Raw genomic sequence first — 144,179 nt, forward strand, 5'->3', positions numbered from 1 at the left:
TCGGCGGCGGCAGCGACAGCGGCGGCGGCGGGACGCGCCTGCTCCGTAGCGTCCTTGCTCCTCCGGCCCCGGGGCGGGGCCTCTTCCGGCTCCGCCCCTCACGCCCCGCCCCCGCCCCCGCCCCCACAGCGCGCGCCGCGCCGCCGGTCCAGCCCCAGAGGCCGCGCGGTGCGTCACAGAGGCCGCGGGAAGGTGCGTCTGGGGCCGAAACCGCCCGGCTCAACCGTCCCGGCGCCGGGTAGGTAGAGGGTAGCACGTACCTGGGCGTCCAGGCGCCCCTGACGCGCGTGCCGCCTCCGGTCTCAGTTTCCCGGTCCCTGAGGCTGGGTGGGGCCGGACGGAGGTCGCCGCCCCCTCCGCAGGGAATGGATTGTGGGAGGTGCCGCCCCGCCCACTGTCCCCTCCCCCAGTCTGCAGCGCCGGGACCCCCTGGGCTTCTCCGACCCCTCCCGAGATCTCCGCTCTAAGCACTGTTCCAGAGGGGAAAAAATGCGCCCCCTCGCCACCCGAGCGTGTGTCCCGGACCCTGCCTGGACGCAGGCTGCCGGGCCATCCCACTACTCCCTGCGCCCGCTCTGCCGCGCCCTGGCTGGGGTTGGGAGCCGCAGGCCTTGGCGGAGGGTCCCCCCACACGACCCCGAGACTGGAGAAACCTGTGCCCACCTACAGGGCTGGACGCGCTTCTTCGTAGAGTGCGTAAGCTATGGGCTCAAAACCACCGTCACACACCCCAAACCGACTTTATGCAGACTTGCACACAGAAACACGCACAGACGCACCGGCAGGGAGACAGACACAAGGTGTTCAGCGTGTGAAGAAACTTCACTTGCCCTAAAGTGCACCAGCAACCATGAAGAACCCTTCTTGGTTCAGAATGAAAGAAAACCCAAAACCTTTTAAGCCTAATTTGAGGACCATATTGTTGGCATCAGCAGAGATTTTCCACAAAGTGGTTATTTGCATATCTTCCCAATTCCTGTGGGGAAAAGACAGGGATTTTAAGTGTTTTAAATCATCAAGAGAAAAACGGAAAATATGTTAGTACGTTTCATGTGTGCCCTCTAAGGTTGGTCCAAAGTCCAGAATGAGCCCCTAACGCCCGATTTTGGCCTATTTTGGGAGCTCAATTTCCTGGAAAGGTTTTTTTGGCAAAGATGAAAAATTAACAAATTACGAAGCACTGCTCTACCTTTTTTCTTGCTCAGAGAATAACATGGGCATAAATATGGAAAACACACCGAAAACCCTAAAGAATTTTGGTTCGTTCTATTTGTTTGTTGTTGCTTTACTATAAATCAGTATTAAAAGTTTTCTCAGAATGAAATTTGCTATGTCCTGAGAATTACATAGCCAGGAAAATGAGTAGTGATATTTTTATGCTATTCACACTGGCAAATTAAAAATAAAGCATTGTATAGAAAAAAGTTTCTTTTCATGACTTCAAATTTGTTTTAAACATTCAAGTAAGAAAAATGCAAAGCCAAAAAAAAGTAAACATTACCAAGATCCCACCATGTAGAAATAACTACCATGAAGACTTTGATAAACACTCTTCGAAAAATCTCTCCATGCATATATATGTTTCAAGACAGTCTTTCTTATTTTTACTTATTTCCTTATTTATTTTAAATCTTATTCAGTCTTTTAAAATAGTTTTTCAGATGTCCAAGAACACATTAAATGATATTTAAACCAAAAAAAAAAAGTATTCAGAATTAGCAATAGTACACGCCAGAAATTAACATTTGTTATTTTTGAATGCTTGTTTCTTCAGGCAAACCTTCAGAACTACTAAAGTATTACCAAAATGATCATATGAGTTAATATACATAAAAGTAATTTGTAAAATGTGGGCTGTAAGGCAAGACATTACTGTTCTTGTTCACCTGCAGGTAACGCTGACTGGTTAGCCGTGTCACATGTCCATGTTTCAAGGCATTCATTCAGTAAATCTTGGTTAAATGTTTAGCATCCTTGCAGAGCTGAGCTAATTGTTTTAGAGAAGATAAACAAGCAACCAGGGCCTTTGGCTGCCTTCCATGAATTTACTGTCTGGTTAGGGAGGCAAAAAAAGGTAAATATTTAAAGTCAAATTAAAATTCATTCAGTTAATTCAACAAACATGTCTTGAGCAATTATTATGTGCCAAAGTCTGGGGATATAGCAATGAACAATACTGATGATGTCCCTGCCAAGCATATAAGGTCAGACAGTGGCTAAGTGCTGTGAAGAGAAAGAAAGCAAGCTAAAAGGATAGTGACAGTGTGCTATTTTTAGATGGGCTAATCAGGGAAGGCTGCTCTGAGGAAGTGATATTTGAGCAGGGACTTAAGTGAGGGAGTGGACCATGACCATCTAGGGAATGACACATCAGACAGAGGGAATAGCAAGTGCAAATTAGCAAGTGCAAAGGCCCTGAGGCAGGAATTTACTTTGTGTGCAGGATGATAAGGCAATGTAAATGAGTGTTGAATGTGTATAGAATCATAAAGTATCTCTTCTGGAAGTTTCCTCAAAAACCATCCAGTCTAAAACAATAGGGAATTTTAAATACACAAAAATATATTCACTTTCCACAACAAATCTCAATGTTTTGTCTCAAAGTAATCTACTACTGCGACCAAAGAGAAAGACTACATTAATTTCAATAATAAATTTTGATTACTCAACCTTTTCATTTTGCTATTTAGAACATTACATTCTTTAAAACCACCTTCATTAAACTGATGAGCCAGAAAACACAGCTATCAAAAACCCAGACATTGGGGACTTCCCCAGTGGTGCAGTGGTTGGGACTCCACGCTCCAGACATTGGGGACTTCCCCAGTGGTGCAGTGGTTGGGACTCCACGCTCCCAATGCAGGGTCCCCGGGTTTGATCCCCAGCCAGGGAACTAGATCCCACATGCATGCCACAACTAAGAGTTCACATGCCACAACTAAGGAGCCCGTGTGCAACTAAGGAGCAGGCGAGCCACAACTAAGGAGCCCACCTGCTGCAACTAAGACCCTGTGCAACCAAATAAATAAATTACTTAAAAAAAAAAAACCACCAGACATTATCCTGCATGATATAACGTCCTATTCATTCTCAGCATTCTTGTTCTTAGGGGGGAAAATATTGAGTTGATGGTCTCAACTTGCAAGATTTACAGAAACACCAAGATTCTGCGGAGTAAAAATTGAGTAGATAAATGAGAAGCAAGTTGCCCAAGAATCAGGCAAATTTAAGTACAATTTTGTTGATTTATTAACTTGAATAAAACAGAAGGGGAATTGCACATACATACTACTACATGGTGTTATTAATAATTGTCATTATAATTAAATCTTAGACAGTGTGTGATTATATTACTCCACTCCAGAGTTCACAAAACCATGAATAATAGTCACATAGTTATAGTTATTAGTATCTTCTGTGTTTAGCAAATGAAGTATTTGCCCAGGTATTATTAATAATCTTGGGCTTAGGTACCATTTACAACTTTCCCTTTTTTGCACAGAATATACACCATTGTACCATGTTCGTTTCCTCCTTTGTGAGTACAAAGAGGATTCCAAGTAGGGAATTACATTTCAATGAGACTTCAAAATAACATGCAATGTAGAAGCCTGTATCTTGTTCTGTACAATGGAAATTTCTCCCATTCCTAACTTTTACAAAAAATATTGCTCAAATTGTGTGCATTCTGGGATCTTTGGAGTGAGAGTATCTGTGTGTGTATGCATGTGTGTGTGTGTCTACACACGTGTGTGTTTAAAGTATACTATAATTTCTATACCATAAAATTCACTCATTTTAAGTGTACAATTTAATAACTTTTACTAAATTTACAGAGTTGTGCAGCCATCACCACAATCCAGTTTTGGAGTCCTATGGGTTCAGGGCCTGAATAGGACAAAAGGCAGAGGAAGTAGGAATTCACCCCGTTTTTCACGCCTTGCTGATTCAGCTGAGACATCTCATCTCATCTCATCTTTTCCAGCCTGGACTGGGATTTATATCATGAGTGTCCCTGGTTCTCAGGCATTCAGACTTGGACTGAATTACACCACTGGTTTTCCTGGGTCTCCAGCTTGCAGACAGGAGATCGTGAGACTTCTCAGCCTTCACAACTGCATAAGCCAATTCCTCATAATAAATCTCCATATAAATCTCTATATATGGATATATATTACATATATAACAAATCCAAATAATAGATAATATATATATCCTCCCGGTTGTTTCCCTGGAGAACCCTGACTAATATAGGTCATTGGTGCTAGGAAGTGGAGGTGCTGCTCTAACAAATACCTAAAAATGTGGAAGCAGCTTTGGATCTGGGAAATGCATAGAGACTGGGGAAGTTTGGAGGCGCATGGTAGAAAAGCTTATACTGCCATGAACGGCCCTTTAAAGGTAATTTTTTTTTTTTTTTTGGCCGCATGACTTGCAGGATCTTAGTTCCCTGACCAGGGATTGAACCCAGGCCCTTGGCAATGAGAGCGCAGTGTCCTAACCACTGGACTTCCAGGGAATTCCCCCTTTAAAGGTCATTCTGATGAGAGGTCAAAGAAAAGAGATCTGTAGAGAAAGTCTCAGTTTTCTTTTGGGATACCTAAGTAGTCATGAACAGTATGTTGGTAGAAATATGAATGGTAAAGGCCATTCTGGTGAGGTCTCAGATGGAAATGAGGAACATGTTGGAAACTGGTGGGAAGGCAATCCTTGTTATAAAGTGGTAAAGAACTTGGCTGAATTGTGTTTGTGTTCCAGTGTTTTGTGGAAGGTAGAACTTGCAAGCAATGAAACTGGGTATTTAACTGAAGCGATTGCTAAAAAAAAGTGTCGAAGGTGTGGCTTGGCTCTTCCTGGCTGCTTATAGTAAAATTCAAGAAGAGAGAAATGACTTAAAGACAGACTGTTAAGCAAAAAGGAAGTAGAACTTAATGATTTGGAAAATTCTCAGCCTATCCATATTGCAGAAAATGAGAACACTAAGGATATGGCCAAGTGACCATTTGGGGCATCAAGAAATGAGTAAGGATATGGCTGACACCCCAGGAGGAAAACTGCCAATTTGAACTGAAGGAGAAGGAAATAGGAAGGAATGAAGGAAGGCTGTCAAACTTTGTGGATTTTACAGGATGAGACCGTAGAGCTATTTGGTGAGATCATGTGCTATTCTTCAAGACGAGAGAAGAGTGACCCCAAAGGCGATTCAGAGATCATCAGGGCTGCCTCCTTGGTTTCAGAAAAGAAAACCATTGCCTTGCTTCTACCAGGCCAGACAGCCTCTGCCCAGAGCCGGAGGGGCAGGGCTGCCCAGAGCTGTGGGGATGAGGCTTCCTGGCAGAGTCCTGGGGGCCGACTCTTGCCTAGTAGGGCTCTGGAGGCAGCACCTCCACCCCAGTGGAGGTGGGACCACTGCCCCAGTGGGTCAGAAAGGTGGGATTTCTGCCCCAGTGGGCCTGGAGGGGAGAGCATGGAACCAAAGAGGGTTATTCTGGAGCTTTAAGATCTCATGGAGTTTGGCTTGCTGGGTTCTGGACTTGCTTGGAACCCATCACCCTTGCCTTCTTCCCTGTTTCTCCCTTTTAGAATGGGAATGTCTGTCCTATGCTTGTCCCATCATTGTATTTTAGAAACACATAATTGGTTTGGTTTCACAAGTTCACAGCTAGAAAGGAATCAACCTCTGGATGAATCATACCTCAAGTCCCATCCATACCTGATTTGGATAATATTTAGATGAGACTTTGGACTTTAGACTTTAGAGTTGATGCTGGAATGAGTTTAAGAGTTTTGAGCAAATGTATTTTATGTGTGAGAAGGACATGAATGTGGGGGATCCAGGGGCAGAATATTATGGATTGAATGTTTATGTTCTCCCAAACCCTACTCCCTGATGTGATGGTATAGGAGTCTTGGGTTGGGGGGTGGGGGGGAGCTGGGTATAGGATTAGGAATAGATGAGGTCATGAGGGTGGAACCCTCACGAATGGGATTGGTGCCCTTAAAGAGTCATGAGAGAACTAGCTTCCTCTCTCTGTTCTCCACCATATGAAGATACATCGAGAAATTGGCAGTCTGCAACCTGGAAGAGGGTCCTCACCAGAACCTGACCATGCTGGAACCCAGCCTTAGGCTTTCAGTCTCCAGAACTGCAGGAAATAAATTTCTGTTGCTTATAAGCCACCTTGTGGTTTTCTGTGGCATTCTGTTATAGCAGCCTGGACTAAGACACTTGTTCATGAAAGAAGTTTCCAAAGCCCCTGTGGAGAATCCAGTTTTACTATTGCTCTTGTTCTACTTTGATAGTCACCTTCTGCTTTATGCCCATCAGACAAGTGTGGTCTTCCCTGCAACAAAACCATTCCTACAAACTTCAGACAACCTCCAGACCTGCCCTATTTTACCTCCAGGACACATTGAAAGCCCATTCACTTCCGTCTCCTCCCACCGTATTCTGCTGAGCCCGGGCCACCAACACTCCATGCCTGGGCTGCCACAATACCATTCCAATTGTTGTCTCAGAGCATCCACACTTTAACTTCTCAATCCAACATGTCACAGCAACCAGAGTGAACTTTTAAAAATATGAAGTTGACTATATCCTTCGCCTTCAAGTGTATAATAAAATCAAACTCTAGATTTTTTCTGCCCAAACCCATTCCTCCCACTGTCTTCTGCATCTCAGTAAATGGTGACACCATTCTTCAAGTAGCTCAGGCCCAAATCCTTGCCATCACCCTTAACCTTTCTCTTTCCTTCCCACCGCCCATCAATTCCACCCTCAGTGCTGTAGGCTCCACCTCAGACTAGATCCGCCTACTTTCCAGGAAACACACCAGTGCCACTTCAATCCAAACCATCGTTGTTTCCTGCCGAGATGATTAAAACAGCTTACAAACTGGTCTCCCTGCTTCCACCGATGCCTCCCTTCAGTCTGTTCTCACCCCAGGAACCATGTGATCTTTTGCAAAGGTAAGCCAAACAACGTTTCTCCTCTGCCCCCAATTTTCCAATAGCTCTGCATCTTGCTCAGAGATCCTTACACCCACAAGGTCCTATCCCATCTGACCCCATCTCCTCTCTGACCTTGTGTCCTATCACCTGAGCGATGGCTTGCAGCAACACCAGTCTGCCGACTGTTACAGAACTCTCCAGCAAGCCCACAAGGTAGGGCCTGTGCACTTGCTGTCTTAGGCTGGAGCCCACTTCTCTTAGCTCTCTGTGCAGCTTCCTCACTTCCTTCAGGTCTCTGCTCCCATGTTGCTGCCCCTGAGTGGCCTGCCCTGACTGCACCCTTCACTTCTGTTCCATTTAGCCAGATTTATTGTTTTGCTTTAGCATTTATTTGCAACCTGTATCTGTCTATTCCTTTGTTGTCTGTCTTTCCCCACTATAATGTAAGCTCCATGACCGCAGGGGCTTGGTTTGTGAGGTGACGGACTCTAAGACGCATGCCCCCACCCACGATCCCCACTTACTGGTGTTTAATTCCTTCCTCTTCCATGCGGGTGGGACCTGTGACTTGTTTCTTTTATATATATATGTGTATATATTTATTTATTTATTTATTTATTTATTTATTTATTTATTTATTTATTTATTTAGGCTGCGCCGGGTCTTAGTTGCAACATGCAGAATCTTTGTTGTGGCATGTTTTTTAGTTGAGGCATGTGGGATCTTTAGTTGCGGCATGCTGACTCTTAGTTGCGGTATGCAGGCTTCTTAGTTGCGGCACGCGGAGTGTTAGTTGCAGCATGCGAACTCGTAGTTGCAGCATGCGTGTGGGATCTAGTTCCCCAACCAGGGCTCGAACCCGGGCCCCCTGCATTGGGAGCACAGCTTCTTACCCACTGGACAACCAGGGAAGTCCCATGTGACTTATTTCTAACCAACAGAATGTGAAAAAGTGATGGGCTGTCATTCCCATGATTATGTTACATAATATAAGACTTTGTCTAGCTAGTGGATCCACTCTCACTCTCCTGCTGGCCTTGAAGAAGCAAGCTGCCATTTGTGAACTGTTTGAGGGTGGCAACTGGGAACTTAGCACCTCTGACCAATAGCCAGTTGAAAACCTGAAGCTCTCAGTCCAGGCACCACAAGGAAATGATTCTACCAACAACTGGAGCGAGCTTGGAAGCAGATGAAGAATCCAACTGAGCCTTCAGATGAGAACACAGCCCTGCAGACATGTTGATTGCAGCCTGGCCAGAGCCTGAAGCAGAAAACTAAGTAGTGCCCAGACTCTTGACACACTGAAACTGAGAGGTAATAAATGTCTGTTGTTCTTAGCTACTAAATTTGTGGTAATTTGTTATTCAGCAATAGAAAACCAAAATAGTTTTTTTTCTTCATTGTTCTATCCTGAGTACTTAGAACAGGATCCAGCATATATTAGGTGCCCAATAAATGTCTGTTGAATTACTATATTATTATGAAAAAGCAAAACAGAGGAAACAAAGTGGACAATAGTGTTATAATATGCTACCCCTTTGTGTGTATGTGTGTACCTGCATAAATGTAGAATTTCTCTAGAGGGGTCTACAAGAAACTGACAAAAGTCTGGGGAGGAAAACAAAAGTATTAGAAATCCATGAAGGAGGGAGACTTTCATTTCATTTTATACCCTTTTGAACTGTTTGAAAAATAGTTTTATGCTATAAATGTATTCCTTAAACACATACACAACAGAGCAAAATAGCCCCCGTGACTTCAGATTTGAATGTTTTCTAAAGTAAAATCACTTCTTCAGCACTTACTCCTTTAGGCAGTGCTCTGCCTGCCCCATCCAAGCAACACCCTAGTCTATTATTCTTCCACCCAATCCCCCTCCAGGATGTTTCGTGGCAAGCATCTTCAACAAAAGAATTGCTATGGGGACTTCCCTGGTGGTCCAGTGGCTAAGACTCCATGCTCCCAATGCAGGGGGCCGGGGTTCGATCCCTGGTCAGGGAACTAAGATCCCACATGCCACAACTAAGAGATCGCATGCTGCAATTAAAGATCCCGCATGCTGCAATCAAAGATCCCACATGCCGCAACCAAAGATCCTGCATGCTGCAATGAAGATCCCGCACGTGACAATATGCCGCAACTAAGACCCGTCGCAGCCAAATAAATAAATAAATATTTTTAAAAAAGAATTGCTACAGACAGAACTAAATATATTTTGGACTTGCACATCATGCTTTGACTGCCTCACAAAGAAGCAGAAAGGGAAATTTTGTTTCCAGACGTGTGTAAGCCAAGCCACCAGGGCCTTTTCTACAGTAAAATGTGAGACAAAATGTGCCAAGTTTTTCCCTTATTGTTATCATGTATCCAGTCTAAAAGGCATCTCATTCAAGAAAATTTTGAATAATTTAAGTTATAGAGTTACGCTGGAGTTTGGGGCTGGTCTGATAAGCTTTGAAAAATGTGGCCAAAATAATAGGAGGGGGGCAATTTCCATATTGGTTTGGCAGAAGGGAAAAAAAGCCAACTGAAATTTGCAGGCTGAGGACAAATGGACTCATTGCATAGCAAGGAAAACTGAGTCAGAGAGTATAGCATAGAGCTCTGAGGCCACACACCATGTGCCACAAATAGAAATTGCCAAGGTTACCACTTAACAAAACAAACAAACAAACAAAAAACAAACACACACACCACACACACACACACACACCCCCCGTAGACATCATGCCAGTGGAATAGTTTCAAATTTGTAGCCCCGATCTGTTTTGAAACTAGCCTATATAACAAATTTAAGATATACTGAAAGCCATTTCTTAGTGCTCTAGAAAATATTTGACATAATTATTCACTCTCAGTAATTAGCAAGGTACTATGACCACAGCAACACAAGGTTACTGACCTTGTTCAAAGTTCTAAAACTGAATCTGAAAACACACAATCATGAGTGGTCAATGATTAATCAACATCTGTGAATTAACGGCTAAAAAACAGTGAGTAATAAGATATCATCGCTATCCAGCTTCTCAAATCGTAATTCATTTCGTGTGAGGGTATATATGTGTAAAATATTTCAGTTTTTCATAGGTTGGCTTGATTGTTCCATCTGTTCAAGCCACAAAATTTGCCAATGTGGCTACAAGGTCATGACTTTGAATGCTATGAAGATCAAAAGCTGTGCTCAGCCTCTTGGCCAAAATAACATCCTTCCCAAGAAACATTTGGATACTTAAATAATTGGTATTTTTGCCATTCATTCATACATACATACATTTACTCATTCCACCAACATTTAACACTGGGGTACAAAGAGGCGTAAGTCAGGGGCATCATTCATAATCCAGTGGTCCATGGGTGTGTGGGTGTGTTTTCTAATCAATATATGTCATTGTAGCCCAACCTTTTTCATTTGGCTGGAATGCAAGCACCTGGAGGACAGGCATAGGGGATGTATAATTCAAATGGGGCACCGGGGAGCCCCTGGAGCAGACTGTCCTGGTGACACATCCTTGTACTCCCAAGAAGAAAGAAGAATGATCAGGAAGAAGCTAGCTCAACATATCTCAAAGAACAAAAATTGCACATCTCCCTCGTTCCTACTTCTATCAGTCTGTGGACACATGTAATAACAACTTCTGTTCTAAAACTGTTCAAATACATTTCACATGGCAATCAGGCAGTTGAGAAAATTTGACTCTAGTGGAAACTTATGTTCATCTATAATATTATATGACCTATAGCTCATTTTTCCAAATCACAGTGAATTAAATATCTTACTACCAAATATGAGAGACCCTCCCAATAATGTTCTCTTACCTTTATTTCTTTTATAGCCATTTCAACTCATGAATTATTAAAGAAGCAAGAGGAAATGGAAAGTGAATAAGAAAATTACTTGAAACGTCCCTGTGGAGTTTGACGAGCTTTCACGTAATACCACATAATGGGCTTCCAGGGATGGAGAGGGAGGATAAAGGATTCACTCTAAAAGTCACACACTCATTTGGAAAAAAATCTCAATTTCAAGCATACATTAAGTTACATACATACATTTTTTGTGTCTCTCCGATTGACAAAGATTAAATAGTGTGATTATACCCAGTGCCGGTGAGGATACAGGAGAAACAAGCCTTGTTTACTGTGTGTGGAAGGGTAAAGGGGAGCAAAACTTCAGAGGATTATTTTGGTCCATCTATCAAATTAAAAATATGTATGTCCTTTGTCCCAGTGTTTTAGTCTACTCGGGCTGCCATAACAGAATATCACAGACTGGGTGGCTGGCTGAAACAACAGAAATTTATTTTCTCTCAGTTCTGGAGGCTGGAAGTCCAAGATCAAGGTGCTGATGGGGTTGGATTCTGGTGAGAACTGTCTTTTTAGCTCGTAGGTGACATTTTTTCCCTGTGTCTAAATGTGCACACAGAGGAAGAGAGCGATCTCTGGACTCTCTTCCTCTCCTTAAAAGAACAGAAGTTCTGTTGGATCAGGGCCCCACACTGATGACTTCATTTAACCTTAATTACCTCCCTAAAGACCCTCTCTCCAAATACACATTGAGGGTTAGGATTTCAAGATGTGAATTTGGCAGGGGGCAGGAGTTAGGGGCACAGTATAGTCCATAACACCCAGCAAATCCAGTTTTGGAGATTTATCCTACATATGTGTTTGCATTGTGCACAAAGATCTTTAAATAACAACATTTAAAACTGTATTGTTGGGCTTCCCTGGTGGCGCGGTGGTTAAGAATCCGCCTGCCATTGCAGGGGACATGGGTTCGAGCCCTGGTCTGGGAAGATCCCACATGCCATGGAGCAACTAAGCCCATGCGCCACAACTACTGAGCCCGCATGCCGCAACTACTGAAGCCCGCACGCCTAGAGCCCGTGATCTGCAACACGAGAAGCCACCGCAATCAGAAGCCCACGCACCGCGACGAAGAGTAGCCCCCGCTTGCCGAAAGTAGAGAAAGCCCAAGCACAGCAACGAAGACCCAATGCAGCCAAAAATAAATAAATTAAATAAATTTTTTTTAAAAACTGTACTGTCTGCTGTAGCCAAAAACTGTAAATAACCTAAGCATCCATCAGGAGAGGGCTAGTCAAACGAATTAAGGTACATTCAGTCAATAAAATACTGCTATGCAACTGTTAAAATGAGTGAGCCAGCACTAAACACGGTGACACGGAAAACTCACTAAGCTATATCATTAAGTGGAAAAGGCACGGTGCAGAGCAGTGTATAGAATATGATCCAATTTCTGTAAAAAGAAAAAAAAATTAAGCACCAATATTTTCTGGAAGGATTTACAAGAAACTATTGGCAGTCATTACCACTAAAGAGTGGACTTGGCGCATGAGGAGGAAGAATTTGTTCCTTATGCCCTTCCATACTGTTTGTGCTTTGCCCACCCTCACTGCTAGGTGAAGGCATGTTACTTTTTTTTTAAGGTAAAAAATTCACGTAGAAAAACATTCACCATTTTAACCATCTAAAAGCGTACAATTCAAGGGCACTTAGTGCATTCACAATGTTATGCAACCATGACTTCTCTCTGGTTCCAAACATTTTCATCTCCCCAAATGAGCAATCACTCTCCCTTCTCCACCCAGCCCCTAGCAAACACTAATCTGCTTTGCATCTCTATGGATTTACCTTCTTTGTATATTTCTTATAAACAGAATCATAATAGTGTGGCCTTTCTGCCTGGCTTCTTTCACTTAGGATAGTGTTTTCAAGGTGCATCCATACCGTAGCATGTATCATTCCTTTTTATGGCTGAACAATATTTCATTGTATGAATATCCTACAGGTAGTTTTTCTGTTCATTCGCAGTGGGCATTTGTATTGTTTCCAACTTTTAGCTATTGTGAACAGTGCTGCTATGAACATTTGTTTACATGTTTTTATTTGAATACCTCTTTTCAGTTCTTTTGGGTACATACCTGGGAGTGGAATTGCTGGGTCATATGGTAATTCTATGTTTTAACTTTCTGAGGATGAATATTACTTTTCATTGTATTTAAATATTTAGTTACATGCCATAAATGAGAATGTATATGACAGGATCTTGAAAGATCTTTTAGTCTGGTCTCTCTTTGACAACAGATATTATTTATCGTAGTTATAGCAGTAATTTGGGTTTAGCATTATATTTTGTCTTAGGGTCTATTAGATATCCTGTATAAAATGGAAAGTCTAATGCTCTTGCTGTTGAATTGAACTGAAACAGTGCATCTCAAAAGGATACAAGTATTCTTTTGTAATATTAATATCCTTAGACAAGATGCCATGCAATAAACAGTCATTATTCTAATTTTAGAAATATTTTTTGTTCATTTGTTTATTCAAAAAAATAACTATTGCCTACTTCACTCACATTAGGAGGGCTATTATCAAAACATAAAGTGTTGTCAAAGATGTGGATAAATTGCAACCTCACGCTATTGGGGGGGATGTAAAATGGTGCAGCTGCTGGGGAAAACATCATGGTGGTTCCTCAAAAAATTAAAAACAGAACTACCACACCACACAGCAATTCCACTTCTGGGTATATACCCAAAAGAGCCTGCATGTAGTAACCAAAAGAGCCCGCACGCAGCAACGAAGATTCTGTGTGCTGCAACTAAGACCCGGCGCAGCTGAATAAATAAATAAATATTTTTAAAAAAAAGAAAAAAGAATTGAAATCAGAGACTTGAGCAGATATACATACACTCATGTTTATAGTAGCATTATTCACAATAGCCAAGAGGTGGAAGCAACCCAAGTGTCCATCAACAGATAAATGGATTTAAAAAAATGTGATGCGTGCTCAGACATGGATGATCCTTCAATACATAATGTTAAGTGAAATAAGTCAGTCACAAAACAACAAATATCATATGGTTCCACTTATATGGAGGTACCTAGAGCAGTCAAAGTCATAGAGACAGAAAGTAGAATGATGGTTGTCAGGGGCTGTGGGGTGAGGGGAGTTAATGTTTAATGGTACAGAGTTTTGGTTGAGGAAAATGAAAAACTTCTGGAGATGGATGGTCGTGATGGTTGCACAACAGTGTGAGTGTCCTTAATGCCACTGAACTGTACACTTAACAAGGGTGAAAATGGTAAATTTACATCATATTTATTTAAAAAATATATTTATGTATATTTTGCCACAAAAAAAGAAGAGGAACATACACACACATATACACATAAATAAAAATAACTACTGAGCTCCTGCTAAGGACACTGAAGGTACATATAGCAGTGAACATAATGTATAAAACATAGCCCTTGATTTGATAGAACGTACTGTCTAGTAGGGGAGACAAACAATAAAAAATTTAAAAATTCAATACACACACACTCATACTCTTAGACACATACATATGTATCTTTATAAAAACATATAATTTGTCTTAAAAATATAGATGTGCATTTTGTAATGTAACTTTCTTTTCACTCAGCAATCTTAGAGATCTCTCGGTGTTAATACATGTAGATCTACTTTCCTCCTTTTTTAACTTTATACGGAATTTAGCCCACCTCTACAGATGGGCATTAGGTGGTTTGCAATCTTTTGCTATCATAAACACTGCTGTAAGGAAGATCTTCATAGGAGTCTACGCAGTTCTACATCTTAAAATGCATGTCTTTTAATAATGACTTTATTTTTATTTTTCTAAATTAATCCCCAGACCTATCCAAGTAATCATCAAGGTGATCCCCCTTCACAGATGCAGAAATGAGGTACAGTTTAGATAAGCAAGTTCTTATATTTTTTATACCTGTCATCTCTCCTGGATTAAAACATTGTTTTTCGAACTAGGTGTATTGCTCTGATTTTCCAGTATCTCATTTCATCTCATTCCTGTTAGACAAGAACTTATCAACTGGCTTTTCAAGTGCAATTTCATGTGTAGTTCAGCAAGTATTTCCATCCACACACTCATAGGTTAGATCTCAAAAATCAGCTTTGAAGTTAGTTGTTTGGACCTCAGAATCCACCAGCAATTTTGAGTTTTAGGATGAAAGATTTCCCTCTTGAAATTGTTTCCCATGTAATTGGCAATGACGTGACAAATATGGGGAGTGCCATCATATTTTCCCACTAGTATTTTTTAACACACTTTTTTCAAATAGCTATATTATTCTGATCCCCAGTAGATCGAAATATAATTTAATCGATCATCAAATCCATTTCTGTTAAATAGAGATGTGGGCTGGCGTAAGCAATTTTTGATATCTGCAGAAGGAAATTAGTTTGATAAATGGAAATGAGAATTATCTTCTATCCTAAGGCAGGAAATCTAAGATAATCACGCTGCACATTGACTAGAACCACTCCATGGGTGTGGCTAACGCACAAAACTCTTGCACACCCAGAATGTAAATTTATGAACTTACGAATTTTACACACACATAGTTTTTCCCCCTAAAACACAACTTAAGTACATCTTGTGTTGCTTTGGGTTCTCCGAGAAGCAGGCACTGAGCCATGGTTTCAAGTGCAAACAGTTTATGTGGGAGGTGATCCCAGAAGACCCCAGTGGGAAGAAGGAAAGTCAGATGGGGAAGGGACGCAGCAATGAAGGGTTTCTTTTCAGTCTTAGTTACCAGTGTGAGTAACTCAGACTTAATCCTGCTGGAGCATGTGGGCACCTCAGAGCCACCCCATCCAGGGGACAAGTGTGCTGGGTAGTTATTACACCTCCTCCTGCCAGTCCTTGATGGAAGGAATGGGAAGGGAGAAGTTTCATCCATTCCTTGTTATGCTGGGGCAAAGAAAGACCTGGGGGCCAAAGAAAGTCCTCAGACAAGGAAACGTAGGGGCTGGCAGCAGGAAATTAGGCAGGTGTGCGCCAAGGGGGCAAGGATGAGGGCAGATCTGTAGGATAGCATCTGACACATCTGTCTTCCTAAAACTTCTAAGCAGGATTAGTTGCCTCTTTTCCCCTGTTTCTTCCAGAATTTATTCGGCTGCCCATGTCATCACAAATCGCAGAGATTCACAGGCCTCTCATTCTCTGCAGGGACACTGCAAGCCCCAGGAAGGCAGGTACAGTGACTTCCTCGCCTTCCAGCACTAGCAGGAAAGGGCAAGGTGAGCGCTCGGTAACACGCGGCTTCCAGATCCCCGTTCTTTCTAAAGCCCTCTTTAAAGCAATGCAAAAACCTAGAACACAGGCGGTTTCTCCAGTTTCTGGTTGCTATTCTTTCCAAATGTAAAGAGAAGAAATCTGGGCCGATTTATGGAATTAAAAATATAATGTTCTAAATAAAAGTATATATCAAATGGTGATAAGTACTAAAGAAGAAATATACAGCAGAGTAAGGGCGTATAGTGTGCATAGGGTGTGCTATTTTATTTATTTATTTATTTAATAAATTTATTTATTTATTTATTTTTGGCTGTGTTGGGTTTTCGTTTCTGTGCGTGGGCTTTCTCTGGTTGCGGCGAGCGGGGGCTACTCTTCATCGCGGTGCGCGGGCTTCTCATTGTCGTGGCTTCTCTTGTTGTGGAACACAGGCTCCAGACGCGCAGGCTCAGTAGTTGTGCCTCACGGGCTTAGTTGCTCCGCGGCATGTGGGATCTTCCCAGACCAGGGCTCGAACCCGTGTGCCCTGCATTGGCAGGCAGATTCTTAACCACTGCGCCACCAGGGAAGCCCCTATTTTATTTTATTTATTTTTTTGGCTGTGCTGTGTGGCTTGCAGGATCTTAGTTCCCCAATAGGGGTTGAACCAGGGCCCCAGCAGTGAAAGCACCGAGTCCTAACCACTGGATCGCCAGGGAATTCCCAAGGGTGTGTTATTTTAGATGAGGGGTGTGGGAAGGGACATCATAATATATGTTATATATAATATATATAATACATTATATACACATATAAGTGTGTGTGTGTATATATATATATACACTTCTTTTCCTTTAGTAATTCAAGTCCTAGGATCTTGTGCATAGATATTCACATAAGTACTAGAATATTCACTTCAGCATCGTCTGTAGCAGCAAAAGACTGGAAACAGTCTAGGTATCTATCTAGGTAAGAAACATTTGTATAGCTTTTAATACGTGTTAGGGACTGTTCTGTGTTTTACAAATATTAACTCACTTAACCCTCAACAACAAACCTATTAAGGGTCTAATGTCATTATTCCCTTTTTCAGATGAGAAAACTGAGGCATGCAAATTAAGTCATTTGTCCAACTTAACACAATGAGGAAGTGGTAGAATCAGGATTCAAACCCAGGCTATCTGGCTCCGGAGTCTAATCTCTTGACCTGGATGCAATGCTGCCTCCCTCTCTAAGGTGAGATTAATTAAATCATGCTTCCAGCCCTTTAATGGAATTCTATGGAGCTGCTAAAAAAAGGGGGGGGGGCAGTTCTATAAAAGTTGATATGGAAATATCTTGAAGATATTAACTAACAACATGAAGATACTGAATAGTATGAAGAGTATACTAAGATTTTTATACAAAACAGGGGCAGAACACATGTATGAGCTTTATCATACAAAGAGCATTTCTAGAAGGATGCATGTAAAACCGGAAGGGGTATGTTTTTTGGGGAGAGGAACTGGGAAATAGAAAAACTTTTCAAGGACTTTTCTGGCATTGTTTAATTGCTTATCATACACATGTAATACCTCTTGAATATAATTTTTAAAAATTGAGGAAATTCCCTGGCGGTCTAGTGGTTAGGACTCGGCGCCCTCACTGCTGTGGCCCAGGTTCAATCCCTGGTCAGAGAACTAAGATCCTGCAAGCCGTGCGGCATGGCCAAAAAATAAAAATAAAAAAAATTTTTTAATTAAAATAAATAAATAATTGAAAAGAAATGTAACTTCTTTCAATAGAGCAATGGGAAATGTCATCTTCTGAATTTTTCAGAACTTATTTTACTTTATACTTTAAGGTCAAAGTGAAAGACCAAAGGTGAAAACTTCCTTATCTTTCACATGGCTTAAAAAATTTTTGGTAGCTTATCAGTTTTACTTTTATCAAATTGTGAAACACATTAAATTCATGTGTAAATTTTAATAAAAATAATTGCACGATACAGAGTTATTTCCTTTGAGTGTGTAATGTTTTAAAAATGGCCATGGGACTTCCCTTGTGGTGCAGTGGTTAAGAATCCACCTGCCAATGCAGGGGACACGGGTTCGAGCCCTGGTCCGGGAGAATCCCACATGTCGCGGAGCAACTAAGCCCGTGCGCCACAACTACTGAGCCTGCGCTCTAGAGCCCGTGCTCTGCAACAAAAAGAAGCCACCGCAATGAGAAGCCCGCGCACTGCAATGAAGAGTAGCCTGTGCCCACCACAACTAGAGAAAGCCCGCACGCAGCAACGAAGACCCAGCACAGCCAAAAATTTAAAAAAAAAAAAATGGCCATGATTTTAAACTTCTTTTCTGACTCTGTACACTAATCTTTGAAATAAAAAAGGAAAAGGAGGCGACTATTTCTAACACCGTTGTGAAATCATTTCAGCTCCATGTTCTGTACCTATTCCACTATCTGTAATTTACAATCTCATGGCCCTAAAAACAAATCCATTATTCCTTTAATTCAATAGCATTCAGTCTAAAAAAAAACTTCATTTCTTCCTATTTTACTTGAATAACTTTAATTATCTTTATGTTAAATAAACTCAGGAAATTGGTTCCTACAAATGAGAGTAGGAAAGTATTTTTCCTGGTTTCATTCATACTAAATGGAAGTAACTGAAGACTATAACTTCTTTATTCAAAAAGAATTTTTTCTTTTCATGGACAGGCATACATTGCTGAAAATGTTAAAAGTTTAGGGTAACTGTGTTCTCATAATTAGGATTCCTATATGAGATTAGGGAGGATAAAAATATATTTAAGCAAAACTGGAAATCACTTGCTTGTAATTTCTCACTCTGCCTAGAAAAAAATGACTCAAGTTAATTCTGTTCATTAAAATAAGGGGACCAAAATAGTTTCAATTAAAGATATAAATTTCTCTAATAAGGCAAAGTTTGAGAATCTTCTACTATATGAAGAAATAACATTTTTTTGGTTAGACAGTAAGACTAAGGTGAACTTTTAACTCAAAGACAGGATAAGATGAAAAGAGTGTGCACTAAGACTTTGAAACTCTCAATGTTTGTTACCAACAGAAGCAGTAAACAGGTTTTGAGGTTTGGGGAGGAAAAAAACAACTTCTTTAAAAGGTAAATTAAGATTTCCTAGGTAGGGACTTCCCTGGTGGCGCAGTGGTTAAGAATCCGCCTGCCAATGCAGGGGACACGGGTTCGAGCCCTGGTCCAGGAAGATCCCACATGCCGTGGAGCAACTAAGCCCGTGTGCCACAACTACTGAGCCTGCGTTCCGGAGCCCGCAAGCCACAACTGCTGAGCCCTCATGCCACAACTACTGAATCCCATGTGCCTAGAGCCCGTGCTCTGCAACGAGAAGCCACCACAATGAGAAGCACATGCGCCGCAACGAAGAGTAGCCCCCGCTTGCCGCAACTAGAGAAAGCTCGCGCACAGCAACGAAGACCCAACACAGCCAAAAATAAATAAATTAAAAAAAAAATTTCCTAGGTAAATGCTTCCTCAACTCAAACTACAGTTACGTTCCTCCTAACTTGGGTCTCGCTTCCCATCTCAAATAGACAAATAGAACACTATTCAATTAGTTCCATAAGCTGGAAGCCAGGATCATCCTGGGATTTTCTTTTGCTCTATCGTCCATATCCAATACATCACCAATTCATTCATTTATAGTAAATGAACACATGTGACTCCTTTCTTCAGCTACTGCCTTATCTCCTTTTTCCCTTCACAAACCTCTCTGAAGACTGGTCTCCGCACCAGCTTCATTTCCTCCCCTCTCACATTCCCCCAACTCCCTCCAGGCTGACGTCTGACCTGATCACTCCATGGAAAGAGCCCTTGCTACTGACACTGGTGACATCCGAGTCACTAAACTGGTGGCCGTTTTTCAGCTCTCCTCTTCCTGGACCTGAATCACATTCCACGATCTTGGCCCCTTCCTCCTGAAAGCATTCCCTAGTGCCCCTGTCTTTGCACTCTTCTGGTTTTTCTCCTACCTCTCGGGTTGCTCCTGTGTATCCAGGTAAGCCTCCACTGACCTCGCTGACTAGAGCAAGTCTCTCTTATGGCCTCATAACAGCCTGTACTCTCTGTTTGTAGCACTTTTCATGTTTGTAATTTTACGTTGACTATGTCTGTCTCCTGTGAGTCCATAAGCTCTATAAAGACATTTTCCTTACCTTGGTGTCTTCAGAAGCTGCGTGCTTGGCACACAGGCAAGTGCTAACATTCTGATGAAGAATGAAGTGCCACAAAGGAAGGGTATACAGTACAAGATGCTATGAGTGGCTAGAACACTAACTCCTGACCTTGTCTGGAGGATTAGAGAAAGTTTCCCTGCGAAATTGCTATTTGAGCTGAGTTTTGAGGGATGAATAGGAGTTCACTAAATTAACAGGGAAAAGAAGCCAGATGGTGGGTTTGCATACACATGTGACATGGAGGAGCATGGTGCATTCAAACAACTGAATAAAGGACAGAATGGCTGAAAATTAGCGAGGCAGATAGCAGAGCAGGAGGAACCAGGGGTCAAGCAGGGGGTTATGGTTAGGATGACCATTTAATTTAATGTCTAAACTGGAGAACTTTTTTTCCCCTAATTTAAAAACATTATTTTCCTAAGTTTTAATTTTGATATAATTTCAAACTTAATGAAAAGTACAAGAATAGTTCAGAGAAGTCCTGTGTACCCTTTACCCAATTCCCTAGTTCTTTACATTTTGCCCCATTTGCTTTATTTCTTTCTACATTTATATATAGATGAATTTTTTTTCTGAATCATTTGAGAGTAAGTCAGAGACATCCTGCTCCTTTACTCCTAAATGTGTCAATGTGTATTTCCTAAGAACGAGGACATTCCCTTTCATAAACACAGTAATCAAATCAGGACATTTAACAGTGATAAAATACTACTATCTAGTCCACATTACAAATTCAACTTGGTCAGTTGTCTCAGTTATGTCCATTAGAGCTGCTTCTCTCCTGGTCCCCGATCCAATCCTGGATCTTACACTGTCTCATTAGTTTCCTTTAATCCTAATCCAGAGCACTTCTGATAGTCAAATAGAGTGGTGTTAATAATTATGCTGGACTCTCAGGCAAACCTGGACATGTAATCATGCTACTTGCAGGGGATGGCAAGGATTTTAAACTTTATCTTATGGGTGATGGGAAACATTGAAGTATTAGAGCAAAAAGCAAGGAAGCAACATAAGTTATTTCATGTTTCAAAAGACTACTCTCACTCTAATGTGGAGAAAAGATAACAATGGGGGCAGTATTTGTTTAATAAAACACTACATGTTGAATGAATAAAGAAATCTGTTAATAGACAATTACATCTAGCTCATCATTAGAGAAATGCAAATCACAATAAGGTACCACCTCACACTAGTCAGAATGGCCATCATTAAAAAGTCTACATGGGGGACCTTCCTGGTGGTCCAGTGGTTAAGAATTCGCCTTCCAATGCAGTGGACACGGGTTCGATCCCTGGTCGGGGAACTAAGATCCCACATGTCGCAAGGCACAGCCAAAAAAATAAAATAAAATAAAAATTTTAAAAATGTCTACAAATAACAAATGCTGGAGAGGACGTGGAGAAAAGGGAACCCTCCTATGCTGTTGGTGGGAATGTAAACTGGTGTAGCCACTACGGAAAACAGTATGAAGGTTCCTTAAAAAACTAAAAATAGAGTTACCATATGATTCAGCAATCCCACTCCTGGGCATATACCCTGAGAAAACTATAATTCAAAAAGATGCATGCACCCCTATGTTCACAACAGCACTATTTACAACAGTCAAGACATGGAAACAACCTAAATGTCCATCGACAGATGAATGGATAAAGAAGATGTGGTATACATATACAACAGAATACTACTCAGCATAAAAAAGAATGTAATAATGCTATTTGCAGCAACATGGATGGACCTAGAGATTATCATACTAAGTGAAGTAAGTCAGAAAGAGAAAGACAAATACCATATGATAGCACTTATATGTGGAATCTAAAATATGACACAAATGAACTTATCTATGAAACAGAAATAGACGCACAGACATAGAGAACAGACTTATGGTTGTGGGGTGGAGGGGGGAGGGGGGAGGGGGGAGGGGGGAGCGGGGAGGGGGGAAGGAAGGATTGGGAGTTTGGGATTAGCAGATGCAAACTATTATGTATAAGATGGATAAACAACAAGGTCCTATTGTATAGCACAGGGAACTATATTCAATATCCTGTGATAAACCATAATGGAAAAGAATATGAAAAAGAATGTGTGTATATGTATAACTGAATCACTTTGCTGTACAGTGGAAATGAACACAACATTGTAAATCAACTATACTTCAATAAAATTTTTAAAAATTAATTCAATAGACAATTGCATCTAGAAGTGCACAGAATACTTTTTGACTTAAAGTTAGAAGAGTAACCAACTCAGTATAAAATCTCAACCTGATGTCCCTGTGTGAACTGAAAAATCCATAAACAATCTGAACTCTGATGCAGAATAAAGGTATGTATGTTTAAAAATATGTCCACCAATTCTTTGCTATTCCTTTCTTCAAGATGTGGAACTTAATTCTCCTATTCCTGAGCGTGGGTTGGACTTATTGGCTCACTTACAACAAATAGAACATGGCTGGAGTGATGGTGTGTTACTTCTGAAAATAGGTTATATTTATTTAATTTTTAAAATGTACTGAAGTATAGTTGATTGACAATGTGTTAATTTCTGCTGTACAGCAAAGCAATTCAGTTATACATATCCATATTCTTTTTCATATTCTTGAAAATAGGTTATAATCAGCTCGGTGCTTTGTGACCACCTAGAGGGGTGGGATAGGGAGGGTGGGAGGGAGGGAGATGCAAGAGGGAAGAGATATGGGGATATATGTATATGTATAGCTGATTCACTTTGTTATAAAGCAGAAACTAACACACCATTGTAAAGCAATTATACTCCAATAAAGATGTTTAAAAAAAAAAAAAGAAAAGAAAATAGGTTATAAAAGGCATCTCAGCTTTCTCCTCTCTCTCTTGGAATATTGACTCTGGGGAAAGCCAGTTGCTGAGTCATGAGGACTGAGGCTTCCTGCCAATAGCCAAATGAATGGGCCACCTTGGAAGAAACCTTCCAGCCCAGTCAAGCCTTCAGCTGACTGCAGCCCTGGACAACATCGTTACTGCAACCTTGTGAGACCCTGAGGCAGAACCACCCAGCTAAGCTGCTCCTGAATTCCTGATCCACAGAAATTGTGAGATAATAAAGTTTGTTATTTTAAGCTATTAAATTTGTGGTAATTTGTTACACAGGAGATAACTAATGCAGTGCATTTATTTGAAGGGTCTATGATTTTCATTAGATTCTCACCATAATTAATGACCCAGAAAAGGTTAGGGATTACTACTGTAAAATACGTACTAGATTTCTAAAAATCTTTGGTCCCCATCTTATAGTTTCTATGGGTTTATTTATTTATTTTTTTAATTAATTAATTAATTTATTTTTGGCTGTGTTGGGTCTTCGTTTCTGTGCGAGGGCTTTCTCTAGTTGCGGCAAGCGGGGGTCACTCTTCATCGCGGTGCGCGGGCCTCTCACTATCGCGGCCTCTCTTGTCGCGGAGCACAGGCTCCAGACGCGCAGGCTCAGTAGTTGTGGCTCACGGGCCTAGTTGCTCCGCAGCATGTGGGATCTTCCCAGACCAGGGCTCGAACCCGTGTCCCCTGCATTGGCAGGCAGATTCTCAACCACTGCGCCACCAGGGAAGCCCTATGGGTTTATTTTTAATAAAAGTTTGGGATTAGGTCCAACAAATGAGGAGATTCAATTTTCCAAACCACTGGAAGATTCAAAAGAATGTGCTGTCTCAAGAACAGGCCTAGAGATGCAAACCATTATATATTGAATGGATAAACAACAAGGTCCTACTGTATAGCATAGGGAACTATATTCAGTATCCTGTGATAAACCATAATGAAAAAGAATATGAAAAAGAATGTATATACATGTATAACTGAATCACTTTGCTGTACAGCAGCAATTAACACAACATTGTAAATCAACTATACTTCAATTAAAAAAAAAAAGAACAGGCCTAGAAAAGCAAATTCACCCCAACCTATCAAGCTAAGATCTAACAGACTCTCCAGTGGAAATGAAGTGATTTTTCACATTCAAGAAGAAAGGTTTACCCTAAGACCTAATCACAATTCTGACATGACAATACGTCCCTGAATTACTGGTAAAGAAAAAAGCCAAGCTGCAGAACATTATGTGCCTATTGTAGAAAAAATATATTCATGTATGTCTAGATGGATGTGCCCAGAAAGTTCTAGAAGGATACCTATCAACCAGGGTTTTTAGGTTGCAAGCAGCAGAAACTGAGCATGGCTATCAAAAAATAAAGTTTATTATAAAGTTCTAGGGTAGCTCACAAAACTGATGAGAGGGAGGGAGAATCAGTTTCTGTAAATGGGCAGGAAATGCAGACACAGGGCACGAGGGACCTGGTGCAGCCATAGGAACGGCCTAGTAAGAAACTGCTGCTCAAAAGAGGACACCATTGTGACCACAGGCCTCTTGCTCCTGCCACAAATATCTCACAAACACTTGACTTGGTTTTGGCTCCATAGCAGTCCAAGTCCTGGGGCAGAATCATCCAAAGGACCAAGAATTACTTTGGCAGCAGACAATCTATCAGTTTCACAGTCCACTTATAATAGAAATAAATACTTAGAAATAAATCTAAGCATACAATGAGGTACCACCTCACACTGGTCAGAATGGCCATCGTTAAAAAATCTACAAATAACAAATGCTGGCGAGGGTGTGGAGAAAAGGGAACCCTCCTTTTCTCACTGTTGATGGGAATGTAAATTGGTGCAGCCACCATGGAAAACAGTATGGAGTTTCCTCCAAAAACTAAAAATAGAGTTGCCGTACGATCCAGCAATCCCACTCCTGGGTATATATCCAGACAAAACTAGAATTCAAAAACTATAATTCAAAAAGATACATACACCCCTATGTTCATAGCAGCACAATAGCCAAGACATGAAACAACCTAAGTGCCCATCGAAAGATGAATGGATAAAGAAAATGTGGTACATATATACAATGGAATATTACTCAGCCATAAAAAGGACTGAAATAATGCCATTTGTAGCAACATGGATGGACCTAGAGATTATCATACTAAGTGAGGTATGTCAGAAAGAGAAAGACAAATACCATATGATATCACTTTTATGTGGAATCTAAAATATGACACAAATGGACTTATCTATGAAACAGAAACAGACTCACAGACATAGAGAACAGATTTGTGGTTGCCAAGGGGGAGGAGTGGTAGGGGAGGGAAGGACTGGGAGTTTGGGATTAGCAGATGCAAACTATTATATATAGAATGAGTAAACAACAAGGTTCTACTGTACAGCACAGGGAACTGTATTCAATATCCTGTGATAAACCCTAATGGAAAAGAATATGAAAAAGAATGTATCTATGTATAACCGAATTACTTGGTTGTATAGCAGAAATTTACACAACATTGTAAATCAACTACACGTCAATAAAATAAAGTTTTAAAAAAGAAATAAATCTAAGCAGTAACAAGACAGAGACGATGACAGATTTTATTTTGAAGGGGACAGAATATATGGACTAACCATATACTATAAATCCATATTTTATAAAAATAAAATGGCAAGGAAAGGAAGGAAGTGTTCTGCTCCTAAAAGCGGATGTTTTAAACTAGTATAATACAAGTTTACCGTTGCTGAAAACAAAGTGTTTTTGGATATGGAGAAGAGAGTGTTAAAATTGCTCATGTCCTATATATCAGTTAAATTAGGCATACCTTACAATTCACAGATAACGGCGTTTTTTACAAATTTGCTTGCTCTGTGTTTGTGTCACATTTTGGTAATTCTCACAATATTTCAAAATTTTCATTATTGTTATTGTTATATTTGTTACAGTGATATGTGATCAAAGATCTTTGATGTTTACTATTGTAATTGTTTTTGGGGCACCACAAACTGCACCTAGATAAGGTGATGAACTTAATAAATTGTGTGTGTGTTCTGACTGCTCTACCAACGGGCTGTTCCGTTACTCTCCCTTTACTGGGCCTCCCTATTCCCTGAGACAAAAAGATATTGAAATTAGGCCAATTAATAGCCCTAACTGGTCTGTAAGTGTTCAAGCGAAAGGAAGAGTCGCATGTCTCTCACTTTAAAGCAAAAGCTAGAAACGATTAAGCTCAGTGAGGAAGGCATGTGAAAGCCTAGATCAGCCAAAAGCTCGGCCTCTTGCACCAAATGGTTAGCCAAGTTGTGAATGCAAAGGAAAAGTGCTTGAAGGAAATTAAAAGTTCTACTCCAGTGAACAAAGGAATGATAAGAAAGTGAAACAGCCTTATAGCTGAAATGGTTTTAGTGGTCTGGATAGAAGATCAAACCACCCACAACATTTCCTTAAACCGAAACCTAATCCAGAGCAAGGCCCTGACTCTCTTTAATTCTATGAAGGCTGAGAGAGGTGAGAAGCTGCAGAAGAAAGTCTGAAGGTAGCATAGGTTGGTTCATGAGGTTTAAGGAAAGAAACCATCTCCATAACATAAAAGTGCAAGGTGAAGCAGCATGTGCTGACGTAGAATCTGCAGCAAGTTATCCAGAAGATCTACCTAAGATAGTTAATGAGGCGGCTACACTAAACAGCAGATTTTCATTGTAGATGAAACAGCCTTATACTGCAAGAAGATGCCGTCTAGGACTTATAGCTAGAGAGGTTATGTCAATGCCTGGCTTCAAAGCTTCAAAGGACAGGCTGACTCTCTTGTCAGGGGCTAATGCAGCTGGTGACTTTTTAAGTGGAACCCAATACTCCTTTACCGTTCCAAAAATCCTAGGACCCTTAAGAATTATGCTAAATATACTCTACCTGTGCTCTATAAATGAAACAGTAAAGTCTGGATGACAGCACATCTGTTTACAACGTGGTTTACTGAATAGCTTAAACTCACCGTTGAGACCTACTGCTCAGAAAAAAAAGATGCCTTTCAAAATATTAATGCTCATTGACAATGTACCTGGTCACCCAAGAGCTCTGATGGAGATGTACAATGAGATTAATGTTGTTTTCATGCCTGCTAACTCAGCATCCATTCTGCAGCCCATGGATAAAGGAGTGATTTCCACTTTCAAGTCTTATTTAAGAAATACATTTTGTAAGGCTATAGCTGCCATAGTCAGCAATTCCTCTGATGGACCTGGGCAAAATAAACTGAAAACCTTGTGGAAAGGACTCACCATTCTAGATGCCATTAAAAATATTCATGATTCATGGGAAGAGGTAAAAATATCAATATTAACAGGAGTTTGGAAGAAGTTGACCCCAACTCTAATGGATGACTTTGAGGAGTTCAGGATTTCAGTGAACGAAGTTACCGCCAATGTGGTGGAAACAGCATGAGAACTAGAATCAGAAGTGGAGTCCGAAGATGTGACTGAATTGCTGCAATCTCATTATAAAACTTTAATGGATGAGGAGTTACTTCTTATGGATGAGCAAAAACTTAGTTGATAAGGAAGCAGTAGGGTTTGAGAGGATTGACTCTAATTTTGAAAGAAGTGGATAAGATGCTATCAAAAGCTTTGCATGCTACAAAGAACTTGTTTGCGAAAGGAGGCGTCAAGAGATGCTTCATTGGTGACTTAAAAAATTGCCACAGCGCCCCCAGCCTTCAGCAACCACCACCCGGGTCAGTCAGCAGCATCAACATCCAGGCAACAGCCTCCACCAGCAGGCTCACTGAAGGCTCAGATGATGGGTAGCATTTTTTAACAATAAAGTATTTTAAAATTAAGGTATGTAGGACTTCCCTGGTGGCGCAGTGGCTAAGAATCCGCCTGCCAATGCAGGGGACATGGGTTCAATCTCTGGTCCAGGAAGATCCCACATGCCGAGGAGCAACTAAGCCCATGAGCCACAACTACTGAGCCTGCGCTCTAGAGCCTGCGAGCCACAACTACTGAGCCCACGTGCCATAACTACTGAAGCCCGCGTGCTCTAGGGCCCGCGTGCCGCACCAACTGAGCCCGCGTGCTGCAACTACTGAAGCCCGTGCGCCTAGAGCCTGTGCTCCGCAACAAGAGAAGCCACCGCAGTGAGAAGCCCACGCACCCCAACGGAGAGTAGCTCCCGCTCGCCACAACTAGAGAAAGCCCGCGCGCAGTAACGAAGACCCAACGCAGACAAAAAGGAAAAAAAAAAAGTATGTACATTATTATTTTTATTTTTTATTTTTTTAAAAAGTTTTAAATTATTTATTTATTTTTTGCTGCGTTGGGTCTTCGCTTCTGTGCGTGGGCTTTCTCTAGCTGCGGCAAGCGGGGGCCACTCTTCATCGCAGTGCGCGGGCCTCTCACTATCGTGGCCTCTCTTGTTGCGGAGCACAGGCTCCAGACGCGCAGGCTCAGTAGTTGTGGCCCACGGGCCTAGTTGCTCCGCGGCATGTGGGATCTTCCCAGACCAGGGCTCGAACCCGTGTCCCCTGCTTTGGCAGGCAGATTCTCAACCACTGCGCCACCAAGGAAGCCTCCCATTATTTTTTAAACATAATGCTATTGCACACTTATGCACTGGGAAATCAAAAAATTGGTGACTCACTTTATTACAATATTTGCTTTGACACGGTTGTCTGGACCCATATCGGCAATATCTCCGAGGTCTGCCTGTACAATCAAGTATTGGTCCATGCAATTTCAAAAAGGCAGGAAGCAAGCCTACAACAGAACTGGCTGAACAGGACCGCTGAAGAGATAAGAACTTTCCCTATCTTGATTACTCAAAGGTATTTCTTTGAAAGACTAGATAGATAAAGGCAAAAGATAAAACTACAGATAAAGAAATGTAATTAAATGACTAATATTTCAAAATCAATTCTATTTTAAAATGAGTTTCCATCTTAAAGGCAAAAAGAAAAAGAGAGAAGTAAAGCAGTGATTTTTATTTCCTTGGATAAACATGCCATGGCTGGTTGGACACTTAAAAATATTTTCTAGAACAAAGGCTCTCACATGAGCTTATACTTCAACTCTTAAAACAGTGTATATTCTTAATGGACTATTCTGGATAATTTGCAAATAACTATTTTAAAGCAGACTTTTTTTTCCTACATAAAAAACTAGTTTCTATTTTACTGTGCCATGAATAATATTCATATGCTTGCTGAGCTATTAGGTAAACAGCCGTAGAGTATATTTAATCTTTTCCTAACTTTATTGTTGTTCTGAGTAGCAAAATTAAATGGTAGCAGTGCAGACTCTTAATGCCTCAGAGCCTAAAAAATTGGGGGGATGGCACATTTCCAATGTAATAACTCACGTTCTACTGTTCCATAGGGTGACTCTGCATTCAACAACTGCAACAAGCTTGCTTAATAAGACAGAAAATCACTAACATTTATTTGTTCGACAAATATTTATCGAGAGTCTACTATGTACTAGGCCCTGTGCTAGATATTTTGCATAATGTTTATAGGTTGGAAAGTGTGGGAAAGATGACAAAATTGGAAATTTTATCCTCCTTGAAAATGAATATATGCTATAAACATTTGAAGCAGGGAGAACTCTGAAACTTTTCTTCATTGGAAGAATTTGTCTCTCAAAACCACAATGAGCTATCACTTCACACCTGCTACGATGGCTACTTTCAAAAAGACAAGAGATATGCGTTGGTGAGGATGTGGAGAAAAGGGAACCCTTGTGCAATATTGGTGGGAAAGTAAATTGGTGTAGCCACTATGAACACAGTAAGGAGATTCCTCAGAAAATTCAAAACAGAACCACCATATGATACAGCAATTCCACCTCTGGGTATAGATCTGAAGGAAATGAAATCACTGTCTCAGAAAGATATCTGCAGGACTTCCCTGGTGGCGCAGTGGTTAAGAATCCGCCTGCCGATGCAGGGGACACAGGTTCAAGCCCTGGTCGGGGAAGATCCCACATGCCGCGGAGCAACTAAGCCCGTGCGCCACAACTACTGAGCCTGCGATCTAGAGCCCCCATGCCACAACTACTGAAGCCCGTGCACCTACAGCCCGTGCTCCGCAACAAGAGAAGCCACCACAATGAGAAGCCTGCGCACCGCAACTAAGAGTAGCCCCCGCTCGCCGCAACTGGAGAAAGCCCCCAGGCATCAACGAAGACCCAACGCAGCCAAAAATAAATAAATAAATAAATAAATTTATTAAAAAAAAAAAGATATCTGCACCATTTGTTCATTGCAGCATCATTCACAGTAGCCAAGACATGGAAACAACCTAAACGCCCATCAGTGGATGTATGGATAAAGAAAATGTAGTGTATATACACAATGGGATAGTTAGTATTCAGCCATAAAAAAGAAGGAAATCCTGCCATTTGTGACAACGTGGGTAGACCTTGAGGACATTATGCTAAGTGAAATATATCAGAGAAAAACAAATACTGTATGATCTCACTTATATGTGGAATCTAAAAAAAAAAAAAAAAAAACACACACCCCAAAACCAAACAACTGAACTCATAGAGAGAATAGATTGTTAGTTGCCCAAAGTGGGTGGTGGGGGGCAAGCAAAATGGGTGAAGGTGGTCAAAAGGTACAGACTTCCAATTATAAGTGACTGGGCATGTCATGTACAGCACGGGGACTACAGTTAACAATACCGTATTGCACATTTGAAAGTTGCTGAGAGAGTCGATGCGAAAGGTTCTTATCACAAGGAAGGAAAATGTAACTATGTGAGGTGATGAACGTTAACTAAAGTTAAGTCCTATGCTGGGTATTGGGACTTTTAACAGGTCAACTGAGATCTACAGTGGGTAAATTTTCAAATCTCCAACAACTCCTCTGATCAGGCAAATGGACAGACAACAGACCTGGTCCAGGGGCCCCACTCCGACAATGATGTGCACTGAAACTCCCTCCCTTTGCTCCACCTGCCACCGTACTACTTCAAGGACATTGATAGTAATACTGGAGATTCTTGCTATAAAGTCTTGTTTTTAATAGCACACATATATTCAAAGCAAGATCCATTAGCAAGCAAACACGCAGTAATAGGATTATCTGATATTTTAAAAAAGATTTTCCAAGACACAAAGCTTTCAATTAAAAAGTTATTTATTAAAAAACATATTCTTCCAATCCTGATTCCACATCAAATTAAATAAGGAGTGATGTTCCAAAGCAGTATCCGATCAGATCCTTTTGTACAGAGGACGACGATGACCTCATGAGCTCATTAGCTAGTAGTATAGTCTGCTCAATAGTGGTATATGACTCCAACTCACTCTCCTCTTCACAAAAGGTAAGCATAATTGATATACTTCATACTAAAAAAAATTTATAAAGCTTGTCTTCATATTTCAGTTAAAGATTCAGCTAATATAAAACGATAATGGCTTAAAAGAGCATCCAAGCAATGCTTTGGATTTTCCTTTTTTGCAAAATTCAAGGAAAACATGATTGTTTGGAAGTGTCTTCACTGCTCATGAAGAAGCACCTGAGATTTCCTTGTGTTTCCACTCTTCGTGTTTCCAGTGATTAAAACATGCTGGAAACATTTCTGAGAGCACTAGAAATGCCACACAGATCCCAGAGCTTTAAAGAGGTTCTGGAGTTTTTATGAACTTCAATTTAGTGTACACGCATTAAAAAATGACTTTCAGGAACACACACACTGAAAGGAAACCCTCTAGTATTCTTCAGCTTTGAACGCTTTGAGGCGAGGACTGGTCTCTTTCAAGTAGTCAGTCTTTTCTCAACAGTTTCTTGATAAGCGACAAACCTTCTCAAGTTCATCTTCACGTTGTCGAGAACACACAGCTGATCTGGACTGTATTTAGCTCTCCCTTCTTTCCGTATCTGCCAAAAAAATATCATATGTGATTTGGTATATATCACTAATTCCTTTAAATAAGAAAGCATTTAATTTGCGGTGTATTTATTTTTAGAACAAACAGCAGTCAGATTTTGGTGAAACATTTTCACTTCCAAGGCGATGGAACACAGTACATTAGCCATAATAAACATAAATTAAGATTGTGCACCTTTTAAATGATAGTTACAAGAACAACTGAATTGCAGACTTTATAAGAATGAGTTGTATGGTATGTGAACTATACCTCACCTCTAATCCAGAGCCATGGTTCTCAAATTTTAGCATCTGGAAGGCTTGTTAAAAACAGACTCGTGGGCCTATCCACACGGTTTCTGATTTTCAGTAGGTCTGGAGCTGGGCCTGAGAATTTGCATTTGTAACAAGTTACCAGGTGATGCTGGCGCTGCGGATACAGGGTACTTTTGAGGATAGCTGCTCTAAAGAAGTTTTTTTGGTAAAATGCATTGTATTGTGTTTAGATGCAATTTAGGGCTAAATATATACCAAACAGCCTTTAATGCAACTGTGGCTTCATTCACAAAGGAGCTTCATATAAAAAACTACATGCTGCCATTCTGGCTAAAAGAGAAATTTCATCAGGGCTTTATAGCTTTGAGAAAAGAAAAAAAAATAAATATCACCATCACTGCAATGCATATTAAGTAGGAAAATCAATCAGAACAATGGACATTCCAGAGGTTAGGGGTTACTTTCCTAGTTCACAGTTTACATCACTGCTCTCTAAGCATTTGCTTCTACAGAGTTTGATGACTCAACTGCATCTGCTTTCCTTGCAGCTGCAGGGAAACGGGATACTTTCTCCTTACCATGCAGACTGCTTTTTCAGAAGTTTAAAGGGCCTGTGATCTTTAAGAACAATGTGGACACCCTCCATGTACTGGTATGGAAATGTCTCTAGGAGACAGTGTTAAGTAAAAGCACATAAAGTGCAGGAATGTGAATATATTATACTACCTTTTGGATAATAAAGGAGGAAAATACTAAGGTGCATTTGTCTTTGCTTAGAGAAACACCATTCAATTTGGTTACTCATGAGACGGGGAACAGGTGGGACTAAAACTTCTCACTGCTTAAAAAATAAACACTAGGGGCTTCCCTGGTGGTGCAGTGGTTAAGAATCCACCTGCCAATGCAGGGGACACGGGTTCGAGCCCTGGTCTGGGAAGATCCCACATACCGCGGAGCAACTAAGCCCGTGCGCCACAACTACTGAGCCTGCACTCTAGAGTCCGTGAGCCACAACTACTGAGCCCATGTGCCACAACTACTGGAGCCCGCACGCCTAGAGCCCGTGCTCCGCAACAAGAGAAGCCACCTCAATGAGAAGCCTGCGCACTGCAACGAAGAGTAGCCCCTGCTCGCCGCAACTAGAGAAAGCCCGCGCACAGCAACGAAGACCCAATACAGCCAAAAATAAATAAATTTTAAAAATAAATAAATAAATAAACACTAGGCCGTGGGGATCGGGGTGGGTAAAATGGGTGAAAGTGGTCAAAAGGTACACACTTCAGTTCCAGCTGACCCCTGAACAATGCAGTGGTTAGGGCGTCAACTCCCCACCCCTCAGTCAAAAACCTGGGTATAAGTTTACTGTTGGCCACGGATTCAACCAACTGCGGATCATGTAGTACTGCAGTATTTACCACTGAAGAAAATCTGTGTATTTAAGTGGATCTGCCCCGTGTTATTCAAGGATCAACTGTATAAGAGAAATAAGTCCTGGGGATGTAATGTATAGCAAGGTGATGACAGTTAACAACACTGTACTATATATCTGAAAGTTACTAAGAAAGTAGGTCTTAGAAGTTTTCATTACAAGAAAAAAAATTTGTAACTATGTGTGGTGATGAATGTTAACTAAACTTATTGTGGTAATCATTTTGCAATATACACACATATCAAATCATTATGTTGTATACCTAAAACTAACACTATATGTCAATTATATCTCAAAACAAAACAAAACCAAACCCAGACAGACAAACAAACAAAACTACAGGCTTAAACAAAGCATAATTAAGAGTAAACTGATCAACTTTTCCCCCTCAAGACTAAAGTCACCTACTGGTGAAGTTTAACTCAGTAAGTGTCAGCCACTATCACTATGTTTTTAAATGTGGGATGCCAAAACATGAACATGTTAAAAACAAACCAATTATTAATGTTCCTAAATACTGATGTAACTATGACACAGAATGTGCATGGCATGTGCTGCTATTTTTTTCTTCTGCAAAAGAAAGCTATTTTTTATGCCTTAAAAAAATTCAAAAAGTTTAAATTTCTAAACATACAATCACATTCACCTAAAAACTTATCACAGAGTTCTGGCCACAGGAACTGAATCTGCCTTAGAAGCTTGTTAGAGAAAAGAAACACATATTGGAAAGCAACAAAAGTAAGCTACTTTTCCATTAAAGCCTCTATTCTCTTGACAAAGCTTTAAAAGCAAAAGTTTAATTTAAAATGTAAAAGCAGAAAATACAAATATTTTTATTTCTCAAAATGAAATAGAGATTTAGATAAGAGGAGAATTGATAAACTTAAATTTGTGGACATGGGATCAAACGCTGTTTTTAAAATTTCTGGTTGCCTTCCCCCAACCACTAAAACAGTTTTTGAACATTATTTTTTTGACTCAAAGTTAGCATTGATGCTTCTGATGAATCAATCAATCAATCAATCGACCAATAAAAGGGCAAATGAAGGTAGCTACGTTCTCCATTACAGGCCAGCTTGGAGTTTGTTTGCCTTTTTTTCAGAGCACCAAAGGGAAATATTCGTAACAATGAAATCAGCCTATAATGCATTACATGATATAAAATAAATTTAACATGTCTATGAAAGTGCTTTGCAGGCCAGACTGTAGTGCTTACACATAAGCATTGTTAACATTTCTAAACCGCTGCAGAAAGAGGAACGTGTCGACACCATTTTGTCTCACGTCACAGTGATTCAACAGAAAGGGAGACTGAGCCCTGACTCAGCCAACAAGCGTTTACACAGAACTGGGGATGAAGTGCTATCTGAATCACTGAGATTGCACGGAGGGAACCACACACACCCTCCTCCCATAGAATGCTGAGACTTCAGCATTTCTGAATAAAATGCTACATACCTTCATTTTGAAGACTGGCTGGAATTCTTTCAGAGCAGATAACAATTTAATTTGAACTGAGGCCCTTTCAGCTTCTTTACCATCTGCAAAAACATCAAAGAGGGCATCCAAAGCCTCTCCTGCTACTACAAGGGAGGGATCTTTGGTGGCAACCTCAAGCAGAAAGCACCCGATGGTCTGGAGACAACAAAACACAGTTATCCAATACCCTAAGTCAGCTTTCGAAATAAGTACTAACTCTAAATATGACAACAATTCACGCATAAAATTTTACATAAAAATGCTAGGGAGGGACTTTCCTGGCGGTCCAGTGGTTAAGACTCTGTACTTCCACTGCAGGGGGCGTGGGTTCGATCCCTGGTTGAGGAACTAAGATCCCACAAGCCATGAGGTGTGGCCAAAAAATAAATAAATAAATGCTAGGGAAAAATTAAAACTTTAAAAAGATCAAAGGCAACATATATTTATAAAAATACCAAGTATAACATAAGCAAGATAAATTTAAAATCTTAGAGTTTATATTCCTAAATAAAATGAATTAAGATCCATAAATGATATATGAAAGACAGATATTGGAAGTTATTAAAATTTCCCTTCTATCACCATCAAAAAGGCTTTTCCCATGGTGTCAAAATGCATATAAATATTATCTGTAACAAAAACCCCGCTTTTTAAATTACATGAAAAACACTCTAAGACAATTAAAAAATAAAGAGCACATAATCTCATTTTGCTTCACTGTGATGATTTTTAACATCTATCCATTTTTTTCACGATTAGCTAGCTAATGAACAGACCATTCCCAACCTGCAAAGAATTGTTTAAGAGTAAAGTTATTTTATTTTGGCTGTTCTGCTTCACACTTTATGTCTTAAGGGCGATGTGCACATCTGGTATTACGGGTGGGAGAGTGGAAATGCTGAGTCCAGGGCTTCCCTGGTGGCACAGTGGTTAAGAATCTGCCTGCCAATGCAGAGGACACGGGTTCGAGCCCTGGTCCGGGAAGATCCCACATGCCGCAGAGCAACTAAGCCCGTGCGCCACAGCTACTGAGCTACTGAGCCTGCGCTCTAGAGCCCACAAGCCACAACTACTGAAGCCCGCGCGCCTAGAGCCTGTGCTCCGCAACGAGAAGCCACCACAATGAGAAGCCTCTGCACTGCAACAAAGAGTAGTCCCCGCTCACCGCAACCAGAGAAAAGCCCGCGCACAGCAACGAAGACCCAACGCAGCCAAAAATAAAATAAATAAAATAAAACAAAATAAATTTAAGAAATGCTGAGTCCAAACTCCAGCTCTACCATAAATAACGGGGTGACTCTGGGACAGTCCATTACCCACTCTGGGCCTCAATTTTCTCACCTGAATATAAGTGGTCTAGATAACCTCTAGGATAGTATTTAAATTTAATATCTTATCATATAACATGAAATATACAGCATCACCTATGAAGTAGTTTTACTGAAAAGATTACTCTGAATCTAACCCAGCTTTTAGATCTAACTTCCATCTTGCAGGAGATTCAGAGGACAAAGGAACAAACTTAACACCACAAGGAAGCAATCAGACAAATCCAGAAGGCTGAACATTATGAGCCAACCAACCCAGGAGCTGAGGGAAAAACAGGTGTTGGGACATGGTGCTAGAAGGCGCACAGCTCTAGATGAAGAGAGGCTTAGAAGACCCCAAAACAAGCACAACATGTAGACTTTACCTTAGATCCTGGTTTAAACAAACCATCCACAAATAGATATTTTTGGAACAACTGGAAAGTTCTGAATATGGACCAGGTATTAGACATATTAAGAAATAACTGCTAATTGTGTACAGCATAATGGTGGTTATATAAGAGAGTGCCCCTCTTTTTAAGACATGCGTACTGAACCCACAGGGGCAAAATACCAGGATGTCTTTACTTTAACACACTCAGCAGAGGAACTACTTGAAGTATATATGATAGAAAACTAGTAATTCTTAAATACGCTTGATGGCGATACAAAAATTTACTGTACTTTCTACTTTTCTTCATGCTTGAAAATGTGACTAAATAAAAATATTTTAGAAATCTTATGTTATGCCTGAGAAAAACTCGCTGTTCCCCTAAAGTGGACCTTGGACCTTACAGTCTGAAGGGGTGGGAAGTGACTATACCTACACATGCTCATTGGTATATGTGTACACGTACAGAGCCACACAGCCATGCTCTCTCACTCGGTGTCTATATATCAAAATCCCTGGAATGACACAGAAGAGATGGGTTACAGTGGCTGCCTCTCTACAGTGGAACTGGGGAACCGGGTGTTTAGGAGTGGAGATGTGTCTTTGCACTATAGATTCTTTTCTACTTTCCTAAATGTTTTGCTATGTGCATGTATCACCTTTTCAAAATAAGCTTCTAAAAAAAAACCAGTCACATTGTTAAGCTCTTAGCAAGAAATACTTTATAATAATCAGTTTATAATCCATTATCAGCAATCTACACTTCAGCAATTATGATTAGCACAACAAAGGATAATTTTACTATTACTGTTCTTTTAGTTACTAGGCTGTATCTCTGGCAGTGCAGTTCCTAAGCAACTTGTTGAGATAAAGTGCTGGAAGCAAACATGCTGAGTGAGTTCCTAGCGTGCTGGCACTACCAGAGTTGCTGCTTAAAATTTATGAGAGGTCTTAGGACGAACTGGGTGGCTTTGTGCAGAATGCACTACAGCCTGGTGTGCTGAGGAAACTGTCTGGACTGTTCCTTCATCAGTAGGAGAATACAACATGTACACATTTAATGCAACAGCAAAGGCAGAGGCATCTTTAACAACTTTGAACCTTGGCCTTCCACTGAAGACAAATTTATTTTTGATAAAGCATCTCCGGAGTAAAGTTAAATGGCAAAATGTGACAACTCTTCAAGTACCTATCTGATTCACGGAGTTAGATTAAGCCAAAGGATATATTTTAATAATATACCTTAGTAAGCAACTTTTCTTTTTCTTGCAATTTTTTTTTTTTTTTTTTTAGTTTTATTTTTTGGCTGTGCTGCACGGTAGGCGGGATTTTAGTTCCCTGACCAGGGAGCAAACCCATACCCTCTGCACTGGAAGCTTGAAGTCTTAACCACTGGACCGCCAGAGAAGTCCCCAGTAAGCAACTTCTTGATATGATTTCCTCTCATGAAGTCCGTAGAAGTTTTTAAAATACCACACCAATAGTCACTCTTCTCCCATTTCTAATGATTTAATGATTTAGGTTGGAAGCATATTGTTTTTACCTTAAGAGTGTCAAGTGTGCCATCTTCTTTGGCTAGGACGCTGCCAGTGATTCCTAAAATACTAACCACATTTACCCTCACCCCAACATTACTACTATGGATGCCTGCTCTGCATAGTGTCATCAGCTGGTCGGGAGTCATGCACTGTTGAAAGAGAAGGAGAGAGTATTTAGCATGTTAAACTCAGCCAATTCCAACAGCATGTGCAACGGGATTGGCAGGAGTCTCTTCTACAAGAGGCACGATGCTACAAGTGACACAAACTCTCGGTGGAGAAGTTATTACATATTCTAATCACTCATTAATAACGTTGGTGACTCTGAACTAGGACGAGGCCTGCTCATGTCACTGTCACCACTTACTCTATCACACGGCTGTAAGCCTGTAAAAGAACCTTCAGTTCCTATTTGTCTCATTTGAAGACTTTCATTCAGAGGTACACAGACCAAAGAGATTCTAATTTCTTTTCAATGTTGATCATAAAAAATGTTTTAAAAATGTAAATAGGATCATGCAGCTTTAATAAAAATGGGCTGAAATCTATACAAGGTAAGAACTGACTCTGAGATTTGTGTGTTATGATAAATTATTAAAGATTGTAAAACCCATTAAATTATATAGTGCTTCCACCAAGTAGTGATAATTTTCACTTTTAGCTGATTTGAACACATACGTGGACACAGGTATCACAAGAGAGTGCGAATGTCACTTTCCCTTTCACAGAAACTGAGGGTCAGAACTTATGTTCTTTTTTTTTTTTTAGAAGTTATGTTCTTGAAAAAAATTCTCAAATATACAAAGAGAAAAAATTTAAAGAGTATATATTAGAGGCCAACATCATGTACTATATTTAACAGTAAAACACCAGAGACTTCCCATTAAACTCTGGAACAGGGCCAAGTCTGGGTTAGCACTGCTCTAGAGGTGTGGCCATGCAATGACTAAGGACGGAAGGAAGACAGGTCACCAGAGGAAAGGAGGCCCAAGAACTGCGAAGCCAGGTTCCTGGGAAGAGCATCCATGTGGATTCTGAAATCACCTAGAATCATGACGGGACCAGTGAAAAGTAACAGAGCCCAACAGCAGGGATCTTCAAGGAACGAGGGGCGCCCTTGGGGATGGTGGGTGACTGTAACCAAGAGAGGTGGGTGGTGTGGTCTAGTGACATGGTACTCTAAACTGGAGGATTTTAGAAAGGAAGGAGTGAGGACGGTTTAGAACCGTGGTTCTCAAACTTCAGAGTGCATGACAATCACCTAGAGAACTTGTTAAAACACAGACAACTCTGGGCCCCTGCCCAGTTTCTGCTTCAGTAGACTGGGGGCAAAGCCCTAGGATTTGCCTTTATATACGAAGAGGAAAAAGACCACGGACCCGATAGCAAAACTGGCAAAAGATGCGAAAAGTTACAGAAAAAGAAATGCAAAGGCCCTTAAAACACATGAAAAGATGTCCAACTTCCTCACAGTAAGAGAAATGCAAATTAAAATTGAGATATAATTTCTCACCCATCAGACCACTTAAAATCCAACATTTTGACAACATATTCTTCTGGTGAGGCTCTGGCAAAACAGGCACTCTCAAATGCTGCTGGTGGAGATTGGAAACGACTCAGACTCTAAGGAGGGGACTACAGCAATACCTAGAGCAAAGCTACCAATCCATCTGTTCTCTGAGCCGGCAAGCCCAATTCTAGGAATCGATCCCAAAGACACAATGGCAAAAACACAACAGAACTTCTGTAAAAAGGCTATTCATTGCAGTTCTATTTGTAATAGCAAAAGATTGGAAACAACTAAAATATCCATCGATGCAGACGTGTTGAATATGGAATATGTACACAATGGAGTGATATGAAGCTGTAAAAAACAAATGAGAAACATGTCTATGATGATTAGTAAGGGAGAAGAGCAAACTACAGAAGCGCTACTTTTAAGAAAAGGAGTGAAATACAAATACATACGTATTTTGCTTATGTTTTCCAAAAAAGAACAATAGAATGATAAATTAAAAAATCAAAAAGGATGATTACCAATGGCACAAAGGAAAGAACAGGGGCAAAGGGATAGATGCTAGACCTCTCTAAATATATACATATATATATTCTTTTTGGGGATAAAATATACATAAAACTTACCATTTCAACCATTTTTAAAAGTACAGTTCAGTGGCAGTAAGTACAGTACATTCACACTGTTGTGCAACCAACCAGCACCACCATCCATCCCCAGAACTTCGTCATCATTCTATACTGCAACCCTGTACCCATTAAACAATGTCTCCCCACACACCTCACCCTTACCTCAACCCCTGGTAACCACTGTTCTACTTTCTGTCCCACAAATGTAACTACTCTAGGTCCCTCGTAAGAGGATTCATACAATACTTGTCCTTTTGTGTCTTTCATTTAGCATAATGTCTTCAAGGTTCATCCATGCAGTAGCATGTATCAGAATTTCATTCTTCTTTAAAGCTGAATACTATTCCATAGTATGTATATACCATCTTTTTCTCTGAATATATCTTGTTTCAGTTTTAACTCTGAAACTGTGTAAATATTTTATATAATTAAAAAATAAAAATTAAAGCAAACAAAAAATGCTTTAAAAAAAGCTGAAACAACTGAAGCTAACTTCATAACAAGCCACAAAGAGAACTTTTCAAGCAACTTTAAAACACAGTAATTTGTATAGTCCTAGAGGGATTTTTTTTCCCTAAGGACATGAAGAATCACAAAGAAATCTTAAACTGCATTCAGTAATGTTATTGTTAGTAATAATACCATTATTTTGAAATTATTAACTATATTCTGTAGGGCAAAGTAAATAATAATGAGTTTTTAATGATGGTTTAAAAAACTGGTCATTTTTAGAGACTGCTAGGACACCAACTCATTATTCTAGAAAAAAGGGTGGGGTGGGGGGAGGGAGAATCACACCCTATCTTTTCTGGTATGAAATTTATTTCAAAGTTACCAACTAATTGATGAAATAGGAAGTTTTTATTTATAGAAGAATCACAGTTAATAAATGCTTTAAAAGGAATGACAAAATTAGGATATCTCCATTTTGCAAACCCTAATGGAATAGTGGATCTATACAACAAAAATCACTGGTTGCTACAAGTGAATCCATTGATTAATCTTAACATCACTATTTTACAACAATATGTGATTTGTGATATAAAAGTAGAATATACATACAGCACTATGAATTATTTTTGCCTAAAAAATCGGATCCTGAATCTAATTAAGGGTCTAGACCTAGCTCCCAATTTATAGGAAATATGGGAGACAGAGGGACCTGTTAAACAATAACATTGTTTAAGCAGCCAAATCTGAGAATGGGGAAAATTCTTTAGGACAGATGACAGCATCTTCTTCTTCTTCTTTTTTTTAATATTATGGCGTTTTCAGTGTTTTCTGTTTTTTTTTTAAATTTATTTACTTTATTTATTTTTTATTTTTGGCTGCATTGGGTCTTTATTTTTGGCTGTGCGCGGGCTTTTCTCTGGTTGCGGCGAGCAGGGGCTACTCTTCGTTGCCGTGCGCGGGTTTCTCATTGCGGTGGCTTCTCTTGTTGCAGAGCACAGGCTCTGGGCATGCGGGCTCAATAGTTGTGGCTCATGAGCTCAGCAGTTGTGGTGCGCGGGCTTAGTTGCTCCGCAGCATGTGGGATCTTCCTGGACCAGGGCTCGAACCCGTGTCCCCTGCATTGGCAGGCGGATTCTCAACCACTGCGCCACCAGGGAAGCCCGATAGCTTCTTCAATGAATAAATAGTATGGGGAAAGGGGGGCAGGCAGGGGAAATGTTATAAATTCAGAGATTTAAGAATCTGTCAGTATACTAAAAACTACTGAATTGTATACTTTAAATGGGTGAACTGTATGGTATGTGAATTAAATCTCACTAAACCCGTTAAAATATATATTTAAGAGACCAAAATATCAACTAAGAACAATACATGGATCCTACTTAGATGCTGATTTGAACAAACCAATTGAAAAAAAAGAGAGACATTTTAAAAGCAATCAGGGAAAACTGAACTCAGACTGCATATCAAATGATAATTTTAAAACATCTGTTGATTTGGGGGTTTGGGATAATGGTATTGCGGTTAAGTTTTTTAAAAGTTCATTTTCTGTCACAGACACATAATGAAGCACACAATAAAACATTCATGGGTGAAATAATATGATTTGCTTTAACTATTACAAGAAGCTAAAACAAAAATGTAGGGAAAGTGAAAGAAACAAGAATGACAAGATGTTGGCAACTTGTTGACACTTGGTGATAATGCTTTCAGGTAACAATACTATTATCTCTGCTTTTAGAAATGTTTGAAAATTTCCTTCATGAAAAGTAAAAAAATAAAAGTGATAAAGGCACCTATCACAGAGGTGCAGATAGATCACTGTGGAGGATCTGGAGTACATGCTTGAAAATTTCTGTAATAAAATGTTTAAAAAAAGACAAATGGTTTCCAGAGAAAATACTTACAACACAAATGCCAAACACATTATATCAACTAAAAAACTATGTATGTTTTGATGGGGGTGGTGGGGAGAAGGAAAATATTTTACTTTTATACTTTCAGTACTTTTGTTTTCACTTTACAAGGATCATGCATTACTCTTTCAATAGAAATAAACACTTAAAAATAGTTAAGCAATAAATTTTGCCTCCGTAATATAGAATCTTTGCTAGTTTCACATAAAAATTTTAAAACCTTACCTGAGGAATGTTCTTGGAGGCCATTGTTTGCAAAAGGGCCCTCAAGGCACTACTTATGGCCTCTAAAAAGTCAACATGCTTAGCAAAATCTAAAACACAAAAGTGAAATATAAATTTGTTTTTGTCTTTCTCTAAGAAGAGTTATTTTATAGAAAAAGAGTCAAAACAAAGCATGTTAAATGTTAATATATGCTACAATAATAAAAACATTTGATATTGAAGCCCAAACTTCCAGTTCACAGCTCCCTGTGAACTGTATATTTGAGTTTGAAAGATGACCACAACTGAAATAATCAGGACAGTCCTGACAGTCCTTGACTTGTAGATGCTGGATTTCCATTTAACTCACACTTTAGCACATGATAAGCCTGAGCTAACCTTTGTAGACTGAACTCAGCTTTTCATAGATTGCTATCACGGTGCTGGGCAGACATAGGGTAGAGTCATCTCCCAAGTCAGAGTGCCTCCTCACCAACCCAAGCCCACTGCCCAGCCAAGAAGTGTTGCTTGTGCAGGGCCAGGCCACTATGCCTCTGGTTTTCAGTGGCTCCTATGGTTTTTACTGACCCAACTTCCCCTTCCCACTCTTGCTCATTTTTACTCTTTTCTTATTGTCCCTTCTTCCCACAAAGGATAAACAGAACAACAGCAATAAACAATTATGCTAACACAGCCATATAGAAGGGTGAGGACCGCCTAGGTGAGCTGGCTCCCTAACCCCTTTGGTGGGAAGGGAAAGCGATTGATGTGGTGTGATAGGTTATATTTTCCAAAAATAGCCACAACAGGGCTTCCTTGGTGGCGCAGTAGTTAAGAATCCGCCTGCCAATGCAGGGGACACGGGTTCGAGCCCTGGTCCAGGAAGATCCCACATGCCGTGGAGCAACTACGCTCATGCGCCACAACTACTGAGCCTGCACTCTAGAGCCTGAGAGCCACAACTGCTGAAGCCCGCGTGCCCTGAGCCCATGCTCCGCAACAAGAGAAGCCACCGCAATGAGAAGCCTGCGCACCGCAACGAAGAGTAGCCCCCACTCGCCGCAACTACAGAAAGCCCGCGTGCGGCAGCGAAGACCCAACACAGCCAAAGATAAAAAAACAAATAAATAAATAAATTTATATTTTTTTAAAAACCCAATAAATTGATTTAAAATTAAAAAAAATAGCCACAACAGTATTTCCAGTTCTGCATGATCTTGCAGAACCTTGCCACTTCCCATAAAGACTGTGGAGTCTACTTCCCCTCCCCTTGAACCTGGGTGGGACTCTGTGGCTTCTTCAACCAGGACAACATGTGAAAGTGACAGGCTAAGTGGTAAAAGGCATGACTTCCGCCTGACTCACATGCCTTTGCTCTCTCCTCTCTCTCAACTCTCGCCCTTGGAACCCAGCCACCATATTATGGAAGCCCAGGTCACACGAAGAGGTCAGAGGTGGGTGTTCTGGCTGACAGCCCCAAACCAACTACCAGACATGTGAGTGAATAGGCCTCAGATGATTCTGGCTCCCAGTCTTCCAGCAGAGGCCCTAGGCTAGGGTTTCTCAACTTCAGCACTATGGACATTTTGGACCAGATAATTCTTTGTGGTGCATGTGGAGTCCCCCGTGCACTAGGATATTTAACAACATCTCTGGCCTCTACCCTCTAGATAACAGCAGCAACCCCCAAATGATAACAACAAAAAATGTCTCCAGACATTGACAAAAGTCCTCGGGGGCAAAAACTGCTGCCAGTTGAGAAACACTGGCCTGGACATCATGGGGTAGAGAAAACCATCTCCACTGGACCTTTTCTAAATCCCTGACCCATAGAAACCATGAGAAATAGCACATGATTACTGCTGTTTTAAGCCACCAAGTTTGGGGGTGATTTGTTATATAGCAGTAGACACTTTGTCTTTCTCCTCTGTGGTGTCCTTGGCCAAATAAAGATTCTGATGCCCCTTTTTGGGCTGCATGAGAGCAAGGCAGCTTCTGCAAAGACTGGAATCAAGGCTTGTTTTATCTTTCAGCTCTCTCATTTTCAGATATATGTTATGCACAGAGGTAGGGAATTCCTGTAAGTATCACAGAACAGATCCTAGGATACTTTAGGATCAGACAGACCAGGGACAGAATCCAGCCTTTGACATTATGTGACCTCTCATTTTGGTCTCAGCCCAAGTGTTAGCTCCTCAAAGGGGCCTTTCCATACTAACTAGTGCGACACCTCATACCATTCTGCTTTTATGTTTTTCCTTCCTAGCCAAAATGACCTTAAACCTTTATTTATATGAAAATGAAAGCTCCATGAGCATGGCGGCCTTGCCTATCTTGTTTATGCCTGTATACCTTGGACCTAGAACAGTGCAAGGCATAAAGTAAGTCAATAAATATATAGTTGTTAAAAGAAGGAACCCCCCTGAAAAAAGTTCCTAAACCTCTAAATCTCAGCGTCCTCATCAGGCAGGTGGAGTAATAAATGCCTAGCTCATAAAACCTAGTACCTAACAGGCCCTCAAAAATTGGTATAAAATTGTTACTATTAAACTTCCAAAAGTCACCATACTGGCTCTGAAAAGTAACTTATATTTGATTAAAGCTGTAAGTGTAGTCCTGGAAATCTGTCAGCTGCACATAAAACTATTAAACCATGTTATGAAGAACTAACTTGATACAAACTAGAACACATCTCAGAACCAATTTTTTTTCTATCCTCTATTCTTAGGAAAATAACAATTACCTTAGATTCAAAATCCTAATCTAAACTACACTACTGTTTTACATTACGTGAAATTCATATTTTCCCTAAATTTGGATGATTTTATTTAATTCACATTTCTGGTCATTTATCCAAATTAGGGAAGGAAGTTCAAACAACTCTGCCTTTCTGAGAAATTCTCAGTAAAAGGTCAAGACATGTGGTATTGTCAAAAGAAATTAAGTAAATGTCAAAAGAAGTTAAACAAAAGAGGTGATTCAAAATGTCTTTTCCCGTAACAACTTTGTACAGTATCTAAGAATTTGTAGCACACCTAAATGTAGGTAAACAGTCAACCCACAAGTAATCAAGCAGCAAATTATATTTAGGTGAATTCTGCAGACTGATTTTCAATGTTCTGGTATGGAATAAAAAACATATCCCAGAATGGGTGCTACTACCATTCTAACTGTAATGAAAAAGAGCTTTCTGCTTCCCAAAATCAAGGGTAGCAGGGAATCCTAAATGATTTTAGAACCCATGTAACGGAACAAATGACAAACTGACCCAATCTGCAAATAATACATTGCTAAAAATTTCTTATGTTTTGAAGATCAATATTTTAAATGAAGGAGACAAAGATGTTGGTGTTTTGAACACAAGGACCAGATTCTACTAAAAACTTGCTCATTTTATCTCTGATGTCAGCCACAAATCTATGTAGGTATGTATCACAAATTTTATAAGTATTCAGAACTGTATTTCAGCATCAAAACTAAAACAAGTTAAATACAATGCAGCTGTACGATCCTCATACATTTAACTTTCAAACATGGTAACACAAAAAAGAGAAATTTAGCCCCATTCTCCCCACCAAATTCTTCAATAACAGTTCACATTATCCATGTAGAGCTCATAGGGTTACACTATTGTATAAATCCCAAATATTTGGAAAGACTATACTAGAATAGTATAAATATAAGCAATTATCCTTTATCAAAAATTTCATTCTGAGAAAAAGGTTATGTCTACAAGAGCTAGGAAATTGGAATTTATTAAAAATCTAAGTGTTTAATTATACTTTCTCACAATTCAGAAACTTTCCATTATTTCTCTAAGGCTCAGCTTGTTATGGTTTTCCTGTGATCTTTCCAGGTAATCAACATGCATGTATGTACCAGTGACCAAGAATAGCCAGCTGAACTAGGAGAAACACACCTAAGTGTTTTCTGCATAGCAGAGGCACAGAATATGTGCACTTATTTCCAGTGAAATAAACTCTTCATGCTGGCAGGGGATGGGGCTTGTGGGACCTTGACTGGACTCTCATTGAGAAATGGCCCAGAGGAAAGAGATGGCAATTGTGAAACTAGGGCAGACAGGGTTCTCTCAGGTTAAGCAGGTCTTGGAAGCACTAAGAGGTCTGGGTAGGTCCTGCTCACCTGGGGGCCTAGCTGTGGACTCCCCTATCTGGCCCTGCCCACTGCAGGGAGCCCATGGGAACGGGTGGATGGGAGTGGCCATGAGCAACAGGAGTCTCCCCCAACCACCCCTCCACAGGACATCCTGCTGGGCTGACGGAAACCACCCCTCTTGCCCCGCATGCCATCCAGATCTCTTTAGGCTTACAAGGCTGGGAGAGAAATATAAAGCTATCGCCATCATTTGGCCAGCTCACAATGACCAGTCACCTCTGTACTCCAGAGCTGGTCCAGTACGGGCTTGGAACGGGAGTGGGGCTGACACTGCTCACATCCAGTTTGACATCCTGTCTTAGGTATGGCTGGGCATGTGGTTTTCACATGATGGCACCAGCTAAAGAATACACAGCCTGAGATCACTTGAAAACTCCGCCTATTAACTGACAAATATTGATAACTATATAATGAGTTTCTAAATATTTAATCTTTAAAAATTAATCTAGAACTTCTAAAACATGCACCATTAAATGCACAGCACCTCTTCATAGAGTGCAAGATAGATGTCTTAAAGAATCAGAGACCGACTCTTGAAGGAGTGCTTATACAGAAACTTGTATTTAGTCAAAAGCGACCATATTTTGATCTTCTAAGAGTTTCAGCTCTTGGACTTAGTACTGTGTCTGAGAAGGGGAAATGTTAAACAGTTCTGCACAGAAATAGAGCAGATTCATATCTCCCATATTAACCCTCACTCCAGACATACATGCCGGATGGAGTAGCGCGAAGAATTTTCCTTTACTATGTAAAATACCTCTATTCCCTTTCTCTGTTTTGTTTGAGCTCCTATAGTTTAATGTGGCGAAGTTAAATGAGATTCTACTACAGTGAACTATGACAATCTGTTAGAAGAGCATGCATTATACACTGTACAGCTAGGTCATTTAAAAAGAACAGTTAACAAATATTCTATGATATTGCTTATATGTGCAATCTAAAAAATGATACAAATGAACTGATTTACAAAACAGAAATAGAGTCACAGATGTAGAAAACAAACTTATGGTTACCAGGGGGAAGGGAGGGGATAAACTGGGAGATTGGGACTGACATATACACACTACTATATATAAAATAGATAACCAATAAGGACCTACTGTATAGCACAGGGAACTCTTCTCAATACTCTGTAATGACCTACATGGGAAAACAATCTAAAAAAGAGTGGATATATGTATAACTGATTCACTTTGCTGTACAGCAGAAACTAACACAACACTGTAAATCAACTATACTCCAGTAAAAATATAAAAAAAAAAAGAAAAAAAGAACACCTAACTAACTAATGTACAGTATCTCTCTAGGTTTCTGCGTACAAATGAAATTAATCCATATCAGATACCTGTAACTTAGAGATTCAGCTTATACCATGCAAAGGTATTTGAAGAAAGATATGTGTTAGAAAAAAAGCAAGGTATAGAATTGTGTGTATGGTAGTCTATCATTTGCCTTAAAATACACATACATACTTTTGTATCGAGACTCTCTCTGGAAGAATACACAAGAAACTGATCACAGTGACCAATTCTGGGAGAGGAACTGCGTAGTGTGAGGAAAAGGAGGGAGGCTTTCCACTTTATGTGCTCTCAAACCTTGTGAATTCTGTCATACACATCTGTAGCACCCAATCGAATGTAAATCAAACGGTTTTATATTTAAGAAGAAAACTAAAGAACAGAGAATTACCCAAATATCTTAATGAACCCTAATATTTATGATATTTGTGATGCAGCCTTAATTGTCCTGACATAACTGGATGCAAGCAATTTTAATGAAAAAGAAAAATATACCCCAGAGGCCTGCTTGCATACTTTGTTTTGACTCTATACCACCGGCAACTATAAATATATGACTGCTAGTGTCTGGGAAAGGTTTCTGCAGGTTGGATGAGAGACAGTGTATAATTACAAACTCCAAGTTCCTGGCCCTTCAAAATTCTGCTCCTTCCCAGTCGTTTTTCACAATAAGGCCTAAATATTTACCTGGCTGAGAAAAAAGCAGTTGCGACAGATGCTGTGCAAGTGTCTGAAGGGCTGCAGGTCCTCCCAGATGGTCCACATCCAGGAGGGAGACAAGGCTCTGGAGACACACGAGGGCTCTGCATTGTACAGTGCTCATTCTGCAAAGGAAGAGAGAGAATGCTGTCTGTTCCTCTCACAGTAACCCAGCAGAATTCAGCATTGACTTTGAAACTAAGTGTCAGATTCTGACAGGGACCATCTGTAAGCAGAAGGAGGTCTAGGGCAGTGAGCAAGGATTCTTAAAGTGAACTGTTAATCCTACCAGATCAAACTGCCTGAGCACTCAAGGCCTCTGAGGCACAGCTCGTTTATGAGTCACATGGAATCTGCTTGAGAAAAATTTCTATGCATGGCAGCATCTTTAAAGTTATTTTTAATTGTGAAATACGACATACATAAAGCGCTCAACGAATATACAGAGTTTAACGGTTTACAAAGCAAACACCCGTGCATCTAGGTAGGAAATAAACAATGCTAGCACTATTTACAGGACATGGAAGCAACCTAAATGTCCAACGACAGATGAATGGATAAAGAAGATGTGGCATATTTATACAATGGACTATTACTCAGACATAAAAAAGAATGAAATAATGCCACTTGCAGTAACATGGATGAACCTAGAGATTATCATACTAAGTGAACTAAGCCAGAAAAAGACAAATATCATATGATATCGCTTATAGGTGGAAACCAAAAAAAAAAAAAGATACAAATGAACTTATTTACAAAACAGAAATAGACCCACAGACATAGAAAACAAACTTATGGTTGCCAAAGGGGAAAGGGGGGGAGGGATAAATCAGGAGTTTGGGATTAACATACACATACTACTATATATAAAATAGATAAGCAACAAGGACCTACTGTATAGCACAGAGAACTATAGGGTGATAACCTATAAGGGAAAAGAATCTGAAAAAGAATACATATGTATCTGAATCACTTTGCTGTACACCTGAAACTAACACAACACTGTAAATCAACTATACTTCAATTAAAAAAAAAAAAAAAAGAAACGCTGCTAGCGCCCTCACGGCCCACCTATCCCTTCCCTATCACGCCCCACCTCCTTGACCCCAAAGGTCACCACTCTTCAGACTTTTATAGCAGACATTTCCTTGCTTTTCTTCACAGGTTTACCACCTATGTATGCATCCCTAAATGAAACAGTTTAGTGTCAGTGTTCTAGTTCAGATTTTTTATTGATGTGTTAATCTAATGTGTTAAGAAGTAGCTCAGGTGTATGTATTCTACTGTATGATTATGTCAGCATTTATTTATCCATTCTGCCACTGATGGACATTGAGGTTGTTCCCAAGTTGGGGCAACTGTGAACCACACTGCTATGTGCACTCTCCTGTCTTAGTGCACATATGCGCACACTTCTCCAGGGAACATACACAGGACACAGGGGGAGAGCTCTTGAGGGGAGAGTTGGCATCTTCCATTTAATGGTCCATCATTTCATATAATAACATAATGACAAATGGTTTAGAAAATAGAAAAGTTCTTACTTTCTAATCAAAGGTTTCCAACTTGGGTTCCTAGAACACACGTCAACTGCAATGCTGTTTGGAAAGGCAGTTTTCTCAAAAATCTAAATTTAAAAAAGAAGTAAGGCAAAGGTTAAAGAGTAGGGTTTTTACACATGATTCCTTTATAAAATCCCAACATATGACTTCTAAGTGAGATGGTCAGGCTTGATAAAGATGTACTCAGGAATTCTGAACAGCCCACCTCCAGTGCTGTTCATTGTTTTGTTTCCCAGATCTTACCAATTACCCACACCTGGCAGCATTAGCGTACTTCTTTTGCACACAGAAGGAACAGCTTTCTTTTTTTATTTTATTTTTTTTTTAATTTATTTATTTAATTTATTTATTATTTTTGGCTGTATTGGGTCTTTTTTTTTTTTAAATAGTACTACTGGAAATGTCTTTTTTTTAAAAAATTAATTAATTATTTATTTATTTATGGCTGTGTTGGGTCTTCGTTTCTGTGCGAGGGCTTTCTCCAGTTGCGGCAAGCGGGGGCCACTCTTCATCACGGTGCGCGGGCCTCTCACTATCGCGGCCTCTCTTGTTGCGGAGCACAGGTTCCAGACGCGCAGGCTCAGTTATTGTGGCTCACGGGCCTAGTTGCTCCGCAGCATGTGGGGTCTTCCCAGACCAGGCCTCGAACCCGTGTCTCCTGCATTGGCAGGCAGATTCTCAATCACTGTGCCACCAGGGAAGCCCCTGCATTGGGTCTTTGTTGCTGTGCGTGGGCTTTCTCTAGTTGCGGCGAGCTGGGGCTACTCTTCGTTGCGGTGTGCGGGCTTCTCACTGCGGTGGCTTCTCTTGTTGTGGAGCATGGGCTCTAGGCGCGTGGGCTTCAGTAGTTGTGGCACGCAGGCTTCAGTAGTTGTGGCTCACGGGCTCTAGAGCGCAGCCTCAGTAGTTGCGGTGCACGGGCTTAGCTGCTCCGCGGCATGTGGGATCTTCCCGGACCAGGGCTAGAACCCGTGTCCCCTGCATTGGCAGGCGGATTCTTAACTGCGGCACCACCAGGCAAGCCCCGGAACAGCTTTCTTAAGCCTTCCCTGTGCTCTAGAATGAGCCTAGACTGAAAACAGATTACCTTCTTTGGGATGAGGTAGTTGGTGAGAGCGGTGTGAACCTCATGGGAGAGGCAGAGGGGAGACAGCAGCTGCCCACCACATTCACTGAGGGAATTCTCCATAAACGTGTCGCTTTCATCACTGCTGGAAAGCTCTTCCCATTCATCGTCGGTGGGATCTGGGAAGAGTGCAGATCACACAGAACTGGACTATTTAAGATAATCCTCATGGAAGCTGCCCTCCCAGTCCAGGGGAGGATATCTAAATGGGAACTGGTCACAAACCTTCACTGCAGCACATGTTGACAATGATTTCCAGAGCAGTCTGCTGAGCTGTCAGCAACGCTATGGTCTCTCTCAGCTCCTTGTCGGTGGGCTTAAAAAAAAAAAAAAAAGCAAACGACCAACTCTCAAATGTGTGGAAAAATATTTTCATGTGACTCTCCTTAGTTAAAGCCTACTAAATGATATTTGCACTTGGAATAGAGGACATGGGTGGGGGTGGGTAAATAGAAGAAAAGTCATAAAGTGCTGGAAGGACAAACAGGCATTATGATTCCTCTTGGCACTGTGCAGCGTGCCACTGTTCACCGGGTTTCCATCTATCTGCACGGTTATTTTCTAAGTGTTGCTTAGTTAGCTGGAGAGAACAGAAAAATATTCAGGAATTCTGAACTAAATTCACCCTGAAACTTAATCTAATGTGTTAAGAAGTAGCTCAGCATACTAAGATTAAAACAAGAGTTCATCTTGGACACCAGGCACTTACACACAACAAAACTGCTTTTAGACGCTTACACATTTTCTTGGAAAAGACTTCATTAACCAGAATTACTAACAGGCCCTTATATGACCAACAGAGCTTGGCTAAGGAGCAGATAGGCTTGCTGCTTTCTGGCTTTCTTTGAAGACTGCAATAAAGCATTTCTTAAAGACTGAAGAAACAGGGGGACTTTTTCTTCTGGAAATAAATAACATGAACCTAACTTATCAATTAACATTCTCAAAATGGGTTGTATAAATTTATATGACCTTAATTCTCAAGTCACCTATGAAAAGTGAAATAGCTTCACTCCAAAACAGTGCATAAGCTAAAAGTAATGTATATTTTGTTGTCTGAATGTTTCCCAGTTTCAAAAGTTTTCTAATTGTCTTTTCAATGGCTGTAAAATATTCCATTAAATGAATGTATTATAATTTATTAAGCATTCCGCTAGCATGGAATATTTCAGATTACTTGGTTATCTTATTTCCTCAGATTTACTGGATCAAAGGTTAAAAACACATCTATAGATCTTGTGACATATTCCTGTTCTCCTTTTCCAGAATGTTGTACTCATTTTTAATCCTCCAGCAACTTCTTGTGCAACGATTTAACTAATTTTGAACCACATTCTTAAAAAAAAAAAGCAGATAGCTAATTTAATAGATGTAGCTTAGGAATCCCTATGTTTATATTCATTTTATTGCTGGCAAGAATGTATCTAGGGACTTCCCTGGTTGTCCAGTGGTTAAGAATCCACCTTCCAATGCAGGGGATGCGGGTTCGATCCCTGGTCAGGGAACTAAGATCCCACATGCCGCGGGGCAACTAAGCCCGTGCGCTGCAACTACTGAGCCCGTGGGCCACAACCACAGAGCTCACGTGCTCTGGAGCCCGTGCGCCGCAATGAAAGATCCCGTGTGCCACAACTAAGACCCAACGCAGCCAAAAGTAAAATTAATTAATTAATTAAAAAGAAAAGAACGTATCTAAAATGTATTCCTACTCACTTCGTGCGTGTACGATATTCAACTAAACATTTCTTGGAGGTGACTCAAAGCTACATAAGACATGCCTCTGCTGGGCTCTCATCCACTTAACACCTACGAAGATCTGGCTTAGAAGAACTCTGAAACTAAGTTCCACTTCTTTACCTGACTTTCCTGCTCAGAACATTACCCTGCTTCTTACTGTTATCAAATTGACATAAAGAACCAATCTAGAGGAAATGTTATGACAGCTGAGATTTGCTTCAAAATATTCAGTAGTTGAGAGGGGAGAGTGGGTAGGGAAATAGATGAAAGAAAACAGATTGTGATTTGACAATTGCTAACTGCGGAAGGTGGGTAGGGAGTGTTCTACTTCTGCATGTTACAGCCACAACTTGGGTCGGTTCTCTCTTTACAGATGTGTGCTTATACCTTCTTAAGTTAAATGACGCAATTAAGGGTTTTGATTCTAAAGGATCCCTGCACAAGCCACTGGGCAGCGTGAAAGACCAGAGCTGCCTGGCTGTAAATTTGTATTCCTGGCACATGGCAGCACGATGCTTAGCACCCTACTGGCACTTAAACACTGGCTGCCTGATCAGCATGTTAATCATCCAGTCTACTCAGCTATGGTGATAGGCTTTAAAAAGCAAGCTTTTGTTAAGAGAAAACACTGCATTTTCTAAGCACCAAAATTCTATTTCTAAGTAATACTTGGGAAAGTGAATCTCTAAATAACAGTTAAATATCGATCCTTTTAAACAGTGGCACTTCATCTTGGTGGCCGTGGATCTCAATCCCCACTCACTCATTCCCTGTAGGGCCCCTGGAAGCAAGGCTGGAGATGGGGAAACCCTGCAGGAGTGCTGTTCTCCCAGCCAGAGATGTCCGATCTTTCAGAGTCCCCTGACAGCCCAACTGGAATTTCCACTTCTGCTCTGATGGGAATTCGGGGTGGGGAAACATAGTATATGTGCATCCGGCAGGATAAAGTGACCTGGTCAGCACAATGCAACACCTGCAGAAGAGCCTCCAAACCCTGACCTGTTGTAGCTGATGTTCCACATGTGGATCCCAGATCTGTAACTCACCTCCATGTGGTACCTGAGGGGATGCTGCTGGGGTTCTAGAAACACCCTTTGGAATGACAAGGCTCATAGCTATGCCTTTGTCTATCTTGCTTTACTGATTTTAAATTCTACCTACTCTGACTCAGATGCACAAGTGAGACAAGGAGTAAATTTGGGGTTCAAATACACGCCTCTTGCACCAAAAGGGGGTGATATGATTTTTAAGCCGCTTTACGATCTGCAAGCAACTCAAGGGCAGGATGGCCTTTTCATTTTCATATTCACCCCAGCACTTAACACAATGCTTTGCACCTAACAGCTATTCATGGGGACTGTGGCACATATATACAATGGAATATTAATCAGCCATAAAAAGAAACGAAATTGAGTTATTTGTAGTGAGAAAGTAGTTCTTAACTACAACATTTGACTGCTTTAAAACACCACCAATTCAGCTTTACAAGACTTCATAGGACGTGGGACAGTGGTATACTGATGAGTTTATGTCCACTAAGAATTCTTTAAAAATAAATCTATCAAAACTCTAAGACATTGACGTCATTAAGATACTTCTCAGTTTCAGTTCATTGTACATGAATCAGGACAGGCCACGAGTGAGATGGTAGAAAGGGTGACAGGACATTACTAGGGTTCTTCCAGTTCAGGCTTCATTGTCTTTCTTCCGAATGACTTCAGCAGCCTCCTGTCTGGTCTTCCTGCCTCCAGTCCCCTCAAACAACACTAACCCGCTTTCACCATGCTGTTTCTTACGCCATCCTTTAAGACAGCACAGGTGTTCTGTCCACAAAACCTTTTCTGAGAGCGTCTTCCTTTCTGCTTCCATCAGGGCTGAGTCAGGTGTGCCTACTCTATAGATATGACTCCCTCAGAAGTCTGTGCACAGGCCTATCACTGTTCTTAGCACAGGCATTATAATAAATTATAATTACATGTCTATCCTCTCAAGATGGAAAAGGTCCCTGAAGACAGGAAATATGCCTTCATCATCTTTCTATCAGCAGCATCTGGCACAGGGCCTGGCACACAGAGTAAGCACAGAAAATGTGCACGTAGATGAATAAAGCCCAACTCACTATCCTCCTTGTCTTCCTGACGACCTGCTTTCCTCCTTGGGAAAAAAATGTTTTCCCAAAGTATGGCTCCATCGCTGCTGACTGGCTCAGTTGAAATGTTCCCTGCACCCAAGACTGCTCCTCCTCACCCCAACATCACGCCCACTAGCACAAATAAGCCACAATCAAAAACTATAAACCAGGGACTTCCCTGGTGGCACAGTGGTTAAGAATCCGCCTGCCAATGCAGGGGACACAGGTTCGAGCCCTGGTCCGGGAAGATCCCACATGCCATGGAGCAACGAAGCCTGTGTGCCACATCTACTGAGCCTGCGCTCTACAGCCCACGAGCCACAACTACTGAGCCCGCGTGCCACAACTACTGAAGCCCGCGTGCCTAGAGCCCGTGCTCCACAAGAGAAGCCACTGCAATGAGAAGCCCGCACACCGCAATGAAGAGTAGCCCCTGCTCGCCGCAACTAGAGAAAGCCTGCGTGCAGTAACGAAGACCCAACACAACCAAAAATAAATAAATAAATAAATTTATAAAAAAACAAAACAAACAAACAAACAAAAACTATAAACCAGTCTGCAAAAACTACAAACCATCATTAATTTTCATAATCACCCAACCTCCTCTGCTCAGCAGTAGGGGGTAAATGAAAGTTTGGCTTGCTACTTTGGTAAGGCTAAACACTAAAATAAAAGAGACAAGAATGCAAGGGACAATTCAAGCAAAGTAAAAATTCCTTTAGTTTGAAGACAGTCTGGGAGAGAATGTGTAACTGAAGTGGGAGATGACCACATGTTTCTGAAGTGCTGCAAAAGTACTGGTCTACCCCATCTTTCAAACCTTCTCTACATAAAAGTTTTGTCTTAGGACATTTTTTTTTCTCCTTTGGGAGATTTCTGAGTTATGAGTTAATGGGAAAACATGACTTTTTTTTTTAACTGAAATTCACTTTATAATTAACTTTGCTGTAACATTTTCCTACAAAGCTTAGGATACCTATTGAAAGAAAATAGCTGTATTAATCCATGTCTGAAAGCATCAATCCGACTTACTGGAAGTAAATCTGAAATGAAAGTTTTCCTTCTGACTTTCCTTCTATGAGGAATTTCTTCCATTTCATCATCCTCAATCAAATCATCACCATTAACATTCTGTAATGTGTCCTCAGTCTCTGCAGCAGTTTTTATCCTTTGAGTTTCGGTCTCCATCATTTGAATAACCGTTTCACCAGCATCCATTTCCAGAACTTCAGATAAGATCTTTAGTATGGCATTTATGATTTCTGCCTGACTCTTGGATGGAATAATGTCCTTTAGATTCCAAATTGTGCCTGTGGAAAAAAAATGAGCATAAGGACAAAGAAATCGACTGTGAAATCTTTTATTAAATACAGTTTCCATGAGAGTGGTTCTTTACGCTCAGGTGTAATTTCAAAAAATCCCGATCCCACTGCCTTTGTTCAGTTTTTATTAAATGTCAAAAAGCTTTGCACAGAGGCAGCTCCCTTTATTACAGCAGTCCTTCACAATCATCTCCTTTCCCTGGCACACAATGCCTTGCTCTGATACACCAGAGAGCAACAGATCAAGAGAACACCGATCGAGTTTCTTTTACCACGACAAACTGAGTTGCCTGGCTTTCTTTCATCTTAACCTGAGCTGCTCTCCTAAGCAGCTTCTTATATTCCAAGAGTGGAATGGAATGCACTAAAATTCCAAGGTCTCACGGACAACCAGAGAGCAGGTTCTTGGTTTTTTTGCTTATGAAACTAGAAGAGCTACCACTAAGTAGTTAGACTAATTAAAAAAAAAAAAAAAAAGTGACAGTTAAAATAAAAATCATTTCTGGGTATATATATTCAAAAAGAATTGAAAGCAAGGACTCAGATGGACATCTGTAGAACCATATTCATAGCAGCATTATTCAATAACAGAAAGGTGGAAGCAAGCCAAGTGTCGATCCACAGATGAATGGATAAACAAAACGTCATATATACATACAGTGGAATATTATTCAGCCTTAAAAAGGAAGGAAATTCTGACACATGCTATAACATGGATGAACCCTGAGGACATTACACTAAGCGAAATAAGCCAGTCACAAAAAGAAAAATACTGTATGATTCCACCTATTTGAGGCACTAGAGTAGTCAAATCCATAGAGACAGAAAGGAGAATAGCAGTTGCTGGGGGCTGAGGGGAGAGGGAAATGGAGTTGTTTAATGTGTACAGAGTTTCCGTTTTGCAAGATGAAAAGTGTTCTGGAGATTGGTTATACAACAATGCGAATGTACACTGCTTAACTGTACACTTAAAAATGGTTAAGATGTTAAATTTTATGTTATGTGTATTTTATCAGTTTAGGGGGAAAAAAACCACCTCTCAAGATAAATTACCCCTGGAAGACCAAAGGGCAAGAGGAAAATATATAATAAGTTACCTACTACTTGGCATGTCATCAGATTATTTCTTCTTTCTGTATTTAGAAATTCTGGGGAGATGCATTGCGGGTGAAGATCTTATAGGAAAGTGAATGGTCATGTCTTAGATGCCTACACTACAGTCAACTTCTGAACTCACTGGTTCATAAATAAGAGGGGGTCCTGACAACAGCATTTCTTTATCAGACAACAGTAGTTTGTTAAACTAAAAACAAATTTAATCTTAGAAGGCTTTGAAACTATGCAGAACCGCTTGAATTAAGGGTCTCCACTAAAATATTAAAATTTTCAGAACAGACTAAGCACAGAAAGCCCTGATGTGGTGAAATGGGGGAATAACTTTGTCCCCCATCTCTGCCTACTACAAGTTACTAAAAAAGCACACTATCACATATGGCTAAACTTTACCTGCCACCAATGTCTTTAATAGAATATATTCCATGGAATTGACAGGAGAAAGCATTGCTGATTCCAGCACATGCAATGCTGGGGCACTGAAAGATTTCAGTAGCTCTGGGTTATCTTCGGTCACCGTCTGCAAACAATATGCTATAAAGACAAACATCAAATATTTAGAAAAAAATGAATTCTGCTAGGATAATTTAAACCAAAATAACTCATCAAAAAACATTTGCATCTTTACAAGTTCTTTGGACAAAGGTAGCTTTTGTAGGAGATATTCGCTTCCCCTCAAACACGGTACATGCAAATGAGGCTTCCCAAACTATCAGAGGTATAAAAGACCTTTTTTCCTTAATTTCTAATCTTTATAAAACTATACTTTTATAAAATATAATTTAAAAGCCTCTTAACCACCGTGACAATGTGGAATTACTATAAACATTTATAAAGGTTTAGCCTCTATTTCTGTACTCATCACAGACCAGTAGCAAACAGCCTGCGGACCAAACACCAGTGCACTAACAACACTCTCAGGGTAGTTCTGTTATCAAAGACAAGCCCTAGGTTTGGGAACATTCTGGCTTCTTTGAAATTCAGCATGACCTTAAAAGTTAGAGTTATTTCTGGTGAAACATATTTAAGGAAAAAAGTATTTTATATAAAAATATGAGCAAATTAAGAGATGGGTAAAGTATCAATAGACATATGATTTATTTAGCACTTAACTGCTCTCTGGCATTAGAACAAGACAATGGATTACAACTTGTAAATTAGAAATAATTAACTGAAAGTATAAAAACAGTTGGGATTGCATGAAAGGTCTGACTGAAGCACAAATGAGGAAGGAAGCACAAATGAGGAAGCAAGCCCAAATTTGTTTTCTTTGAGATACTGTAGACCATACAAATCCATTTCTTTCCAGGTCTAAAACTTCCAAAGCAGATCGTTCCCATCCAAATTAGTAGTCAAAATACATTCTATTGCTGTGCTCTATTTTAGTTTCCAAAATACATTTACATATAAATCCATATATATGCATATATGTACATATACATATATCCCAATGTAGTATTTTTTTCATTAAGAGACTAATTAAATTCACTTTAGCAAAAAAACAAGATAAGTTGTGATTGCTAAGACAACACAAGCTCAAAGAAAGCTATATTAATACATAGTATGGAATCACAGAATTTCACTTTACTATATGTAAGCTGTGCTTGATTTTCAAAACAAAAGTAATTTGACATTTGTTTAAAAAATCACGAACCTAGCTAAGTGCCAAGGAAAACACTGCTATACAATGCAAAATAACTTTATTCTGATCCATTTTTTTAAAGTTCTTTAAAAAAGTTCTTTAGGAAAAAAACTAAATAAATAACCAAATCTACAAAACTTAAGGCCCCAAAACAGAAGTGAAGTTTCTCTTTTAAAAGCTATGAACTTTCCTGAAATTCTCTTATTGTAATAAAGACTGTCCTCTGAGACTAAAAGTCACCTACCAATTTCCTAGTTCGACTGTTTTTAAAATTCTCATTTACTCACAAATCTCCCCTTTGCCAAAGATTCCATTTGAGAAACTGATTTAAAAATTTTTCCCAGTAGTATTTATTCCACTATTATTTTTTCCTTTTCTGTTCTATTTCCACTAGAGCCAAGAGAAACACTGGTAAGGGGAATATACTTCAGTAAGGGGAATAAACTTGTCCTTGCCAGGAGAAATACACGGTTAAATAAAAGGATAGCCAGATGCCTATATTATGATGGGTAGAAAAAAATGCTTTTCACCCATTATTTCTCCACTTGCCCCCAGAGTTCTGCTGAGCCACCCACCCTCTGGTTTCTGTCTCCTCCCCCTGCTGAGTAAGGGCTCCCGGTGGCTCTCTAACCCCATGTACAGAAGGCGAGGGAGCCAAGGCAGCTGAAGCTGCCAAACTTTGCTTTCCCTGTCTGGAAGGCAAGCAGGCCTATGTGAAATTCCAATCACTTATTTTCCTCTCTCAAAAAAAGCACAGGTTATCAAAAGTATTCTTCTGGAAGTATGAGACAGTGGTACAAGCCATTTAAATAAGTCTACATTCCAATTAACTTTGGCTCAAAGGCCTGGTAGTTGTGGGTTACTGTTTCTCAGTAAATGGGAGATGAAAGCTTCAAGAATGAATAAAGCCTTCTAAGAATGGTAGTACACTAGAAACCACATATGCTCACATAATTACTTTCCTCCCTCTCAGAGTCAAGAGCAGGAGAACTACATGAGTAATTAGAGCATTAATCACAGACTTTAAAAGATTCAGAATAGAACTCAGCTAGGCATTTACATACAATGAGAAAAAAAATCACTCCTGTAGAAATAAACATGCTATGTCTGAATAAAAAATTTTGAATAAGGCCACACATAACTTTTTCTTCACTTACCTACTGAAATAGCCAGGTCAACATTGGTGGAAAACCTACTTAAATACTTTAATACAATCTCCAAACACCCTTCTTTGTTGAATATAGATACTGCTCTACTACTGCATTCACTAAATTGAAGGGGGGAAAAAAAAGTTTTACTATTCACATTTTAACATTATCAACCACAGAAATTCATGAAAAAATAATTAGGCTTTGTAAAAGAACCAAAGAGCTGTAGTCAAACACCCACCATTTTTATAGATGAAGAAACCAATGCCCATTCATAGTCACTGTGAACACAACTGGCTATCTGCATTTTTATTTCCATCACAGTAGGATCTTTTAGCCAATCTCTTTACCCGCATGCCAATTTCCTTACAGGAGGTTAAAGATGGAAGAGAGCTTAGAAATCATTTACTTCAATGCCTCATTTTGCGGATAAGGAAACTCAGACCCCAAGAGGTGAAGTGATCTGTCCAAAGATCACACACTTTGTTACTGGTGAGTCTTTGGGTCCAGCTTACTTGTCTTTCCACTATATCACAGTAATGATAAATTAAAGTAAGGATAAAAGGCCTCTATACTTATCACACAAAAAGTACAAATTTAAAAGAAAGTAAAATTAAAATTTTATTCATTCCATCTAGACTGTTATAATTTTAACAGAATTTGCAGTCTGCAACAGAGAAATTGTTATAATAAATATTTTTGGAATTACACTTTTTAATAAAAGAATCAGAATTAATGTTATCAATGTTATTAATTAACATATATGCTAAATATAGGGTAAACAGAGCTAATTATAATAATTTTATCCCTGGTTCCAGAGAAGAATATTCCTCCAGACATACCATATATACACGACAGACTAACAGCTAACAGAGCTGACTAAATGATTAAATTCAATCCTGCTGTCTAAAGATAAACTATTTTCTGTTTGTGTATCCATCTATCCATCCATCCATCCATCCATCTAGTTACTGCAACACTGCTACGAACCTCCCCTCAAGAAGCCCATAGTAAAGTCAGGTATAGTCAGGAAAATAAAGCATAAATGTGTTAAGATAATGGGCACTCAGGAAAGAGAGATCACTGTGGAGACCACTTTTTCAGGCACTTTTCAAAGAAAACTTTTTTTAAATTTCTGAGTTCAACAATTTATATATTAAAGTTATCTGAAAAACAGCACCCACTAGCTTGCTTGAATGCCATTTCCTCAGATCTGATCTCTCCAATTTTCCTGGTGGAACGCATCCACTAGTTTAAAATGAAATCATGGGGGGGACGGATAAATTGGAGGATTGGGACTGACATATACACACTACTATATATAAAATAGATAACTAATAAGGACCTAGTGTAGAGCACAAGGAACTCAACTCAATAACTCTATAATAGCCTATATGGGAAAAGAATCTAAAAAAGAGTGGATATACGTATATGTATAACAGATTCACTTTGCTGTACACCTGAAACTAACACAACATTGTAAATCAACTATACCCCAATAAAAATTAAAAAATAAAAATAAAAACTAAAAAAAAAAAGAAAGAAATCATAGGCAAGTTTGGATTGCTGTGTAGGCAGCTTTCCAGGATCCAACTTAACCTTGTATTCTATGAAGTACCTGTGCTTTAGGTCAGAAATAATCATCGCTGCTGACTGAAAATAAGGAAATGACAGATTCTTGCTAGAATCTGGCTAGAAATGTGAGACAATAAAATGGAGTAGAAAAAAATGCAGGTTGTATTTCCAGCCATCTCCATTCCTAAAAGCAAGTCCACCCACCCCCACCCCTACTCACACCCTCCCCGGCCCCGGGCCACTGTTACAATGATGGAATGGAGCATGGCCTTCTTCCTACTGGGACCAAAGGAGCTCTTCTCAGGCATCTACTTCCCTGTCAAATGGCACCTGCCACGGCAGAGGAGTAAAGCACCCACTGAGGTCTGTGGTCCCTGCCTCATTCCAGATGCCAGGCCAAAGCATCTACTGCACTGGAGCCTGGCTGGCTTTAAGACAACTGCTGCTTAAGGTACACGGGTAGTGGGGGAGGAAGGAGGTGCAGTGGGTACTAATGACCATGATTCCTCTTATTTTTGTCAGCAGCAATGACTGGAGAGAAGAGCTGTAAAGCAAAAAAGGACGTAGTGATGCTATGAGGAAAACGGCTTGGGAAGGACAGTTGATCTTAGGTCACTTGATGAGACCTCCGAGCAAGCACTAACATCACAGATTTACACGCCTACCAAAGAGAACAGAGATTCCTCTGCAGTTTAACAGAGGGAGCAGCAGCCTGAGTAGCACTGAAGCAGGAGGCTGCGTTTGGAAAGCATCTTACCATATATTCCACAGCACGTTTACCACCTCATTGGCTATGTTTTCAATAGAATTTCTGTTCTGATCTTTTGTTTCCTGTGGAGACATCTCATTTGAATCCAGTCCAGTACTACACTGAAACCAAACACCATGATTAGCACCTTTGTTCAAAAGAATAATTAAACAGAAAGACAGTGAAGAATCACAAAAAGTAAACATCAAAAATGATAGTGGTTGCCTATATGGGAAAAGAAGCGAAAGAAAAAAAAAAGAGTGGATATATGTACATGTACAACTGATTCACCTTGCTGTACACCTGAAATTAACACAACATTGTAAATCAACTATACTCCAATAAAAATTAAAAAAAAAAAATGATAGTGGTTAACAAGCCCATCAAATTCTCATAAACACTACAGTTCCTGTAACCCTGCACCCTTCTGGCAAGAAATACAGACAAGAAAGGTTCACAGGTCACTGTACAAACTGGATAAAAAGCATTTCACATTTTAAGTGAAAATGTAAAATCAATACAAAATATTTTATCTAATGTGGTAAAGATAGTATATAAGGCAAAGAAAAGTTAACACATAATAAGAGCTAACATCTATCCCGTACCTTCTATGTGCAAGGCACTATTCTAAGCACTTCATGTCTGTTAAGTCATTTAATCCTCACCACAAACCTATGAAGCAGATGAACTCTTATCCCTAATCTCCTGCTACAAATAGGAAACAGAGGTACAGAGAGCTTGCTGAAGGTGTAGCTTAGTATCTAGTGAAGTGGGATTCAGATCCAGGCATCCTGGCTCCGAAGTGGGTGCTCTGAACCACTCTGCAGTTCTGCCCCTCTCCTACAATCCACGGCACCCTCTAAAGCAGGCTTCTTAATCTCAGCACTATTGACATTTGGATGGGATGATTCTTTGCTGTGGTGCATGTGGCTGTCATGTGCAATGTAGGATGTTCAGCAGCATCCTTGGCCTCTCCCACTAGATGCCAGTAGCAACCCCTACTCCAAAGCCGTGACAATCAAAAATGACTCCAGACATTGCTAAATGTCCCCTGCAGGGCACATCATCCCTAGTAGAATCACTGTTCTAAAGGGAACAAGACTGACACCTCTCATCAAAACTGGATATTCTTTATATGGCCTCAAGTGAAAATTACCCATCAATACAGAATAGTGGACCAGAGGCAGGGCGGAGGAAGAGCTCCTTAATCCCTGAACTACATCATGCAATAAAGGTGGCATGATATTAAATCTGAGAACATAATCTAATCTGCTCAGCAAATTCCTAATATCTGTGCTTCAGCTTCCTCATATGTAAAACAGGAATAACAATACCTGCCAAACAGGACTGCTCCGAGGATTAAGTGAAATAATACACAAGACAGCACCTAGCACATAAATAAGCAACCAATAAATACAAATTATTTTCATCGTATGAAATTTAAAGTCTAAAGGAGTCAGTCTATAGTTTTTGGAAGGTCTTTTCTTTTTTTTTTTTTTAATTTATTTATTTATTTATGGCTGTGTTGGGTCTTTGTTTCTGTGAGAGGGCTTTCTCCAGTTGCGGCGAGCGGGGGCCACTCTTCATCGCGGTGCGCGGGCCTCTCACTATCGCGGCCTCTCTTGTTGCGGAGCACAGGCTCCAGATGCGCAGGCTCAGTAATTGTGGCTCACGGGCCCAGTTGCTCCGCGCCATGTGGGATCTTCCCAGACCAGGGCTCGAACCCGTGTCCCCTGCATTGGCAGGCAGATTCTCAACCACTGCGCCACTAGGGAAGCCCAGGAAGGTCTTTTCTAACAAGCAGATAAATAAAGGTACTGGGGACAAACTAGAGACTAGTATCCATGATGAGATCAGTGTTTCCAGGAAAGAAATACAATTCCTATAGAATGTTTTGAGGGAAGACAAAATAACTAACACCAAAGTACTTAAAAGGCAAAACAAGGACTTCCTTGGTGGCACAGTGGTTAAGAATCCGCTTGCCAATGCAGGGGACACGGGTTCGATCTCTGGTCCGGGAAGATCCCACATGCCGTGGAGCAACTAAGCCCGTGCACCACAACTACTGAGCCTGCACTCTAGAGCCCATGAGCCACAACTACTGAGCCCTCGCACCTAGAGCCCATGCTCCGCAACAAGAGAAGCCACAGGAATGAGAAGCCCAGGCACCGCTACGAAGAGTAGCCCCGGCTCACCACAACTAGAGAAAGCCCGCGTGCAGCAACAAAGACCCAACGCAGCCAAAAATAAATAAATAAACTTATTAAAAAAAAAAAAAAAGGCAAAACAAAACCCCAAACCGTCTGAGTGTGTATACTAACAGCGACCTGGGAAAGCGGCATACCTCTTTCAGCAGTGCGACCAGCGGAGTCATGATATCCTTGGTCACCATGTCATCACAAACTTCGAAACCGCCACAAGCACTGAGATTTCTACACAAGAAGTTTAAAACAGGTTTTACTTTCAGACCACATGTCACAAAACATATTAAGCGCTCAAGTTTATTTCTATTTCTACCCATACTTAAGGTTTCCCGGAAGAAATCGCTTATGATTCCTGTAAGATGCTGCACAGCCAATCCACAGACCTCCACCTATGCTAATCCTTGCTCTACATGAAGTAAACAGATGTCTCTGTCTTGTAACAGCTTAGTTTTCAGGACTGAGACGATACACAGGGAGAGGGAAGACTTCTCCTATTTAATGTGAATCAGTCATGGCCTGATCTTTTTTTTTTTGGCCACACAGCCTGGCTTGTGAGATTTTAGTTCCCCGACCAGGGGTTGAACCCACACCCTCCACAGAGAGAGCACGGAGTCCTAACCACTGGACCGCCAGGGAAGTCGCCTGCCTGATCTTATATGAAGGGAACTTTTCTTGGAGTCAAGACTTCCAGGGTAGGAAGGGTGAGGCTATTGAGAAAGACATTCCCTTGAAGCAATCCTGACTAAATTTAATTTTGATTGGAAAGACACTGTTTGCCCTCTGAGTGCACAGCACTGTGCTAGGCACTCAGGATATGAAGAGAAACCGGAAGCCGCCTCACCATCTTCCAGGAGCTCTCAGTGTGTGTATGCTTCGGGGGAATGGTAGGGCTTTCCACACACTGTTTCCTCCATCAAGTGGTTAATCCCCACTCATCCCCCAGATCTCACCTCAAACATCACGCCCTTAGGGTTTTCTTCCCTGAACCCCCAGGTATACCTTCTCATAGCATCTTCTGTAAATATCATTGGCTGTAATTACACACTTGTGTGATTAGTTTCATAATGCCTGCCTACCTCAATACTGTAAGATCCATTAAGGACAGAAATTATGTGTCTTGTCCATTGCCACATGCCCACGACCTAGCCCACTGCTTGTTGCACAGCAGGCACTCAATATATACTTGCTAAATCAATGAATGAAACAGAATAAATAAAGACAGAGCTATGAAAACTAAGAATATTAACTTCACTCTTGCCCCCCCTACAGTCCATTCTCTGCACAGCTACCAGAGTGGCCTTTTGAAAAGGTAAATTAGACCAGTCACTCCTGCTTAGAATACGTCCTTTAGCTCTACACCACCGGATCCTTACCCATCTCTCCAGCCTCAACTCTTACAATGCCCGCCCTCCACTCTATTCGGCCACATAACCTTCCCATTCTTTAACCATGCCAAGCCCTCTGCTGTTGCTGTTCCCTCTGTCAGGAATGCTCTTTCCCTTGTTTGTCCACGCCTGGCTCTAGCCTCCAGAGCCAGGAGGCTAGAGTTCACAAATGTCATCTAAAGATCACCCAATTTAAAGTAACTTCCCACCCCCAACTCATCATCCTCTTGGTTTCTCCATAGCACCACTTATGATCTAATGTTATGTTTCACCTGTTTACTGGTTTCCTGTCTGTCTCCGCAACAACACGGGTTCTGTGAAGGCAGGGATCTTGGCTGTCTTGCTCAATGTCCTGCCTGCTCAAAATCTACCGCACCTAGAATACCTGGCATATATACTGGAAGAGTTCACTGAACCTCAGGACTCTATGGAGGCTCCCCGGAAAGGGTACAACGTGCGCTAGGCCTTGAAGAGAGGACGTTTGACAGGTGGCTACTGCAGGTGAAGCAGCAATGCGTGTAGTCCGGGGCTCATGGGGTCCTCCGGAGTCTGAAGCCTGAGCTCAAATCCCCCCTCTGCAAATAGGAGAGCCTCTGCGGTTCCTGGCCCTCCCGAGCTGCCGCAGACAAGTGCACTGAGGATGAAACCGATTAGCTACGGTGCGTGGCACACAGGAGGCGCCAGCTGGATGCTGTGGGCCCGGATCCGAGGCACCACCCCGGACCCCATTCCCTGCTCACCTCAGTGCGCCAGCCGCCGTCTCCCTCACCGCCAGGCTGGGGTCGAGCAACAGCGGCCCGAGGCGTCGCACGGCGTCCCGGCGAGCCAGGCCCGGCAGCGCTGGCCGCTGCTGCACCAGCCTGGCCAGCCCCGCGCAGGCGCACTCGCGGACCTCGGCGCTCGGGTGCTGGAGCTGCGGGAAAGAACAAGTGTCAAAGAGAGAGCAGAGCGCACGCGCGGGGGCGCGGCGGCAGGGGCGCGTGGCGTTGCTGGGGGGCTCCGCGCGAGGCCTTCCCCCCGCCCCTCCCCGCGCGGCCCGGCGAGCCCTCGCCTCACTTTTTCTAGCAGCTCCGCCGCTGGCCCGTCGTCCTCCTCTGGCTCAGTCCCGTTCGCCGTCGCCGTCTCGGCCTGACAGTCGCCCGTAGGGGAGAACTGAGGTCGCTTGAAGCGTTTCGTCCGGCTCTTGCCCATGGTGAACTGCGCTGGCGGGGAGACCGAGAGAGGAGGGCAACAGCAAGACGGTGGAGTCTGCTCAGCTGGCAGCAAGGTCTTGCAGTCTAGGGATCTACCCACTACTGTTCAGCTGGGCCTGATGACGGCCCGAGCCCACATGGGGAAGCAATGCGCGTGCGCGTGTCGTGTCGGCGGCTGAGGCGGGTGTTAGCCAGCGCGGGGAGAGCGCAGGCGTAGAGGGGAGGTTGGGCGGGCCCAGACCTTGCGGAGGGGCGTGTCTTATGGGTTTTCTCAGGAAGGGGAAGGCTGGATTTGAAGGTTAGAACCGACTCCGCCTCCCGCCAGCTAGTGACGTTTATCAAGTTACTGAACTTGCCAAACCTTTATTTCCATAATAATCAAATGCGATTAAGGATACCTAACTTGCCAGGTCAGGTTATTGTGAGGCTTAAAAAAATATTATGTAAAGCGCCTAACTCCAAGCCTGATGTATGTAGTAGGTGCTCAAAAAATATTAACCACGATTTTATTTTGTGCCTAGCACAGCTCCTGTCATAGACAAAGTCCCTATTTGATGGACTCCCTAAGAAGTTACTAAACCTTCCTGCCTCAGTTTCCTCATCAGTGAAATGGGGATACCAATAATATATACGTAATGGAGTTGTTATAAGGATAAATGTGTTAATGTGTTTAATATGCTAAGAACAGAGACTGGCACATAATAAGCACCATATAAATGTATGGTTGAAACTTTCATTTAACAAGTAACAAAAGGATTCTTTCACAAATATCTGTTGAGTACCAGGTACAGTGCTGGGCATTGGGATAAAACAATAACCAAGACAGATATGGACCCTGTCATTTGTCTTTGTCCTTATGGAGTTTACAGTTTAGTGAGAGATGTGTCAAATATATAATTATGTGAGTAACTATTTAATAACAGTTGTGGTAAGTACTCAGAAAGAAGGAAAAGTACAGGAGAATCTTATGTAGTCTTTATAATTACATGTATTTATGGAGCACCCAATAGATATATAGCTTTCAGGTCAACAATGTATGGGAGAAAAGTTCCATCCCATGGCAACCCTACCCTCAAAGAGTTGACTGTCTAGTAAAGGAAATGACTAATTACTATAGCATATTTTGGAAAATAATCACAGAGGTGTAGCTGAAGTTGTACAGAAGCTGAGGCCTATCAAAGACCAACTTTAGGTACAAGGAAAACTTGGGAGCCCCCAGATATATGTTGGTGGGTTTTACTTCCTAGATCTCTCTTTTCTGGCTACTGATCTCCTAACCTCCCTAGTCCAAGCTACTGTCTTCTCTTGTCTTGACCACATGGCCTTCTGGTCTCTCTTTTTCCACCCTCATCATCCGTTGAGAAGCTGGAGTGATTTTTTTCAGAATGAATATCCCTCCAACTTTCTCATATGCACTCCTTTGCTTGAACCCTTTCAATGGCTTCCATTTCTCTTAGGATGGGGATCAAAATCTTAGCCGGCTGCAGTGTCTCATCCCGGCCTGCAGCTTCATCTCACGTCACCTCCTGCATTCTGCCCTTAAGCCGCCCTCCAAAGGGCCTCTTCTGCCTTAGGACTTTGGACAAGCCCCAGACCCCACCCCTCTCACGGCGAATGCAAGAGTCACTTCTTTATAGGTGCCTCCTCTGATTTTGAAGTCTGAGATGGGTCTCCCTTGAGATGGCACATATCCTGTTCCTTTGCTTCAAAGCACAGTTCAAAATTACAGTTATAACTTAAATTTGTGTATAGTTCTACACAATTCTTATACCCATACTCTGCCCAACTGCACACTAAACCTTGTGAGGATAAGACTGCCTGTTTTCACACATCACTGTCTTCCCAACACTGGCCAAGACCTGGCACAAAATAAGCATGCCATTTCTTAAATGAATAGAGACCACATAATCAAGAAAGAGTAGGGCATGCAATCTAGACAGAAAAGGGGGAGACAAAACAGATTCTTGCTATTTCTCTCACTGTGGGGATGAGCAAGAAAAAATAGTTCAAAACCTTAGTCGGGGGAGAACTATGGGATCTATTTCATTACTATTTCCTGTGAGAAATTACATTTCTGCTAAAAATGAATGATAAACTATTTAATGAGCTTAAGAGCCCTTCCAGGACCCACCTAAGATCATCAGTCTTAGGGGAAGCCCAATGACCTTTAACCAGCCTAATAATCCAAGTTAACCAGGCATTTTAAAAAATCCAGCCGGGCTTCCCTGGTGGCGCAGTGGTTGAGAATCTGCCTGCCAATGCAGGGGACACGGGTTCGAGCCCTGGTCTGGGAGGATCCGACATGCTGCGGAGCAACTAGGCCCGCAAACCACAACTACTGAGCCTGCGCATCTGGAGCCTGTGCTCCGCAACAAGAGAGGCCGCGATAGTGAGAGGCCCGCGCACCGCGATGAAGAGTGGCCCCCGCTCGCCGCAACTAGAGAAAGCCCTCGCACAGAAACGAAGACCCAACACAGCCAAAAATAAATAAATTAAAAAAAAAAAAAATCCAGCCAAGCAATGATTGACATGATCAACGTCAATGATCCACCCAACCATCCCCTTTTCCTACAAATTATCATTGTCAAGAGGGAATTTTTGAATTAGACTGCTTAGAAGCCTCTTTCCTTTTGAGACAATAAAAATGTTTGTAATCAATTATTTGCAGATAAATTTTGTTTTAAATAGGAACTAGCTGTTCTCTCAGACTCCTGTTTCTCCCCCTTCACACGTCTGTTGGGTAATCTTCCTAAAAACACACTCCGATCAATATTCGTTGAAAACCTTTGACAGTCCCATGTAGGTGCATAACTGAACCAGGCAGAATCAGGCTCAGACTTTTACATGACATACCTGTGCGGCCACAGCACCCTGCCACATGCTTCCAACACCTCAGCTCTTGCCTGGGAGCCTCCTCAGTCACCCCAGAAACTCCCTCGGACTTTCCTTTACCCAGGCCTGGGGGCTGTATAGCTCAGCAAGCTTCCCCAGTACGCCCTGGTGTTAATCATTTCCATTTTCCTGATACACAGTCTCAGATCTACTTCCAGTTCCTCTGAGTGTTACAGACTCATTGTGGGATAGGAGATGTAAACCAAAAAGATGGCTGTCCTGTGGGGCCTGGCCTGTTGTCCTTCTGTCCCAGCAGATACTCTATCCTCAGCCCTCCTTGTACCGTTTTGTACAGTGCAAATCTACACCAGGGGTTCTAAACAGGGCGATGACTTTGCCCCTCAGAGGACAAATGTCTCCTGGGCAGCAATATTGCCCTAGGTTGAGAATCAGAGAAATGTACTTTTGTTGAGTGACTATTTGCTTATTGGCCTAGACTCTATGAAGTTAGATATAATTTATAGATTGATAAATTGCAAATGATTTCTGTCTAGTAGAAAATATAACCTCAAAGAATACAATTTCATTGCCTTGTAGGACATGAACCAATTTCATACCTAACCTAGTAATCTTTTTTTTTAATTGAGGTATCGTTGATGTACATTATGTAAGTTTCAGGTGTACAACATAGTGATACACAATTTTTAAAGGTTATATTCCATTAGTTATAAAATATTACAATTTATATAAAATATATTCCCTGTGTTGTATAATATATCCTTGTAGCTTATTTATTTTATACATAGTAGTTTGTACTGTTTGGTGTTTTTTTTTTGGCCGCGCCGCGTGGCATGCGGCTTGCGGGATCTTAGTTCCCCAACCAGGGATCTAACCCATGCCCCTTGCAGTGGAAGCAAAGGAGTCTTAACTGCTGGACCACCAGGGAAGTCCCTAGTAGTTTGTACTTCTTAATCCCCTCCCCCGCTTCCCTCTCCCCACTGGTAACTACTAGTTTGTTCTCTGTATCTGTGAGTCTATTTCTTCTTTGTTATATTCACTATTTTATTTTTTAGATTCCACATATAAGTGATACCATACAGTATTTGTCTTTCTCTGTCCGACTTATTTCACTTAGCATAATACCCTCCAAGTCCATCCATGTTGCAAATGGCAAAATTTCATTCTTTTTTCTGAGTAGTATTCCATTGTATATATATACCACATCTTCTTTATCCATACATCTGTTGATGGACACTTAGGTTGCTTCTGTATCTTGGCAATTGTAAATAATGCTGCTATGAACATTGGGGTGCGTGTATCTTTTTCAACTAGCGCGCTTGCGCGTGCGCACTACCTCTCTCTCTATATGTATATATACACACACAGGAGTGGAATTGCTGGGTCGTATGGTAGTTCTATTTTTAGTTTTTTGAGAAACCTCCATACTGTTTTTCACAGTGGCTGCACCAATTTACATTCCCACCAACAGTGTGCAAGGGTTCCCTTTTCTCCACATCCTCGCCAACATTTGTTATTTGTGTTCTTTTTGATGATAGCCCATTCTGACAGGTGTGAGGTGCTATCTCACTGTGGTCTTAGTTTGCATTTCTCTGATGATTAGTGATGTTGAGCATATTTTCAGGTGCCTGTTGGCCATCTGCGTGTCTTCTTTGGAAAAATGTCTATTCAGTTCTTCTGCTCATTTTTTAATTGGGTTGTTTGTTTTTTTCATGTTGAATTGTTTATATATTTTGGATAGTAACCCCTTATCAGTCATATCATTTGCAAATATTTTCTCCCATCAGTGGGTTGTCTTTTCATTTTGTCGATGGTTTAGTTTACTGTGCAAAAGCTTTTAGGTTCAATTAGGTCCCATTTGTTTATTTTTGCTTTTATTTCCTTTGGTTTAGGAGACCGATCCAAAAAAATATTGCTACAATTTATGTCAAAGAGTTCTGCCTATGAACACAACATTGTAAAGCAACTATTTAAAAATAAATAAAAGATAAAAACCAAAAAAAAAAAAGAAAGAGTGCTGCCTATCTTTTCTTCTTTCTAGGAATTTTATGGTTTCCTAGCAGTCTTGTTTAAGTATATTTTTCCTCACTGAATAAATTTCTGTTCCTCTTTTATACCAATTTTACCATCTTCCTGGTTCCTTCATTAAGGAACTGACACATGCTCACTATAGGTTTATTTGATGAATGAAAATTTAAACTTGTTGAAAATCATCCTTTGACAGTGTTTATTCATAAGGCAAGAAAGGTGTTCACCAGGTACTATGAAGTAAAAAGGCAGGTTACAAAGCAGCATATATAGTATAATCCCACTTTTGGAAAAACACACACAGAGGGAATACCTATGAAAGTATATATACCAAAGTGTCACCTGTGCTTAACTATAGGGGGAGTTAAGGGAGATCATTTCAGTATCTTATTTTTCAACTATTTTATTTTGGGGGTTTTCTAGAATGAGCAGGTAGTATTGGCATAATTTTTTTTAATTAATTAATTTATTTATTTATTTTTGGCTGCGTTGGGTCTTCGTTGCTGCGCGCGGGCTTTCTCTAGTTGCGGCAAGCCTGGGCTACTCTTCGTTGCGGTGAGTATTTAGGGCAATACAGATTGCCCTAAATCCCATCTAACTCACTTAACCTTTGGAAAGCAACAAACCTTAAATGGTTTTGATCCAAACAGAGTGATGGGAGAACATTTTAAGAGCATCCTATTTACCCAAAAGTCAACAGAATCAGTTCTATCTCCTCACCTAAACCAGTATTGTCAGTCTTTCTCATTTTAGCCTTTTTAGTGGGTGTATAGGTCCTGGAACCTTCAAACATTGCTGGTGGGAATGTAAAATGGGGCAACCTCTTCAGAAAACAGTTTAGTGGTTTCTTATAAAGTCACGTACACTCAGCCCATGATCCAGCAATCCCACTCCAGGTATTCCCAAGAAAAATGAATATATCCACACTGACCTGTACATGAATATTCACAGGTCTATTAATAACAGCCCCAAACTGGAAACAATCCAAATACCCATCAACAGGTAAATGGAGAAACAAAAAAAAGCAACAAAAAGGAATGAATTACAGATACATATATTAACATAGACAAAAAGTCTCAAAAATGTTTAGCAAAAGAAACCAGACAAAAGAGTACTGTATGATTATACTATGATTTCATTTATATGAAACTCTAGAAACCACAAATCTAAAGAGCCGAACAAGAGTTGCCCAGAGCCAGGGGTTGGGGATGGAACCCTTTGGGGTGATTGAAATGTTCTGTGTCTTGCTTGTAGTGATTGTTACAGGGGTGCTACATTTATCAAAATCCATCAAACTGTACAGTTAAAAACTGTTTTTTATAATAATTAGAGAGTTGTTTTATGTAAATTAACCTCAAAAGTTGATTTTTTAAAAAGCCTTTAGAACCTATCCCTGTTTTGATCAGTTCCCCCATATTCATTGGTAATTATAATGGGTTCCATTCCTTATTTGGAGAGTGAGGGTCCCATTGACAGTATTTACTGAGCCATCACTACGTGCCAGACACTGCTCTAAGAGCTCTGCACGTATTAAGCTATTTAACCCGTCAACAATCCCATGTGACGTTAGCATCCCTATGTTAGAGATGAGAGAACTGAGGCACAGAGAAGTTAAGCTACTTGCCTAAAAGCACGTGATCTGCAAACGACAAATATGGGACTGACCCTACACAGTCAGACTTGAGTTGTAATAAATGCAATACACTGTCTCCTAATAAATTTGTTGGTATTTACTGAAGAGCTAGCAAACTGAGGAAACCAAAGTTTTAATGGGTAACACCAGATAAAGGGAGGAACATAGAAAATGACTAAGTATAAGAGCAGAGCAAGGGCTCCCAAATTGCTCTCTATACCTGTTTCTCCACTCATAAAATGAACTACTCCAGCTAGCAAACTCATATTCATTTTGCTACGTCACTGAAAAGAAGTATTTATATATATACACAATTTGAAAAATCATAAAAGGAAGAACGGCAGTCCCTTGCTTTACTTCTTCCCAACCCCAAGCCCATTCTAGGAAGTAGACATTCTCAACTCTTCTACCTGTTTCTCCTATTATTATCTCCATACTCCCAAATGATAAGCTATTACTTTTTCTTATTTTTCAGTGTCATATACTATTTACCTTCTTGCCCTGGTAGGTAAGGACTTAGCTCTCCTGTACCCTCTCCCCCATTTCTCCTTCATCCAACAAAACTGTACCACAATTCTTGATTAAATCAGTGATCACTATCCAAATTACTAGGACAATGCAAATACTGTTCACTGCTAAACTTCTAAGAAGTCCGCTAAAGCCAGTCTCTTTCTTATACAACCTTCATTTTTCTTGGAGTTAATAATTGCCTTTTTTTCATTATCCTGGCTTTCCATCAATCTGCCATTATTTTTTTCCAAATGTCTAACATCTTTGTCAACAGTATTTGACATATGTTCAAATATATCCATTCCAATTTCTTCCTGTGATCTCCTTCCTTTCCTCCTGCCCTTATCTGGACTGGGAATTCTCTAAGGATGCCGCACAGCAGTCATACTGGACTTTCATTGTGACTTGAGTACTGGGTTCCCCATTTCCTTTGAAGTTGTTAATACATGAAGAGAGAGCAATGGCGTTCACTGTGATAATGTTGTTTACTGTGGAAGCTCTTAACTGGAGTCACTTTATTTATTGAAAAAGTATTCTATATATGCATGAGTTCACATATGTAATCAGATATAATTTCAGAAACCCAGGCCCGGACCCTAGTTTGTTTTTTTTTCCCAAACTGTTGCTATTTAAATTTACTTTATCTGATTCTTGATTCAGACAAACCAACTCTAAAAGAGACACTTATGAGGCGATTGGGGAAGTATGAGCTGAATATTTGATGGTATGAAATTATTGTTTTAGGGGCTTCCCTGGTGGCGCAATAGTTAAGAATCCACCTGCCAATGCAGGGGACACGGGTTCGAGCCCTGGTCGGGAAAGATCCCACATGCCGTGGAGCAACTAAGCCCATGCGCCACAACTACTGAGCCTGCGCTCTAGAGCCCTCGAGCCGCAACTACTGAGCCCACGTGCTACAACTACTGAAGCTCGTGTGCCTACAAGCCCGTGCTCTGCAACAAGAGAAGCCACCGCAATGAGTAGCCCGCGCACCGCAACGAAGAGTAGCTCCCACTCTCAGCAACTAGAGAAAGCCCGCACACAGCAGCGAAGACCCAAAGCAGCCAAAAACAAAAATTAATTAATTTTTTTAAAAAAAGCAACTTCTAGCAAGGATATACAGTATTTATCTTTTGATTTACTTAATGAAGTTATAATAGACTTAGTTATTTTAGTTTCCCTACTGTTACCTTACAAATCTTAGCATTTAGCCTTCTATCTTAAGAACCTCCCCATAAAACTAAGTACATTACGTAAGAAAACTTATGACTCAGTGTAATTATGTACAAAATTTAAATACCAAAGTTAAGGTTCATTCATTCATTCAACCAACAGTAACTGAGCATCTTCCAAATGCCAGGTGCTCTAGGGTACTAAAGATACACGGATGACAAGGACTCAGAACATAGGGACTTTAAGAATAAGTCAGCTGCCTAAGTGGTTAATGGAGGAACCAGGACTACGACCCAAGTCAATCTGCCAGGCTGGACTCTTCCACTACACATGGCCCAGAGACCCCTTACCTGGCAGATGACATCACGCTTGCTTTGAAGCAGCTCCCTAGTCCCTTACAGGGACGGGGCAACTCTCCTCAAAGCATGCTCTTTGGAACACTTCTTCCGTGTAATATTCTGTAAGTCAGGGTCTTATTGGCAAGAAAGAGAAGCTGACTTTGGCTGATTAAACAGAAGACAGACTATCGAAAGGGTATTGGGTACCTCACAGGATTTTGGGGAGGTCTGGAGAGACCAGTTCAAGGCTAAACTTTTAGAAAAAAATGCCCAGACCCATGCCATCAAACTGGCCTGATGAGGAAACTGGTGCCACTACCACTGAGCACTACTAAGTACTCTGCAACAGAAACTTATCTTTACGGCCTCACCCTCGTCCCAAATGCAAAGGAGGGAAGTTTTCTGGGTTGTCTTCGGAGAGACTGGACTCATTCAGCTGGCATTCCCCACACCTAGCAAGGGCATTCAAAAAAAGCTTGGTAGACAAATATCATGACAAATATCCAAATATCCACAGTGAACGTTAACAGGCATTTCACAGAATGTCAGGGAAACAGGTTTCTCTACTGCAGGACCACTTGGAGCTTTTAATATGCTTTGGAGCATAGGGACTCTCTAAGAAGATAAAATAGTTCCCAATCATTGGTGATCATCGAAACTTTATTTCTGTAACAGGTAACCCAGGATGGAAAAAGTGGTAGACGTTGTGCTCAACTGCTCCCTCTCTTGGCCTCCCACAAAGTCCCACTCATTTGACTACTAAAAGCTCTTACTTCTCTGGTTCAGGAGCCCTCATCTCTCACCTGGACTATATAGCAGCAGTTCCCAACTGCCCTCCAGGGCATGGCCCTTCAGTCCACACAGTAGCAGTCATGATCATAAAATGCAAATCCAGTTAAGTCACTTCCCTACCAAAACACTTCGGTGGCTTGCCACTACCCTCACGAGACTCCCAACCCCAGATGCCTACTTCCTTCCAGCCTCAGCTCTTGCCACAATTCCTCTCCAACTCCTCGCCGACAGGCAAGTTCAAGAACTGCCTCTGCCCCACCCCTAACCCCCACGACTGACCCTTCAGATCAGAAGGAAATAACCTCTGTCAAGCTGTGCCTGGGCTGGCCCAGTTCCTCTGGGCTCCTATAGCATCCCACACTTTTACCTCATAGCACTTAAACCACATGGTAACTGCTCAATCACTGGTCTGTATTCCCCCCAGACAACAAGTTCTGAGAGTGCAAAAATTCTTCCTCACACAAATACCCGACAAAGCACTTGCCACTTAAAGGGCAGTGTACAAAGGAGATGAAAGAGCACACCTAAAACTTTCAGGTAATGGATATCCTTTTACTTTTTTTTGTCTCTCACACAGTCAGACTTGCATAGCACACATTCACTAAAAACGTCAATTTAAAAAATGTTTTGTGTTCTATGATACAGACAAGGTACATCTATTTTTAGTAGAAAAAGATAGAAATTATACTTACCTAATATAAAGCATATAGAAAGTTTAGTCTGGAAAAAGAATGAGACTCAAGTTTCTTTGGTTTCAACAGGAGAGGAAATGATAGAGTCACTTTAGTTGCTGATAAAGGCAGAGCATCTGTCAGCCAGAAGGATGTAGAGACTCAAGTCTCTACAAAATGCCCATCAAGGGTCCAGTTCTAAAGGAGAAAAGAGCCACTCAAAAAGCAGCACTATCAGGCAGTCACAGCCTTAATGTTTTCAGTGAAGCTGCTTGAGAAAACACCTAGAACCATTTTTGGTTTCTTACATCATTCGAGGCCAAATAGCCTTTCTCTTTGTATTTAATCCAGCATTCAGGAGTTTGCTTGATTCAAAAGATAAGCACAACTTCCTCCTGGCTATCTCAACTGAGATGTTGGTATTAGGTAAAGTTGTAACAGTGAGGTTTTTTGTTTTGTTCCTTTTTTTACTTTTAATGTTTGGTTTAACAACTAGATTTACTGAGCATTGACTCTGTAGCCAAGCACTGTTTAAGTGCTCTCCATGAATTAACAATTTAATACTCAATATAAGATGACTGGCGATATACCTATATCCTATACATTATCTTCCTCTACCGAGGAGATTGGCATTATACCCATTTTATAAATGAAAAAACTAAGGTTACTAATTTGACTAAGGTTACAAAACTAGCAAGTAGTAGACCTGAGATTAGAATCCAGTTTGGCATAAGAGTCTACATTCTTAACCATACCATTATAATGGCTCATGACTTAAGTTCAACACACACACATAAACATCCTTTCAATCAGAGTCAAGAGGCTTGGTGTTGGTTGTCTTCAATAAGCCATGGGGACGTAGAGTAAAGTCACTTTGAAAATCTAAGACTGTCTTCCCCACCTGTAAAGTTAGAGGACTAGACTCAACAGTCATTTCCTAACAGTGTGGAAGAGCGTATGAGAGAGTGAGGGTGCTGGTGATGAGAGGCTAACCTGGCAAGGATCCTTGGGCCATTTCAACCAGAGCAAAGACTTTTTTGGAAAATGAATTGTTCTGTTAGAAGTAAAGGTATGAAAAATCTTTGGAACTGTAACAAAAGTTTCCTTCTTGGAGCCAATGGATTCCAAGTAGCCTGGCATCAGGAAATCCTTGAAAACCTCTCCAAGTACATGCACAGTATATGTACATACACAGACATATTTTTCTAGGGGAAAAGATTCAAGGATTTTGTTAAATACACAAAGTAGCTGATGATTCCAAAAAGGATTTAGGGCACATAAAATCCCTCTTCAGCTTTGTACTCTTGGAGGAAACTAGTGATCCAGGTTTGTAGAGCTTAATTTTTGAGAAAACCTGCATTTCCTAATTAAACACCAAATATTATCAGACAATGATGAATAAGAAATATTAAAAGGGGACTTCCCTGGTGGTCCAGCGGTTGGGACTCCGCACTCCCAATGCAGGGGGGGGCCCAGGTTCAATCCCTGGTCAGGGAACTAGATCCCACATGCTGCAACTAAAAGATCCCGCATGCCACAATGAAAATCCCACATGCCACAACTAAGACCCAGCGCAGCGAAATAAATAAATATTTTTTTAAAAAAAGAAATATTTAAAGTATTCACAGCCTAATAAACTGGGTACCTTCAATTGCTACTTGAAATTTGCTCTACTGGACACACAGTTAAAGTATCTCATTTTACTCAGCCTGTATCTGACTCATTTTATGTTAGCCTGTACCTGACACACACAGTAGGTTTAAAATTTTTTTCAGTTACAGACTTTAAATAAACCAAGGAAAAAGCCCAATCACTAAGTATATATAAAGTATTTATTTTTATGCACATATTTACCTACAAAATTTACACAAAATAAAACAATGCAGAATATATGGAATACCCTCTTAAAACTTCGTAGGAGCAGAGGGGTTTATTGCTGCAGTCCAAAGAATGAAATTTTACACATGTGAAAGCCAAGATGAACACATTTAAGATAAACGGCAGCCTTGTTAAAAAGTTTTTTTGTCCTGTTTTTGAATTTTCAGCCTTATGTTAAATGAAATTTAAAAGATTGCTCGTGAAATAATTTAAACCTTTCAAAATCTTCTAATAAACAGGTAAAAGGCACCTCCAGTTCTTTAAAATATTTACAGCAATCCCAATAGTTTAATTTTAAGGACTGTTATAGTACATGTGGCTAATATGCATACACAGTATGTCATTAACTCTCTCTAAACAGTGAGAATTGTAGACTCTAGTTTGTGGCACTGCTCCCAAGTTATCCCTGTGATGGTGTCGCTGATCAATCACACCTGCACAATACTAGTGTAACAGCATGTCTACCACAGCATAAAATCCCATTATCTAAAACAATGACTATCAAATTCCCCAGACAATACATAATTTATAATTAAACTTGTCTATTCAGAAGCCTTTGGAGTGTTCTTAAAATCATTAAAAAAATATAAAGTATATTTAGCATTAAATGAAAACAATGAACTGGAAAATATCACAATAGTGGCTGAAGTTCACTATCTAGTTTAACAAAAACTGTTTCTCAAAACACCTATAATTTCTTACAACATAATGGAGATGAATTTTCCTTAGTCTAAGCTCAATCCGATGTTTTTCCTGCATTATGATTAAAAGAGAGGAGTGTAAGAGTGAAAGGCGCAGCTATACGTAATAGCTGGTTTTAAAGAGCTGTGGAGATGGCAAGCAGATGTTCCTGAAACACTGGTGCAGGAGAACAAAGTCCACATAACGTTTCCTTTTTAACACTGGCACTGATTTGCTATTTACAGTAGTTTACAAAAATACATTATAAAAACTGGATGAGGTTCTGTTTCTAAGTTTAACTTAGTAACATACATACATACTTCATCTGCAAAAATCTTTGCAGGATCTGAAGTACTAAAGTGACACTAATACTGAAACACAAATAATCAAAGGTACCAAAGCACTGATTACGCGAGTCATCATCATGAAGATAATCTGGGTAAATATTGCACATTTCTTGTCAGTTGTTGCTATGACGTTCACATATCCAACTGTAAAAGCAATCCTTTATGGCTTTTTGCTGTATCACTTTTTGAAGAAAGGTTGTTTTAAGTCCCATAACAATGAGTGCAGATTGTCATTGAACATGAGGCCTAGGTTTCAAAATTAGTTTTCCTGTCTGTAAAAATGAAAAAAAAAAAAAAGTTTAAAAATATACAGTTCTATTAAGAACACCACCACTTATCTAGAGACCTTAAAGGGCATTAGAACACCCCCCTATATTTAGTCAAGATTGAGCAATTAATAATTATATTTTCCAAGTGTTCTTTGTGTGGAACTTTCTTCTAAAATCTTTAGTACTTTAAAACACACACATAAAATCTTTATTTGATGAATTCCCTACCCACTGGCTACCAGAAAATCAGCCAACCAAGCCAGTGGATAAAATAAAATCCCGACTTATATAGACTAATTTATGCCCCTTACCAAATGAAGTCCATAAAACATAAATAAAACTATGTATTTGAACAAAAATTTTTCCCTTTTTCTAACATTAAAACTTTAATTTCCTCAAGTTAAAATGTAAACCAATGGTTGGAGCAATAGACACTCATACACTGCTGGTATTCAGTGTATGTGGATACAACTCTTCTATAGGGCCGTCATATTTATCAAAAAAAAAAAAAAGCATATACCATATAATCCAAACAATTCCACTTCTAGGAATTTATCTGAAGGAAACTAGATGCAAGGGTAAAGATGTACATCTAAGGTGCTATTAATTCAGTATTTACTGAGTGCCCATTAATGTGCCAGACGTTGTGAGATGCTAGGGACCCAGTAATGAATTAGACAAAGTTCCTTGTCCTCACAGAGCTTAAGTTCTGGTGAAAAATGCACAACATATATAACATGCAAAGTGTGGACATAGGGGATTAAATTATGATGTGTCCATAAAGTGGGACAGTATGTAATTAAACAAAATGGAAGATCTTGAGATCATGCAGATAAAAAAACAGGCCTGGGACCTTTCACACAGTTAACCTTCAGTATATGGTGGCTCTTAAATCCTAATGTTGGGTCAAAGAAGCTGGTTTGAAAAATTCGTAACATCTTTTTATTTTTTTAATGGTTCTTTATAAACTTGACTATAACATCTTTCCTTTATAAAAGTAAATGAGAATACACAATAAAATATAAAACATGGTGATTATCTTTGGTTAGTAAAATTCTAGGTGGCTTTCAGAAACACACTTTATTATCCTCAGGTCAAGTGTTGTCAGGATTCTGGCTCCCTCTCAATTCTCACTTTCACTTTGTTTTTGGTAACTCCTTGATATCTTGGTAGAACTTTGATACTAATTTTTCTACTGTTTTACTGAGGTATAATTCATGCACAATAAAATGCTCAAATCTTGTGTACAGTTTTCTGAGTTTTGACAAACGTATATACCCATGTCGCCACCACCCAGATCAAGCTACAGAACATCACCACCACTCAGAAAGTTCCTCCATGCTCCTCTCCAAGGTCAATGGTACCCCCCACTCCCTACATAACTGCTTACCACAGATTAATCTGTCTCTCTCTGATCTTTAAGTAAATGGAATCACACAGCGTGTTCTTTTTCATCTACTTCACTCAACGTGTTTCTGAAATTCATCAACATTACTATGTTTCAGCAGCTTGTACCTTTTTATATTGCTATTACAATATAGAATGTATAGTATTCCACTGTATAAAAATATCATGGTTTTAATCCACTTTAAATCTATTTTAAATTACATAAGACATTAATGTAATCTCATTATAAAAAGTTCAAACAAGATGAGCTTAAAGTCATCCTTTCCATTCACCTCAAATACTAGCCCTCTTACAGAAGAAACCAGTTTTAGCATGAATTCTTCCAGATTGTTTTCTATGGATTTACATTCACATATATGAATAAAAATTTGGTGCTTCTATCATGCTGATTGAGGGTAAAATACATCACTTGGGATTTGTTTTTAAATAACCTGATGACAGGGAAGGTGGGCAGGGGTACACATGAAATAAGAATGGCCATGAGGTGATACCTCATTGCAGTTTTGATTTGCATCTCTCTAGTAATTAGTGATGTTGAGCATCTTTTCATGTGTCTCTTGGCCATCTGTGTGCCTTCCTTGGTGAAATGTCTATTTAGGTCTTCTGCCATTTTTTAACTGGATTGTTTGGTTTTTTGATATTGAGCTGTTCGTATATTTTGGAGATTAATCCTTTGTCTGTTGTTTCATTTGCAAATATTTTCTCCCATTCTGAGGGTTGTCTTTTTGTCTTATGGTTTCCTTTGCTGTGCAAAAGCTTTTAAGTTTAATTAAGTCCCGTTTGTTTATTTTTGTTTTTATTTCCGTTACTCTAGGAGGTGGGTCAAAAAAGATCTTGCTGTGGTTTATGTCAGAGTGTTTTTCCTATGTTTTCCTCTAGGAGTTTTATAGTGTCTGGTCTTACATTTAAGTCCTTAATCCATTTGGAGTTTATTTTTGTGTATGCTGTTAGGGAGTGTTCTAATTTCATTCTTTTACATGTAGCTGTCCAGTTTTCCCAGCACCACTTATTGAAGAGGCTGTCTTTTCTCCACTGTATGTTCTTGCCTTCTTTGTCATAAACTAGGTGCCCATCTGTGCATGGGTTTATCTCTGGGCATTCTATCCAGAATGGCCATTATCAAAAAATCTAGAAACAATAAAAGCTGGAAAGGGTGTAGTGAAAAGGGAACCCTCCTGCACTGTTGGTAGGAATGTAAATTGATACAACCACTATGGAAAACAGTATCGAGGTTCCTTAAAAAACTAAAAATAGAACTACCATATGACCCAGCAATCCCACTACTGGGCATATACCCTGAGAAAACCATGATTCAAAAAGAGACATGTACCACAATGTTCACTGCAGCACTATTTACAATAGCCAGGGCATGGAAGCAACCTAAATGTCCATCGACAAATGAATGGATAAAGATGTGGCACATATATACAATGGAATATTACTCAGCCATAAAAAGAAACGAAATTGAGTTATTTGTAGTGAGATGGATGGACCCAGAGTCTGTCATACAGAGTGAAGTCAGTCAGAAACAGAAAAACAAATATCATAAACTAACGCATATATATGGAATCTAAAAAAAAAAAAAAAACTGTACTGATGAACCTAGTTGCAGGGCAGGAATAAACGCACATATGTGGAACCTAGAAAAAGGGTACAGATGAACCGGTTTGCAGGGCAAAAATTGAGACACAGATGTAGCGAACAAACCTATGGCCACCAAGGGGGGAAAGCAGCAGCAGGTGGGGGTGGTGGTATGATGAATCGGGAGATTGGGACTGATATGTATACACTGATATGTATAAAATGGATGACTAATAAGAACCAGCTGTATAAAAAAATAAATTAAATAAAATTCAAAAATTCAAAACAACAAACAAAAAAAACCAACGCTTTGAATGCATTTCAGGGAAGAGGAAAGCACCAAAATAGGGAATATTCAAATCTAACTATTTGAAATGGTAATTACTTCACCTTCTATCTATGAAAATAAAGCACCATTTAAAAAAAAAAATTAACTTAGGAAAAAAAAGAAGGCAGGGCAGGAATAAAGAGGTAGACATAGGGGGCTTCCCTGATGGCGCAGTGGTTAAGAATCCACCTGCCAACGCAGGGGACACGGGTTCGAGCCCTGGTCTGGGAAGAACCCACGTGCCACAGAGCAACTAAGCCCGTGCACCACAACTACTGAGCCTGCACTCTAGAGGCCACGAGCCACAACTACTGAGCCCATACACCACTACTGAAGCCTGCACGCCTAGACCTGTGCTCTGCAACGAGAAGCCACCACAATGAGAAGCCCACGCACCGCAAGGAAGAGTAGCCCCCACTCGCTGCACCTAGAGAAAGCCCGCGCACAGCAACAAAAACCCAACGCAGCCAAAATAAATAAAACAAAAGTAAATTAAAAAAAAAAAGAGATAGACATAGAAAATGAACTTGAGGACAAGGGGTGGGAGGGCGAAGTGAGAGTAGCGTCGACATATATACACGACCGAATGTAAAATAGTTGGCTGGTGGGAAGCAGCAGCATAGCACAGGGAATCAGCTCAGGGCTTTGCGATGACCTAGAGGGGTGGGATAGGGAGGAGGGGAGAGAGGCCCAAGAGGGAGGGGATATGGGGGCATGTATATGCACATGGCTGATTCGCTTTGTTGTGTAACAGAAACTAACACAGTATTGTGAAGCAATTATACTCCAATAAAGATTTAAAAAAAAAAAAAATGGCCATGAGTTGATTTATTGTTGACACTGACTGATGATACACAGGAAGTTCATTTAGCTCTTCTCTTTGCTTTTTTATGGTTGGAAATTTACATAATTAAAACTTAAAAAAAAAAAAGGTACCAAACTGACCATATTGTTTGATAATTTACTTTTTGCTCCTAACAGTGTGTCTTCGAGATACTTCCATGTCCATACTTATAGATTTACTTCTGATTACCTATGATGTGGCTTTACCACACCCTATTTTACCACTGTTGAGAAACAAAATTTCTGTTGAGAAACAAAAATTATTTCCATTTTTTTCACTACTGCTAAGGATATTACAATGAACAATCTTGTACCTGCCTCCTTGCGTACATGTGTGATGGTCCCCCCAACCATGGTAGTTGGGGAAAAGTAGAATAGTTAGGTCATGAGATATGCACATATTACATTTTATATGAATGATGAAAATTGCCCTTCAAAATGGCTGCATCAATGTATATTCCCAACAAGCAGTGTATGGCTGGATCATTTCACCACAATACTGGAGTTATTTAATCTTTACTAATCTGACAGGTAATACAAATGAACTCAGTTTTACTTTGCATTTCCCTGATTACAAAATGAGGCTCTCCAGTCTTTACATGTTTATTGGCCATTTGTATTTCCATTTCTGTGATACGACTTACCTTTTCCATTTTAAAAATGTACTATTTGTCTTTTTATTATTGATTTTTAATAGGTCTTCAAACATTCTGGATACTACCCTCTATCTATTAGGTACCTTACAAATGATTTCTTCTAATTACTGCTTAACTTCTTCTCTTCTGCTGTACAAAATCTTCAAATGTTGGTGCAATTAAATGTATCCAACTTCTTCCATTATGGCATTTCTGTTTCGTGACTTAAGAAGATGTTTTCCTATCCCAAGGTTATAAACATATTCTTCCGTATTTTCTTCTAATGCTTTTATGGTGGGATGTATATGTCTTTTTTTTTTTTTTTTTAATAAATTTATTTTATTTATTTATTTATTATTATTATTATTATTTTTTGGCTGTGTTGGGTCTTCGTTTCTGTGCGAGGGCTTTCTCTAGTTGCGGCAAGCGGGGACCACTCTTCATCGCGGCGCGCGGGCCTCTCACTGTCGCGGCCCCTCTTGTTGTGGAGCACAGGCTCCAGACGCACAGGCTCAGTAATTGTGGCTCACAGGCCCAGGTGCTCCGCGGCATGTGGGATCTTCCCAAACCAGGGCTCGAACCCGTGTCCCCTGCATTGGCAGGCAGATTCTCAACCACTGTGCCACCAGGGAAGCCCTGTATACGTCTTTTTAAATCTATTTAAGACTTTACCTGGAATTTAGTTTTTTTAATTGATGTGAGGTAGAGATCTAAATTCATCTTTTTCCAAATGAAGAGCCAACTGTCTCAATACTATAAATAGCCTATTTCTTCCCTTTTGACTTGAAAGACTACCCTTATCTTCTACTAATTTTTAAAAAATCTAAGTGTTTAATCTTTATTCTCTTCCATTGATCCAGTTGTCTTCCTGCCCTAATACTTTTTTTGGCTTTTTATTCTAATTTTCTATACTGGGTAGGTATTACTTAATAGTTTTTTAAGTTGAAGGTAAAAATGCTTTTATAAATAAATCAAAATTGTGAAATATTCTTATACTGATATGTGATCAACTTTTAAAAATACAGTACATTCATATGTCCACAGTCTGTCAATTAATCTATGACTCTATTTAAAATCCTACATATGGAACAGTGTGAGATACTTAACAGTAGTTTACAAAACCAACTCCCACTGAGCCATTTTTGGCCAGTAATGACCACTGTATTTCTTTGAATCTAAGATAGCTTCAATTAGAAGATGGATCATGACTTTATGTCATTAAGAAAGATTAAACTCTCAACTCTACCAATTTAATTGTAAGACACCATTGATTATTAGATGCATGTCAATCGTCAGAGATGTTACAATGTAAAAAAAAAAAGTGTCTTAGGATCAATTGTACAACGAATATCCCCCCTATTAATTCCATGGAGACAATTTATTGTTAATAAAATGTTTGTTTTACTTAAGCCAAAACACTTCAGTCCTTTCACATGTGTCTACAGTTTTCTAATGAAAATACTTACATCATCACAAGACATGTTGTACTCTGCTAATACAGTTCGACATCGAGCAGCTATACTGAATAAATGTGGTCAAAGGAAAATTTATATTTGAAGAGTAAGCTTTTAAAAACACCTAGAGATTGAGAAGGTGGTTTAATTTAGTTCAGTGAATAAAACTCAATTCATGGTAAAGGATACATTGACGGTGCAACTACTCTCTTGTGTATTCCAGCAAAGAACAAGCCTATTAGAGTGATACAGCTAATGGTGAAAAATGGATGGTTCCATAATGATGTGAAGAAGGACACCTGTAAAAGAAGAGTTGGAAATATAAAAATGTTAAAAATCTTAGAACAATACTGATTCCTACCTCCCCACTTGTGCATGAATGTATATAACATTTAATTATCTAAAATATGAGAATTTGGAAAGTCCCCTGGTGGCCTAGTGGTTAGGATTCTGGGCTCTCACTCCTGTGGCCTGGGTTCAATCCCTAGTCAGGGAACTGAGATCCCGCAAGCCGCGTGGCACAGCCCCCCACCAAAAAAACAAACCAAAACAAAACAGATAAAGTATGAGAATCTGGAGACTTCCAAAAATCCTAGTTCTCCATATTGCTATACTATGAAAATTAAAATAATGTATGTTTTATATCTTCAGTGTAGCAAGACAATGTAGCAATATTCCCTCCATTCATTCCAAATGCTTCAACCATTAAAAATTTACTCCTATAATAAAAAAACACCCTACCAAAAATATTTACTGAACCCTTCCTAGTGAGAAGTAATTTAAAAAGCAGAAGACTACAAGTTCCACGAGAAAAGGGACACTGTCGTGGGCATCATTATTCTCCCAACACCTGAAACAGCACTTGGCAAATATAGGTGCTCAACAAATATTGTTGAATGAATGAAGATGAGGCCTCTGATTCTCAATGAAAACACAAGTCAGACGTGATCTGGTTATCTTCCCTATTAAAAAGCAGAGGTGAGCAAACTCTGCCGTTCATAACCTGGTCTCAGTCTAATCATCTCCTGCCACACTTGCACACTTATGCTACCATCTTCCTTTTCTCCTCTTCACCTGCCTAGCTCCTACATATCTTGTAAGAGTCAGTTCCAGCATCTCCCTTTCTCTTTGAAAGAGGCAAAACATGAGTTTGGTTTTGAAGCTACTAGATTTAGATGGCCACAGAACAACCCAGCAGGGGAAAATGATTAGTAGCTATCCATAAAAAACTAGAGTTCAAGAGAAACAAGGGGCTAATTTAAGATCGGAGAATAATCAGTTGACAGTAGAAAACAGAAGCATACGTAATTCTAAGAGTAGGTAGAGGGACAAGGGTACAGGATCCAGGATTGGAACAAGAGTAGGCACTGAAGCCAGACTACTGGGGAGTCGGAATGTGGACTGAGAAGACAAGTATTTAGAGTCTAGAAAAAGAAATGGAATGGACTAGAAACTAAATGGGAGCAACAGAACCAAGCTGAGGGCATCTGCGCTCCACTCTCATAAGATATGTGTACCTGTTTCAAGACAGAGAACTAAACTTATGAAGAACACTGGCCTAGCATGGTACTGGTTAAATAGATTTGTCAAATGAAGAGATGACAGGTTGAAAACATCAGGAAGGAAGACGCTCCCAGAAGGACGAGATCCTGAAGAAAGTTTAATATTCCAGAGTAATGTCTTCTTAAACCTTTGAGGACAGTTTAATTCCCACAGGAATTATGTGCCTATGTTTTATGTGCCCTGTACAAGATCAGCACATACAGAGTTTCAATTTTAATTAGACCAGTCAGTATCAGCCTTCCTTCCTCCATGGCAACAATCAACTGCATCCAGGTAACAGTTTCCTCCTTTAGTTCAGGCATTCGTGTACTTTCCAGTTTGCCATATTCCTTCTCTCCTTGTGTTCTTCCAGCTAGCCACTGGCTTTTGAGTTTGCAAGTCCTCTTACAGACAATTGCTATTCAAAACTCTTGTCAGGTTTGAGGTTATTAAATAGTGAAATATAAAGAGCCAACCCTTAAGCTAATAGTTATATTCTCACCTAATTTAGAAAATTATATTAACTACAGAGTTTTGGGCCTATTTCAAATTACATTTAATTCTGTGTTTTATTAAGATCTCAACTAGCTGAAATCAGCTTATATTTTTCACAATTAGAAGTCAGATTCATTTCCCAAGATAGACCTTTTTTAATCTTCTTGCCAGCCTCCTTCACTCTTCCCCTAAAGATGAGTACCAAGCACAGCCTTAAGATCAGATTTTTATAAATGAACATACAGGAGAGTTTCCCATCCATCATAAAAACCCCTCTACTAACATGAAATCCCACCACCAACTTCCCCTGCTTCCTACTCTTTTATATCTCCACCTCAGTGGGTAGAGTCAGGGAGACTACATGGTAAATAACCCCCTGGCTGTCTGAACTGCCATTTAGACTGCTGACAAAAGCCTTATTTTTAGGTTTTTCTTTTGCATAACCCAAAAGGTTGTAAATAAAGCTACTGGAAGTAGTATACCTAATTACAGTTTAAAAGGGGAAGTAGGGTTAAATTTGTGAACACTACAACATCATTATTACCTAAATAAACCTGAACTGGGGGAAAAAAACTTCACTGAAAAATTGAAGACGATTACTTCTCTAATAAAAAAGCCCAAGTTTGAAATTAAGGCACAAGTTGGTAGAAAGAGATAGAAATTTGAGAAACATGCTACCAGCTTTCATCAAAGGATGCTTCAAGAAATAACATTATGAAATCTGTTATTGCATTTGGTACAGGAATATTCTTAGACAGTGCCCAGTGGGAGATCTCTCAGTGTTTCTTATATTAAACTTCAGGCAGAATTTTTTTTTAAAAAAGACAAATGCTGAGAAAGAAAAGCTTTGCTAGCTTAAAGAACTTACAAATGTGTTCTCACAGATAATGAAAACCATGCAACTAGCTGTGACTTTAGAGACTAATTTAAAACTCAACCCTGGCAATTCTGCTGGCCCACAGGGCCTATGATATCAGTGACCTGGTTTCCTTCCTGGTTTTGACCTCATACTCTGTTTTTACTGGTCTTGACTGTTTATTACATTTACATTTGCTATTTTATCATAATGTCTCCTGCAAGGTTGTCTCAAATGTTTTATGAGATGAGGAAAGGAATTAACAAAGATAACTCATAGAAAAAAATGTTGTTTTATAATTTTTAAAAGCTGGCACTGATGACACTAAATGAACAAAACAGAACAAAGACAATGTTTACACTGAAATATGTAAAAATGAGATATGTAAAAACTGTACACAAGTTCAGAAATGAATGAGAAGTAATATAAATGAGGTAGTATTTCTTAGGCTTTTTTCTCTGCAAAGATACTTAACCCACAGCAGCCAGCCAAAGTTTTTCTCAAGCAAATTAAGATAAGGTGTATTTTTAATACAATGATTAATATCACTACTAGTACTAATAGGTAGCATTTGATTAATACTTTACAAAGAACAAAGCACTGCTATATCCACTGTCTCAATCTGTTAAAGATTTTAAATCAAAACTTCTACCTTTTGCGTCTCGGGATCTATTAACCAGTTCCAGGCACCAGTAGCTGTACAGACAGATACCACTATAAGAAGCACTGATGAAAGATAAACACGAAATTAGTAACAAAATAAGCTATTAATATGATACTACCACCAGTTCTTAATAAATGACAGCCAAAGGATGCAGCACTTCATTAAATGGAAAATGTACTCCACTCAGGACTTAGGAGACTTGACGTATGACCTTGAGGAATTCTCTGAAACAATGTGAACCTTAGTAACTGAGAAGGATACTGTCCCCCTTATTACTTTAGTCAGAATTTCTGAAGATTAATGAAATTAAAAGCAGTAAGAACCAAGATGGTAACACTTTAATGTAAGATTTTCTTATGTAACTTTCAATGTGCTTTACACTGATGTTACAGATCTAATAAATTCAAAACAAAAAACAACCCCCCCCAAACCACCCCAAAAACCTCATTTTTTTAATGTAAACAAACCAAACAAAGACTCTTTCATGAATGCACTGAGAATTTGGACTAAAGACTTTTGCCTTGCAGACAACTGCTTGTTGTTGAATTAAACAAAGGTCAATCTCAGGAAGTGTGGAGCACACCAATCAGTATCAGATTTTCTTTAAGGGACTTAAGGAAGGTTGGGGTAGAAATTATTGACAGTAGAAGTTCAAAAAAGTTTCTTTCTCCCCACTAAGCTAGAATTATTTTAGAAATTCTATATAGATCATAAGTAAAACTTAAGAATATATGGTAGGGCTTCCCTGGTGGTGCAGTGGTTGAGAATCTGCCTGCCAATGCAGGGGACATGGGTTCGAGCCCTGGTCTGGGAAGATCCCACATGCCGCGGAGCTACTAGGCCCGTGAGCCACAACTACTGAGCCTGCGCGTCTGGAGCCTGTGCTCCTCAACAGGAGAGGCCGCGATAGTGAGAGGCCCGCGCACAGCGATGAAGAGTGGCCCCCGCTTGCCGCAACTAGAGAAAGCCCTCGCACAGAAACGAAGACCCAACACAGCCAAAAATAACTAAAAAAAAAAAAAAGCCTATAAAAAAAAAAAAAAGAATATATGGTATTACTAAAAAATAATAAAGGAGCACCAAGACCTAGTTAATATTCTGGAGACCAATCAGTTACTATCTTTCAGTTGGGATGCATACATTTTTAAAATGTAGAGATCAAGCTTCAAAGTGCAACATAAATATAGTAAAACTTTATCTAGAATTCGTGGTGATACACTTTTAGAAGAGACAAACCATAGAAAAACAATCTCATTTTAGGTATTTAATAATACTCAAAATTTCAAACTTATGTTCTCAGCTCAGAACAGAATAAACTCAATTTCTTATAATTCTACATTTCCAATAAGAAACACGCTAAAGCAGACAGATTTTTTTTTTTTTTTAAATGAAGCAAAAGCAAAATCAAACCCACCAGAAGGGACCTCATACACATACTTTGGTTCACTGAACAAGCTAATGGCATTTGTATGTAAGCACTTAGACCGTGAATCAGAGAAAAAGTGTGTTCATTACACTTTATAAGATAGAAAAGCATCATATACATTTTAAAAGATTCTCAAGTAACAGTGAAACAAGGTTTTGGGGGTAATTCCTAGGTAAACTGGAGAACCTGAGAAAAATCATTACTTGTGAATTCTAACCAATCAGAATTCCTGTAGCATATGACTAAAACTTTGCAAATAGATTTAATAAAAATTACACAAAAAATCTCGACATAGGAGAAGACCCTTAACTTCAATAGGGCTCTTCAGTTTGGTCCCACAAAGTGAATTATACTTCAAAATAAAGTATGTCCTCAACATGTGCTGCTGTACTTCCTTCTTGGCAGAAATTAAATTTCAGCAAGGAACAGCCAAGAAATTAAGACCGTCCCAACATAAATTAGCAAAGTATTTTGCTTATTGAGGTCATCACTTGTATATTCGTCTGCATTTCCTATATATTTCCATGGGGCAGTAACCACAATACTTTCAAATCATATTTTACAGCACTCGTTGAATATCATTTTCCTTAACAAACTTTATTCCAATAGTTTGTAGGCAAAATTGTAAAACTGCTAAACAGACTACTGAAATTTTTACTACGTGTGCTGGTTATAAGATTTATAATATTTGTTTAAAAGTATATGTATTTTAATGTAAAAATAAAAATTCAACCACACAAAATAGACTATTCTCTTAGAGTTGTCAGTTTCTTAAAATTTCTTTATAATGCCATTATCTACAATGTTAAAAAAATGTAAAACTGTCCAAATGAAAGGGAATCTTATGGTTTAATAAAGATTTGCAAGCATTTGTAAAACAAAAGTTTTACAGAGAAGCAAATCATTGCTAGGCAGGAATAAAAGTATCAATTTTAAGTTTATTTTCCCTTAAAAAACATCCAGGCACTTACTTCTCCAACGTCCAGTGGCAGGTTGCAAACAATGAATATATTCAGTAAGTCTCCTCTCGAAAGCCTTGAGATCTAGGTAAAAAGATTTCAATTTTCTAATTAGCTACTCTTACTAGTTTGAATCTATTAAGATGAATTTTAGGTACTCTGCTTCAGGTCTTGCACACCAACTTACATGTATCACTGCACTGTTTACTTCTTTACTATGACAGCTTTAAGCACTTGACAAATACATTAGGTTTCTTTAATACCAATTTCACATATAAGGAAACTGACCGATTCACTTTTAGAAGCGTCATAAAATGGTATGTGGAAAATCAACAGCAGCCTCAGCCGGTGCCAAAAGCTAGAAATTTGGGGGTTGCAAATAAAGTATCAAAATCAGGTCGAGTTTTAATTCCGATGGAACCAAGAACTCCCTATTAGACAGAACAACGTTATTACCTAACACCGAAGTCTTCGAAGTCAATTTGAACGCAATTACCCGATTCCGATTTCCAGCGCTTGTATTTCATTAATGGCTACGCTTTCAGTCTGGACTTCTGATACGGCTAACAGGTGGATATGCAAAGACGCTCCCCTTTCCTCCCTCCCAAGAGGTTACAGTTGATCTTCGTGGCACTTCTGGAGCGCCGACGCCTGGTTCCACCACACAGGGGCGTCCAAGGTACTCCCTCTGAATGAGCAAGGTGGGGTATCACTTTCAGTTGCGTTTTTTGAACTTCAGAAAAGGAGACCAAGAGGCACTCCCTTACCCCGGCAGTTATCAGAAACCACGGCAGAAATCAGGGATACAATTCGTGCAGTTATCAGAAAAAAATAAAGTGAGTTAGCATACTACAAGGCACGAAGTAAAAATGTTTGCTAATGAATGAGAAATATAAGCAGCCCGGACGAGAAGCTACATGGTCTAAGCTTGGGGAATGGAGGAACTGACGCAACGCCCCCCCCCACGCGCGCCGGCTGAGGCCACGCGCGCCGGAAGCAGCGACCGGCCGGATACAGCCGCCCCTTGGTCCCTGGGCCAGCCCCCGCGCCCCCAGCTCCGGGCCCCGTCAGTCCATCCTTCGCGGCCTCCTCTCTCCGGACCAGGTTTCCACGATTCAGGCCCCTCCGGAGCCCCGCCAGCTTCCGGGAGAAGCCCGGAACCGGCCCAGGCGGCCCACCCTACCTTCCGCCTGCTCCAGCGAGTTCATGTCGGGCGGCAGCTCCGTTCACCGGCGCTGCCCCGTCCGCATCGCAGCTCCGCGGCCCCCTCCCGGCCCGCAGCTCCAACTCCCACCTCTAACCGCTCCCTTGCGCCTCTCCTCTTAGCACCGCCCCTTGCCTAGACCCACTACGTTCATTGGACACTTCTGCCAGACCCCATAACTAAGACGGTTTTCTATTGGCTAGCTCCTGCACGGGCTCGGACCCTGGAGTTGGACGGTCAGCCAGAGGGGCCAAGAGCTGACGGCGGCCGAGTGGGCGTAACACTGGCGCCGCCTCCTGCCCTGGGGAGGAACTGCAGCCTGTCCGCGCAAGTCGGTTCATTCGTATATTCCTCGTTTCCTGCTTGGTTCTTTCATTACTCGAATACTTATTGCGCATCCGCTACCTTCCGGGGAGTGTTCTGGTCACTAACGAGGGATGCAGTAATCAACGAGCTAGCTCTCCCTCTAGGATTCAGAGGGAAATAAGGTATGTACAGAACCAACTAGAAACCAAATAATGGAATTTCTTGCTTTATAGTACCTCTTTCCTAGATACCTAACGCCTTAAGTACGTATTTCTCCCTTGATTATTTTTTCTCATGTCACCCAACTTCCATAAATCGTAAAACAAACAAGGTATTCTGGAAATTTTAAAAAATCTGTAAGGCACTGACTACATTTATACTTGATTAAAGTGCTTTCTTGCTCATTTCCTTGTGGTCATTCATTCATTCAAGAACTATTTATTGCGTGACATGTTAGGCACTGTATTTATCAGGGATGCAGTTGAGCAAGATGGACAAGATTCCTGTCCTCAAAGTGGAAGGGTTACAGCAGGCAATAAACATGCAAATAAATAAGTAATTTCAGATAAGCTTGGTTAAGTGAAGGAAGTAACAGGGTAATAGGATACAGTAAAATAAAGGAGGGGTAACAGGAACTAGTGCTGGGGAAGAGCTGCATGGAGCAAGGCATCTGAGTTGAGAAACCCAAGAAGCCATGCAAATATGGGTGCTAAGAAGGTTCCAAGCAGCATTGGAATTTTTTCACTGTTGATACTTTGTGTATTTTATTCATTCATGGTTCAGTTTTCCTCCTCCCTGCTTGCCAGTAGAATTAATTGACACATCCGTGCCCATTACTTCACTTTGTAGCTGCCTTTACCTTAGCACTGTTCAAAGTTTCCATTTAGGGAGGCTTCCTCTGGACCAAACCCTTTACATACATGATCTCATTTAGCCCTCCGAGGCAATCTTTTTTTTAAACTGTGAGTCAAAACCCCTGAGAGGGCCATGAAATCTATTCAATGCTCCATAACTGTTATTTTTTTAAACATGAACTAAAATTTAAAATATTAGCATTGCTAGAAGTTAAATTTAAATATTTCATGATTTTTTGTTTCATTTGTGTGTGTGTTGCATGTGTGCTGTGTTGTGATCATAACGTAAAGCATATACCTAACTGAGGGTTCCAGTAAAAAAAAAGTCAAAGTTTGAAAGCCACCAATGTAGGTATTAATGGGCTTGTTTACAATGAGAAAGGTAAGAACGCATTTGCCCAGATCTTGCAGTTGTTGTCATAGCCTGGATTTAAGCCCTAAGTCAAACTATCCCTTTTGACTTCTTGCTCGGTGTTCCATTTCTCCATCTCCAAGTCTGATTTATCAGGTTCCCTTTGGCACCCAGCAGTGCTTAGAGAATGGCTAGTGAACATCTGTCACAGGACAGGCCCTCCTGGGCTAGATTCTGGGCAGGTGAGGAGGGAGACAGACTGACAAATAGGACATTGCAAAGCCTTGTTAATAATTGGGTGCTTTGCTAACTTACCTTCAAAGGAGACAGTTCTGCAGGACTTTGCCTGATGGGGTGTGCTAGTCTCTAGCAAGAGCTTGGGACCACAGACGGAAGACTAAGGACTACCTCCTGGGGTTCTCCCTCTCCATCGTTCATTTTCATCTGTGCTCAAAAGAAATGTCGAGATGCTCTTGTATGTACAATAAGAAATATCACTTTCATTAAAATGTATATATGTTCCTTACAAGAGCAAATGCTTCTTCTTGATCAAGAGAGCAGGTATAGTGTTTGTTTATTTTGTATTAGGTTACGGAAGAAAAAAAATTGGACTGTTACATGCACTTTCTTGGAAGGTTGAAAGGAAAGGGGTGGGGTCCAATTTCTGTAACATTTAATACTTACTAACAACAGAGATACTGTAATTTTACTCAAGTAATCAAATACATTTTTTTTGGCAACTTAAAAAAAAAAAAAAAAGTGGCGCAGTGGATAAGAATCTGCCTGCCAATGCAGGGGACATGGGTTTGATCCCTGGTCCGGGAAGGTCCCACATGCCGCGGAGCAACTAAGTCCGTGTGCCACAACTACTGAGCCTGCACTCTAGAGCCCGCGAGCCACAACTACTGAGCCTGCGTGCCACAGCTACTGAAACCCGCACACCTAGAGCCTGTGCTCCGCAACAAGAGAAGCCACCACGATGAGAAGCCCGCGCACCGCAATGAAGAGTAGCCCCCGCTTGCTGCAACTAGAGAAAGCCCGCGCGCAGCGACGAAGACCCATTGCAGCCAAAAATAAATAAATAAATTTATTTTTTAAAATGTTGAACATGCCTTTGAAAGGGTGCACATTTTTATCCTGTCATTGGCATCTGCATGTATGGATCACGGGGGCTTGAGGAACAGTAAGGGAGGAGGAGAGGAAAATAGGAGCTCATAGTTAGGCTAAAAAATTTGGAACCTGAAGTAATGGGGAGACCAAAGGATATATATTTGTAGAAGCATCATATCAGTGAGATTTGTCAAGAAGATAGTCAACAAATATTTAAGGAATACATGTTCCAGGCACTGGGATATGAGCCGAGAATGCAAAGGTCTCTAGGAATCACTCCTGCCCTCTGTAAAGATAGAGTTTAGTGTAAAAACAGAAGTCAAAATGCTAAAGACTCTTAAAACATCAGTGATAAGATAAAGATCTGCTTCAAAGAGGGATATCCATACAATAGCTAAAGTTTGTTACATTTTACTGGAGGTCTGGCGCTACATCTTTTATAGTTCAGGAGCATTAGACTTCTTTTAAACCCCACAGCAGCTCTATGAGCCAAAAGGTGTTATCAAATCCATTTTAGAGTTGAGTTTATAGATATAAGTAGATGAGTTGATCAGCTCCAAACCCTGTAGCTGGAATTATCATTGATTCTCTCCCTCTCTCTCTCTCCACATGGTACATCAGATCAGGTAGCAAATCCTGTTGGCTCTACTCTGCAGCTACCACTCTGATCCAAGCCACCATATAGCCTGGATTTACAGCTGTGGCCTCTCACTAGTCTCCTGTTCCCACCCTTTCCGCAAAGAGTGGTTTGTAAAACACTAAAAGATCACAGTAGTTTTGTCCTCAGACCCTACCAATGGCCCCTTGCAGTGACTGCAACAGAGATCTTCATGCCATTTCCATGGCAATACCTTCTAAAATAATTTTGACAAATTATATGCCTCCTCACATGTTTTTAAAATTACATCTGAAATTTTCATCATGGGCTTGAATCCTTGTGAAAGATGTAATTTCTGGTATTGTATATATTGACATTTGGAAAGAAACTCTTATATCACTCTTTTAAAGGTATTCAATGGAATTTAAATACCATGGCAATTTGACACCCACCATCATCGCTTTAAAAATACTTGAATATCTCTTATGAATATGGACATAAAAATCCTTTAAAAAATTAGCAAGTCACATCCAGCAACATATAAAAAGGATTATACAACAAGATGAAGTGTGTTTTATCCTTCGAATGCAAAGTTGGTTTGACATCAGAAAATGAGTTAGTGTAATGAATCATATAAATAGAATAAAGGACAAAAACCACATGATTTGGGCTTCCCTGGTGGCGCAGTGGTTGAGAATCTGCCTGCCAATGCAGGGGACACGGGTTCGAGCCCTGGTCTGGGAAGATCCCACATGCCGCGGAGCAACTAGGCCCGTGAGCCACAATTACTGAGCCTGCGCGTCTGGAGCCTGTGCTCCACGACAAGAGAGGCCGCGATAATGAGAGGCCCGCGCACCGCGATGAAGAGTGGCCCCCACTTGCCACAACTAGAGGAAGCCCTCGCACAGAAACGAAGACCCAACACAGCCATAAATAAATAAATAAATAAATAAATAAAATAAATAAACCCAAAGTTTAAAAAAAAAAAAAAGTAAGCTGAAATATTAAAAAAAAACAAAAAAAACCCCACATGATTTGATGAGGATATAGAGAAATTGGAGAATTCATACATTGTTAGGAGGAATGTATCAATAAAATGGTGCAGCCACTTTGGAAGACAGTTTGGCAGTTCCTCAAAAAGTTAAGCACGTAGTTACTATATGAACCAGCAATTCTACTCTTAAGTATATACCTGAGAGAATTGAAAACATGTTCACGAAAAACCTAGTACATGAATGTGCATGGCAGCATTATTCATAATAGCCAAAGAGTGGAAACAACCGAAATGTCCATCAACTAATGAATGGATAAGCAAAATGTGATATTTCTATATAGTGGAATATTATTCAACAATTTTAAAAATGAAGTACTGATAAATGCTACAAAATGCACACCCATAGAGACAGGACTTAGATAGTGGTTGCCAGGGGCTTAGGAAAAGGGAAAATAGAAAGTATGATATTTCTTTTTGGAGTGATGAAAATGTTCTGGAATTAGATAGTGATGATTGCATAACTTTGTGAGTATACTAAAAACCACTGAATTGTACACTTTAAAAGTGAATTTTATTATATGTAAAGTATATCTCAATTTTAAAAGTATGGGAAATCCCCACATGATCATCTCAATAGTTGCAAAAAAAGGATTTGACAAAATCCAACACCCTTTCATGATAAAAACACACGACAAACTAGGAATAAAAGGAAACTTCCTCATTGTTGGTAAAGAACATCTACGGAACCCATAACTTCACACTTAAAGGTGAATGTTTTCCTCCTAAGATCAAGAAGTAGACAAAGATGTCCATGCTTACCACTTCTGTCCAACATCATAATGGAGGTTCTATCAGGCATTAGGCAATAAAATGAGATCAAAGGAATCCATATTGGAAAGGAAGAAGTAGAAGTAGAAGACATGATCTTATATATAGAAAATCCTAAGGAATTCACCAATAAAGTATTATTGGAATTCACCAATAAACAAATGGGTTCAGCAAGGTTGCAGGGTATAAGATCAGTATACAAAAATCAAGTGTATTTCTCTGCACTAGTAATGACCAACCCAAAAATGAAATAAATGTAACTACACTTAATATAGCATCAAAAAAAAAAATAATTAAGAATACATTTTAAAAAAGAAGGGCAAAACTTGTATTCTGAAAACTACCAATATAAAACATTATTGAAAGAAATTAATGAAGACCTAAAAAATGGGAAAAACATCCCATGTTCATGGATTAGAAGACAATATTGTTAAGATGGCAATATTCCCCCAAATGATCTACAGAGTCAATGCAATACCTATTATAATCCCAGCTGGCTTTTTTGCAGAAATTGACAAGTTGATCCTAAAATTCATGTGGAAATGCAAGAGACCCAAAGAGCCAAAACAATTTTGAAAAAGGAAATAAAGTTGGAGAGCTCACACTTTCACATTTCAAAACTTACTACAAAGACAGAGTGGTACTGGCCTGTGATAGACATATAGATCAGTGGAATAGAATTGAGAATTCAGAAATAAACCCTGCATTTATAGTTAATTGATTTTTGACAAGGGTGCCAAGACAATTCAATGGGGAAAGAATAGTCTTCTTAACAAATGATGTTGGAACAACTGAACATCCACATGCAAAAGAATGAAGTTGTACCTGTTTCTTTACCATGCACAAAAATTAACTCCAAACGGATCATGTAAGAGCTAAAACTATAAATCTCTTTGAAGAAAACTTAGGAATAAATCTTTGTGTCCTTGAGTTAGGCAAAGCCATCTTAGATACAATAACAAAAGCACAAATGACAAAGGAGAAATAGATAAATTGGACCTCATAAAAATTAAAAACTTTGTGGGGACTTCCCTGGTGATCCAGTGGTTAGGACTCCATGCTTCCACTGCAGGGGGCCAGGGTTCGATCCCTGGTTGGGGAACTAAGATCCCGCATGCCTTGTAGTGTGGCCAAAAAAAAAAAAAAAATTAAAAACTTTGTGCTTCAAAGGACACCACTGAGAAAGTGAAAAGAAAGACAACCCATAGAATGGGAGAATATATTTGCAAATCATATACCTGATAAGGGACTTATATCCAGAATATATTAAAAACTCTTACAACCCAACAATAAAAAATGGACAAAGGATTTGAATAGATATTTCTCCAAAAAGAAAATACCAATGGCCAGCAAGTGCATGAAAGATGCTCAATATTATTATCCATCAGGGAAATGCAAATCAAAACCATGACGAAAAACTACTTCACATCCATGGAGATGGTTAGAATTAAAAAAAAAAAGATAATAAGTGTTATGGAGGATATATAGAAATTAGAACATTTGTACATTGCTTCTGGGAATATAAAATTATATAGCCACATTGAAAAACAGTTTGACATTTTTTAAAAAAGTTAAACATAAATTCCCATATGGCCCAGCAATTCCACTTCTGTTTACCTACAAAAAATGAGAACATATGTCCCTACAAACACTTGTGTGTGAATGTTCATAACAGCACTATTTATAATAGTAAAAAACTGGAAACAAATGTCCATCAAATTGTGAATGGATAAGCAAAATGTGGTATCTCCATACAACTGAATATTATTCAGCCATAAAAATGAATGAGGGGGGACTTCCCTGGTGGCCCAGTGGGTGGTACTCGGTGCTCCCAATGTGGGGGCCCGGGTTCTATCCCTGGTCAGAGAACTGGATCCCACATGCATGCTGCAACTAGGAGTCTGTATGCTGCAACAAAGATCCTGCATGCTGTAACTAAGACCCGGTGCAGCCTAAATAAATAAATAAATAAATATTTTTTTTTAAAAAAAAATGAGGTACTGACAAAGTGTACAACAGATGAACCTTGAAAAAATTTTGCTAAGTGAAAGAAACCAGTCACAAAGAACTCATATTGTATGAGTCCATTTATATGAAATGTCAGACTAGGCAAATCTATAGAGATGAAAAGTAGATTATTGTTTTTCAGAGCTGAGGGAAGTTGGGGGAAAATGGGGAGTGTCTGCTAATGGGTAGGGGATTTCTTTTTCAGGTGATGAAAATGTTATAAAATTGATTGTGGTGATGACTGTACGACTCTGTGAATATACTAAAAACCACTGAACTGTATGCTTTAAATGGGTAAATTGTGTGATACGTGAATTACATCTCAATAAAGCTGTTACAAAATAAACAAATAAGCTCTTTGTTAAAGTAAAATTTTTTACATTGTTCCTTTCATCTTCGGACTACTATTTCCTTTCCCTTTTCCCATGGAGTTGTTTTCTAACATAATCTATTTTTATGCTTGAAAAATTTTAAATTGATTATCCTATCATACTTCTCTGTAGTAAAATTGTGTATCTAAATTAAACTTTTTAAAACTTAAATTTCTTGTGTCCAAGAGGCTCTATTTAAAAAAGTATTCTGGATTGTGTTGCATAATAAATCATCATTTGTAAACAATTGATCAAGGCAATATAAATATATTATAATAAATAATAACAAATAGGACAACATTTGATTGGAAATATATTTCTTAATGAGTTTTCTGAAAATTAGGTCATGAACATTACTTAGTGCTAGAATGACAGTATCCAATTGCAATTCCATTCTTTTCCTTCAGCTTTATTGAGGTATAACTGACAAATAAATATTGTATCTATCTAAAGTGTACAGTGTGATGATTTGATATACCTATACATTGTGAAATGATTACCACAATCAAGCTAATTAACACATTTGTGTGTGTGTGTGATGAGAGTACTTAAGATCTATACTCTTAGAAGTTTCAAGTGTATAGTATAGTATTATTAGCTACAGTCACTGTGCTGTACATTCCCAGAACTTATTCATCTTATAACTAAAAGTTTATACCCTTTCACCAACACTGTCGCATTTGCCCCATCCCTTAGCCCCTGCCAACCACCATTCTACTCTCTGCTTCTGGGAGTTCAACTTTTTTAGATTCTACATATAAATAAGATCATACAGTATTTTTCTTTCTATGTCTAGCTTATTTCACTTAGCATAATATCCTCAAGGTTCATTCATGTTGTCACAAAGGGCAGGATTTCCCTCTTTTTATAGCCAAATAATATTCCAGTGTGGGGACTTCCCTGGTGGCACAGTGGTTAAGAATCCACCTGCCAATGCAGGGGACACTGGTTTGAGCCCTGGTCCAGGAAGATCCCACATGCCGCAGGGCAGCTAAGCCCACGAGCCACAACTACTGAGCCCGCGTGCCACAACTACTGAAGCCCACTCACCTAGAGCCTGTGCTCTGCAACAAGAGAAGCCACCGCAATGAGAAGCCCGCGCACCGCAACGAAGAGTAGCCCCTGCTCACCACAACTAGAGAAAGCCTGCGTGCAGCAACAAAGACCCAACGCAACCAAAAATAAATAAATTAATTAATTAATTAAAAAAATATTCCAGTGTGTGTGTATCTCACATTTTCTTTATCCATTCATCCATCAACAGACACTCAGATTGTTTCCACATCTTGGCTATTGTGACTAGTGCTACAGTAAACTCTGAACTCAGGGGTGCAGATAGCTTTTTGATATACTGATTTCATTTCCTTTAGATATATAGCTAAAGGTGGGGTTGTTAGATCACTTGGTAGTTCTAGTTTTAATTTTTTTTTTTTTTTTTTTTCCGCCGTGCTGCACGGCTTGCAGGATCTTAGTTCTCTCACCAGGGATTGTACCCAGGCCATAGCGGTGAAAGCACCAAGTCCTAACCACTGGAACTCCAGGGAATACCCTACTTTTTATTTTTTAAATTAAATCTCCATACTGTTTTCCAAAATGTCTGTACCAATAGCAATTCTATTCTTATTTTTCATTATTATACATCTAAGCACTGAAAAACCTTTTTCACATAAAGAAGTAGACAGGCATGGAAGGAATTTTGTAAAATCAATGTTCTTTAAAGTCCTTTTGAGTCATCTGCCGAAATCATGTGATAACACCTCACCACTAGGACGGTTACTGTTAAAAAAAAATAAGTGTTGGTAAGGATGTGGAGAAACTGGAACCCTTGTGCACTGTTGGTGGGAATACAAAATGGTGCAGCTGCTGTGGAAGACAGTATAGCAGTTCCTCAAAAAATTAAAAATAGAACTACCATGTGATCCAGCACATCCATTTTTGGGTAGATAGCCAAAAGTATTGAAAGCAGGGTCTCAACGAGATATTTGTACACCCATGTTCCATAGCAGCATTGTTCACAGTAGCGAAAAGGTAGACGCAACCAAGGTTTCCACTGATGAATGAAGGGATAAGCAAAATGTGGTGTATATATAAACTTGAAATGTTATTCAGCCTTAAAAAGAAAGGAAATTCTGACACATGCTATAACGTGGATGAACCTTGAGGACATTATGCTAAATGAAATAAGCCAGTTGCTAAAATACAAATACTGTATGATTCCACTTATGTGAGGAGCTTCGGGTAGTCCAGATTATGGAGACAGAAAGCAGAACAGGGCTTGTCAGGGGCTGGGGGAGTGGGCTGAGGAGTTGGTGTTTAATGCACACAGGGTTTCAGTTTTACAAGACGAGAAAAGTTCTGGAGGTGATGGTGGTGATGGAAGCACAGCAATGTGAATGTACTTAATGCCACTGAACTGTATCCTTTCAAATGGTTAGGATGATAATCTCATGTATATTTTACCAAGATTTAGAAAAATTTTTTAAACCTATCATCAAAAAGTATTTTTCTTGCTCTCACTAGATTAGATCCTCCTTAGTATTGTGGAAACTTCTTTTGCAAAAGGATTTCTTACTGGGTCCTTAGATCCTCTCACCTCCCCAGTTCCTGGAAAATATATCAAAAAGGCCTTACCAAAACTTATCAAATGGGAACTAATTTTACCTGGTTCTCCTTCACTTGGAGACAACTTGTATAACCCAATACACTAAGAAGCAATTGGGAAAATGGTAATGTTGGTCATTTAAACACATCTTTGCTAATATTTTTTTGAAACGTAAAAAAGCTTTTATCTTCTACCTTAAATACATTTTCATCAAATCTGGAAGAAGCTGATTAAGCTCATTTAATTTATAGACACTCTTCACCATTTACTGTAATTGGCCATATCAGTCCTTGTTGTCAAAACAATCAGCGAAATCACACTTCATTTCTGTCAGAAACTTTCCTTCCTTCTTCAATGCAAATCCCTGAGAAAAATCAACAGGAGCCCAAATTGCTTGTATCCAAACAGTGCTTCACTCTTAACAGAAATCTGCACGAGACAAGAAAGCCAAGAGCATAGATTTAACATGCCTTGGTTTAAGGAGGCTTTGAAGGTGTTCCATGTCAAATAAGATGCCCTGATTGTTCCTGCTGCCCGCACCCCAGTCTTTCCTGCACCAGGCCCCATTGTAATTCAGGGTGGTGAGGGGTAGGCCTTGCCTTTGTAAAGTGGGCTTAAGAGTGATCATGAGAGAGGGGAGGAGAAGAAGGAAAGACGAAGGAAGGTCCCAGGCGAGGGAACTGGGCATCCTTGTTCTCCAGAGCCCCCCTCCATCTGCGGGGCAGGGGACCGCTCAGATGATGTGCACTTACATGGATTCACCCCTAAACCTGCTGTTTACCCGTTTTCACCGTTGTAGTAAATGACCCAGCAGCCACTGGTTGCTCAGCCAAGAACCCAGGGGGTCGTCCTTGAGTCTTCTCCCCTCCCCACACCCCTTATCCCATCCATCAAGTTCTGCCACTTTACTTCCAAAATATATCCCAAATTTAGTCACTTCTCACCTCCACCACTGTCACGCAAGTCCAGGCCACCATCACCCTTGCATGGAAGATTGTAAGAGCCTCTCAAGTGTCTTCCTTCCTCTCCCTTCCTTTTCTCCTACAAACAGTAGCCAGAGGGGGTCCTGTCCCTCCCTTGTATAAAACCTCCTCATTGCTTTCCTTTGCACTTGGAATAAAATCTGAATAATATCTGACCTAGTAGGGTGACCAATTTGTCCTGGGCCAAACCAGGACAGTTGGTCACCCTATATGAGGCTCTGTAGGCTCTGACCCTGCCTACCTCCTAGACTGCCTCTCAAGGACTCCTCTCCTCCCTCCCTCTCTCCCCTTCCCCACTCTCGCACTTTCCCTCCCCTCTTCAGCTCATTTGGCTCCAATCCCATGGGATCCTTGCTCTTTCTTGAAAGAGTCATGTGTGTCTCAGGACCTTTGAACTTGCTCTTCCCTCTCCTTGGAACTTTTGTATGTTAGAATTCAGCTCCATGCTCCCTCCTCAAAGAGGCCTCAGATCACTCCAGCTGGAGCAGTTCTTTTACCATCACCACCTGGCCCCCATTCCTTCCTACTTATCCACTGTGGAATTTGAAGATCTCCGTGTTTCACTTTTTTCCCCATAAAATGGGGACAAGTGCTATCCCCCAAATGACTGGAGTGAGGAGACAATGAGATACTCCTTGCTAAGCCCTCAAATTACCGCTGGATCATAACAAGTGTTTCATAGCAACTGTGATTTTTGCCCTGTCCTGATTTCTTCCTAGTACCTGTCAATATCCGATACAATTATATGTATTTATTTCTTCCATGTTTATTGTCTGTCACTCCAAATAAAATGTGGCCTGCATCAAGACGAAGATCTGTTTTACATCCTTCAGTGCCTAGAACAGTGACTGGCGCATGTCAAGAGCTCAAGATGTGTGTGAAGCATGAATGAAGCTTGATGGTTGCCAACAGCGTGGATGCCACTGAATTGTACACTTAAAAATGGCGAAAGGGGTGACATTTGTGTTATGTTTATTTTACCACTGATGTCACATAATACATATCTGATAACTTTATTAGTTACAAAAAAAAAAAAAAAAGAATGAATGAAGCTAAGTCCCAGCATCCCAGGAGTGGTTATCCACTCAGAGAGAGGGGAGCTTGCAGAGAGAGGAAAGCTTGCAGCTTTCTGGGACTTTTTTACATAACACTCCACCTTTTCACTACCTCTCATTAGCACACCGACCCTGGGGAGGGAAGCGGAGGTGGGGCCTGGGAATCCCAGGAGACCTGCCGCAGAGGTGGAAACACTCTGAGAATTTTGCCTCCTTCACATAGTACTTCAGGGGCGCGAGCTTGACACACTAGTTTTGTCACTCTTACACGGACAGTCTCTGCAGCTGATCAATACTGCATCTCAGGTAAGTTACTGACCTTCCTGTGCTTCCCAATAAATGGCAACAGTAAGAGAAGCTCTCTTTCAGTATTGGTGTGAAGATTGAACGGGATAAACCATGTAAAATGCTTAGAAAAGTGCCCGCCCTGTACATAAGTGCTGTGTAAATGTTAGCTATTATTATTAATCTTTTTTATCCATCCAGTTACTTTAGCTAAAAATTAAGGAGGTATTCATGCCCTTTCTCCCCTCCTCCCATTTCCATTCTTCAATATATATCTTAAATCCAGCCACTTTTTCTTCTAAATGGTCTCAAGTTTTGCCTTTTACACTGAAGTCTTTAGCCTGCTCAGGGATATAGTGAATTTCTCTTCATTTCCATATGGACTACCAACACCATTTACTGAATAGCTTATCTTTTCCCTGTTGATCTACTTGGACAGCGCTGTCATACATCATGTTTCTACGTCTGTGAAGGTCTATTTCTGGTCTCTATTCCATTGGCCAGGCATTATCGAGTTTCCTTCCTCCTCATCCCTTACGTGTAACCCAGCAGCAAGTCCATCCTACGTCCAAAACCCCTCTCAAATCCACCTTCTCCACTTACGCCATCATTTCTTAGCTGGACACTTGCGATGGGTCCCATCTGCTCCTCCTCCCCACTTTTACTCTGCAAGCCCCCCACCCATGGCCATTCTCCTTATTGCAACTCAAGAGACCCTATCCCTTTTTTAAAATGACAAAATATTTGATATTTGATGTATAAAACTATAAAGGACCATGTGCGGAGGTTATGAAGTGTGGTCATAAAACAGCGCTGTGAGCCCACCAGGCTGCCTAGGATACAGAACAGTGGCAAATCCTTTGATGTCCTGAGTGTCCTCAATGCTAGTGAGAATTCGTCTTTTTTTTTAAAAAAATGTGTTCTTTTAAAATTATTCTCTTGCTTTCCTTTATAGTTTTACCCCGTATGTATTCCTAAGCAATTTATTAATCAATATTGCTCGTTTGTAAGTTTTACAAAAATAGTGTCATGTTGTGAATTTCCCTCTGAGAATTGGTTTGTTTATTCACTATTACTAATTCTAAGATTCGTCTGTGTTGAGGTATTTAGCTATTGGTTAGTCATTTTCACCACTGCTTAGTAATCCATTGTAAAATCCCTCATTTGTTTATGCATTTTACCGTTGATAAACATTTGGATTGTTGCTTTTTCTTTTCTCTCATTTCTTTTATGAAAAATATGTACAGGGGTTTCCTCTGGGTAGTGGCTTTCAACTTTTTGCCCCTAATGCTCTCTGTAAGAAATGTATTTTATATTGTGACCCAGTACACACACAGACACATCTATTTATCCCGACTTTTCGTGATGCACCTTGGCATTTTCTATGCTACTTTATTTAATTTTTTTAAAAAGATGTTGATCCACAAAATGACTTTATGACCAACCAATCCATAGTGTGGAACATTCTATAGTCTAGTTTGGGTATGTACCCAGGAGTAGAATTGCTGGGTCCTCTGGTGTGAACATAATCAAATTTATCAGAAAAACCAAAGAGTTATAATATTTGACCCTTATAATATTGACAATTATAATAATTGACCTCTCCAAAATAGCTATAATAATTGACCCCTCCCCAGCCCAGCATTAGAACTGAAATTTGCTTGGTGGTGTGAGACTTCTTAATTTTTGCCAATCCAGTGATTGTAAAATGATATCTCATTATGGTTCATCTTTAGTAATGTGCCTGTCCATGTCTTTTGCCATTTTACTCTTGGATTATTTTCTTTTTCTTAGTAATTTGTTAGAGTTCTTTAAATGTTATGGATACTAATCTTTTATTGGTAATATTTACTGTAAGTATCATCTCTCAGTTTATATCTTACTTTTTTCCTTTATTAGCAAAAATGATGAACATAAATTATTAATTTTAATTTAGTCAAAGTTATCACTCTTTCCTTTGTAGTTACTTTTTTCCTTTATTGGCAAAAATGATGAACAGAAATTATTAATTTTAATTTAGTCAAAGTTATCACTCATTTCCTTTGTAGTTAGTGCTTTTTGGATCTTGTTTAAAAAATTCTTACTTCTTCTGGGGTCACAAAAAAATTCTCCAAAATTTTCTGCTACACAAAATTTTAAAAATGTAAATCTTTAACCACTAGGAATTTATGCAAATTCTCCTTCTTTTCATATGGATTACCAGCTGACCCAGCACCATTTACTAAGGAGCCCATTCTTTCCTCACTGATCTGCTAGGGTAAGGCTGTCTATATCAACTTTTTCTTTCTTTTTTTTTTTTTTTTTTAATACCTCAGGTCGTGAGGATTCTGCAACATTACCTGGCTAATCCACTCAGGTCGGTCTTGCATCGGGGTCCACTTCTCCTCTTACAGGCATTAAGAAGTCCCCTTATTGCATTTTCCCTCTATCCTTCCTTTTTCTAATCTCCCCTGAGATCATGGTCTCATCCTGCTGTTGCTCCTCAGATTGTCACCAATTCCCACTTGCTCTGGACCCTCATCTTCTTTTATAAATTTATTTATTTATTTATTTATTTATGGCTGTGTTGGGTCTCCGTTTCTGTGCGAGGGCTTTCTCCAGTTGTGGCAAGCGGGGGGCCACTCTTCATCGCGGTGCGCAGGCCTCTCACTGTCGCGGCCTCTCATTGCGGAGCACAGGCTCCAGACGCGCAGGCTCAGTAGTTGTGGCTCATGGGCTCCAGACGCGCAGGCTCAGTAGTTGTGGCGCACGGGCTTAGTTGCCCCGCGGCATGTGGGATCCTCCCAGACCAGGGCTCGAACCCGTCTCCCCTGCATTGGCAGGTGGATTCTTAACCACTGCGCCACCAGGGAAGCCCTCAACTTTTTCTAAGTGTCCATTTTTGTGCTCTCATCAGTTCCTTTTGTCAATGGGTCTATTCCTGCCCAATATACACTGTTGTAATTAAGGAGTGTCTTGAGTGTTCTTCACCCTTTGCTCTTCTATATCGCTTTAGACTCAGCTGGACAAGTTTTATGACAAATTCTGTTGAGACTTTGGAATTGTACTGCCTCTAGAAACTTTTTAAAAAAAATTTTTATTGGAGTATAGTTGATTTACAATGTTGTGTTAGTTTCAGGTGTACAGCAAAGTGAATTAGTGATACATATACATATATCCACTCGTTTTTAGATTCTTTTCCCATTAGAAATTATTTTGAGGAGAGTTGACATCTTTATGATATTGACTATCCCATCAGTAACATCATGTAGCTCTCCTTTTAAAAAAATTGAGATATAATTGACATATAACATTGTATTAGTCTTAGGTGTACAGTGTAACAATTTGATATATGTATATATTGTGAAATGATTACCACAATAAGTTTAGTTAACATCCATCACCACATATAGTTACATAAATTCTTTCCTTGTGACGAGAGCTTTTTAAGATTTATTCTCTTAGCAACTTTCGAATATACAATGTCGACTGAAAAAAATGCGCAACCTAAAAGTTGAGAATTATGTTTTATTTGGTGGACTTTCTGAGGACTCAAGCCCAGAAAACAGACTCTCAGATACCTCTGAGGGACTGCCAGGATATATAAGAGTTTTTGTAACAAAAACCAGGTAGTTGGAACATCAAAAGTTTACTGTTAGTTAAAGAAAACCAGATATCTCAAGTTAATGAATTTAGCTCTTTTCTGTGGGAAGATGGGCTCATTGAAATCATTCCTTTGATATGCATCTTAATTAGGGCCAATATCCTGTTCTTTCCCATCCTGAGTCCCCTCAGGGTGCACAGTTGGGGGTGGCTACAGTGGCTGATGGCTTGATGGCTGCAATCCTTTTTTTACTGATGTGGCAGGCAACAATTTTCGTTCACAACAATATAGTATTCTTAACTGTAGTCACCATGCTGTACATTACATTCCCAGGACTTATGGAAGTCTATACCTTTTGACCACCTTCACCCATTTTGCCCATCCCCACCCCCTACCTCTGGCAACCACCAATCTGTTCTCTACATCTATGAGTTTGTTTTTTTTAGATTCTACCTAGAAGTAAGATCATTCAGTATCTGTCCTTCTGTGCCAGACTTATTTCACTTAGCATAACGCCCTCAAGTCCCATCCATGTTGTCACAAATGGCAGGATTTCCTTCTTTTTTATGGCTGAATAATATTCCATTATATATGTATATCAATCACATTTTCTTTATCTGTTCATCCATCAGCAGACATTTAGGTTGTTTCCATGTCTTGGCTATTGTAAATAATGCTGCAATGAACATGGGGGTACAGATATCTTTTTTGAGATAGTGATTTCATTTTCTTTGGATAAACACCCAGGGGAGGAATTGCTGGATCATAGATAGTTCTATTTTTAATTTTTTTGAGGAACCTCCTCCAGACTGTTTTCCATAGTGGCTGCATCAATTTACATTCCAGCAACAATTCACAAGGTTTCCCTTTTCTCCACATCCTGGCCAGTACTTGTTATCTCATGTCTTTTTTTTTTAAAATAAATTTATTTATTTATTTATTTATTTATGGCTGCATTGGGTCTTTGTTGTTGGGTCTTTGTTGCTGCACGCGGGCTTTCTCTAGTTGTGGCGAGCGGGATCTACTCTTCATTGCAGTGTGCGGGCTTCTCATTGTGGTGGCTCCTCTTGTTGCAGAGCTCAGGCTCTAGGCATGCGGGCTTCAGTAGTTGTGGCACTCAGGCTCAGTAGTTGTGGCTCGTGGGCTCTAGAGCACAGGCTCAGTAGTTGTGGCATGTGGACTTAGTTGCTCTGCGGCATGTGGGATCTTCCCAGACCAGGGCTCGAACCCGTGTCCCCTGCATTGGCAGGTGGATTCTCAACCACTGTACCACCAGGGAAGTCCCTCTCATGTCTTTTTGATAGTAGCCTTTCTAACAGGCATGAGGTTTGATTTGCGTTTCCCTGATGATTAGTGATGTTGACCACCTTTTCATGTACCTGTTGCTCATCTGTATGTCTTCTTTGGAAAAATGTCTATTCAGATCCTCTGCCCATTTTTTAATCAGATTTTTTGTTGTTGTTATTGAGTTGCATGAGTTCTTTTTATATTTTAGATATTAATCCCTTATCAGATATGATTTGCAAATATTTTCTCCCATTCCTTAGCTTGCCTTTTCATTTTGTTGATGGTTTCCTTTACTGTGCAGGAGCCTTTCAGTTTTTTATAGTCCTACTTGTTTATTTTTCTTTTGTTGCCTTTGATTTTGGTGGCAAATCCAAAAAAATCATTGCCCAACTGATGTCAAAGGAGCTTACTGCCTACGTTTTCTTCTAGGAGTTTTATGGTTTCAGGTCTTACATTCAAGTCTTTAATCCATTTTGAGTTGATTTTTGTGTATGGCATAAGATAGTGGTCCAGTTTCTTTCTTTTTCATGTATTTGACCAGTTGTCCCAACACTATTTGTCGAAGAGACTATTCTTTCACCATTGTATAGTCTTGGCTCCTTTTTCATAAATTAATTAATATATGCATGGGTTTATTTCTGGGCTCTCTCTGCTGTTAGCTCTTCATTTCTTTTTTTTTTAATTAATTAATTAATTAATTTATTTATTTATTTTTGGCTGCATTGGGTCTTTGTTGCTGCGCGCAGGCTTTCTCTAGTTGTGGCGAGCGGGGGCTACTCTTCTTTCCTGTGCGCAGGCTTCTCATTCGGTGGCTTCTCTTTGTTGCAGAGCATGGGCTCTAGGTGCGTGGGCTTCAGTAGTCATGGCACGCAGGCTCAGTAGTTGTGGCTCTCGGGCTCCAGAGCGCAGCTCAGTAGTTGTGGCGCATGGGCCCAGTTGCTCCGCGGCATGTGGCATCCTCCCGGACCAGGGATCGTACCCGTGTCCCCTGCATTGGCAGGCGGATTCTTAACCACTGCGCCACCAGGGAAGTACTTAGCTCTTCATTTCTTTAGACCTTCATTAGTGTCCTTCAATAATGATTTGTCTTTTCTCCATACTGTAGGTTTAAGAAAGGGCTTTTAAAAATGTAAATTAGATCTCCTCTCTTCTCTGGTTATAACTTGATAATGGCGTTCAACTGCCCTTAAAAGAAAGCCCAAATTCCTTACCTGGATATGCACAACCTGGCCCTGACTGCCTCTCCAACTTTATCTTACAAAACTAGTACCCTCACCCAGAACTGGCCAGTCTCATGGGCTTCTGGTCAATTCCTCTTGCTTATTACCTTAGGGAAGTTGCAGTCACCTGTCAGTGTTTACCCTCTGCTAGGATGGCTTCCCACCTCCCCACACCCAACCCTCTGCCTGGTTAACATTCAGCTCAAATCTCTCTATTGCAAAGAGACCTTTTTGAACATCCTACTCAGAATCATCCAATTATGCCCTTTCACAGCCAGAGAGAGCAACCTGTTATTTTCCCTTCCAACTCTTTAACACCTTTGGCAGTTGCTTGGTTCATTTGTGCGCGTTTGTCTAATGTCTGGTTCCCCTAAAAGCCTGCAACATCCCTGAGGGACCTTGGCTCTTTGGTTCACCAAGGCACCTGGTGCATTGTTTAGCATGTAATAGATACTCAGTAAATGTTTGTTAAAGGAAGAAAGGGAAGAAGAGAGGAAGGGAGGGAGGGACTCCCATAGACAGTGAAGAAGCAAAGCCGAACAAGGGACATTAGGGGTAAAAATGGGCTGGATTTTAAAAAAGTAGTAACAGACCTTGGTAGTTATAGCTTTTTAAAATTATGTCGTTAATGTAATGTAGAATGCATTCTAGTGGTCAAAGATTTAAATGATATAGAAATATAAGGAATATAAGTTTAAGTTTCCTTTTACCATCCCCTCTTCAAACTCACTCCTCATCTCAAAGGTAACCATTATTGGTAACTATTATTTATTGCTAGTTTGGTAAATATCTTTATAGTAATCTTTTCTTTTTAAATTAATTTTATTGGCATATAGTTGATTTACAATGTTGTGTTAGTTTCTGCTGTACAGCAAAGTGAATCAGCTATACACATACATAAATCCACTCTTTTTTAGAGTCTTTTCTTTTTAGATTTTTTTAGATTCCTTTTTTAGATTTTTCCCGTATAGGTCATTACAGAGTATTGAGTAGAGTTCCCTGTGCTATACAGTAGGTTCTTATTAATTATCTTATAGTAATCTTTTCTTTTCTTTTTTTTTTTTTGGTTGACTCAGGTCTTAGTTGCGGCACATGGGGTCTTCGTTGAGGTGTGCGGGATCTTTTCGCTGTGGCGTGGGCTCTTTGTTGTGGCGCGAGCTCTTTGTTGTGGCATGCGGGCTTTTCTCTAGTTGTGGCAGGCTTCTCTCTAGTTGTGGTGTGGGGGTTTTCTCTCTCTAGTTGTGGCACGTGGGCTCCAGGGCACGTGGGCGCTGTAGTTTGCTGCATGCGGGCTCTCTTACCGAGGCATGTGAGCACACTAGTTGTGGCATGTGGGCTAAGTTGCCCTACAGCATGTGGGATCTCAGTTCCCCCACCAGGGATCGAACCCGTGTCCCCTGCATTAGAAGGTGGATTCTTTACCACTGGACCACGAGGGAAGGCCCTATAGTAGTCTTTTCTATCTACTTATATATTTTCGTATATATACTAAATACATCTATATACATATAGATTTATTTTTCTTTTTTAAAATCATGAATAGAATCATATCTTACTAGTTGCTATATGAAATGCTTTCTTCATTTAATAATGTGACAAGGAGATCTTTCCATTTCAGTTCAGATAGATAGTTAACCAGTTTCTAGAGAAACAGAATGAATGGGATATGTATATATAGAGAGATTTATTTTAAGGAATTGGCCCATGTGATTATGGAGGCTGTGACAGCTTCAAAATCTGCAGTGTAGTCCGTCGCGCTGGAACCCAGGGAAGAGCCAATGTTGCAGTTAAAGTCTGAAGTTCATCTGCTGGTAGAATTCCGTCTTGCTCAGAGGAGGTCAATCTTTTGTTCTATTCAGGCTTTCTGCTGATTGGATGAGGCCCACGCACAGTATGCAGGGCAATCTGTTTTACTCAAAGTCTATACATTTAAATGTAAATCAGATTTCCCTGGTGGCACAGTGGTTAAGAATCCTTCTGCCAATGCAGGGGACATGGGTTCAAGCCCTGGACCAGGAAGATCCCACATGCCACAGAGCAACTAAGCCCGTGCGCCACAACTACTGAAGCCCACGTGCTTAGAGCCCATGCTCTGCAACAAGAGAACCCACCACAATGAGAAGCCCATGCACTGAAATGAAGAGTAGCCCCTGCTCGCCGCAACTAGAGAAAGCCTGCATGCAACAATGAAGACCCGACGCAGCCAAAATAAATAAATAAATAAATAAAATAAATAAATTTAAAAATATATATAAAGCTCATCCCAAAACTTTTAACAGAAAAGTCCAGAATAATGTTTAGCCAAATATCTGGGCATCTTGACATTTTAAGTTGATACAAAATTAACCATCACATTCATGAACATAGATCTTTGCGAATATGTATAAATTTTATATGAACTACATTTCTAAGCAATGGAATTGCTGTTTCAAGGGATATGAACCATTTAAATGTTGATAGATAGATACGGTCGCATTATGCTCCTGAGAGGGTACAGATTAAGAGATGCAGACTCTCTTCATAAGTATAAGAGAGTGAGGTTGCCATGTTTGAGCCTGGCCCAAGGGCAAATAACTTTGAGTATATGTTCCTCCAAATCTCTGCTTTTTTTCTGCTTCAGTGTCTTTGCAAATGCTACTTAGCAGCTTGGAATTCACTTCTCCCTGGAAGACTGTTGTTTTTTTTTTAAAGCTACTTTTCCGTTTTTTTTTTTAAAAAACATTTATTTATTTATTTGGTTGCACCGGGTCTTAATTGCGGCAGGCAGGCTCCTTAGTTGTGGCTTGTGGTCTCCTTGGTTGTGGCATGTGAACTCTCAGTTGTAGCAGGCATGTGGGATCTAGTTCCCTGACCAGGGATCAAACCCAGGCCCCTTGCATTGGGAGCCTGGAGTCTTATCCACTGTGCCACCAGGGAAGTCCCCTGTGCTGTTGTTTTTAAACAAACACAACAAACAAAAAATAGAATAGACAATATTGGAATCTGTCACATGTAATAAGGGTGAGAGCAGAGATCATCTGTATCCATATCAGTTTTGAATATCAGGATTGAGAACTGAGGTCACATGGCTTAATTATTTGTTCCAGGGAAATCTTGCCTCGGAAGATAAGGCTGGAAACCAATAAGTGACTTTACTGTTTGCTTTAAGAAATTCCTCTAAACCCAGAGAATTTGTTCGTACTGGCAAACAGCTCATTTACCAATGGTTAACATGGCTTCCTTCAAAATCCTTGCCTTGTGTGGTTACCAATTCTAATGTCTTGAATTTTGTCCAGTCCTACCTAATCAGTTGAAAGTCTCACCTTGAACCACTTGAGGTCTTATCCCAAAACCCTATACATGTCCTCTTCTGACCTCCCCTTTCTGAGGCACCATTAAGACTGTGAAGGTGGTGGTCACCCCTCTCTGCAGCAGGTCTAATGCATTCAGTTGTGCTTGGTCAGTGGGTTTTCTGGTGGTTTTCTCATGAGCTGATGTTCTACCAGGATCCAACTGAGACCCCCGTCATCAATAATTTTAGATTCTCAACCAGGTAAGGCCTCTGGAGCCTCCGGCTAAGGAGTTATTGCAACCTTGACAGTGTGTCTCACAATGGAGCTAATTTCTTCTTGTTGAGTTCCTAAATGTTGAGCTTACTTTGTCTCAGGAATGGGGAAACCGTTTTAGGAATCTCTGACGATCTGATCAGATTAGAAACCTTTTCTCCTTGGCAGAAACCTTCCTTGTTACTAACAAAGTTATTGTGTTATTACTATCTGTTCTCATCACTTTTTCACTGTGAGTCTATAAGAGGAAGTTCAAAAGAAAGAGGATGGATATGCGTCTGATTAGTCTGCTCTTACGCTGGCCTGCAGGGCTGATCAAGGCTCCAGCTGATTCAGTTCCTGGTGAGAGCTCTCTGCCTGGATTGTAGACAGCTGCCTTCTCACTGTGTCCTCACATGACTGTTCCTGTGTGTGTGTGCACAGGTGTGTGTTAGTACAAGGTGGCGATGGGGGAAAGAGGGAGAGTGGGTGGATGGGCATAGGAGAGAGAGAGAAGTGGGGTGGGGAGCTCTCTGATATCTTTTCTCATAAGGACACTAATCCTATAGGAACAGGGACCCACTCTTATGACCTCATTTAGCCTCAATTACCTCCTTAAAGGACCTTTCTCCAAATACAGCCACAATGGGGGTCAGGGCTTCAACATATGAATTTGGGAGGGACATGAACATTCAGGCTAACACACAGCAGAATATTATTCAGCCTTAAAAAGGAAGGAAATTCTGACACATGCTACAACATGGATGAACCTTGAGGACATTATGCTAAGTCAAATAAGTCAGTCACAAAAGGACAAACACTGTATGATTCCACTTATATGAAGTACCTAGAGGTGTCAAAATCATAGAGACAGAAAGTGGAAAGTTATGGAAATGGATGGTTGTGATGGTCGCATGACAATATGAATATACTTTTTTCTCTTTTTTATTTGTTTTTTAAATTTTTAAATTATTTTTCCTTCATTTATTTTTTAATTTTTTAAATGTACTTTTAATACCACTGAACTGTATACTTTAAAAGGAGTAAGGTGGTAACTTTTATGTTATGGGTATTTTACCAGAAATTAAAAATTAAAATTAAAAAGCACTCAATGAAAGCATGTAGATTCCCTTGTATTCAAAGTGCTGAAGGAATAAAAGGTTAAAATTGTGAAAAGAAAAGAGATCTTAAGATGAATTTAGAATAGTTCTAGAAAGATATAGTCCAGGGCTTCACAGTGTATATCAATTGCTTCATTCATTAGTCAGAAGCTGGGCAGCAAAAAATGGATAGAAAACTTATAGTGGGAAGACCCTGAGGGTGACCTAAGAGACTCTGAATTGCATAGGGATTCAGAGGGGTTTTGTAAAGCTGCAGATGTTTGACAAGGTGTTCTGGAGACTATTTCCTGTGAAAATAGACTGGCTTCACATCCTGACACACAAGCAAGAAAGGCAAAACTGAGCAGAAGCAAGAAGAACTACAGTCCTGCAGCCTGTGGAACAAAAACCACATTCACAGAAAGATAGACAAGATGAAAAGGCAGAGGGCTATGTACCAGATGAAGGAACAAGATAAAACCCCAGAAAAACAACTAAATGAAGTGGAGATAGGCAACCTTCCAGAAAAAGAATTCAGAATAATGATAGTGAAGATGATCCAGGACCTCGGAATAAGAATGGAGGCAAAGATCGAGAAGATGCAAGAAATGTTTAACAAAGACCTAGAAGAATTAAAGAACAAACAAACAGAGATGAACAATACAATAACTGAAATGAAAACTACACTAGAAGGAATCAATAGCAGAATAACTGAGGCAGAAGAACAGATAAGTGACCTGGAAGACAGAATGGTGGAATTCACTGCTGAGGAACAGAATAAAGACAAAAGAATGAAAAGAAATGAAGACAGCCTAAGAGACTTCTGCGACAACAATAAACGCAAAAACATTCGCATTATAGGGGTCCCAGAAGGAGAAGAGAGAGAGAAAGGACCAGAGAAAATATTTGAAGAGATTATAGTCGAAAACTTCCCTAACATGGGAAAGGAAATAGCCACTAAAGTCCAGGAAGCACAGACAGTCCCATACAGGATAAACCCAAGGAGAAACATGCTGAGACACATAGTAATCAAATTGGCAAAAATTAAAGACAAAGAAAAATTATTGAAAGCAGCAAGGGAAAAACGACAAATAACATACAAGGGAACTCCCATAAGGTTAACAGCTGATTTCTCAGCAGAAACTCTACAAGCCAGAGGGAGTGGCATGATATACTTAAAGTGATGAAAGGGAAGAATGTACAACCAAGATTACTCTACCCGGCAAGGATCTCATTCAGATTCGATGGAGAAATCAAAGGCTTTACAGACAAGCAAAAGCTAAGAGAATTCAGCACCACCAAACCAGCTCTACAACAAATGCCAAAGGAACTTCTCTAAGTGGGAAACACAAGAGAAGAAAAGGACCTACAAAAACAAACCCAAAACAATTCAGAAAATGGTCATGGGAACATACATATCAATAATTACCTTAAACGTGAATGGATTAAATGCTCCAACCAAAAGACACAGGCTTGCTGAATGGATACAAAAACAAGACCCATATATATGCTGTCTACAAGAGACCCACTTCAGACCTGGGGACACATACAGACTGAAAGTGAGGGGATGCAAAAAGATATTCCATGCAAATGGAAATCAGAAGAAAGCTGGAGTAGCTATACTCATATCAGATAAAATAGACTTTAAAATAAAGAATGTTACAAGAGACAAGGAATGACACTACATAATGATCAAGGGATCAACCCAAGAAGAAGATATAACAATTATAAATATATAAGCACCCAACATAGGAGCACCTCAATACATAAGGCAACTGCTAACAGCTATAAAAGAGGAAATAGACAGTAACAGAATAATAGTGGGAGACTTTAACACCTCACTTACACCAATGGACAGATCATCCAAAATGAAAATAAATAAGGAAATAGAAGCTTTAAATGACACAGTAGAACAGATAGGTTTAATTGATATTTATAGGACATTTCATCCAAAAACAGCAGATTACACTTTCTTCTCAAGTGCGCACAGAACATTCTCCAGGATAGATCACATCTTGGGTCACAAATCAAGCCTCAGTAAATTTAAGAAAATTGAAATCATATCAAGCATCTTTTTTGACCACAACGCTATGAGATTAGAAATGAATTACAGGGAAAAAAACTTAAAAAACACAAACACATGAAAGCTAAACAATACATTACTAAATAACCAAGAGATCACTGAAGAAATCAAAGAGGAAATCAAAAAATACCTAGAGACAAATGACAATGAAAACACGATGATCCAAAACCTATGGGATGCAGCAAAAGCAGTTCTAAGAGGGAAGTTTATAGCTATACAAGCCTACCTCAAGAAACAAGAAAAATCTCAAATAAACAATCTAACCTTACACCTGAAGGAACTAGAGAAAGAAGAACAAATAAAACCCAAAGTTAGCAGAAGGAAAGAAATCATAAAGATCAGAGCAGAAATAAAAGAAATAGAAACAAAGAAAACAATAGCAAAGATCAATAAAACTAAAAGCTGGTTCTTTGAGAAGATAAACAAAATTGATAAACCATTAGCCAGACTCATCAAGAAAAAGAGCGAGAGGACTCAAATCAATAAAATTAGAAATGAAAAAGGAGAAGTTACAACAGACACCGCAGAAATACAAAGCATCCTAAGAGACTACTACAAGCAACTCTATGCCAATAAAATGGACAACCTGGAAGAAATGGACAAATTCTTAGAAAGGTATAACCTTCCACGACTGAACCAGGAAGAAATAGAAAATATGAACAGACCAATCACAAGTAATGAAATGGAAACTGTGATTAAAAATCTTCCAACAGGGGCTTCCCTGGTGGCGCAGTGGTTGAGAATCTGCCTGCCAATGCAGGGGACACGGGTTCGAGCCCTGGTCTGGGAAGATCCCACATGCCGCGGAGCAGCTGGGCCCGTGAGCCACAATTACTGAGCCTGCGCGTCTGGAGCCTGTGCTCCGCAACAAGAGAGGCCACGACAGTGAGAGGCCCGCGCACCGCGATGAAGAGTGGCCCCCGCTTGCCGCAACTAGAGGAAGCCCTCGCACAGAAACGAAGACCCAACACAGCCAAAAATAAATAAATAAATAAATTAATTAAAAGAAAAAAATCTTCCAACAAACAAAAGCCCAGGACCAGATGGCTTCACAGGCGAATTCTATCAAACATTTAGAGAAGAGTTAACACCCATCCTTCTCAAACGTTTCCAAAAAATTGCAAAGGAAGGAACACTCCCAAACTCATTCTATGAGGCCACCATCACCCTGATACCAAAACCAGACAAAGATACTACAAAAAAGAAAATTAAAGACCAATATCACTGATGAATATAGAAGCAAAAATCCTCAACAAAATACTAGCAAACAGAATCCAACAACACATTAAAAGGATCATACACTATGATCAAGTGGGATTTATCCCAGGGATGCAAGGATTCTTCAATATATGCAAATCAATCAATGTGATACACCATATTAACAAACTGAAGAATAAAAACCATATGATCATCTCAATAGACGCAGAAAAAGCTTTTGACAAAATTCAACACCAATTTATGATAAAAACTCTCCAGAAAGTGAGCATACAGGGAAACTACCTCAACATAATAATGGCAATATACGACAAACCCACAGCAAACATCATTCTCAATGGTGAAAAACTGAAAGCATTTCCTCTAAGATCAGAAACAAGACAAGGATGTCCACTCTCAACACTATTATTCAACATAGTTTTGGAAGTCCTAGCCACGGCAATCAGAGAAGAAAAAGAAATACAAGGAATACAAATTGGAAAAGAAGAAGTAAAACTGTCACTGTTTGCAGATGACATTATACTATATATAGAGAATCCTAAAGATGCCACCAGAAAACTACTAGAGCTAATCAATGAATTTGGTAAAGTTGCAGGACACAAAATTAATGCACAGAAATCTCTTGCATTCCTATACACTAATGATGAAAAATCTGAAAGAAAAATTAAGGAAACACTCCCATTTACCATTGCAAGGAAAAGAATAAAATACATAGGAATAAACCTACCTAGGGAGACAAAAGACCTGTATGCAGAAAACTATAAGACACTGATGAAAGAAATTAAAGATGATACCAACAGATGGAGAGATATATACCATGTTCTTGGATTGGAAGAATCAATATTGTGAAAATGACTATACTACCCAAAGCAATCTACAGATTCAATGCAATCCCTATCAAATTACCAATGGCATTTTTTACAGAACTAGAACAAAAAAATCTTAAAATTTGTATGGAGACAAAAAAGACCCCGAATAGCCAAAGCAGTCTTGAGGGAAAAAAACGGAGCTGGAGGAATCAGACTCCCTTACTTCAGACTATACTACAAAGCTACAGTAATCAAGACAATATGGTACTGGCACAAAAACAGAAACATAGATCAATGGAACAAGATAGAAAGCCCAGAGATATACCCACACACCTATGGTCAACTAATCTATGACAAAGGAGACAAAGATATACAATGGAGAAAAGACAGTCTCTTCAATAAGTGGTGCTGGGAAAACTGGACAGCTACATGTAAAAGAATGAAATTAGAACACTCCCTAACACCATACACAAAAATAAACTCAAAATGGATTCGAGACCTAAATGTAAGACCGGACACTGTAAAACTCTTAGAGGAAAACATAGGAAGAACACTCTTTGACATAAATCACAGCAAGATCTTTTTTGATCCACCTCCTAGAGTAATGGAAATAAAAACAAAAATAAACAAATGGGACCTAATGAAACTTCAAAGTTTTTGCACAGCAAAGGAAACCATAAACAAGACGAAAAGACAACCCTCAGAATGGGAGAAAATATTGGCAAACGAATCAACGGACAAAGGATGAATCTCCAAAATATATAAACATCTCATGCAGCTCAATATTAAAAAAACAAACACCCCAATCAAAAAATGGGCAGAAGACCTAAATAGACATTTCTCCAAAGAAGACATACAGATGGCCAAGAAGCACATGAAAAGCTGCTCAACATCACTAATTATTAGAGAAATGCAAATCAAAACTACAATGAGGTACCACCTCACACCAGTTAGAATGGGTGTCATCAGAAAATCTACAAACAACAAATGCTGGAGAGGGTGTGGAGAAAAGGGAACCCTCTTGCACTGTTGGTGGGAATGTAAATTGATACAGCCACTATGGAGAATAGTATGGAGGTTCCTTAAAAAACTAAAAATAAAACTACCATATGATCCAGCAATCCCACTACTGGGCATATACCCAGAGAAAACCGTAATTCAAAAAGACACATGCACCCCAATGTTCATTGCAGCACTATTTACAATAGCCAGGTCATGGAAGCAACCTAAATGCCCATTGACAGATGAATGGATAAAGAAGATGTGGTACATATATACAATGGAATATTATTCGGACATAAAAAGGAACGAAATTGGGTCATTTGTTGAGATGTGGATGGATCTAGAGACTGTCATACAGAGTGAAGTAAATCAGAAAGAGAAAAACAAATATCGTATATTAATGCATATATGTGGAACCTAGAAAAATGGTACAGATGAACCGGTTTGCAGGGTAGAAATTGAGACACAGATGTAGAGAACAAACGTATGGACACCAAGGGGGGAAAGCAGTGGGCGGGTGGTGGTGGTGGTGTGATGAATTGGGAGATTGGGATTGACATGTATACACTGATGTGTATAAAATTGATGACTAATAAGAACCTGCTGTATAAAAAAATAAATAAAATAAAATTCAAAAATTAAAAAAAAGAAAAGAAAGGCAAAACCATTGAAGATATCAGGGATAGACTCTTTGACACCTTTTCTGTTTTTTATAAAATGGATTTTTATATTGTAATAAAATATACATAAAATTTACTATTTTGACCATTTTTATGTGTATAATTCTGGCACATTTAAGGATATTCTCATTTTTGTGCAAATATCGCGACCATGCATCTCCAAAACCCTTTTCATCTTGCCAAACTGAAACTCAGTACCCATAAAATAGTAATTCCACATCCCTCTAGCTCCTGGCAACCACCATTCTACTTTCTTCCTTTTTTTTTTAATAGTTTAGAATTAAAAATAATATATATATATATTTATTTATTTGGTTGCGCTGGGTCTTTAGTTGCAGCAGGCAGGCTCGTTAGTTGTGGCTCATGGGCTCCTTTGTTATGGCTTGAGGGCTCCTTAGTTGCAGCACATGGGCCCCTTAGTTGTGGGATGCGAACTCTTAGTCGCAGCATGTGAACTCTTAGTTGCGGCATGCATGTGGGATCTAGTTCTCTGAGCAGGGATTGAACCTGGGACCCCTGCATTGGGAGCACCGAGTCTTAACCACTGTGCCACCAGGGAACTCCCCATTCTACTTTCTATCTCTATGATTTTGACCACTCTAGGTACCTCATGTAAGTGGAATCATAGAGTATTGGTCCTTTTGTGACTGAATCATTTTACTCAGCATAATGAACTCAAGGTTCATCCATGTTGTAGCATATATCAGAATTTCCCTCCTTTTTAAGAGTGAATAATATTCCACTGTATGTATATGCTCCATTTTGTTGATCCATTCATTACCCTTTGACAATTAGACAACCATCTGAGGAGCCTCGGATTCCTCTAAAGACAAACAATAAATGGAAAGAAACGTAGCTATTCTGTGACCATCAGATCAAGTGACATGCAGAAAAGGTAGCTTCTACACAAAATTTGGGTTAAAACCTCAACTTGCCTTCCTTATTTTGCTCTTTAAATCATCGTTGGCTTATTCTAGTCATTCTGTTCTTCATTCTCTGCCCATATACTGTAATGTAAAGATGGAAAGAATTGCTTTTATGTTAACCTTTTTTTCTAGGTTTATGAGTTTTGTTGGTTATTTCTGGATATAATATTAATAGCTGGTTACAAATAGCTCACTCAAGGGAGACTAGATTCAACCTTGAGACTCAAGGTTGGCACTAGATAGTACAAGGAAAGTTACATTTAGGTGTCCGTGCCAGAAGGAAAGTGTAACTCCAGTGCCCAGGCAATCCACGCAGTCTGCCTAATCCCTCTTCTTTCTTGAGCTCAGAAGAAAGAACTCCTTATTTCCCACATAACCCAAGTACGAGGGATTTAAGATGGTCACAAATTCTTTGAACTTCCTTATATCAGGAGGTGGGTCTGTGTCCCATTCTCTTGAGTCTGGGTACTCTTCGCTATTGCTTTGACCTGTAGAATACAGCAAAAATGAATTTGTGCTCAGTAAGATAAGGCTGTAAATCAATAAATTACTTTAGGGATTTCATCCAAGCCTATTTATCTGGATGGTTTGCTGGATGGGTTCTCCCATCAGAACCTCCATCAGGATTGGTCATTGGGAAAACAGCTTGCCTATCAAACAGCAGTTTTACTTATTGAAACTTGCTTTAAGACCCTTGCCTTGCTGTGTTCACCAATCCTAAAATACTATGTTGTGACTGTTGCCTAATCCCAATTGAGTCCTCTCTTGAAAGACCTGCTTTGAACCACCTGAGTCCAGACCCCAACCCTATAAATTTATTTTCCTCACCTTCCCATACTCAGATTGTCAAGGTGGTGTTCTCCATTACTGCAGCAAGTCTAATAAACTTAGCTTTGCTTGATAGCAGGTTTCCTGGTCATCTTTTGAGATGCTGACAGTCTACAAGATAAGTATTGTTTTGTGAAACGAGTTTCAGTTTCATATATGTGCATGTGTATGTGTCTGTGTTTACTGGAAAGTGATGTAAAATGTATCGCAACTGTGGGTGATGGTAAAAATGTTCGAAAGCCATTGGTTTATTGTCTTCCTCTACTAGAATAAATTTTGTCTTCTCTGCCTTATCCCCAACGTTTTGAAGAGCTCCTGGCACACAAATACTTGTTGAGTGAAAGAATGAACGAAAGAATAACTGTCTGATTGAAAAAAATGAAAGACAAAGGAAACAAAAGAGAGGGAGGGAAGAAAAAAAGGGAAAGCAAAAGTAACAAGAGGAAAGGGGAAAAGTCACAAGAAGTGGAAAGGAATAGGGAGCAAAGCGGTGCGCGGCTTGCTCCTCCCCGCCGGCAGGGGCGCTGTTGGCAGCTTTGCTGCCCAGGCGGGCTCGGTGGGCGGGGCTGCCGGGGGCGGGACCGCTGGCGCGCGGGGCAAGGTGGGAGTGGAGAAGCTGGAGGGAACGGGTTTGCAGAGGTTGTCTAAGGAAGCCACGGAGGCGCGCTGCGGCCAGGTAAGAGGCCCCCCGAGGGCAGGTGGGCCTGGCCTGGCCTCACCGCAGCCCAGTCCCCGCGCCCTCAATGACCTTGAGGATGGGAGCTTAGGGAGGCCCAGGCGGGGCCAGCGCCTCAGAATCTCGGTTTTTCGCTCCTTGGGGGCCTCAGTTTCCCCAGCTGGGAAGTGGGCAGACGGGCTGGACGCTTTGCCTCGGGGCGAACTCGGGAATCTCCAGCAGCCGCTCAGGGCCCCTCCTGCGTCCTCTTATAGCCTCCCGGCAGGTCCCCTTGCCTTCCCATCTTGTCGAGTCCTCACCAGATGCAGGTCGGTGCTGTCTGGATCAGCCTCTCGGCCCGCTGTGCCTTTCCCTCCTTGGGAGAACTCTTGCTAATCTGCTGTGGCTGTCTCCATTAATTCCTTCCTCCCACGTTTATTGAGGCAGCAAATTTGGCGGTTACACCAGGCTTCTGGAGTCAGGAGAGATATGAGTGTGGGTGGATCACTTGAGCTGTGTGACCCTGGCTAAGTTCTTTTACCTCCCTGTGCCTCCGTTTTCTCATCCCTAAAATGGGATAATGACGGAACTTACCTTGTAGGATCTTTTGATATTTAAAGACGTTAATATGGATAAAGGTTTCGAGCAGAGATATCCTCCTGTTGCACCATTAGCTTCGTGCCTCCGCTTCCTTGCTCATTACCGCACAGCTGTGATTTTCCTTCGGTGATTAATTAGTTTTGACTGCTTAATGTTTGTTAATGAATTTTTCCCAGGAAGGCAGACAGAGCTCTTATCTTTGTTCACCCTGTATCCCTCACATCTAGGTCGGTATCTTAGTGGCGTCTGAAGCCAGCGTTGGGTAGGCTGGGGGTACAGGGGCAATCAAGACAGTTCTGCCCTCGGTCTGAAAGAGGCATTTGAGCAAGTATATAGCAGGGTTGGGTCCTGTTTGGGAGCTCAGTGCCTGGGGAAAATCAGTTAAGGTCAATATTACCCTTGAAGGAACTGGATCTTGAAAGCCCCCAACTGAGATTTACTTTTTTGGGTCATCTTTGTATTTCAGCTTTGTCCCAATCCCAGGACAATAGAGGCCAAGACTGTTTTGCAAGGTAAATGCCTCCTGCGTTGACTCTTTTGAGATGAAGGAATGAGAGCAGACAAGAGGCCACCTGCAATTCAGTGTTGGCTTTCAAATGCTGCCCTCAGTTAGTGTTGAGAATGTACTGGAATCCCCAGCACTTGCTTTTGGGTGGGCTACCACTACCTTCTAGGGTGAGCTGTCATTTTCCCAGGCTGGTCAAGTGATCCTGTCCCCAAGCTCATGGAGGAAAAACTAATTTCCCCCTTGCACACTTAAGTTGACAGCTCAAGTATTTTTCATTATACTTCTAAAGAGTTGCAGAGGATATTACTACCATTCTCTACTATGTTTATTATTTGCATGTTTTAACTATATTTTGAGCAAAATCCAGGAGTTGCCGATTTAGCCTACTAGTTTATGGGAATTGTCCGGCAAAACATCTGATTGGCCAAATTGGGCCTCACTTTCCAAACCAGAGGTCTGATTTCATTTTTAAAATACAGCTTATTGAGGTTTAATTTACACACCATAGAATTCACTCATTTTAAATTTAATGATTTTTTGGGGGAACTTCCCTGGTGGTGCAGTGGTTAAGAATCCACCTGCCAATACAGGGGACACGGGTTTGAGCCCTGGTCCAGGAAGATCCCACATGCCGCGGAGCAGCTGAGCCCGTGTGCCACAATTACTGAGCCTGCGCTCTAGAGCCTGCGAGCCACAACTACTGAGCCCGCGCACCCTAGAGTCCGTGCTCCGCAACAAAAGAAGCCGCCGCAGTGAGAAGCCCGTGCACACAACCACTGAAGCCTGCACTCCCTAGAGCCCATGCTCCGTGACAAGAGAAGCCCCCACAATGAGAAGCCTGTGCACTGCAATGAAGAGTAGCCCCCGCTGGCTGCAACTAGAGAAAGCCCGCGCGCGGTAATGAAGACGCGCTGCAGCAATAAATAAACAAACTAATTAATTGATTAATTAATGATTTTTAGTAAATCTCCATAAGCCATTACCACAGTCAATTTTAGAACATTTCTGTGACACCAAAAAGATTACCCTGCGCCCATTTTCAGTCACTCCTCATTATACCCCAGGCAACCAATGATCTGGTTTCCATTTCTGTGAATTCACATTTTCTGGATATTTCATATAAATGGAATCATCATATAATATGTAGTCTTTTGTGACTGGCCTTCATGTTAGCATAAAGTTTTTGAGGTTCATTCATGTTGTAGCATATATCAGTACTTCCTTTTTATTGCTGAATAGTATTTCATTGTATGGATATACCACATTTTTTTCTTCTTATCTGTTTACCAGTTGATGGACATTTGAATTGTTTCCATTTTTTGGCTTTTGTGAATAACTCTTATATGAACATTCACATACGAGTCTTTATGTGGACATATGTTTCCTTTCTCTTGGGTAGATGGGTTGAATTGCTCGGTCATATGGTAAATTTATGTTTAACTTTTTAAGAACCTGCCAAACACCTTTCCAAAGAGGCTGTACCATTTTACATCCCCACCAGCATAATATGAGGGTTTTGGTTTCTTCACATCTTCACCAACACTTCTCCTTTGGATTATATCCATCCTAGTAGGTGTGAAGTTTTTTTTGTTTTGTTTTTGTTTACATCATGACACGTTTTTATTGGTTGAAAATGCATTACACACAAACCAGCACAATATGTTTCAAGCTCCATGAGGGCAGAGACTGTTTTCTATTTTTTCACCACTGTATACCTGACATACAGTAAGCACTCAACATTTGATGAACAGGTGCACTTCGCAAGTATATGAACACATTCAAGAGAAAAGGACTATGTACAGTGAGAGAGGATTTTGTTCTCTATGACGGCCCTATGCCAGCAGCTAAGGAGTAATCCCCTCAACCTTTTGCCTCTGGGGTGGAATAGAAGCCCAGGCTCATGTGAGAAGGATGCTGGCCATTTGGGCTCCATTCGCAGGGTTTGTCCCACCCAGCAGTTGCTTGGCTGCCAGCCTTTGGCCTGTCCCAGGTCCTGTTTGCTCATCTCTTGGCTTGCCACCTTCCTGCTTTATCACTAAGGCTTTAGTCTGTTTGTTCCTGTAGAAACAGACCCTCCAAAGAATCTGATGTGTGCATCACCTCACTTATCCTCACAACACTGCCTGGACCAGTGCTTCTCAACTGGGGACAATTTTGCCCCCCAGGAGACATTTGGCAATGCCTGGAGACACTTTTGATTGCCATGACTTGGTGGGGTTGGTGCTCCTGGTGTCTAGAGTGTACAGGTCAAGGATGCTTCTAAACATCCTACGATGCACAGGACGCCCCTACAGCAGAGAATGAAAGGGTCCAAAATATCAGTAGTGTTGAGGACCTCTGCCCTATAGGTCAGGGGCTCTACTAGCTCCATTTTTACAGGAGAGGAGACAAGTGTGGAGAGGTTGGGTAAGTTGTCCCATGGTCCTGTAGCTGGTGAGCAGTGAGCTAGGATGTAAACCAAGTGAGGCTGGCCTCAGAGCCCTAGCTCATACCCCACTGTACATGGTTGCTTCTCAGAAATGGAAAACCCAAACAGAGATGGAACAGCTTTTTACTCCTTCACTCAGTTATGCTACAACCAAGGGACCAGCTGTCCCACTTTGCCTAGCGCTGAGCAGGTTCACAGGATGTGAGACTTGGTGCTCAAACTGGGATGGATGGTCATCCTAGTACAACCCAGACTCTGTAAGGATCTGAGCTTGAGACCTGGTCACCATAATTAATCTGTTGAGTTCATACCATGTGGTAATCACTCAGTAGTGATTACCTATATCAATTATAGGGGCCCAACCCCAGTCCCGAGTTCACATAGTCTCAAGGCCAACTTTACTCGTGTTCTGAAAATATTGATCTGTTAGCTCCTTGAGTTAAGTCAGCAAGCCTCCAGGTAGATCAAAATTTATCCTTGGAGGATTTTTAAGGTTTGTTGGAGAAGCAGATCAGTTGGGGATAGTGTGGTAGAGGAAAAAAATCCCAGAGTTTGATGACAAGGTCAGAGTTCCCATCACCTAACCTGTCTGGGGCTCAGTGTCCTCTTTTGCAAATTGAGTTGATAACAGGAGCCACGGTTATGAGTATTACCTTGTACCAGGTACTGTGCTTTCAAGGTGTTTGCACATAAGGTTATCTCATTTAATCTTCAACGCTGGGAGTGAGTGGCTCCTCGGTTTAAGTGGTGAGCCCAAGGAGGCAGCTGGAGTCAGGATGCAAACCCAGATTGTCTCACTCCAAAGACCACACTTTTACAGCTACATAATGTCTCCCAGGGCTGTTTCTGAGGAGATGGGAAAACATGCCAATTAGGGTGAAAAATAGGAGGTGGCCTCAAGGGCAGCGCATTCAGTGTGTTTGCAAAGGCATGTGTGTTTCTCCACTGCCTAAGACCCCTGAAGCATCCCTGGCTCCCCAACACCTACACGATGGGTCCCTGCAGCTGACCTCGCCCTCCAGCACCTGAACACCTTGCTCACTCGCTGCCCCCAGCAGCGTGTGTTTGATGTGATCAGTGGATTTGAAGTATGGCTCAGGCCCCAGGAGCCGCCTTCTTTCATGGGGAAGCAGAGCTCCAGCCTCTCAGCAGCAGCTGGCCTGTCTCTTCTCGACCCTCCTGTATGAGTCTGGCTCTAGCTGCAGGATTTGTGTGTCAGCTTCAAAAGTGCCTGAGGCTGTGTCCACACGGTGAAGGTCCTTGATGTGTTGCTGTGGTTTGTTGAGGCTTCCAAGGACAGGGGTCTGCTGGGGAGTCGACAGGCTGATTTCCTTGTCTGCAGCTGAGTCATTCCGAGAATAGAAGCGGCTGCTGTTTTTCGAGCACTTATTCTGTGCCAGGCGTCATGCAGATCATTTCCCATGGAATGCTTCCCTCTTCTTTCTGGGCTGGCGGTTCTCCTTACGCTGCTTTACTTTTTCTTCTTTCCATAGCTAGGAAGTGTGTTCTAAAAACCTTTGTCTCCCAGGTGGTGGCTCTGTGCCGGGTGTTCCCCGATCCCACGATGCAGTCCTATAGAAGTGACCCAGTGCAGCCTGGTCGTTTCACACGTGGCCTTTGGAGTGGGGACAGCCAGGTCTGAATCCCTGCAAGTTGTGTGCGATGTGAAGTTTTGTGGTGGTTTGGCTTTGCCATGGCTCCTTATCAAGCTGCCCGTGGTTCTGAAGGAAGACAGAGGACACCAAAGTGGAACTGGAATCAGTGAAATAAAATTCATGTTTGTTTGTTTAATTAAACATTTGCACTGTGTCCTACTTACCTCCTTTCCTTTTCTCCATTCCTTGGGATGCCAGTGTCCGTGCATCTTCCCTAGATGTTTTATTGACTTAAACTTTTTCTTTAGCAGAGAAATAGAGTTGGGAGGGTATCTGTGTGCTGTGATTAGCTGGTCTTCATTGTTGTGTTTGCTTGAAAATTGGTGTATTGTGGTGCAGGGTGGGTGATGGAAACAAGCATTGCCACTTACAAGTTTCACTGTGCTATTGATATTGTGAAAATGATTTTCTTACTTAATCCTAAAAAAAGAATGCAATTTATTTTTCTAGGATTTAAGATGTCTTCGTTGGTCAGACTTCACAGAAGACAATATGGAAGACTTTCAGTAGCTAAAAGGTAAAGTGAAATATTCTTTAAATTTGTGTCTTGGTTTTTAGACGATCCCAGGGTAAAATAGCAAAATTAGATGAGGACATAAATGCAGATATCAAGATTTAATTTTGGTGAATTTGCTGATTTCACTTTAATTTTAGTTTATATAATTTAAAAAACTCTATCCTTTTAAATCTTTTCTGATAGCAAAAGTAATACTTTTTTTTCTTATTAGTTATCTATTTTATACATATTAGTGTATATATGTCAATCCCAATCTCCCAATTCATCCCACCACCAAGTAATACTTTTTTTTAAACTTTCCTTTCAGAATAATTATAGACTCACAGGAAATTGTAGTAAATATTTGTTTTAAAATATTCAGACAACACTGAAATGCATAGTACAAAAAGTACAAATCCTCTGTAACCATACCCCTGAACATTTGCTAGTATTAACAGTTCGGTATGTCTTCTTTAGGCTTTTTGTTACATTGCCGAAGAAATCTGTAAACAAAGTAAACTGTCAATTTTTGCATGTTGGAAGAGAGTCTGCAAACTTAAATGCTTATTATACATATCACCTCTGCAAACACAAATAGATACCATCAGGTCTTTGCACTTTTTTTTTCCCCCCTTCACTGTTCTTTTTATACATTACTTACAGGCTCTGTGGTCGTTACTCAGAGCCTGGTTACTCCCAAAGAACTGGAATCGGGCCTCCTACCCCACTATGGCCTTGCTTCTCCTACCTTAGGATACCTAAGAATCACTTGACAAGCTTATTAAAATGCAGTTTCCCAGGCCCCATTCATGCTGTTTTTAAGATCTGGGAATCCGCCTGTCAATGCAGGGGACACGGGTTCGAGCCCTGGTCCGGGAAGATCCCACATGCCGCGGAACAGCTAAGCCCGTGCGCCACAACTACTGAGCCTGCACTCTAGAGCCCACGAGCCACAACTACTGAAGGCCGCACACCTAGAGCCCATGCTCTGCAACGAGAAGCCACCGCAATGAGAAGCCCACGCACCGCAACGAAGAGTAGCCCCCCGCTCTCAGCAACTAGAGAAAACCCATGCGCAGCAACAAAGACCCAGTGCAGCCATAAATAAATAAATAAATAAACAAACAAACAAACAAACAAATAAATAAATAAATAAAATAGACTTTAAAAAAAAGATCTGGGGCCCAGGGAGCTGCTTACGTATGCAGCTCAGGTGACTCCTGCTCTTGGTGTTGGAGCCACTTTAAGAATCCTCCACCAGCAAATTGCTGGTACCGGTTATCTAGGAAACTGTTCTAAGCTCAGCTACTCCCAGCACGTGCCCTTTGGCTGGTTGCTGTTGGTTGGAGTCAGGGTGCCTGTAAATAAAGCCAGTGTGGGTACTGCTACAGACATGAGTGTGCACACCGGGCTCTTAGGTTAGCTCCCATCACAGCCCTAGTGACTAGCCTACTATCCTGCCTGCCTGCTACAGAGCAGGCACTCCTCTGATACCTGGTAGTTGGTATTGAGTGAATGAATGAATGTTTATTTGCTTTTCCCTCTCATAGCCCATTTGTAGTGGTAAATAAGCAGCAGTTGTATAGACTTAGCCTTATACCAAAGGAAGGTAGAAAAAAATGTAAAAGGCAGACAGAAACATTCAAAATCATAGCTGTTTTGGACCATGAATTAGTTTTCCATTTCCATATCACATTATCACACATTTAGCTGTTTAAAAGAACACACATTTAGGGGACTTCCCTGGCGGTCCAGCAGTTAAGACTCCTCACTTCCACTGCAGGGGGATAGGTTCGATCCCTGGTCGGAGAACTAAGATCCTGCATGCCATGTGATGCGGCCAAAAAAAAAACCACAAAAAACCCCACACATTTATTATAGAACAGTTTTGTAAGTCAGAAGTGCAACATGGGTCTCACCAGGCTAAAATCAGGGTGTCAGCAGGCTGTGTTCCTTTCTGGAGAAGCTGTAGGAGAGAATCTTGTTTCCTTGCTCATTCAGAATGTTGATAAAACTCAGTTCCTTGCAGTTGTAGGACTGAGGTCTCCATTTCTGGCTGTCAGCTGAGGACCATTTGCATCTTCTAGAGGCCATTCCTTGGCTTGAGACCCCCTTCCTCCATCTTCAAAGCCAGCAACATCACGTTTCAAATCTCTCCTCCTCCAATTCATCTCTCTGATTGAAGCCTGGAAAGGCTCTCTACTTTTAAGGACTCAGGTGATTAGATTTTGGACCAGATAATTCAGTACAGTGCCCCCGTCTCAAGGTCTATAGCCTCAGTCGCATCTCCAAGTCCCTTTTGCCATGTAAGTTAGCATAGTCACAGGATCCAGCGATTCCGATGTGGATGTCTTTGTAGGCCATTCTTCTGCCTACTTCAGACCATTTAGGACTCATAGCCTCAGTAGTCCTTGAGAGCGTTGCTTTGTCATAGGCCAGCACAATTCCTCTCTTTCTTTGATTGTAAGATACCATTCATTAAAAAATACTTTTTGGGGCTTCCCTGGTGGCGCAGTGGTTAAGAATCTGCCTGCCAATGCAGGGGACATGGGTTCGAGCCCTGGTCGGGGAAGATCCCACATGCCGCGGAGCAGCTAAGCCCGTGCACCACAACTGCTGAGCCTGCACTCTAGAGCCCGCGAGCCACAACTACTGAGCCCACGTGCTGCAACTACTGAAGCCCGTGCGCCTAGAGCCCATGCTCTGCAACAAGAGAAGCCACCACAATGAGAAGCCTGCGCATCACGACGAAGAGTAGCCCCCGCTCGCCGCAACTAGAGAAAGCCTGTGTGCAGCAACAAAGACCCAACACAGCCAAAAATAAATAAATAAAATAAATTAAAAAAAAAAAAACTTTTTATTATGGAAAGTTTCAAAGATAAACTGAAGCAGCGAAACAGTATAATATATACCCATTCATACCCATCATTTTATTCTAGTAAATACCGACTCTTGGCCAATCTTGTGTCATCTATCCCCTTCCCACTACAGTTTGAAATTATTTTGAAGCAAATCTCAGAGGACATAATCTACATATATTTTAATATCTATTTCTGGAAGATAGTCACAGTTTACTAATACTCCCCCAAATCAATGGTTTAATATCACCAAATATCTAGACACTTTTTATATTTTCTTGATTATCTTATCCAATTGTTTACAGTTTATTTTAATTGAGATCTAAATAAAGCCTACATATTACATTTGGTTGATGTCTCTTATCTCTCTTTTTTCTTATTGTGTAAAATATATATAACACAAAATTACCATTTTGAGTATACATTTTTTTTTTAAACATTTTAGCTCATTTTAATTAATTAATTTTATTTTTTTGGCTGTGTTGGGTCTTCGTTTCTGTGCGAGGGCTTTCTCCAGTTGCGGCGAGCGGGGGCCACTCTTCATCGCGGTGCGTGTGCCTCTCACTGTCACGGCCTCTCCCGTTGCGGAGCACAGGCTCCAGACGCGCAGGCTCAGTAGTTGTGGCTCACGGGCTTAGTTGCTCCACGGAATGTGGGATCTTCCCAGACCAGGGCTCGAACCCGTGTCCCCTGCATTGGCAGGCAGATTCTTAACCACTGCGCCACCAGGGAAGCCCTTGAGTATACATTTTAAGTGTACAGTTTAGTGGCATTAAGTACATTCATATTGTTGTGCAACCATCATCATCCATTTCTAGAGCTTCTTCATCATTCCAGACTGAATCTCTGTACCTATTAAATAATAACTCCTCATTCCTCTAGCCAGTATCCGAATGTCCTTTTTTAAAAAAATTACCATCTTAACTGTCTCTAAGTGTGCAGTTCAGTACTTTAAGTATATTTGCATTGTTATGAGACAGATCTCCAGAACTTTTTCATCTTGCAGAACTAAAACTCTATACCTATTAAACAGTAACTCCCCTTTCTCCCTGCCCCCAGCCCTCAATAAGCATCATTTTCCTTTCTGTTTCTATGAATTTGACTACCTTAGTGTTGTGTTCCCAGCCTGTTTATGTTAAGGTTCTTGAGTAGGAATGCCTGAGGCACTCACATGGGCCCTATTACTCTTAGCAAGCCCCACTGACATTTCCCTCACTGGGACCAGTGTTGTGACTGGGCCGGCACTTGTCTTTCTTATTATGACTGTAGGATGAAACTCTGCAAAAAACCATCAGGTGACTTAGAGGAACAAGATTTATTACTCACAGGTCCTGGAGGGTACGCAACATGTCCAAGGGCCAGATGGCGAGGGCGAAGGTAGAGAGAACACCTGGGGCTCTGCCTTTATTAGGGTGTGAGTGTGGGGTGCCTGGGGTTTCATGGTGTCACTCATTCCTGGCTCATTTTAATATAAGAGAGGAAATTAGGGTGCGGGAGAGTGGAGACAGGGTCACTCAAGATGGTCCGTTATCTGGGTCACCCAGGGTTTTCTGAAAGGGGAACTTCATGGGTGTGGGTGACCCAGTTCCTCATCTGGTTGTTTTGCTAGTAGCTGTATCATACACCTGGCAATGTTTATTCAAGATGGATGGCGTTTGAAATGGATTTCTTTGCAATCAAAAGCTTAATGTCAGGTACTTATACTATATTATTTACCTTACATATGTGGATTCATACAATATTTGTCCTTTTGTGACTGGTTTATTTCACTTAGCATAATGTCCTGAAGGTTCATCCATGCTGTAGCATGTGACAGGATTTCCTTCCTTTTAAGGCTGCGTAGTATTCCATTGTGTGCGTGATGTTTAATTTTATGTATCAGTTTGGCTGGGCCATGGGATGCCCAGATATTTGGTCAAACATTATTCTGGGTGTTTCTGTGGGGATGTTTTTGGATAAGATTAACATTTAAATTGGTGGGCTTTGAGTAAAGCACATGGCTCTGCATAATGTGGGTGGGGCTCATCCAATCAGTTAAAGGCCTGGATAGAACAAAGAGATTGACTACACCCTGCAAATGAGAATTCTTCAGCAGACTGCCTATGGACTTCATTTGCAGCATCGGCTCTTCCTGGTTCTTCAGCAGACTGCCCTCAGACTCAGACTGGAACACTGGCTCTCCTGGGTCTCCAGCCTGTCAGTCTACCCTGCAGAATTTGGACTTGTCAGCCTCCATCCTTGTGTGAACCAATTTCTTACAATATATACATATTTTTATTGAAGTATAGTTGATTTACAATGTTGTGTTAATTTCTGCTGTATAGCAAAGTGATTTAGTTATACATATATATACATTCTTTTTTATATTCTTTTCCATTATGGTTTATCACAGGATATTGAATATAGTTCCCTGTGCTATACAGTAGGACCTTGTTTTTTATCCATTTTATACGTAATAGTTTGCATCTACTAATCCCAAATTCCCAGTCCATCCCTCCCCTACCGCTGCCTTGGCAACTGCTAGTCTGTTCTCTATGTCTGTGAGTCTGTTTCTGTTTCGTAGATAAGTTCATTTGTGTCTTATTTTAGGTTCCACATGTAAGTGACATCATATGGTATTTGTCTTTCTCTTTCTGACTTACTGCACTTAATATGGTAATCTTTAGTTGCATCCATGTTGTTGCAAATGACATTATTTCATTCCTTTTTATAGCTGAGTAGTATTCCATTGTATATATGTACCACATCTTCTTTATCCATTCATCTGTTGATGGACATTTAGTTTGTTTCCATGTCCTGACTATTGTGAATAGTGCTGCTATGAACATAGGGGTGTATGTATCTTTTTGAATTATAGTTTTGTCTGGATGTATGCCCAGGAGTGGAATTGCTGGGTAATATGGCAACTCCATGTTTAGTTTTTTGAGGAACCTCCATACTGTTCTCCATAGTGGCTGCACCAAACTTACATTCCCACCAGCAGTGTAGCAGGGTTCCCTTTTCTCCACACCCTCTCCAGCATTTGTTATTTGTAGACTTTTTAATGATGGCCATTCTGACCCATGTGAGGTGGTATCTCATTGTAGTTTTGATTTGCATTTCTCTAATAGTTAGCATAGTTAGCATTTGCATTTCTCTTAATAGTTGAGCATCCTTTTATGTGCCTGTTGGCCATCTGTATGTCTTCTTTGGAGAAATGTCTATTCAGGTCTTCTGCCCATTTTTCACCAATTCCTTATAATAAATCTCTATATACACAGCCTGTTGGTTCTTTTTCTCTGGAGAACTCTGACAAATACAGTGTGTATAAACTACATTTTGTTTATCTGTTTTTCCACTGATGGACATTTAGATTGCTTTCACCTCTTGTCTATTTTGAATAATGCGGCTGTGAAAATGGGTGTACAAATATCTCTTAGAGAGATATTTCAGCTCTTTAGATATATACTCAGAAGTGGGATTGTTGGATCATCTGGTAGTTCTATTTTTAATTTTTTGAGGACCTGCCAGACTGTTTTCCATAGCTGTTGCACCATTTTATAATCCTACCAACAGCACACAAGTGTTCCAGCTTCTCTACATCTCCATCAACACTTATTATTTTCTGTTTTTTGATAGTAGCCATCCTAATGGGTGTAAAGTGATATCTTATTGTGGTTTTGATTTGCATTTCTCTGATTAGTGATGTTGAGCATCTTTTCAGGTGCTTATTGGCCATTTGTGTATCTTGTTGGAGAAGTGTCTATTTAAATCTTTTGCCCATTTTTGAATCAGGTTGTTTGTTTTTTGTTGTTGAGTTGTAGGAATTTTTTAATATATTCTGCATGTAAATCCCTTATCAGGTATATGATTTGCAACTACTTTTTCCTGTTTTGTGGGTTGCCTTTTCATTCCTTTTATGTGCAGAAGTTTAAAATTTTGATGTAGTCCAATTTATCTTTTTTTTTCTTTTGTTGTCTGTGCTTTTGGTGTCATATTCAAGAAATCATTGCCAAATTCAGTGTTATAAAGCATTCCCCCTGTGTTTTCTTTTAAGAGTTTAATAGTATCAGGTCTTTTATTTATTTATTTATATAAATTTATTTATTTATTTTTGGCTGCATTGGGTCTTTCTCTAGTTGCATTGCTGTGTGTGGGCTTACTCTAGTTGCGATGAGCAGGGGCTACTCTTTGTTGCGGTGCATGGGCGTCTCATTGCGGTGGCTTCTCTTGTTGTGGAGCATGGGCTCTAGGCACGTGGGTTTCGGTAGTTGTGGCTTGCAGGCTCTAGATCACAGGCTCAGTAGTTGTGGCGCATGGGCTTAGTTGCTTCGCAGCATGTGGGATCTTCCTGGACCAGGGATCGAACCCGTGTCCCCTGCACTGGCAGGCGGATTCTTAACCACTGCACCACCAGGGAAGTCCCAGGTCTTATATTTAGATCTTTGTTTCACTTTGACTTAATTTTTGCATATAGCATAAGATAAAAGTGTCCAACTTCATTTTTTTGGCATGTGGATAATCAGTTTTCCCAGTCCAGTTTGTTGAAAAGATTGTTCTTTGCCCATTGAATAGTCTTGACACTTTGTCAGAAATCATTTAACCCTATATGTGAGAGTATATTTCTGGGCTTTCTATTCTGTTCTGTTGGTCTATATGTCTGTGTTTATGCCAGTACCACACTGTTTTGAATACCATAGCTTTGTAGTAAGTTTTGAAATCAAGAAGTGGGAAGCCTCCAACTTTGTTCTTCTTTTTCAAGATTACTTTGGCTATTTGGGGTCCCTTGAAATTCCATCTGAATTTTGGGATGGAGTTTTCAATTTCTGCCAAAAAAAACCTCATTGAGATGTTGATAGGAATTGCATTGAATCTGTGGATTGCTTTGCACTGTTTTGACATCTTAATAATGTTAAGTCTTCCAATTCATGAACACGGGATATCTTTCCGTTTATTGGTATCGTCTTTAATTTCTTTTAACAACATTTTATAGTTTTCAGTGTACAAGTGTTTTACCTCTTTAAATTTATTCCTGAGTATTTTATTCTTTTTGACATTACTGTAAATGGGATTGTTTTCTTAATTTCCTTTCACATAGTTCATTGTTAGTGTATGGAAATGCAACTTTTTTTTGCAAGTTGATTTTGTATCCTGGGCATTTTTGTCTTGTTCCTGATCTTAGAGGAAATGTTTTCAGTCTTACCACTGAACATGATGTTAGCTGTGGGACTTTCATTTATAGCCTTTATTTTGTTGAGGTAGTTTCCTTCTATTTCTAGTTTGTGAAGTTGTTTTTTTAATCATGAAAGTGTGTTGAATTTTGTCAAATGCTTTCTGCATCAGTTGAGATGATCATGTGGCTTTTTCCTTCATTCTGTTCCTGTGGTGTATCACATTGATTTTCTCATGTTGAACCATCCTTTCATTGAAGGAATAAGTCCCACTTGGCTATGGCTTGTAATCCTTTTAATGTGCTGCTGAATTCTGTTTGCTTGTATTTTGTTGAGGATTTTTGCATCAATATTCATAAAGGACATTGATCTATAGTTTTCTTTTCTTGTAGTGTCTTTGTCTGGCTTTGGTATCAGGGTAATGCTGGTCTCATATGAGTTTGAGAAGATTGGTGTTAATTCTTTTTTAAATGTTTGGTGGAATTCACCAGTGAAGCCATCTGGTCATGGGCTGTTCTTTGTGTAGGTTTTAAATTGCTGGTTCAATCTAGTTACAGGTTTATTCAGATTTTTTGTTTGCTCATGATTCAGTCTTGGTAGGTTGTACGTTTCCTGAAGTTAGTCCCTTTCATGTAGGTTAACGAGTTTGTGGTGTATAATTATTCATAGTACTTTTATAATTTTTTTATTTGTGTAAAACTGGTAGTAATGTCCCCTCTTTCATATTTGATTTTAGTTTTTTTTTTTTTAATCCAGGGGTTTGTCAATTTTGTTCATCTTTTTGAGGAACCAACTCTTGGTTTCATTGACTTTTCTAGTCTTTATTTTATTTATCTCTGATCTACTCTTTATTATTTCCTTCCTTCTGCTAGCTTAGGGTATTTGTTCTTCTTTTTCTAGTTCCTTAAGTTGTAAAGTTAGGTTGTTGTTTTGAGATCTTTTTTAACGCACTTACAGCTATAAATTTTTCTCTTAGCACTGCCCTGCATCTCATGAGTTTTGGTATGTTGTATTTTCATTTTTATTTGTCTCAAGGTATTTTCTACCTTTCCTTATGATTCCTTCTTTGACCCATTGGTTGTATTTCCACATATTTGTGGATTTTCCAGTTTTCCTTCTGTTATTAGTGTCTAGTTTTATTCCATTGTTATCAGAAAATATACTTAGTATGATTTCCGTGTCTTTAAATTTATTAAGACTTGTTTTGTGGCCTAATATTGTCTGTCCTTGGGACTGTTCAATGTGCACTTGAAAAATGTGTATTCTGCTACTGTTGGGTAGAATATTCTGTAGTGGTTGACTTTTCTTGTCTTCTTAAATCTATAAGTTCCCTCATCTTTTTTCTTTTTCTTTTCTTTTTTGTTTTTTTTAGTATTTTGTTATTGTTGAAGCAGATCCTCTGTCCTCTAGAGTTTCCCACAGCCTAGATTGTGCCAATTGTATCCTGTGGTGTCATTTAGCCTGTCTCTCTGCCTCTTGTATTTCCTGTATGTTGTATGCAGGTCTAGAGATGTGACATGATTCAGGTTCTTTTTTGGCAATATAATTCCATAGGTGATGTTCACTTCTGTTGAGAAGTAGCTAATTAGTTGTCTTTCTGTTTATATTGTTAGCAACTATTGATCTTTGTCTAGGCCCATTAATTCATTGGGTGTTGTAAGATGTTGATAACCAATTATTCTATTCTCTCACTACTTATTAACTGTACTACTTCTATAATACCCCTTATGAACTGTTTGGTTATTCTGAGATACAGTTCCAATTGAAAAGAAAAATCATTCATCTTAATAGTAGCTTTTAAGAGGAAAATATACAACATTAAATGTACATATTAATTGTAAGAAAGAGCCCTAACTTCAGATACAAAAAAGAAAAATTATAAGTCTAACATTTGAAAATAAAACAGTAGCGATGGTCATAATTGACCTTGAATAGTCAAAAAGACAGATAAATAATCAAAGACTATTTCAGCTGTTAAAGAAGGATGGGATGGGTCTAGTATATTTTAGAAAGGCCCACTAGAAAAAGCTTACAGTGAAAAGCTTTGGCACTATGTATGTGTGTGTGTAAACTATACTGTACCCCAGTAATACTGGATAATGAGATGCTGCCATATGGGAATCACCTTTCTTAGGTAGAACCCTTAATTGTTTGGAACAAGATAGAGTAAAAACACATATGTAAAAATTTCCCTATGTCTATAAGTTTGACATGCTTGAAGTTTATAAATTATCTCAGAATATAGGTTTGACAGAGAACACTTCTGTGTATCTAAAGGGTGTTTGCTCTAATATCTGATATTTTGTTCTTTCCTTTGGTCATATCTTTTCTTTGGTCATTTCAAAAGAATACATTAATTTCCTACCCCTTGGGGAGGTTAAAGGTATAAATTGTTTCCTGGTATGGGATTGACTGGTGACCATTAAGCCCCGGCATCTCTGTGTAGTTGCTTGGCAGTGTTTTTCATTTTGCTGACAATATCGTTAGTCAGATTTCTCTGTGATCATATGCTGATACCTAGGCAGTAGCTGAGGGAATAGGCTATGTTGTGGTTTTATGTGGCATAAACTGCATATCAATTCATAATCCCCAATAATGGAGTGTTTTCATATATTGGCATTGACCAGCATGATCCCCACATACAAGAAATAGAACAAAACAGCAGGATGGGGTAAAGTCAGACATTTACTTTCCTACAAAGTAAGGGGGCAGCAGAGTCCTAATAGGCTGTATTGCTGGAGTTTGAGGAGATCTATAGTTGAAGCTAAGGAGATCAACATAAAATACTTACAATATGGCACGCAAGGTTTGTAAATGTGTTGCTGTTGAGACACATTGTCCAAAGAGAGTACAGCATCTTCCAAGTCTGTTCAAAGTGTAAGGTCAGCTGTGATCTTATTACTTGTTATATGTTTGGGTTATTGGTAATATAGTAATATATTGGGGTTTGTGTGAAATATATAGAAAAATAGAAGCACTAGGAGTAGCAGTTTTCTCTTATTTATACAGCATTTTCTGAGGAAGGGAGACGTGATCTCGTAGACAGAAGTGTTCTACATTGCTGGGAAGGCACATTCCAGAAGTGGCAGTGGGGTATAGTGAAGAGAGCATTTGACTGAGGTCAGGACATGCTGCCTACTATTTACCTTGTTGCCTTGGGCTTCATTAGTATTTGTCTTTTTTTTTTTTTTAATTGAAGTAAAGTTGATTTACAATGTTATGTTAGTTTCTGGTGAACGGCAAAGTGATTCGGTTATACATATATATACATATTCTTTTCCATTATGGTTTATTACAGGATATTGAATATACCTCCCTGTGCTATACAGTAGGACATTGTTGTTTATCTTAGTATTTGTTGAATTAAGGGATGGACCACCCTCTTCCCTCCCTAAACATTAGTTTACTCACCTGTAAAATACAGGTGGCAGTGTCTACCCCATATGGTGGTGGTGAGGACAGATGGACTAGTGGATGTGAAAAGATTGTCCAGTTCCATTCAAGTGTAGTGTTGGCTGAGGAAGGAGAATGTTCCAGGTTCTAGCTTGGACCGTCTCTTTATTACATGTTAGCCAAACTGTCTCCTGATCTCCATTCAGTTCTTTGACTACTTGTTATCAGGAGTGAGGAAGCTGTGGGTAGCAGACAGGGGCATCTGGTCACTGAAAGTGAGGTTGAAAATTAATGGGTTGGTCCTTTGTCTTGGAAAATCAGCCTCTGTGGGTTGAGTTGCTGTGAACTGGTTTTCTGGACCTGATCACACCTGCCTAATTTGGGAAAATATTAGGCTTCTGAAATTGCAAAGATGAAGACCTGTGCAGACCTTTACCAAAGTCTTTACCCCTCATGGCACCTGCTCAGCTAACCTGGTGTTTAACACCAACCATCTGCAAACTACTGTGATTAGAGTTTTCCTGGAGAGATCTTTGGACATCAGAAGTTACAGAATCAGAAGTTGTTCATCAAGATAAATTTCCTAATGTGTATTCCTCAAATAGTTTTCAGTGTCTTGGAATGAGATTTTCTTCATTAGCATAATCTGAATGTGGTAGATGATCTGTGTATATACACATATATTTATGTGTATATATAACATTTCAAGTTACATTGATTCAGGAAAGTAGTTTCCATAAACCAAGCATGACCAAGCAACTGTTAATATTAACTGATTTGAAGAATGTGGTACTATTCAGATCCAGTACTTCCTCTGATGTGATCTTAGTTTCTTTTTGCAGATGCCCACAGGACCCTGAAAGAATTAGAATATATTAGTTTCCTAGGACTGCCATAACAAAGTACCACAGTTCTGGAGGCTAGAAGTCTGAAACCAAGGTGTCAGCAGGATTGGTTCCTTCTGGAGGCTCTGAGGGAGAATCTGTTCCACACCTTCTAGCTTCTGGTGGCTTCCGGCATTTCTGGGCATTCCTTGGCTTTCAGCTGCACCACTCCAGTCTCTGCCTCCATTGTCACATGGCATTCTCTCTCTGTGTGAAAATTTCCCTCTGTGTCCAAATCTCCCAATGACACT

General features: G+C 40.2%; 1 protein-coding gene across 5 annotated transcripts; it reads right to left on the reverse strand.

Annotated features, from left to right (window-relative positions):
* Positions 1-31,187: 31,187 nt before the first annotated feature.
* Positions 31,188-94,803, reverse strand: LOC133079188 (nuclear envelope phosphatase-regulatory subunit 1). Of its 5 annotated transcripts, XM_061174577.1 has the most exons (21): positions 94,679-94,803; positions 93,992-94,183; positions 93,508-93,579; positions 91,099-91,172; positions 87,743-87,852; positions 87,566-87,620; positions 67,999-68,139; positions 67,683-67,855; positions 65,698-65,785; positions 63,363-63,475; positions 61,040-61,149; positions 58,634-58,774; positions 56,838-57,115; positions 52,163-52,253; positions 51,899-52,056; positions 50,794-50,876; positions 49,238-49,374; positions 43,098-43,186; positions 38,364-38,507; positions 35,102-35,278; positions 31,188-31,949 (listed from the first exon to the last, which is right to left on the reverse strand). In XM_061174577.1, the coding sequence occupies exons 2-21, from the start codon at positions 94,020-94,022 to the stop codon at positions 31,827-31,829; spliced, it is 2,388 nt and encodes a 795-aa protein (XP_061030560.1). In that variant the 5' UTR covers positions 94,023-94,183; positions 94,679-94,803; the 3' UTR covers positions 31,188-31,826. The 5 variants fall into 5 exon arrangements, with proteins under 5 accessions (XP_061030560.1, XP_061030561.1, XP_061030562.1 ...); XM_061174578.1 differs by lacking the exon at positions 93,992-94,183; XM_061174579.1 differs by lacking the exons at positions 93,992-94,183; positions 94,679-94,803 and adding an exon at positions 93,683-93,763.
* Between the last annotated feature and the right edge of the window lie 49,376 nt (positions 94,804-144,179).

The sequence above is a fragment of the Eubalaena glacialis genome, chromosome 18 (genome assembly GCF_028564815.1).
Source record: "Eubalaena glacialis isolate mEubGla1 chromosome 18, mEubGla1.1.hap2.+ XY, whole genome shotgun sequence".
Lineage (NCBI taxonomy): Eukaryota > Metazoa > Chordata > Mammalia > Artiodactyla > Balaenidae > Eubalaena > Eubalaena glacialis.

Bases quoted from the DNA above. Each gene is read 5' to 3' on its own strand.
- LOC133079188 (XM_061174577.1), bottom strand. From the start codon at position 94,022: ATGAAATACAAGCGCTGGAAATCGGAATCGG. The intron at 57,116-58,633 runs GTAAAGTTTAGC...TTTTTTCCACAG, and splicing joins ATTAAAGACATTGGTGGCAG to GCACAATTTGGAATCTAAAG. The intron at 52,057-52,162 runs GTTTGTGACCAG...CACTCTTCCCAG, and splicing joins CAACATGTGCTGCAGTGAAG to ATCCCACCGACGATGAATGG.